Here is a 144179-nt window from a genome sequence, read left to right on the forward strand (position 1 = left end):
AAGACAGGAGGGCTCGGCTGTATTATGTACTATAGATTCAAGTAGACTCTGTGTATTCAGCTCTCATTTCCTCCCTGATCTTGTAAATATGTGGGAAGATGAATCAGATACTTCTGGAGTTTTGGTGTCTATTGTTCTTTAGTATTGCATTAGTGCTACAAGGCTGATGTAGCAAACAAGTGATGGAATTCTGTCTCACACAAAATCTTTTCTGTAGATTTATCCAACAAACTGTTTCCAGGTCTTCAGTGACATCACACAGATTTGCTGATGTAGTTTGTGATACAGTGTGACTTCCTGTTATCTATAAACATGATCTAAACATTACCAAGTAGCAGAACACTGTAATACTAAAAGGGTAACCATCATGGAATTACTACTATTTCGTATCTTTCCACCACCATCATAGCATTGCACAACAATGTCATTTGAGACAAGTATACAAAATTTGGGCGTGTATTTATGAAACAGATGTTGGGTGACAGACATCCATTACTTGTTAGCTACATTAGCCTATATTAACTAAAGAAACAATGTTGGATACCAATAATAAAAATAAAAACAAATAAATTCTCTGCATAGGTCTAAAAGAATCTCAGAGGCTAAACTCATCTTGCCTGCAAATTGTTATTTATTGGTCATAACTGTATTTTGTTGAACTAGATTGGCAGAAAATGTCTTAATTCAATATTGTTCTTGCATGACAGACATTACCACGTTAGTGTCACTGCTGCGCTGAGAAATTATCCACTCCACCATTTGAAAACCCCTGATATAGGGGTCCTGGTAAAATCCCAGCTGCATGTTTATGTAATTATCCTAACTTATGTTTGTATTTACAGCAATGAAAATTCCTATTATAACAAATAAATGTGAAGGGAAAGGTCCTACCAAGTATTTTTGAAGGTTGAACCTACTACAATTCTTTCATCAATGTCTCATAACAATAAATGTCTTTGTTTTAAAAAAAAAAGAACAGGTAAGCATTAGCTTAGTTTAGCAAGAAGAAATAGAGCAAAAAGATAAATTTGTTTGCTAGAGAAATTGTTGAATTTGTTTGAAGAAGCAGATGCTGGTGAAATAGCGTTAGTGTCAGTATGCAGGTCAGACTCAGCAGTTCCCACCTGTGTGTGTGTGTGTGTGTGCTGGCTTGCGGACATCAGAGCCGGAGTGTGAGTGTGTGTTCTCAATCAAGAGAAGTCAAGATTAAAGGTGAAGCAGAGCACTAAAAGCAGGAACATGCCAGCAGTGAGAAAGTACTCAGACCCCAGATGGGAAACCAAACCACTTTAATCTATTTAGGGAAAAAATAAGTCAATTTAATTAGACTGCAAATGATGCTGCAGAAACAATATACTATGTCTCCACAAGATCTCATTTAGCTGCATCAGATGGATTTAAAACTAAATTCTGTAAGGTTTATACTTCCCGAAGCAGCATAGTCACCCCTGCTGTATTTGGTTCTTTGGCTTTTGTCAGTGACAAACATATCAGACATGCTTAGTAGTTAACAGTGAAATAACTGACTCTGATGGAAAAACCCATTCAGTCAGACAGTGTGTCATTGTGACCTGCACTCAACAAGCCTTCAGCATCAATAAATCAATTCAGTGAGTTCAAGTCTACACACACACACTCAAACATATGTATACCACAAAACATCTAAAAAAAAAAAAACATGCTAATTTAATTGCTTGGTGAAGACGTAGGTCTTTAGTCTTAAGACAGCCAGTGACTCAGGTGTTCGGACAGACAGTGGAAGTTTGTTCCACCTCCTGGGTGCCAGGATAGAGAAGAGCCTTTATGCATGTCTTTCTTGTACCCTGAGAGATGGTGGTTCCAATCGAGCAGTACTAGAAGCTCAGAGGGAGCGTGGTTGAGTGGGGTATGATACGGTCTTTAAGATAGGTGCACTCTGGTCTGTTTTTGGCTTTAGTAGCATGCATCTGGGTTTAAATCTGATGCAGCTACAGGAAGCCAGTGGAGAGAGCATAGCAATGGATTGGTGTGTGAGAATTTGGACGGGTTGAAAACAAGTAGTGCAGCTGCATTCTGGATTAGTTGCCAAGTTCGGATGGCATATAAGGGCAGACTTGCCAGGAAAGGAGTTCTAGGAGTGCAGTCTCAAAATGACATGGGACTGAACAAGAACCTGAGTGGCCTCTGTGGATAAAAATGACTGGATCCTCCTAATGTTGTAGAGAAGAAACCTGCATGAGTGTCAGTTTAGCAATGTGGGGCAAGAAGGACAATCGGTTGGCCATGGTTACACTGAGGATGCATATGCAATGACAGATGGTGGGATGGGATGGGATGGAAGAGTTGTCCAGGGAGATCACAAGATCTTGACATGGGGATGCATCTCCAGGGATGAACAGCAGCTCAGTTCTCCCAGGAGTTAGTTGTAGCTGATGAGCTGCCACCCATTATGAGATGTCTGCCACATATGCGAAGACGTGCAGAAACATGAGTGTCTGAGAGAGGAAAGACGAGGATGAGTTGAGTGTCATCGGAATAGCAGTGGTATAAAAACCCACGTGAAGGTATGACTTCAGCAAGGGAGGAGGTATAGATGGAGAACAGAAGAGGACCAGCAAAGGGCCTTGTGGGATACCAGCAGTGAGTCTGCATGTAGCAGATGTGGATCTATGTCACTTGATATGACCATCCCTCTAGATAAAAAGCAAACCATTGCCATGCTGTCCTTGATTAGTTTGTCTATGTATACTATTTTGTTTCTCTGTGGCATGTACTTACTGGTTTTGACCATTGCCCACTTTGACACAGATTATGGATTAACCCATTTGACTTTGCATGCCTGTATTTTGACTCTCGTTATGGACACTGATTATAATTTATGCATTTGCCCAGATAGAGTGTACACTCAGTTTACTATTTTGTGTCCTGCATCTCATTGCACATCAAAGCCCCAATTTCTGGTCCATTTCCTTCCATCCTCAAGCTACTTTGTGAATTTGACAAAAAAAAATGGAGTTTGTCCTACTGCCTTGTTATTGACTCAGTCTTGTTTTATATATAGCTAAATTTTCATGAACTGTTATCTGTCCTATACAGAGCAATGATTTAGACATCCATCTGAATCCTTTGTTTCTGATAGGACACATCACAGCTAATCAGAATGTCTTATTCAGAAAGGTGAACACTGCAGTTGTATTTTATTAGCTGTTTGCATGGTATCTCAGTGAATCAGAATGTCTTCTAACTTACAGTCTGGTAATTTGTTCTATACATGAATATAGTTTTAGTTTGTCTGCAACTGACACTCAAATTTCACAGCCATAAATGAGGACTCGAGGGATTACTTAGATGAGAGAGCTGTTCTGTATGGGCATGTAAACTAGAATATCAGACACATTGCTCTGTTCTCCCAAGGGGAAAGGTGTGAAAGAATGCTGAATTCACAAGAGGAGTGTAAGATGACTGATAAGACATTAGTCATTGTTTAACAGTTTAAATCAATAAAAACACGCATGAACTTATGACGATCACAGAATCTATGTATATAAAATAAAAAATATTGTTAAAATAATCATCAGTTTACATAATAAGAATCTGCATGCAATTCAGGACATTGGACAGAGTCTTGCAGTCAGTGTGGTCTGGCTGCAGGGACAGAGGAGAGTCGGCCAGAGAGGTTGAATGCATTAAACAACGTTGAGGTGGTGTGGTTTCACCTGTTTCATGGAGACCTGTGGTAGCGTCTTTGGAGTGGTAAACTGGGATGGTGGTCATTACTAATATAATAAGGTGGTATGGACAAGATGGTATGTTCCAATTATAGGAAAATGACACTCCTCAGCCTCCTGGGGAAAGACTTTGCCAGGGTTCTGGTGTGTAGACTGCCCGAGAGTTGAACCAGCTTTTACTCTTGTACAGCTTTGTTAGGGGTCATAGGAGTATGCCAATCCATGTGTCTACATTTGTTTTGTTTTTTTTTGGATTTGGAGAGTATGAATGTTTATGTATATTGACATTTGTTGTGTGAGGTAGTGCAGGAATATGGGATATCTGAGTCACTACTTCATGTGATTGTGAGAGTAGTTTCCACTTTCTCCGAATTATTTTGAAACAAGACACAACCAAAGTTGGAGAGGTGTCCAGTATGGGGGGCTAGAGATTACTGTTTTTTGCAGATGATGTTATTCTCTTGGCACTACCCAAAGGAACTACCAACACGCACTTGAAGGTTTTGCTTGGCAGGGATGAAAACCAGCAACTAGCATCAAGTCTATGATTTACTCCAAGAAATATGTGTAATGCTGCTTTCAGGTGAGGGGAAACACCTTGCCCCTGGTGGAAAAAGAAAGAGTGAGATTGACCAATGGATTGGGTCAGCAGCCACAGTGTTACGGTCACTGTACCTTGGTTGTGATGTTCGTATCCTCACCCATGGTGCCAAGCTGTGTTGTGATTAAAAAAAAATAATGTTGAATGTACAGGCAACAGAAATGAGTTTCCTCAACAGGGTTTACTCTCCATGATAGTGTGAGAAGCTCAGCAATCCACAAGAGCCTCAGAGTAGAATTGCTGCTCCTCTAAATCAAGAGGAGCCAGTTGAAGTGGTTCTAGTGCCCCTGCTCAGCTTCTAGTGGGTTGTATCAGGCACATCCCACTGGACAGGAACCCCAAGGTAAAGCCAATAACCAATAGAGAAGTCTTACTGTTTGCTTGGGAACGTCTGGGGAGGAGCTGGGATCTGGGAGAGAGAAGTCTGGGCTGACCTTCTCATCCTGTTGCCACCAAAAATGTAAATATTTTTAGATCTAACAAAAAACACAACACAAATCATTGTGTAATTGTATATAGCTTTATTCACCAACACCTGTGTAGAAAAGTCTTATTGTTTGACTCGTTAATTAATATTTAGCCACGAGTGTCTCGATCCTGCTGTAATCAGTCCTGGACTGTTGCTGCACACAGGGACTATTTCTGCTAATCCTGGGTTTAGATAGAGCTCTAGCTGAGCATATTCTTGGGATTAGCAGTGCATAGGGATGCTCAGCGTTTTTGTTGTTGTTTTTTGTTCATCCCATCTGTGGCTTCAAAAGTAGTGCTATAAGGACATATGAAGAGAATGAGAAAGTATATCCTACATACACACCGATTTGGAAATTTAAATGATTTTATTAGGTGTATAATTACTGACTGTAGCTTATCTGATGCTATGCACAATGCATCACCACCCTCTACCTTACCCATGTATGACATTGGTCAGCCATAGGACCAGCAGTAATCAGATATTACTTGGGTTGTATTCCTTAACACAGCAATATTATATTGGTGGAAAAAAAATCAAGTACTTTGTTCTTGACAACTTGCTCTAGAGCTGTGAATATGCTAATGACTAACTCATTAATTCCTTTTAACTCAATGGAACTGGCAAGAGAGGTAGCATGTCAAACACCTCCATAAAAAACATGAATGTGTCTCACCTGCATCTTAAAGAAGCTGAGCTATCTGTATGTCCATGAAGCCAGGTGAGTGAATGACTTAGTCCAGTGAGCTGGACATGCATTCACGAACACATCTCACTTCAGGCAAGACTGAAAGGCCTCTTATCTGTGTGCTCTACCTACCCACAGCATCTGCCTCCTATCCCCACACACACACACACACACACACACACACACAGTTGTCTGCACAAATCAGGCTGGTTAAACATGGCACACTTTTACTGCCTCTTCTGTAAATATCTGCCTGGCTGTGCAGCGACAGCACCTGGAAAATCAATCATCTTTATTTGCTCTTGTTCTAAAGACTCTAAAGATGACCAACTCTGGGGCAGGAGAGAAGAGAAAATGAAATCCTTTTCAAAACAATTCAAAAAATCTTTTGTTTCACCAGGGTCATCAATTTTCTTGTGTTGAATACTAAACAGATTAGTGTGAGTACACAAATACACAGAGAATAGAACTGTAAATCCAGATACTATGAATATAAAATTAGAAATGCCCCAAACCTTTATACCCGTACCTCTTCCCTGGGTAAACTGTTACATGACCTGGGTTGGAACCTAGTTGGCTGTTATATTTTATGGTGTAATAACTCTTTCCTGTCATATGTTCAAGCCAAATGAAATGTCTATTTCTTTCTTAAAAGAGAAGAGAAAAAACACTGCTGCAGCAGTTTTCACACTTTGAACACCACACACAACCACCTTGAACATCACTTATGTTTTCATTCCACCCCCATGGTCTTTCCAAAGATCAAAAGTAAAACTGTAGCAGAAAACAGGGCATTATATGAATGATAAAACTTCTGCATTGGATTTCAATTGCTGTTTTATAAAATGGGATTACGCAGCTTACCAATGTTGCGTGAAACAAGTGTGAAAGATTTCGACTTGCGTTTATGGATATATTTTTGTTCAGAGAGCCTTTCAGCTAAAATAAAGAAGCTACAAAATAAAGTGAACACTAACCATATTGTTGTCTGATGAACTACTGTATACAGTATTAGGTAACTGAACATTGTGTAAATTAGATTTTATTTACATAACTGATGTTACATTATTGCTAACAGACCTGAACACCACCACCAGATGATATACTGAACAACACGACAGATGGAATAAAGAAAGAAGACAACAATCACAAAGGGAAAAAGAAGTGTTGTGTGCAAACGGCCTTGTTCTGTACAAAGCAGCTGACAATTTTCAGCATTAATGGAGAATCATAAACTGTGACTATAACCTCATTCAGCTAGCCCATATTATAAACTCAACGCGACGTCCCATGGTCAGGTCATGACTTTGATGGTGTCTGCGACAGGAGGTATGAAAATTCATGTCTCCGTGTGTGTCCGTTATCCATCATTCACATCTGCAGCTCGCTTTGAAGCAGCAAATTCATTCATTTCGTTTTTGTCCTCTATTAAAAGCTCTTTCCTTAGAGAAATATGAGTGAATTGGGTGAAGGAGCGCACGGAGGCCAGCTGGCCTGGCGCGGACGCTGAGTGCTAATGGTTAATGAATAGGTGTCACCTGCTTCCTTCCCACACAAACCGAGCAGGTTCACATGGGCCCAGGCGAGCCAGCAGTTCTTTGCCAAGGCTGTACAGAGCGCTGCCAGTGTGTGCGCAAGGTGGGACAAATCAAAATGTGTGCAGGCAGTAAGGACAGATCATGTGGTAATAAAGCAGGTAATTGAACTGCCATTATGCTTCTCCCTCAGCCACGGTCTCAAATAGGAGACAAGTGTTGTATGACAAACGGAGCCATTTGGGGTGGCCTGTAGCCAAGCATTTAGAACCAGTGCCAAACACGAGGGTGAGCTTTACACACACAGAGAACAGACCTTTGGAGACAGAGACTGAGACAGGTCCATCCAGATCATATTAAAATGCTAAAGCAATGACATGTTATGATATAGTTGTGATAAAATTTAAGACTGTATTACTAAAGGAGGCATGGCTTCATACTGTATTCATTGTATTGTCTTACCACTTGCTTTTGTATTATCAATGCTCTTTTTTTTTTTTTTTTTTTTTACATCACTGGATTAGTCTTCATTTTTTGAAGATTTCTCAGGTCATCTAAGCTTCACAGTTGCACTGAATTGTGGGAAGCTGAGACGTCTGAAGGAGTCACATAGACAATATTGTCAGCTAGTTTGAATGGGCATACAGACAGCCATTTTCTTCACAGAATAATCATATGACAAGACATTGGTAAACAATTAATTGATCCGAGTTTGACATGATACCCCAGGATGCAGCTCAGTACAGTAACTTGGAGATGACACAAATGATGAAAAACTGATGCTTTTGTGCCACCCAGTGGTCACCAAAGGAGTTCCAGGAATTACAGAGAGGTCATTCTAGGGACTGTAGGGCCACAGGCAGGAAAATGCAAGGGGCCCTCTTGGCATTTTTTTTTGGCCATTTTACTGCCATTAGGTTACCTAGACACATTCATTCTGCATGCTAGATGTAGTGCTACATCAAGCTTCCCAATTAGACAAACCCTTGTTACATTACATAGGCTACAACAGAACACCTTTGGTAAGGTTTTGGCCTTTTTACTCTGTATATACTTTAAAAGATCAAGCCATCAAGACATTGAGCAAAACGACTAATTCTACCAAGAAAGCTAACTTAATTAGTAACATTACATGCACCAAAGCAAGCACTGACTCCTATCTAGCTGCTTGCTTGCCAAAATGTTGTTGGGCTAGCATTATTTTACTTTATGCCTTAGCCTACAGTTGCCATCCTTGATTATTTCATTATTAGATTATCTCCACCACTTAACAGTTCTGCTTTGTCTTTCTCTTCTTTTCTGGCTTCTAGACCAGGAAGTGCTGTTGATTTTGAGAAGTGTGACAACTCAGTATAAACTTGTACAATTCCCACATGCTAGCAGGATTTCCTGCGATGACACTAAAAGATTTTATTTGGAGTTACCAGTACAGTGTTTCCCAGAAGTCTCCATACATAGGGGAAATTAACACTTTTTAGCAAAAGGTCTTCCAATGTTAGTTTACACACACACGAGAGAGAGAGTTTAAGAATGCCTTTGACAAAAGAAGAACATATTGAAATCATTCTCATGGCTGGATCAGGAAGCTTTGTGGTGGTGGACTTTAATAGGAAACATGGCAAGCACATGACATGACACTTGCCAAACTTAAATTCACAAAGGCTGGAAGTGTTGGACCAACCGCGAAGCAGACATCCACTGGAGACTTTTTGGGACACCACACTAAAATTATACATGTGGCTAGTGAGAAAAGCTTAAAAAGAAGAAATTGACTTTTTTCCCCCTCCCCCCCACATGTATTAGTGAGTTGACAGCTTATTAAGAAGTTTGTCAAACTGAAAAGAAAGAAATCTGTCTCAGATTATTAATATATGGATTTTGAACAAACGGTCTTGCTTTCACCTGACAACAAAAAAAGTTAGTGGAACTTAAATCTAGTGAGCAAACTTAAAGCTGAGAACAGGGCTGGAACTTGTCTGAACATGCCAGAGCCAGACCAGGCCTATAGGAGGAGAAACAGCAGCAGAAACGAACAACGAAGGAACAAGCGCAAGTGCACAAAGCTACATGCTGAGGAGCCTAACTATTTTTGATTTGTTTTACTAGCAACAGCTATCAAACTATATTGGCACACAGTGCAAAAAAATCATTGTCACAGGACACTAAATTTTAAAGTAACATTACAGCTTGCCCCTTGCTAATTCGACCGTTTGAAAGTTGACTTCAGCTAGCATCTAAGTTAGCTACAGCATGCTGTTTGCTAATTTGGAGTTAGTGAAGTTGACCTCTAGTTATCGTGTGTCTTCAGTTTTCTTATGTTTTGTTTTACAGTAGCAGCCAAATGACTAATCAGCACTGAATGTTTGTAGCATTAGTTCAAACACTGCACATGTTTGAGAATAAGTCTTGAGTCTTCCTAATTTAAATTTGGCACTACTGGTGAGCAGCAACCATGAAGCAAAGGTTTGGTATATCAGAAGAGAAACAGAGCTGAATGAATACTTACAGTGAGCAGTGAGTTTATATAGTGTGGAGTGGTGATTGCGTCCAGGTGTGTGCAATCAGTAATCAGGTGAACTTTGGAGTTGGAGTCCATGGTAGCCATGTTTGTAGTTGGAGGTGCATTCTGGGAAATGGAGTCAGAAGCTGAATTTGGCATTGTCGTGACATCAGTTAAGTTTATTAAACGTAATATAAGTGGTATTTTAGAATCAATAGCCTATTTTAATATGCATTTTGTTGAATGAATAGTTTGACCCATAGACGTATTGAATTGAGAGCCTTGTATCAAATGATATGAGAAACCCCTAGAAGCTAAGAATCATCACTGAAGAACTGGATGTAGATATTTATACTTTCTGTATATTGTAATTCCATTAGCTACATTAGCATCCAGGGCAAAACTTCAAAAAAATCTCAGACACCAAATAAGTCATATGCCTTGCGGCAAATGGAAAATTGCATTTGAGTTTTCAGATAACTACGCTTTCAAATCCCAGGTTTTCCATAGTCACATTTGAAATTGGCAGGTATTCTTCAACATCAAGTACCTGAAGGACGAGTATGATGGAGGACTATTTAATGCACCTTATTATCAGGAACGAAAAAGAGCATCTACAGTGTACCAGGGTCACAGATATAAGACTGAAAATGCCTCTCTGAAACATTCATTCCCCTTCTTTATGAGAGGAACACTTGTGCATGTGGATCAGTGCATCTTTATCTATGCTTGAGTAGGAACAATGATGGACATATAGAAGGAGGGATCATTCTTTATGTGACTCTTTATGGTGAAAGCTCAAAGACATTCCCTTAAGAACGATGGAGGAAAATGCATGACAGAACAAACAGTGATTTTCTTGGAATGCTTTACATCAGCTTTCATGTGACCTACTGTTTCCTGTACAAAAGATATTTCAGATATTATTAAAAGTTTGGGACCCTCCCTTTAATCTTGCATTTAAAGGGTTAAATTCACTGACACCCTAAAACAGCAGTTATTCTGAACTAGATCTAGTAGTTTTCATTGACGTTGACCAGCAGGTGGCCATAGATGACCACTCATTGTTCTTTAGGGAACACTTGCTTTATTATGTTTTAACAGATGCTGTGAAAATTGATTTTCGTTTTAGTTGTAGTGCCTCAATCAGCCACTCAACATGACACACTAAAGGTCACCTTTCTGTATCTTTTTGTTGAATCAAAATTTCAGCTGAATGCAGTTTTAGCTGAATGTTTTGTTGGTTTAAGGACACATTCCACACTCTGAGCTTTGACCTTCGCTCTTTTTCCACTTGTTATTGATTAAACTCTTCTGTAGCTCCTATAACACATTCTAACTGGGTAATCTTCCTACACTGCATGCGGCTCTCATTATTTTGTTTATTGCTTTGTAACTTTCATCTTTTATATTTTTCCTTTTTCCAAGAACCAAAAGGGGATTACATATAAAATTGACCACATGTGTTCAGTGTGAAGTAAGACTGTAAGGCAGCAGCTTTTCCAGAGGCCCAATGGTAAGTTCATTTATAAACTCCTCAACTCCTTGTTAGTAGCTAGTGTTAATATTTTGTATGTTCTGTGTTGCTGTGCACTGTTGATCTTTAAAAATATTAAGTTGTTGGGTGGCACGGTGGCATAGCAAATGCAGTTAGTTAATGACAAAAAATGCACTTTTGTATGTTCACCCTGTGTGCATGTGAGTGTTACAGCATTACCTCTGACTGTTACAAAACACTGATAGCAGAGGCTCCTTTCAAAAACATAAACATGTTCTCACCAAAGATTTTTCTTTTTTTTTTTTTTTTTTTTGGAGCATGTTCCATATAGAAATGGAATTAGGGCATTAATATAAACCCGTGATTTGCCTTAAAGCTAGAGCTGCTGTTATGGAAAATTAAAATTGAGAATTCAACTGTTCCATGGTATAAGTGTACATGTTTTACTGAACAGAAAAGCAGCCCTTCTTGTTTGTCTCTGGTGTAGTGTACAATGTTTAATCAGTAAATTGTCCAAGCAGTTTAGTAAAAATGAAAGCAATGTGACAGTCTTGCACAGAATATGAAGAGTTCTGACAGAACTAGGGTAATCAAGAAAGAAGGGAATTAGCATAATGCAAACTGCATGTGTAAATTTTAAATCCACATCAAGATGTTCTGCAATCTAATAGTATTTAGGTGGATTCTGACATACTGTTATCTATAAAGATAGACAAAACTACACAGCAGACGTAAAAAACATATGATTAATGTACATGTAATCTGTTTTTTAATGAAACAGTTTATATATAAATGACATAATTGAGGTAACTGATGTCTTTTGAGATAATGTGTGATGATGTAGACATGCATGCAGTATAAAACCGAACAAAGAAACTTCAGACCCCAAACATGTCCTGGCTGTCTGACTATATTTTAGTTAAGGGAAAATTGTATATATTTCATTTTTGGCCAAATAGTTCTATTTCATCTGGGATACAGTCTGTATTTAAAATGCTCCAGCTGGCTAGTGTCAGGAGGCCCAGACTTAAGGGAAAAAAAATAAAAAACAGACCTCACAGAGCCTACAGGTGTCCACTGTGCCCCTCTGAGCCCCATGAAGAGTTCATTGAAACAGAGAGATAGAGACAGACACAGAAAGACGGTGGGTGTGTGCAGCCTATACAGACAGAGAAGCCAGTCCGCAGGAGAAAGAGAATTAGAGGAAGATAAAGACAGGCAAGAGAAAGACACACTGAATGGATGCGCTGACCCGTGGAACACAAAACACAAACTGCGCAAAGGCTCTAGTGCATTCACAGCATGCGGTGTGTAATGAGAAAAAGACACACTGCAGAGGCCTACTTCTGCTGAAAGATACACAACCTCACATTTTCTTTAGTGACTACACAAAACACTGAGCGTGTTTGGGAAATGCCAGATCCTCAGCCGCTCCTGTCCACGGTTTACGCCTCTCCCAGACACCTGACAATAGTGTCTCATTACAGCTGTGTCTCATTCATTAATTAGACTCAATGGGCCAGATGTACATACATGAGAAGGCACAGCATACAACACGCTCACAATGAATCTGATATTAATTTTCAAATAACTAAGGGTGCTTGTAACTTCTTTAATTGCACTTCCTTGTTTCTATTCCTTGTTTCCTAGCACCTCCCTTTGAGGACACAAGGAAATGATGGCAGGAAACAAGAACAAACATACAGTATTTGTTGAATGAGATGTTCTTGCTCAGTGAAGAATCACTTATTGATGATACAGTGGACTCTGTGTGATTACACACTGAATAAACATCAGTGAAAACATTACTGTATATGTACATTACATGCACAATGACATCTCAAATGCAGTTATACACATTTTAATTGATTTTTATCCAATGACCCACTCAGTCATTGGATAAAAGTCAATGGTGGATCCAGAGCCTATCTCAGGAAATCTGGACATTAGTCAGGAATACACCATGGATGAGATATTTGTACCCACTATTTTATATAAAAATTATTACTGTAATATTAATGATTTTTATTTGCATATCATTATATATTGTATATTATATATACCATGTTGTTATAAAACATGGATGTGGATGTTCTTCCTTGGATAGGCTTAGGACTGCATTTGCTAAGAACAATTTGCACTCAAGTCTCCATCACTGAGCAGTTCATAACTTCAGTTCAATACAATAAGTTAAAGCTAGAATAAATTCAGAAATTACTTTGATGCTCATACTCATAATTTGCTCATAATTTGCTCGTAAGTTCCTGTTTACACAAATGCACTTTTTTTGACTATATAGTATACGGTTATAGAAGAGAAATGACTTATAATTGCACTATCCGGTGTCCCCCAGATGAGGATGGGGTCCCTTTTGAGTCTGGTTCCTCTCAAGGTTTCTTCCTCATGTTGTCTCAGGGAGTTTTTCCTTGCCACCATCGCCTCTGGCTTGCTCATTAGGGATAAATTTATAAAGTTAAAATTTTGTGTCATGAGGAACCAGTGCTGATCTGGCAGGAACTCGGTGAGAAGGTTCCAGAGAACGATAGCTATTAAACAACAATATTTTATATCAAATACTACATCACACTTCGTGACTTGTTGAAGGTCTCACACACAGACCAGAAGGTATCCAGGTGCTATTCACCATGTTATTCACAAGATAGAGTTAAAAAACTAAGGGTGCCAAGTTCCAAAGAATTTAACTCCAAATGACAGGGAACTCTTGTGGTCTTTTTTATTGCATCACATAACATAAGCAGTCTGTCCCTGGAGGATTAGTGGTTAGGCCACAATGCTCTCACTGCTGAAGCCCGGGTTCAATTCCCGGCCAGGGAACCAACCCTAGCCACTGGGGTTGCATGCAACATTGCGCGCTCAGTGCCAGTCCCAAGTGTCAGGAAGGGCATCCGACGTAAAAACCGTGCCAAATCAAATACACAGACCAGTGGTCCACTGTGGTGACCCCTAATGGGAGCAGCCGAAAGAGGAACACCATAACATTAGCAGTCTGATTAAATGCTCCTCTTCTTCCAAAAACAAATTCAAATAAATTGTACAAAAATAAAAACCTTCTCATGTTTGTGCAAGATCTTCAAAAACATCACAAAGCAACTGTAATTTGTAGTTTTATATATGTGTGTGTATGTGTATATATATATATATATATATATATATATATATATATATATATATATATATATATATATATACAGCATTGCCAAATAGCCATTAGTCACTGAAGTGACTGAAACCTTCTCACCAATCTCCTGCCAGATCAGGGCTGGTTCCACATGGCAAGGAACCATGGCAGTTATCCAGTGTTTATAGAACAATAGGTACATACTGTATATACAGTTGAGGTGGGTTTACATACACACTAGGCTAAAGATATTCATATTCACTACTTAATGTTACCATTTATTTCTGGTGTTAAGGCAATTAGGGTATCTACTTATTTCCAGAAGAGGTCATTTTTAAAAAGAGACAAATATATTTCAACTTTTATTTACTATATCAGATTTTCAGTAGGTCAGAATTTTACATACACTTTGATAGTGTTTGGTGGCATTGCCTTTTAATTGCTTGAATTTGAATCAAATACTTGGGGTAGTGTTCCACAAGATTCTCACAATACTTTGCTGAAATTTTTGCCCATTTCTCCTAACAGAACTGGTGTAACTCAGTCAGGCTTGTGAGCCTTCTCGCTCAGACATGCTTTTTCAGTTCAGTCCACAAATTTTCTATGCGATTCAGGTTAGGGCTTTGCAATAACCATTCCAATGCTTTCACTTTGCTGTCTTTAAGCCATTTTGTTACATCTTTGAAGGTCGGATCATTTTCCTGTCATCACAGTGCTTCACAGTTTGGCTGGTGTTCTTCAGATTAAAAGCCTCACCCTTTCTCCTCCATATATAGTGCTGATAATTATGGGCAAACATTTAAATTTTGAATCATTTGACCAGAAACCACTCTTCCAAAATCAAGATCTTCAGCTTGGTGATCTCCTGTATACTTCTATCTGCCTTTTTTATGATGGTCTTGGAGTAGAGTAGATGGTCTTGGAGTAGCTTCTTTGCGCAACAGCCTTTCAGGCTATAGAGATGTAGGACTCTCTTAGTAGTGGATGTACTTCTTTGATACTCGATGCCTCCAACTTCTTCGCCTTTTCCTCTGTTGTTATTTTGGGGTTCAGTTGAACCTTTCAGACCATGGGAGTTAATTTAAGTGCCTCTTTCCTGAATGATGCAGTTTCTGTGTGGTCCCAGGATTTTTAGATTTGCATACAATTGTTTGTACAGATGCTTGTGGCACCTTTAGTTGTTTGGAAATGGCTCCTAAGGAGGAACCAGAATTTTTTTTTCTGTGGTTTTGCCTGAGCTGCTTTAACTTTCTCATGGTATCAAGGGCAAAAAAGCACTGGCTCTAAAGGTTGTCCCTTAAAACAGCCCCAGGTGCACTCCCAAACAAATTACTCTAGCTCCTAGTTATGACAGTTGGCCAATCAGATGCTTCTAAAAGTTATTAAATCAATTATCTTGATTTAATGAGTGAATCTTCCAGACTGTTTAAAAAGACAATCAACTTGGTCTATGTAAACTTCTGACCTACTGGAATTCAGATGTAGGGAATTTAAAGCTGAAATAAGTCTGTCTCTAATTGTTTTAAAATTACCTCTGATGTGAACAAAGTGGATACCATAATTGAAATTGGCATAAGAAATGTATGATCACATGAAATGTGTGGAGTTGTGAAATACTGAGATTGAATATCTTTAGCCTAGGTGTGTGTGAACATGAGGAACTAATCCAATTTAGGACTGACTGACCAGTGCATTCATGCTACTGGGATATCATTTTACACTCATTCACACTTAGAGTCATGTTAGAGTCACCAATCCATGAGATCATGAGAAAGTCCAAACATGTTCCACTCAGTACTGTGGAGCTGTGAGATGGCAATGCTCCCCGCTGCACCATTATGCCACCCATAACATCAAGCAGATTGTGAATTCTAAATGTGAAATTATACAATTTATTTTTTAAAACATCCAAAATATCTTGTCTTTATCTCCATTATTGGCAACAGCATAATAAAACACATGCATGCTCATGTCACCTCAAGCTGTGGTGTCACTATACATATTGGCCAGATAAAGTATGGATCAATGGATGTGCTTTTTTTTTAAAACTTAATCATATAAACAGTCTATGTCTTGTAGTAACTACATAACCATATTTTTTCTTTGGGCAGCCATGTTTTCTTGAATCCTATCTAGAGGTCATGGTCACTCTCTCTCTCTGTCTGTGTAGACCACACCAGGCTCATCTCTGAGTGTGTTTGCCCTGCGTCTGGGCCCAGGACAGGAGTTGCTCTCCTCTCTGCAGGCATTTGTAGAGGAGAAGCAGCTCAAAGCTCCATTCATCATCACATGCGTGGGCAGCGTGACAAAGGCAACACTTCGACTGGCCAATGCAACAGCAGACAACACCAATCAGGTCTATATCAGCTATATGGTTAAAATGAAATATGCACTAGTTTCACCTCATGACATATGCTGTAAATCAGTCAAGATACTGTATATTCTGTCTGAGGGTTGCTTCTTTAGTTCTGCAGTGGAACCATGAGGCTAATGTAGCACTGTGCATGTCTAAATCCTTATAAATATAATGTAAAATAGTGTTTTACATTATATTAAAAGTCTTTATGCATTTTTATGACTCATGAATTAGTTTTTATTGGTGTGTGTGTGTGTGTGTGTGTGTGTGTGTGTTTGTAGGTGATTCGGGTTCAGGAACGCTTTGAGATTGTGTCTCTGGTAGGCACACTAAACCCCGAAGCTCATCTGCACATCTGCCTGGCTGATAAGGAGGGTCGGACCATCGGCGGTCATGTGCTGGGTGACCTGGAAGTGTTCACTACAGCAGAAGTGATTCTTGGGGAAGCCACTGATCTGTACTTTACCAGAGAGATGGATAGTAGGACTGGCTTTCCTGAGCTGGTCATTCAAAAGCGTCTGGAGCAGACATAACCCATTTTAGTGCACTACTGAGAATGATGTGTGTGTACAGGATGTTTAGCTATAATTCCATGTAATACAAGGACCTCTTGTATTATAAACTGCCATAAATCTTCATTTTAAATAGTGTATTCTTAAATATCAAGCATTAACTGAAGGATTTTAGTGAACAGTTACATGAATTAAGGTTTGGGGAATGTTTTTAAAAGTGTATTTTGGGGTTCTCGAGTGAACAGAAAAGGGTTCACCCTAACTGAGTTCAAATCCTAACAATGACTTCTCAAAAATGAATAGATTGAAATGACGATTAGGCCGTCAGGTGATAGAGTGATTGGGCACCATGAAAAGGAATGGAATGGAAAGGAGATGGAAACAGGTGGTGCACTTATGAAATGAGAGAAAGTGACAGGGTGAATCAACACAGTATTACACAGTATAATATTTTATTACTGCAATGCAATAAAGACATGATTGTATAATGAGTTGTGTTCATTCTGAGTTCACTCTTCAGCAAGCCCTAAGCAGAACACAGGTACTTCAATCAGTACAGCTTATAAATCAGTGGGTTTCATTAAATGCATCAGGAATTATAAGCTCTTGATACATGTCTCTTCAATGTATCATAATTATGTAATAAAAGAAACCTGTTGGTAATTTTCTGCTCAGTGTGCAGAGGTAGATCTGCCAAAATGACCTTGAAATCAGCAAGACTCTGAATATATACATGAGCTTCAAAAGAACAGACACTTGTCTTTTAGGCAGCATGATTATGTGACCATCAGCTGCCCTGAGGAAAAACAGAGGACTGTTTTATGAGACATTAGTTAAAGGCATGGCTGATTTGTGACAGTTGTCCCATTGGGATTGTTTAAATATAAGCGGTACTTGAGAAAGCGGCAGTGCAGTAAGGATGGAAAGAGTCTGCTTTTTCTTTACATCAGGCTAAAAATAGCATAATGACATGATGCTGAAGACATGTATCAGTCTAGTTAACTCCAGAATTATTTGCACTCTTTTTTAAAATAATAGAACTGTTTTTTAATAATATTTATAACTAACTGAACCCAAAAGAGGTAGAACTCAAAAGAGGAAGAAGGTTATTGCAAAATGAACAACAACAAGGGCTATAAATTAAAAAGTTCCAAATCTCTGAAATTTAAAATATCCAGAAGGCACCTGAGACACGCAGATTTCAGATATCTGGCTATTAGTTATTCTTATTCAAGCAGGTTTAACAGAAAAAAAATCATTACTGCTTTCCTATGATTTGCTATGTAGCTATATTTAAACATATTGCACTTCAGTGTATTATGCCACATCATGATGCTGTAACTATAGTGCACTTGTTCTGAATCCAAACACCTGCTGCTGTCTGTAGAACTATTTTTATGGACAGATGACAGACAATCTTTTCAGATAAAAAAACTGAGCAAAATAAAATCTGTCATATAACATTCCTGCTAGCACAGCATGCAGTCACTGTGACTCTTACAGTGACTTTGTTTATTCTGTTTGTATTTTATTCAAATAAAAATAAGATTGGATTTCTGAATATGGTTACAGTCTGTTACAGTTTCATCCAAATCATAAATTATACAGTATCTGTGGTCCACTGGTGGTCCATTTCCATTGATGGAGGTGGTAGAGGAGGGCTGGCAAATTGCACGAATCAATAAATGGATTACAGTCGGTAAATGTGTACTCCCAAGATGCAATGATATGGTGGATGTACCTGAAAAATGGCCAACGAGTAAAGCTACAAGGCAGACGTTACCTAATAAACTAGCAAAAGTGTAAATAGATTACATTTGAAATGGACCATCTCTTAAATACAAACATTTAGCTCTCACAGACTGGTGTATAAAAATATGTACTATTCCTTCATGATCTTCCATTGTACCATCAGTATAAAAAAAGTGATTTGTGACACACAAACACAGTATGACACACATACACACATACACACTCAAATGAAAACAATTACTTTTTCGATTGTTTTTAATGATGATCATCTTCTGTTCCTCACTTCACAGTTCACTTCATTTAACAATATATACATATTTATAATACAATATATACACTTACTGTATATTTATCACATATCCTTTATGACATCTAACTTTCTCCACCTTATGATATGTAGATGGAAAACTCTTGTGGTTTGAATACAACAGCTACCACCTCTCACGCCCTCTTGCTATAAAATCCAACAGGAAAACTAGACTCTCATCTTATCTGTGGATCCTTTTCGGACCTTGATCAAGCGTTACGTCTCCCTACAGACTGGCTCCTGAATCCTTTTTCAATTTTACTCACTGATCTCCAGGATCACTGGGAATGTGGAGGACAATCAGTCCCAAAGGGTAGAGGGGTCAACACTCTCCACCACCAGACTGAGCAAACACACCAAAACAAAAGGCCAGAGATGCCTGCAGAAATGAGCTTTGTGCTGAAACACTTGTGGCCAGCTCCATTTAAGCCTGCATTTGCCAGAATCCTGTTGTTCCCCCAACACACACTTAGGCCTGTCTCTCTTAATGAGATATTGTGTTCATTAGAGATGTTCAGCCCGCTCATACACCGTCTGCATGTGTCTTAAAGCATATGGCTGATGGGTAATGTTAACTGAGGGCAGGTGCTCAGGGTGCGAGATGGCTATGTGTCTATGCTAAGCAAAAGTATATATACATACAGTGTATACACTTTCCCATGTATGATATCTGAAAAATTAAAGTTACAGCTTTAAGTCTGAATAGTCTAACTGTTACAAAGCAATGACACTTTCAAAATACCTAAATATAAGTCTTCTCACAGAAAACTTCATATTAAACAATTCCACACATTTTTAAATCAGTTCATGTGGACTGACCAGAATCCAGGTTTCTGTTAAACATAACGTTAGACTGTATTAGTATTTTTAGTTTCATCATTTCATTGTCTGACTCTCTGTTGCTGTCTCTCTCTCTCTCTCTCTCTCTCTCTCTAATCCATTCCTGATGGAAACCCAATCAAGTCTGTGTGCTCTGAACCTCTCACACTATCCACTGATCCAGCGACCTGCCATATCCTGCTCATATGTTTTTTTTTTTTATGTCACAGCTGTTAATGTGTACCACCACTGATCTGCTGTAATATGCCTCATTTGACTTTATTGGGGGTGAGATTAACACACCTCTCAAAAGGGAGTGTTTGCTTTTATTGTTTATGAGGAAATCATTCTGTAAGATGGAAACTGGACGTAGTCAAGGGCAGATTATGTCTCTATAATCCCTTCAAATTATATTAGAACTAAACTCTTAATCTATCTAATTGTGACATTTTGCAATAATTTCTCATCATAAATGCAGTGACTGAGTGTTTTGAAAGTGTGCTGCTGTAAAAAGCACAGAACACAAAACTTGGCCATGATCATGAGTTCAGACTCAAGAATATATCAGTATTAATGATGTGACACTTTTTGCATGAACTATCTTTACTTTTGTCTTTCAGGTTATGAATATTCTCCTAATAGTTTGTACCATCAGACTTTCAGCTGCTTGCACTTTTTGTAAGTTGCTCTGGGTAATATTGAATGAAAAATGTAACTCGGTATATGGATTTGGGAGTTTAGACGTTCTTTTCTTCTTGGGCTTATCCTCTTTTTGAGAGTGAGTCCTAAAATGATCTTTTTGTTTTGTTTTGCCTGTTTCAGCCAATATGCTTCCATGCACTACAGGTGCATATTTAATGTGCATAGACAAATCAATTCAACATGACTGACTGAAAGCCTTCCTCATGACTGAAAGAGCGACTTCCTGTTTTCTTTTACAGCAATCAGTCGAGTTTAGAATTAGTCACGGAGCTTTGCATGAGGAGGATTATGGTTATCTGCCCACCTCTCATCCTGTCTGATTCTTCGTCTTCTCCCTATTTTTTGATTCCAGACACCCCTTCAGCTCCCTTTAAGCTTTGAGAGTCAACTTGTGCTGAGCTGTGTTATGAAACGTCCTGAAGCTGTGTTTTAAATATGAAGATGTGTTGAGCAGTGTCCTCTTTACTTGATGAATCTTCACTGATCTGTGTGGGTGAGCTCTCAAGAAGTTTCATCATTTAACAAAGAGAAAAGGTTATTAAAAAGAACAACTTCAGATTTGCTGTGGTGAAAAAAACAAGCAGTATGACAAGGCACAAAAGTGAGGCAGATCCTTGATGCCTTAATGTAGCTGATTGTATTTACATGGAAAGACCCTGTTGAGATCATCAGCTAAATATCAGGTTAATGTTACCAATGTTAACAATGTTACCCTTTGTAAACAAGTTTTTTTTTTTGTCTTCTCTTATAATTACTATGCATTATTATATCCTTATGACCAACCCTCCGAGTAGTAACATGCAGAGGGTATTTGATGGAAATAAGCACTCTTTGGAGCAGAAGAAGAAGGTCTTAGCCACCAAGGCCACCAGGCTGTACAAAGAGGCCATTATGTGCCCCGAATGTAGATATATTTAATGGGAAGAAGAAGGTCAGCTTTACAACTGTTGTTCCATATTAGTCCTTGTGGCAACAGTTGCAGTGGTATAGAGTTTAGATAATAAGAGAAATGTTTACATGTTCGTCTTTATCCTGGTCAGGGTCGAGGTGGATCTGGAGCCTATTCCAGGAACACTGGATGTGAGGCAGGTATACACCCAGGATGAGACGCTCGGGAACCCTGGATCTGTGAGACAACAGCATTACCTGCTGCACCACCACACCACCCTGAACATGTACAGTGTTAGCCTTCATGTTAAATAATATATATAACATTACATTCCCAACAAATCTACTGACCATTATTTCTTTCACACTTTACATTTTCTGACACAATTTAATGGTGGTAGCAGGTGGGAGGGGTGTTTTCACATGGGTCTGCATCATAAGGGAGGGGTTTGTGGATGAGCCGGAGGGGTAATGGCCGATGTTGTGCCCCTCAAACTTGCCTCCTGGCAAAACTCTTTTTCTTTTTTGTTCTCGTTATCTCTCTCTCTCTCTTTGGCTGGCAGTGTGTGTGTGACTGCCACTGCAGACAACACAGTGCAAGTGAACTGCACAGCACTTTGCATAGAATCATGTGTGTGGAGTTCATTTTGTTTTCTTTGATACAAGGTTAAATTGGTGTAACAGCAAATATAATTTCAGACTTAACATGAATCTACTGTGTTCTCTTGAGTAGTGTGTTCTCAAACTTGTTACACAGATATAATGAAAACAAAAAAGTCTCTGGAACTGGGATGGGGGGATGAAACACCATTTAAAAAAAAAAAAAAAAAGATATTCCCTCAGTTGGTGTGTTGATGATGTTGGTGATGCAGAGCGATGTCTAACACGTCACTCCCATTGGTGTTCAGTTGGGTTGGGTAGATGTATATGTGTAGATATTACATTCACATTCACCTTCCTAGATTAATTTGAGACCACATTTATAAATAGCATGGGCTGTTTAAGAGCATCTAAAATATGAACTGTGGACATTACTAGCCTGGCCTTTAGCTGAAATTAATCCTATCTCAGAATTTCCACTGGACTTTCAACCACTTTGACAAATATGCTGATGCTATTTATTACACTCAGGCTATCAATTAACAGAGCCACTGTAAAACAGGCAGACATTTTGTGTGCTGAGTCTAATAGTGGTGAGTATTTATATATACTCCTCTCAGAAAGTATTAGAACAGCAAGGCCATTCCATGTTTTTGCTATACACTGAAGACATTTGGGTTTGAGACTAAAAGATGAATATGAGACAACAGATCACAATTTCAGCTTTCATTTCCTGATATCGTCATGATGTGTTGAACAACTTGGAACATAGCACCTTTTGTCTGAACCCACCAAAGTGCTCAAACATATTGGAACCTGTGACTGATAGGTGTTTCTTTTTGCCCAGGTGTGCCCTGATAGATTGTTTGTTTAAACAATTAATATCTCTGAATGTCTATTCTTGGTTTGAGCCCTGGTTTGTGAAGCGAAGACTGCATTTGTTCTTAAAACAGATAAACCAACATGAAGACCAGAGAGCTGTCTATGGGGTAAAAACAATCACTCAAAGAAGACTTTGAAAGCAGGAATACAGAGGCCATACCACAAGATGCAAACCACTCATCAGCAGTAAGAATCAGAAGGCCAGATTAGAATACAGAAAAGAAATACAGAGAAGAGTCACAAACGTTCTGGAACCAAGATTAACCTCTACCAAAGTGATGGAAAGGCCAAAGTGTGGAGAAAGAAAGGATCTGTTCATGATCCAAAACATACAAGCTCATCACTCATGCATGGTGGAGGTATTGTCATGCATGACTGACGATCTGTTCATGATCCAAAATACTTTAATACTTTTGGAGGGGACCGTAAATAAAGGAATAGGTTTAGCCATAAATGACGTGTATCCCTTACCCTGTAATCAATTCTCAACAAGAAGAAATATAATGTGAAAATGTGCACTACTGTACAATGAATAAAAAGAGTGATCATTGACCAAGAAAATCACACACCAGTGGGTGGTCTTGTAGCTTAGCCATTACACCATTGTACAACCTCCAATATGCTGCTCTTAGTTTAAAGACCATCACTTTTAACATAAGGCTTTTTAAAAGATGAATGCAGAATAGCATACCACCATCACTAATATCCTATCATTTTGACTGGCACGCCTTGACCAGGCTTCTCCTTTCTGTCTCAGAAACACCACCATAACACACAGGGTAGCAACAAAACACAGAGCTTTGAAGAGCTAAAGTGTAAATTGACACATAACCCTCTCGAAATTATAGGTTTCAGGTTGTCATTGTGGTGGCCAGGACCCTCTCATTTGAGGCACTCCTGCTGAAATAGAAAAGAAAGTCCTAATGGTTTTGCTCTCCTTCATCTGGTGTATGTCCCAAGGTTAACACATTGTGAGAAGCTGAACTGGTCCACTGGCACCTTGAATCGGTTCTTGCTGCTCAGCCATGACTGCCCAATGGAGTAAATGAGATTTTGTTTCTGAGTGGACAGCTGCACTCATCTTTCTGTCCTCACCTGAAGGGCTTCATTTTGGCTGGAAAAGGGCAGCAAAAGGATGAGCAAATGAATGTGACAACAAGCTAACTTGTAAAGATATTTATTGCTACTTCCAAATATCTAAAAGCTTTCACACTGGAAAACATTAAATGCATTTCCATGCTTTTGGAAAATTTTGAGTAAAAAGAGTGGTTTCCAGGTCTCTCATGAACGAGAACCACACCCGCCACTGCAAAAGCCATAGCGAGAACTGTGATCTGTAAAATAAAAGTCTGACAGAAACTATCCACTTTGCCAATAGTGCCATGCCACAGGGATGATTTATACCTCCACCAAAAGCATAGTCTAGAGGAGGTACTGTGCAATCCTCCAGAATCTTAACTACACCTTGTGCCAATCTGAGTTCCTGTGCATCAAATATACACGCACCAGATACTTTATTAGGAACACCTGTACACCTGTTCTTTCTATAGAAACAATTACATATTAGAACAAGTGCACTACTGTCAGAGCTGCTGTTTGATAATATAAATCAATATCTTGTGACCAATCAGGAACCAGACTTCAACGAGACAATGATAAACTGGAAGCTGTTAAAACTCAAGGCCTCAACCACGTCTTAGCTGATCAACTACATTCAGGGGAAAGGGGAAAATTTGGCCGAACTGTTCTTTTAAGCCTGTGCTGATGGTGTGTTTCATGTCTGTGCTCAAGTGTATGCTAACACAGTCTAATCTGAGAAGGTAAACACCGCCCTCTAAATCTTCATCTAATTAGCCTGTAGTCTCAATAGAAAAACAGCCGGTTGCTGTTATCCAATAATGAACACAAAAGCACATAGCATGATACAATAACAATTAGGACAATTACATCAGTAACAACAATAATAGTTGCGGATAACAACCATAAATCCTATTATTTTTATGCTTACAGTATATATAATACAAAGAAGAACACTTATCCATAAATATCCAGCCAATATAATTATTAATTCATTAAAACTGGAATGTGATACTGTCTTTAACTAGTAAAATTAAATGCTATTTATGGCGTCATCATTTTTCGTTAAAGTGAAATCATACACTATATGGCCAAAAGTACGTGGACACATGGCCATCACACCCATATGTAGGTCTTCCCCAAACTGTTGCCACAAATTTGGAAGCACACAATTGTATAGAATGTCTCTGTATGCTGTAGCTTTACAATTTCACTTCACTGGAACTAAGAGGCCCAAACCTGTTCCAGCATGACAATGCCCCTGTGCACCAAGTGAGCTTCATGAAGACATAGTTTGCCACGGTTGGAGTGGAAGAACTCAAGTGGCCTGCACAGAGCCCTTATTTCAACCACTGAACACCTTTGGGATGAACTGGATCACGGAATGTGTGCCAGACCTCTTTCCCTTACATCAGTGCCTGATCTCACTAATGCCCTTGTTTACTGAATGAGCACAAATCCCCACAGCCACACTCCAAAATCTAGTGGAAAACCTTCCCAGAGGAGTGGAGCTTATTATAACAGCAAAGGGGGACTACATCTGGAATGGAAAAAGTACATATAGGTGTGATAGTCAGGTGTCCACAAACATTTGGCCATATAGTGAATAGTCACCTCAAATCCTGTTGAAAAATCCAACTTGTTCTAATAAGCTAGCAGTTTCTAAAACACAGGCTAAGCTGTTCAAGCTGGTAGACCATCTTTGCCAGCTGGAAAAGTTATTTTCCAGATCCATTATTACTTGACCAATTAATGTCTGACATTTTCTAATTGTCTTACTTTTGTGTTATTTTCTTAAAAACTACCTTTCCACAATATAGTATGAGTAGTGATGAGGAGCTAGAAAAGATGTTCTACCAGCTTTATCAGCTTGGCCTGGGTTTTTGTACCTGATAGCTGGTTAGACTATGGAAACTGGATGAAACTGGAGAACCTGGAGGAAACCCACACAGACACAAGGAGAACATGTGAACTTAAACAAAATATCCTGAAGCAGGTATTTGACCAATCTGCGAAATTCAGGCAACAAATCAGGTTTTATAAAAATAAAAATAATACTTACAGATCACAATGCACCTCTATTTTGACTATTTTCACTCAATATTTGTTAAAAACATAAGTATCAGTGCATGCATATGTAAATATTCAGGACAAAAGTAATAATTGTGCATTAGTTAAGCCATAGTCATAACCCATGGCCATGATTTTCTGGTCAGCACACACTGAGTAATAACCATGGTCATGAATACAAGGTTAAAGTTGACTATCTACTGAGAGCTCTGCTTAGTTAAATCCCTCCTTAGATAAGTGATACAATTTAGCCAAAGTCTGATCACATTCCTTCCAAAACTAGGAGAAATCGGCTAAAGCACTCTCGTACACAGCACAAATGCCAACAATCGGCCTCAGAAAATAACTGAATCCCACTCCAGCTTGAGGCTAACGGGAGGAAGCGCGTTTGTTATTAAAATCCTTTATGCCGGATGCTCATTCTCTGCATTTCCATGCTAATGGGAGGCTAAGGGCCCTCACGCTCTCATATTACGGGCTATATCAGGCCACCCGCCAGCGCGTTGTCTTGCTTTTTACAGAGTGCTTTCAATTCACATCAATTTAGGCCAATTAAACCATGCCGCATCCACCGAGAGTGCTTTAAAGCTGTGTTTCAACCCACTCCTTTCAATTAGGCCAAAGGAAAAAGATCCCAGCTTCCATGATGCAATGAAATTTTGAGACATTTTTTTCTTTTTTTCTTTATTTTATTTGCCTTCTTGAATTTCATTTTAGCTTTCAGCGAGGAAGTCCTGGCATAAAAATAATGGGTGCAACACCTTCCGTATGTTCTCTTTGTTTTCACCTTAACTAACTCTGACGGCTTATCCCAAATGCTAGTGTTTGAAAGAATTTACAATAAATGACAACAAAATTGACAACAGTACACATGCCAATATAGCTGGAGCATCATCATGAGTTGTTAGCACACCTCTAATGCCTCTTATCAAACCAATCAAAGACCTTTACCCTACTTGGATCAATTCCAAAATCAAATCAGATCATCTGCTGGTTACAGTACATTTATAATTCCATATAAATCCTACAAACATTCAACCATTCGTTCTTGAGATTTCATGCTAACAAGAAGAATCTCGGATGGACATACATATGGAAGGATGGACAGACAGCCCGAAAACATAATAACAGTAACATATTAGAACGAGCACTGTAATGTAATCTGTGATTTGCCTTGCAGTTTGAAGTACATGTCAGAGCTGCTCTTATAGGAAATTAATTAACACATTCTGACCAATCAGATTAGTGCAGTGGTACATGTCTGTATAAGCAGATGCATATGGAATGTAGTTCTTAGCTCCAGGCTTCCGAGACAGGAATGTTATTGGGGTTTTTATTTGCTTGTTTGTTTTAGCACATATGGACAGTTTGGCTATACTCAATGTCTATACCTTAAATATTACTTAAATACTTTGTTTGTCAGGTGGTAGTGTAGAATATCCTTTGTAAGTCTCGAAGCCTATCAACAACACGGACCACCCCTGTAACCCCCCCACAGTAAAATCCCGTTCTGTTCTTCAGACCACTGTCCTACGTGATTCCATTTTCAGATATTAAATGATCGGATTAATGGACCATAAAAGCCATTTTTGTAGCAAATTGTGGCCGGTTCAGTCTAAGTCAATTACTGGTATTAGTGTACTATTATGTGAAGCACCTTAACCATTAGTGGCCATCAAAACAATTTTTTTTCATGTCCAGTTTTAGGATTACTTGTATGATGTTGGGTCTGTTTGGATTCATGAAATATGCTTTTAAATGGAGAATCCTCATTTAATGTAGAACGTGGTTCAAAAGTGAATACGATAACAACAACAACAACAACAATAATAATAATAATAATAATAATAATAATAATAATAATCATAGTAGTAGTAGTAGTTTACTGCCATATTACATACACTAGCTCCGATGTTCTGCATTGCAACATGCAATTACCAAATGCAGGAAAGTTTACAGCACCAGAGTGAATGTAAAGCTCTTGGTAATAAGGCTGTACACTGAGAAAGTTTTATGTCTAGCCTGACACTGATTTACACAGGTATAGGAATATCTGTGGCTCAAAAATATCCCTGTTGAAAAAAAAACATAACTTACTAATACTAACTTACTATAATGTGGTGGTTAGCTGCCACATAATCGTTGACATGGTGACATTTTCTGCTAGGAGGCATTTGTTTCAAATAAAGCTGTTCCTTTCTGCCAAGAAAAAAAAGTATTCAGGACAGAGGACTTTTTGACTAGCTGTATATGTTTTTGTCTTATTAACTTCAAGAGAGATTAAAAAAAAAATAAATGGCTGCTAAGAGAACTAACTTGTCTCGTGGATGTTCCACAACATTAAATGTAACTATAAATGGACAAAAAGTAAGGCATGTATTTCTTTAATGAATAAAAATGCCCTTGTTGGCAAATTGCTGTGGTATAAGAGGAATGCAACACTTCGGGTAATAGGAAAACAAGTACCTCCACGTCATATTGGACTGCATCACACCACTTCATTGTTGATTAATTTCATATAACAGCATGCCCTCCAGTGTTTAATCCTTTACGTATCTGTGCATTCCTATTTCCTTGCATCAGTCCATTAAATCATAATTTAACCATGGTATTACAATAAGGTCAGCTTTGAACTCCATCTCAGATCTACAAACCTTACATCTCTACAAACCTACAAACACTCCATCTCAGATCACTAGGGTCCGGTCAGCTAGAAGTGCCTAGCACAGGGGTTCCCAAACAAGGGGACATGACCCCATGTGGGATCACTTGATTTACAAAATGGGGTTATGAGAGACACTCAAACTCTCCTCTTTTGTTTTATTCATTTATTATACAAATAAATATTATGAACATTGCTCTAACTATGAAGATGAATTTTGTGTGCACATTCAATCAAGCCACGTTTAAATGAGTCATGTATATTTTACAGTCTTTTTCAATATCCTGACGTGCTGCACTAGCACAGGAGTGCAGTGATAAAAATGGACAAATTTCTTCATAAATCTACCTCCGCAATAACAACATTGAGTGGCTCTGACTGAGTGGAATAACAGAAGTCAAGAAAACAAAAAAAAAATTTTGAATCTGGACTTACATGTCTTAAATTATAAATCTGGAATAAAAGGCAGGAAATTCACAATGTCCATTTGAGGTTGTTTTCCCATAATATTTGGCAACCCCTGGCTTAGCGTTAGAACCATGATAAGGCAGCGTTTGGCTTCTAAGCTGCCTAAAGCTGGAATCAATTGCCAGAAAATCTCAGATATGCCACAAACAACCACATCTAAAACAAATCTCTTTTCCTGTGCCTTTGATACGTAAGCAATTTTTGCCTACACTTTGCACTTTAAAAAAAATTATTTATATATCTAGTTTATGTCTTTTATTTCCAAGTTATGTTCATTTATTTTTCTTCTATTACAAACCATTAAAAACCATCCAACCAATAGAAACCTGCAACAGTCTCCACATTTCTTTCAGCTTGATCTATTACAATTACTCAGATCTTTTTTCTAGATTATAATAACTGTCCAATAACAGCACACTGAACAGACATACTTTACTGTAGATGAGGAATCTTGGACCCTTTTTTATAACGATGAGATAATGCAGAATCTCTGAGGCTGTCAACTAAGCCAACTGTGATTGTGTATGAATTTCAGCCATGGTAGATAATGGTGCTCATTCTCTTTACCGAACAAAACGAGCTTAAAGAAGGTGCTCTTCAAAGAGGCCCACGGTTCATGACCCTGGCCGAGCCTCGGAGGTGTAAATCGATCTTTTGTGCTGTTTGAATTCATCTTAAGCTTTTCATGTCGAGCTTTTCATGCATCCCAAACTGTTGCTAATCACAACATAGAAAGGAGGACCATGAATAATGGCTTGTGTGGATTTTCTGCAAACGAATGAATTTATTTGGTGATTAAAGTACACGTAATACTGTTTCATGGCCATTATACACATCAACAAGGCTTAGAGCTTATTGCTATCTTCTTAACATGAAACAAAAAGACACACGGATAACTGTAAACAAATGAAGTAACACAATTTTCCTTTAGCTGCTTTCTTCATTTATTCATTCATTCATCTATTCATCAACAGGAATGCACCCCGGATGAGAAGCGAATCCATCACAGGGCACCACAAACACACACTCGCACAAGCATTCATACATAAAGGCCACTAGTCTGGAAATCAGTGTGTCAAAGATTGACTTACTTAACTCATTTTGATCACTTTCTTATCATAAGTATAAGCTTTTTTTATGCTAATTCCAAACGATATAAAGTGCATACGGTATTTTATGTACAATATAATATACAATCCAAGTGATAGTAGAGGGAGAAAAAGAAAGGGATGTTACACCTGGTTCACAAACACAGCAAATAATATACAATTAAGATTCGAGGAAGAATAATTGATAAGAACAGGGATAAATTACTAGTGCAAACTGTATAGGTAAGAAGTTCACAGCGTAACATGGAATGACAATCTAAAAACGGTGTAAAAGTGAGTGATTCAGTGCAGTAACCTCCATTAACCTGCAGCACTGTTGAATTCTTGAATCTGATTGGTCAGAAGATGTTGATTGACAGTAGTCCTGGCTGTAATTGTGCTTGTTCTAATGCTTTATTGTTTCTATATGTCACATTCATCATGGGCAATAATTTATGCTGTGTTTTCCTAGCTTTGCCTTGCCTTCTCTTGCCTTGCTCTAGTCCTTTGTTATAGTTCTTCTAGTTTTTAGTTCTGTCCCTGCCTGTGTTTGTTTATTAGTTGTTTGTTCAATAAAGACTGTCTTGCATGGTGGACGCTCCACATAATCTAAGACGAATAATAACCAGATTATCAGGTGAAACACCTAACATATAGATGCACTTTTTTAGGTGTATGTCAGGTTAATGCCGGAGTTGGCTACAGACTTCAATTCCCACAATGCAATTTTCAAAACATGCAGCCATTATATACATTCACAGTCACCAGACTTCTGATTACATATACCTGGACCTAATCACCACACCAACCTATGTACACTCACTCCAAACACACACACACACACACACACACACACACACACATACATACTCATAGTGTGAAGTATTGTTCAGTTTCCTCTTTCCTGAGTTAGGGCTGGTCTCAACATGGACTTGTCTCTAGGTTAACTGACATTTGTACTTGGACTTGTCTTAGTCTTGACAATGACAAGAAGTCATTTCTTCTTGTAGAAAATATAGCCTAATCATTTGAGCAGTGTATGAATGAAGCCAATCAGTTGAAGTAAAAGCTTGGCCTCAAAAAGGACTTGATGGTTTTCTATCTTGATCTTGACTCAGTCTCACTTTCATTTGGAATCAATCTTTACTTGGCCTCAACCCCCTTAAGACTACGTCTTGAATAAATCTCATCTAGTCCTGGTCTGGAGCTTGACAATGGTGGTCTTAGTTTGACATTGAAATGTTAACGCTAACGGTCAAACAGATCTTGACCCAAATTATGGACAGCTAAACCTATTAAATAAATATACTATGCATTTACATAGCCACCATATTCAATTGCTGTGGATATTTTTGAGGTTCACAGCAAGAAGCAGGCACAATAATGATGGTCTGTGATGTTGAGCAAATGCATTTACGTTCCCCTTTGTGTCGCCTCATTATGTGCAAGGCCGATTCATTAAGTAATTGGTCCCTGGTTGTTTACGAGTATTAAGGTTGTCTATTCAGGAGCCTTTGAGAGGCACATTGTCCTCAGGTTGCATGTTATGAATACGAATGAGAGCTGGACCTGATGTTCACCAATACTACAATAGCAGGTATGCTGTCTGAGGATCAGCACAGCTTCCACACACATATTGATAAAGACAGGGATTGATGGAGCATTCTGATCCAGGAGCAGTGCTGGATGTGAATGCTGGTTGTGCTTGGTGAAGTCTGATTGGTCAGACCTGGTTCTCTGCTGAATGGCTCTGGACATGTATCAAGAGCTTGTTCATTGAATTCACCCTGTACCTAATAAAGAGTGCAGTTTTAATGCATTCAGCCTCCACAAAAAGTGACCATGAGTACATTTATATGTGCTCATTCTTTGATTACAGGCATGGAAATTAGAAACTTTTTTTTTTCTTTTCATGAATGCCAGAATACTGTCTGGGAATTTGAGCTGATTTGACCTGACTGAACAGCATGAGAGTGGAAGAAAATGGTGAAAAGATGAAACAGTTGCAGATAGGCATTTGAAGAGAGTATAATCTAGAAGGAAAATATTTTGAAGATACAGAAGTGATATTGAAGTGATATTTAAATTTACAGAAAGTTTAAGAATGAATCATTATTTTAAAAATAAGCAAAAATGAAAATACCTGAATAGATTTTCATTTATTTATTTACACACATTCACACACACACACATAATCAGACCTAGGGGCAATTTAGTAGCCAGTCCACCTACCAGCTAGGGAGGAGGGAGGAAACCGGAGAACCCAGAGGAAACTCACACGGACATGGAAATAGCAATGCTACCCATTGCACCACCATGCCGATAATAATAATATAATAAAATATATGGGCTTGGGCATATTTATATTTAAGCTTGAGCTTCTTCTTCCTGGCCAATTTCCACCTTATACAAGCTTTCATAACTATTTTTTTTATTATGGCCTTAATTATATTTTGTATTTATATTATGTATATTTGTATTTGGTATTTTTTTGTATCTATTATCTGACTTGTTTAGTTCTCTGTGTTTAAATCTCTTTGCTTGTCTTCCTGGTGATGACTGACAAAAAGATTGTGTGACCTCATATATAGTCAAAGTAAACAGTATAGTATTTGAAATTAGTTTGCAGTAATTGTGCTACATGATTTTGAGAAAGGAGTTCTAATGAAAATGATTTTTGCTGCAAACCCCCTGGTTCTTTCAATCTCAATCACTGTAATGTTTTGCACAGACAGTACTATCACTCTGTTAAATCTGCACTCCTAATTCTGTTGGTATTGATGTATTGTCATTAATTGTCACACATTTACTTAATTCGCTGCTTCTGATTTTCAGTCCATCGTTACGATTCCAAGCAACATTTGCACCTACTCGTCTGCAAAATTTTTACAGACTCAGCATTAATCAACATTTCACATTGTCTCACATCGTTGTCTTCAGTGTTGTCTGCACTTTACTGGTTATTGTTGATTGTTGAGCTGTACCAAACCAATCATCACCAACACTATTGCGTGGCAATAAAAGAATTTCAAAGTGATTTTATAGATTACAATCAGTTTTGCTCACTCTTTTGAGAAGTACCAGTAATTCTGGAGTTATCTGTATTAACAGAGAATAATCCAGTGAGTCATATGCAACCAGTGAGACACATGAGATTTAGGATAAGGGCAGTGCCTGTTTGGTGATGTGTAAACACTGTTTTTGAGCTTGGGAACAGTCCAGAGAACTGATCCCTGATGCTCTTCAACATGGTGGTCTGAGGTTTGCTTCAACAGAACCCTGGTGTGGTCTGTATCATCCATGGAAGCTATCCATGCTCTGTGCCTCATTCCCAGGAACATGATTGGTTCAACTTGTCACACTACTTCCTGTTTCCACTTTTGTGATGCAAAAATTATTATGGATATTGATACATAACACCAGACTTCCATGAGAATGGAGCACTGGAATTAGTTCACTTTTGGGGTGTGAGTGCTTGCAGTGAGAGCATTTACAAAAAATGCACGTCTTGTGCCAGCCTGCATGGCTAAAGATATTTTTTTTGTACAAGGTGGACTCCACATTTACAGGTGGAGTTTTCCTGCACAATGACATGCCTTGCATCCAAAAAGCACCATTCTTTGCCACTTGATGTTATAATGTTTATATGTTTATATGTGTGTTTGTGTATGTATATATATATATATATATATATATATATATATATATATATATATATATATATATATATATATACAAATGATTACTGTAACAAGTGCTGATAGAGGCCCATTGGAACAGGAATCCCTTTCTGCAAACAAAGGCAGACTGTAAGTGCAGACAGTGTGTCTATGATGTACAGAACAATTTCTATTGTCAGATATATTGCAAATATTGGGAGAGAGAAAGGGGAATTATGGAGTGGATAATGTCTGTACATCAGAAGTGTGTGTGCACCATGGTGACCTTGTTTCCCATGCAAAAAAAAAAAAATGTGTCTCTTTTTTCCAATGCCAAACGTTTTTAGGCTAGTTTCAGGTATTTTTGTGTTTGATGTAGGAAACTTGCTTTTCCAAACCAAAAATTTGCTCTAAAGCTAGCCCAATTTGGCATTAAAAAATGGTGGGTCATGTTTTTATGTATTCATTAATACATCTTATTGTCTGCCATTTTTTTAACCATCTGAACTAAAAAAAAAAGCCTGAGAAAATATTATTGTACCTATAGTATCTTTTCTTAACTGACCCAATTTATAATTTTAACAAAAAAAGATGTGCATGTGTGCATCCAGGTGGTTTAAAAAAGCAGGCAGTAAGATGCATTAATGAATACAGTCTTTGGTTTGTGAAAGTAATGTGACGACAGTGCACAGTGTTCAGTTTTAAAGAGAACATGAAGATAAGAAGTGATCTACTGCATATGCATTAGGCTACATCAAAGCCTCCGCATAGAGACGAGCCTCATACCAAGAACCCTGTATATCATCCCATGCCTGTTATTAGCAAAAAGAACAGAAAAGCAGCCTACTAATATAAGTGCAATTAAAACACATTAACCCCTTGCTGAATGCATAATCACAGCACTGACCTACAGGTGAACTGTTCATCTGCCTTAATTGGTTTAAGTGTGCAATGAAATCAGCAGCTGAATCATAAATGACAAAACCTCCTTCAGTATAAGATATTCTGCAAATTTCACGCTGTATTAGTTGGTACATTTTAAAATAATGCTGTAACACAAAATAGGACTCATTTCTTTTCATACTGGAAGATGAGTGGGCAGAAAACACATGCAAGTCTTAAAGACAGTTGACCTGTCAGTAACCTCACGTACACCTCACGTGATTACGTGAGTAATATGTGATCACATGTGAAAATTATGTGAAGGTGCATTTGGTGTTTCAGCATGATATGGCCAGAAATTGCACATTTGGAATTCAAGAAACACATTGGGCTTCATTATGTCTGAATAATATCTGATCATATGTGAAAAATAAATCCTAGATGTGAAAAATGAATATATAAATTAATCTTGTGGGAAAAAAAATCACATGTGGGAAAAAGCATGCCCTGCATGTGAAAAATAAAACCACGTCCCCTACATGAGAAAAATAAATATGTGAGAATAAATTAATCATGTGAGAAAATCACACGTAAAAAAATAAATGTGAAAATAAATAATCATGTTAAAAAATCACATGTTAAAAATAAAAACATGTACACTACATGATAAAAATTAATATAATAAATTAATAATGTAAAAATATTACATAAAAACTGTGCCCTATATGTGAAAATTTGGGAAACGTAACATATCAAGTGTCTAAAAGCTACAAGTTTAAAGCCCAACTTATGCTCATGCTTTAAGAAGCTTGAGGCTTCCCATAAAGCCAAGTTCATTTTTATCATAAATCCAAAACAGAGAATGTTACAACCTGTTATAAAAATGTCAGGAAATGTTCAGAAAATGTCAAGACCTCTTCACTTTTTCCTCTTGCAAAGCCTTGCTGTAAATGAGATTGAATTATACTTCTCCTCATAAATCTGTAAAAATATTCCTTAATGTTAGCTTTTCTGCAAATTATTGTAAATAAACTCAGAATAAAACAATTCTGACCCTTCATTCAGTACTCACTTGAAGCTCCCTTTATATCACTTCCTGATGGGAATTACCCTCAGGTTTCCATTAACCCTTTTCCCATAAGGATTTAAAGGTTTCCAAGAGTTGACCTGTATGTTCATGGTGTAATTCATTTAATTGCTGCATCTTAATGGAGTATGTAGAGCAATTGCTGCATTATGGATGTGACATTTGAACTCATACTGACTTGCAAAAACGTCTCTCTGGCTTCCTGAGCGCAGCACTAATGCAACCGCGTGCAGAGCTGATCACATCAGGGAGTCTCTCTGTCATGATGATCAGAAAACCTTCCTTGGAGACAGTACGTTTTTAATAAAGACTGTGACTTTCAAAATTATGGAGGAAAAAAAGGCTTGGTGCTTTCTGAATGTATGACTGACCTTCTGCTCCTGAATGGTCGCACATGGACACCCTAAAGATTTGCACTTCTCAGATACAGTTTACACCCAACATTCAATCTTGCTTCAGTGGACAATCTCACATGGATAGTGTAGATTTGTAGCTAAGAACTGCTGCTGTAATCATAAAGACTGTTCTGCAGTCATCTCAGGACTCTTATTCACAATCTGCTCATACTGAACATCCTTTCAACACACTTAGTACTGATTGTCTTTACTCTTCTACACCTGTATACTGTAATGATTTATAATCTCACTATCTGATGTTACTCAGAAGAGGATAGGTTCCATTTTGTGTCTGGTTTTTCTCAAGGTTTCTTCTTCATGTTGTTTCGGGGAGTTTTTCCTTTCCACTGTTGCCTCTAAATCTAAATCTAGATAAGACTAAATGTGAATGTAAATATATTTTGCAATGAATGTTGATCAGGCATAGACTAAGCTTTTTTGTTGTTGTTATTATTATTATTTTTATTATTATTATTATTATTATTATATTTTATGAGACATTGAGAATTGGGATTTCATTTATGAGTTTACACACAGCTACTCAATATTCATTTATGAAATACTCAACCACAAGCTGATTCTCTACCCTGACCTTCTGCTTAGAAACTCCTTAAAGTTCCTCTCAGTATATGTGCAGGTTTAAGGAAGAAGCTTTTAGCTGTAAGACAAAATTTTGATATGATTTTATTTGTATAGTCCACTGTGTACACAGTACAGCTGTTTCATAGCTCCAGTGTTTGCATGGGTTTGCATGGGTTTCCTCAGGGTTCTCCGGTTTCCTCCCACTGTCCAAACACAACAGGGTGTACTGGCTATGCTAAATTCCCCTAGCTGTGAATGTGTGTGTGTGTGTGTGTGTGTGCATGGTGCACTACAATGTAGTGGCGTCCCATCGGGGATGAATGCTCCTGTCTTGTGCCCTGAGTTTCTGGGATAGGCTCCTGATCCACCACATCCATAAAGTAGTTACTGAAGATGACTGAATGAATAAACAGTTTTAAAAAATTAAAACCCTTTTTTTTTTTTTTTAATGCTTCTTTTATTTATCACTTGTGGTTAAATCATTAAATGTGGGAAATCTTGTATCTTCCATCGACCAATCCATCACTTTTCTGCCACTTTCCTGTCAAAATAAATTTGCGCACGCGTGATTAAATGTTCACGACGTTATTGAAACCTACTACGGCGCATGCGTGTTACAACATCCAGACCCAGCTTCAGGACAGCTGTAGTTCATTCGTTTTGGCATTGCACATTTGTTAGGTCTTTGTGCAAAAGTGTTTGTGAATTTATTGTCAAGACTATTGATGATCAGTTTTGTTTTGTTTTATGGAAACATTTGTTGTTTGGTCCCTTGGAGTATCAAAGAAACAAACACATTCATAGTTATATGATAAATCTTATTCTTTTACTGGCAAAATTCCATGTTCACAAACGTAATTGTTCCTGCAAAAAAACTGCTTTATATCCTTTAAAAAAGAAATGAAACATTATATTGACTCAGTTCGATTTTCTATGAACCAAAAGGCAATTAAAACTCTGAGAAATTGTAATCTGTTTAATATTTTTATATAGAAATGTACTAAGTTCCCCCTATTGTACAAATGATTATGTTATATTCTTGATGTTCGTAAGTATATGTAACACGTGACCTTTGTTAACTGAATTAAAAAAAAAAAAAAACAAAGCTTAAAAAAAAACAAAAGCAAGCCCCCTCTTGGCTTCAGGAGTGCAGTGTTGCGGTGTGCGCCTGTAGGGGGCGCTCACTTCTTTCCCCAGACTTCCTGAACTTCAGCATGAACCCGGACATGAATCTTGGCTATGCTATAAACGTAGCCGACGCGCTAACATAATAAACGCGTTGTCATTTATTTGTGGTAACGCTGGCATTTTTCTGCTAGCGTCTTTCAGTCTTGTTAGTTGTTTTTAAAGCTCATTTTTTATTTAAAAAAGGCGTATTTTAACTGAAGATGGGTGTCCCTGCGTTTTTCCGCTGGCTGAGTCGGAAGTATCCGTCTATAATTGTACACTGCGTGGAGGAGAAGGTATGCTAACATGCTAAACAAGCTAGCTATCTAGACAAGCGGCTATTTACAGAATGTACAGTTTCACACCACAGAAAAACTCAGATGCTATTTATCAGGACCGAAGTCTGACTAGTTAGCAAACTAGCCTCGCTATCTTACGTGTAGCTGGTTAGCCGTTTTACATAAGTTTTGTATCTAATATGCTCTCTGCTATGTTAACCAGTGCTAATGCTAACATAGCCCAGTCTAGCCAGTGTTGCTAGGGGAAAGTAGCATGCAAGCTCGTTCAAAAAACCGCTAGAAGTCGCCAGGTGACGTCACGGGTTCATTTGCATATTCAGTGCTTCATTTGCATATTCAGTGCTTCATTTGCATATCAAAACGTCATACATGAAGAGGCAAGATTTTCTGAAGACACTTAGAATACAGTAGATAGTATTTTATCAGAATAGAAAAGAATAGAAAACCATATTTATAACTTTATCTCAACAATCTAACATGATTTCTACAAAAAGAGGCAGTAGTAGTGAGTAGTCAAGGAATTGACTTGAAGGAAGCCAATGAAATGGATGAAATAACTACATTTTATTACTGTAAATATAGCCAAAGAGAGCTTAAAATAAATAATGAAGAAGTGCAGAGATTTATCGCTAAAGTAGCCTAAAAAGTCTAGTCTAGTGATGGTCAAGTTATAAACACTGAATCTACCTGCACATGTATTCAGATCTAGGCTGCGTCCCAAATACAAGTGCACTTATAATGGCTTCTTCCATTAGGGAGTAAAGGGCTGTTTGGAGTTTGGCCCTAACCTTCAACCTCTAGGAAGTACATTTTCAAGATATTATTTGTCACACATAAATTCGTTATAGCGATTTACACATTTAGTCTCGATTAGTTATACTTTCTGAGATAAATGCTAACCAGTACTTTAACTTGTCACTGGGATGCACGGACATCATCTGTACCTTTTGTGTGTTGGTTACATGTTAACGTGAATGTAGTGTATCTGTAAAAATGATTTGCAGGTCGGTATTTGAATCTGAAGGACCACTTTTGTACCTCTTTAACTGGCTTTTAGAATAATACTGTAAAGGTACACTACGTGCACTTTTCCAGGTAATTGGTGCAAAAGATGTAACCTTAAGTACCACCCCAGTGATGAGGAATGGCACAGATTTTGTATTATTATTATTAGTTTTTAATTTTATATTTGAGTGTAAGTTTGTTGAACGTCGTTCTGATTTTTGTAACCCTATAGCTATATTTTGGCTGAATCACAAATGTTTCATTCTCCCTAGAGAAGCACACTAAGTAGGGTATAAAATAAAGTATTTACTGTCACTATATGTTTCACTATATGTCCAGAGGAAAGCTGCATCCTTCCTTTACTTTTAGCTTTATCTGATGGTGTCTTGGTATGCTTGTTAATGAAGGACAGGGATTTCACGTAAGATAATACTCTGACATCTTTCTTTCTTTTTCCTTTAACATTTGTCCACTGCATCTCAGATAACTGACATTTGATGAGGAGCAGAAAACTTGTTCTTATAATGGAAGTCTAAGGGCAGCTGTTAAATTCCATCAGTAAATGTATAAAATGACAGTATGTCTATTACATGTATTCAGATCTACAAACATTTCACTTATAATTCTTACGATATTTCACTCACAGTAAAGGTCGTGGGATTAAACAGACATGAGAGAAATCTAATCTTATACAACTTTCCAGTGCTGGAACAATAAAGTAAAAAGTAATTCAGAGGTTTCGGAGCCAGAACAGCAAATTCCTCCTTCTGCAAGCGTAGTCCTATTTCTGAAAGGGAAAATTTGAGAGGTTTAGAGCTTAACTTACAAATACCTTTGACTGAAGAATTGCTAAACATTCTACAAAAATGCATGTTTTGCTTAAGATTGTAACTGCCTTTAGACTTGAGGTGAGTTTTGTGTAAACAGGTTTTTTTTTTTGTACTTTTATCAGTACATGCACTCATATTTTAATATGTGGTAATTGTAAACACAGAATGCTTCATCACTTGAGCTCCAACAGAGAAATTGGAATAAACCCGAGGTTCAATCACATCAGTAAAACCACTTCACAGTGATGTGACACACCTCGAAGCTGTAACTGTACTGTGCTCCACTCATTCTGAATCTCGCCCCCTGCTGCACTACACACATTTTCCGAGGTGCAGTCTGAGCGTAGAATGATTTTAACAAAGCTGATTAATTACTGTGTACGCATACCAGACAATCTTTTCAAAATCAAGAACCCACACGTCTGTAGAAACAATGAAACTGAGCTAAATAAAGTGCTGCGCAAAGCAGTCATATAACTCTCCTGCTATAAACGAGATATATTGCAGTTAAATATATATGTAGAGAGAAAGTAAACTTTAACCAGACCAGAGTAATGTAAACTCCACAGCTCATACCCAAAACCCTTGCTAAAAGCAAACCCATGCTGTAGCAAAAGTTAGAAGAGGATAATCATGTGCATTAATACAGACTAAAGGAAACATAAGTATATGATTATGCTCTTATCCTGTATTAGTGTAATGTGCATGTATGAAGCCTCTGAGGCTTTGTTCCACTGTTGCTGATTTTCTGTCACCCACTGAAACTGACAAATCTACATTTGCCTCTTGGGTTTCTTTCAGTCTAAAGAGTGCAATGGAGTCCGCATACCTGTTGATACGACAAAACCCAACCCAAACGAGGTGGAGTTTGATAATCTCTATTTGGACATGAATGGAATCATCCACCCATGTACACACCCTGAAGACAAGTGAGTATTTTTCTCTGACTGGAAATGAAAGCCATGGATTTTTGGAGACTTGTACTGACCTTTTTTTTTTTTTTTTTTTTTTTTTTCCCCCTCCCCTCCGCTCTCCCCCAGGCCTGCACCCAAGAATGAAGATGAAATGATGGTTGCAATTTTTGAGTACATTGACCGGCTCTTCAACATCGTTAGACCACGAAGAGTTCTTTACATGGCAATCGATGGTGTCGTAAGTATTCAGGCTCAGCATTTGGACCTTCAAAGTTCAGACAGCTGGAATCGGAAAATGCCTGTCCAAAATGCCTTCTTAGAATGTGTAGATTAAGAGAAATGGATGAAAGGGGAAAAAAAAAAAAACAAAAGCCTGACTGAAATAACATCAGATTGGTTTAAAACTTAAACTCTGACAGACAGAACGAGTGTTAAGTTCCTGTGTTGCCCTCTCACTCACTTCCAGATCGCCTAGTGAGAAGAAAACATGTTAGAGTAGCCAGTAACCTTCAGCCTGGCTTGTTACCCATGGCTCTAAAGGGAGCAAAGTTTATATCATATTCATAACTTGTCCATAGCCGTGTGCACTTGAAGAATGTTCTCATTTTACACTGACAATACTGATACACTCGCATTCATTTTATGTCTCTGACTACCACAATTCTCATTCTCAATTAACAGTAAAAATGCATTAAAATTTCTGTTTACTTCTCGTCCCAGACCCAGTTAATTTGGATTTTAACTTGATGGTAAAGTGGACAGTAAAGTTTCTGGTGAAATATTTTTGAAACAGATTTGTTAGGTTTGCACTTAGCCTTTAGTATTTTACCGAAACAATGTAGATTATGCTTTGTATGTTTGGCTCTGTTAAGTCTTACAGCATATTTCAACATAACTGGAAAAGACATGAAGTGTGTATTGTGCCCATCTATAATGGTGTATGGGGTGTCTTTTCTTTAGGCTCCTCGTGCCAAAATGAACCAGCAGCGTTCCAGGCGATTCAGGGCCTCCAAAGAAGGAGTGGAGCTCACTGAAGAAAAAAAGAGAATGAGGGAGGAAATTTTTCAGAGGGGTACGGCACTTGTTTTCTCTCAGTTCTTGTTTCATTGATACTGTTTCTTGGTTGCACTTTATCTTTTTGGAGCATTCAGTTGGTGTGTAGTGTGCTTTTAGTCTTTCATTATTTATATTAGTCTGTTTATATTACAGTATGTTAAATCTACTCAGCAAAAGAGTTTTATGAATGATATGCTTTTTTTGTGCTTTTTTGTACTTTTTTTTTTTTTTTTTTAATTAATATTGCTTTTCATTTTCACAAGGTGGTTACCTGCCTCCTGAAGAAATAAAAGAGCGGTTTGACAGCAACTGCATCACTCCGGTAAGTCAGTTGTGTGTTTGTGTGCGTATTTAACTTTGTTTTAACTTAATAAGAAATTTCCCATCTGTGTTCAGTTGAGTATTGTCTTACAGCAGCATGCAAATAATGACAACAGATGTAAAAAATAAATAAATAAATGAATAAATAATAATAACAAAGTAATAGCTTTGTGAGAGAAATCTAGTTGCACTGTGCAACTGTGTTTATGTACCCATATACCGTAGTATACGTAGTAGAGTGACTAATAGTGCAAATATGCTGATGCATATGTCCAATAAACGTTAACCAAAAAGCAGTGCAGAGTATTGTAAAACAATGCAGTGACATTTCAGAGAAAAATATAGAACGGTAATTGGACATCGTTTTCCACCTGATTCTTATTAGGTGTTATTCTGGTGACGCATTTATGCGTTCTTTGCTAGACCTCTTTCCCTGTTGTGTCTGTGTCCACTTAAAGTACTCCTCTTGGTTTGTTATCAGTGTTTCTGAAAATTCCATGCTGTTGATGGTGCAGTGCAGCAGCATGGGTAATGGTCAACCCTCTTTAGCGCAGATACACTCTCACTCTCAGCCAGTCAGGTCAAGCACACAGCAACACAGCACACAAAGAAAATTGAGAAAAGACTGTATTTACTGCACCTTTATTTTTAAAATTGGTGAAGATGGATTGGATTTATTGATTTCTGCTGTTAAATACACCTATGTATTTTCTGTTGAGTTTAACGCTTGAATCCCTCTTGTATCACAATAAACTCTGGTGTAGTAAAGAATTTTATTTTAATTGTTTCATAAACATCAAGGCATTTTCACTTAATCTCCTTTTATATCTAGATTAATATTGCTAATAACAAATTTGCGGAATGTTTTGTGTTTTCATGTAAAGGGCACAGAGTTCATGGACAACTTGGCCAAATGTTTGCGCTACTACATTGCAGACAGACTGAGCAATGATCCTGGATGGCGGAATGTCACAGTAGGTCATGCAGCGCTTTTTGTATTCAGGCTTTAATGCTTTTAGCTCTTGTTTCTCTAAAGTGCTGCATAAAGCCTTTGTACATTCTTCCATGGAATTAAATGGAAGAAATCTTGGTAGTCATGTGTGTGGACTAAACTGGATTTCTTTGATTCACAGGTCTTTCTCTCTGATGCCAGTGTTCCTGGAGAAGGGGAACATAAGATCATGGATTTCATCAGGAGGCAGAGAGGTAAGCTCCCAAACCGAGTACTGACTCAAATGGCAGAATTATGATCTATTCAGTACTAATGATTATATCTATGGTCGCACTGGGAAGACCAGTAATGGAATGTATGTAATGAACAATTTTTGCTGAGCAAACATGTCTGGCATTCACCTGTCCCATCATGCACCTTGCATGAAGGGGAGGGGCATGAACCAGACAACAAGTTGATATAGCTACTATTTCATTGTTAATGAAGTGTACTATTATTAATTGTAATATTACCTGTAATATTGCAGGTAGCATGGCAAACATTGTTAAGGTTGTACTGATTGCATTTTAAAAGTTGTTTCCTAGTTAATAGTAAATAAATCTCTTCCACACAAAGCAGCTTAAAAGTATAGTCTCCATTGTACTTTTCTATAATAGTGCAAAGTAAATGTTCCCTGCAGTTTTGCTTTGCTGTGTTGCTAATTCAGGCCTTAGTCAAATGTAAATGTTTTTTTTTTTTCTCCTTCCCTCTTTGCTCAGCTCAGCCCAATCATGACCCTAATACACACCACTGTCTCTGTGGTGCTGACGGTAAGTGAATGTTTAATTTCATTTTATTTATTCCATTCCCTTAACTATAACACTTGTCAAAGAGATGAGCTTTATACAGTGATGTATTGAACCGAAACAAAATTCCCCCTGTATTTGTGTCTACTGCACTGGACAGAAATTGCTGTAATAAGCTTGTTGGTGCTTGAGAGGACGGCACCATCTAGTAACGCTTAGAATCTTTTATGAATAGGAGCAATTAGCAGGCGTGCAATAATAATGATAAGGACTGTAGCAGTCAATGGTGTGTGATGCCCTTGGGTGACAAAGGAGGAAAAATATTGCTTGTAGTTAGGTTTAAAAGGAGCTTGGTGTGTCTATTCCCTTCAGCAGCTCTAGATTGTCCCTGTTGCTGCTGTGCAGTGTAAGAACTGCACTTATGATGTGAATGTGTGATCCATAAACTAAAAAAAAGTTGAATTGGTTTTATGTACATTAAATTGTGTAATAGGATAAAGGTGTGTAGTCCATCTTTGTGTAGTCTGGCACCATATGCCCTGATAAATATAGTCCTGATAAACATAGTCCATACTGAATGTGACTGAGCAAAAGACTAAACAATGTAGAAGAACTTCATTTAGCTAATAAGCTAGGTTCTTCATGAAGGGGAAGATTTTCATTTCACCATACCCAAACCCATAGAGAGGAAAAATAATTGAAATGGTGAAACTAGTGGCAAGTAGAGGAATGTAGTCTGTTGGCATACAGTGACAATTTGCAAATGTAGATCTTTACCATTGCTTAAGTACTTAAACAGTTTTTAAGTGGTTTGTTTGTTTTTTCTCTTGAATGAAACCTGTGGGTATCTTTCTAATTTTGACTTGGTAGTTTTTATATATAATTTTACAATTTTGAGCTTTTTTTTTTTTTTTTTTTTTAATAAACCGAATCTTCTTGTCACTAGCTGATCTAATTATGTTGGGTCTGGCAACACATGAGCCCAACTTCACCATCATCCGAGAGGAATTCAAGCCTAACAAACCCAGACCATGTTCCCTGTGTGGACAGATTGGACATGAAATTAAAGAGTGCCAGGGTGTGGCCAGGGAGAAGAAAGGGGAGGTAATATGACAAAATCTCTGTCTTTTAAATACTGTGTCATTCATTCAGCTAATCTGGTGACTGTACTGAATTTCTCCCCCCAGCATGATGAATTTGCTGACACAGTGCCAGTATCTGAGCAGGAGTTTATATTCATTCGATTGTCCGTACTGCGTGAGGTGCGTATCCATCTCCACCACACACACTGAAAAGATTACACTGCATGAGTGTGTAGAAGTTGTTAATAATTCCATGTAACTGCCTGGTTTTTAATCCAATTGTGTTGTCAGCTGCCTTGCTGCTTTGCACAGTGTTGCTCATGTCTCCTTGAGCCTTTATCACTGCCGTAGATATTGAAGGTTGTGATTTCTCTGCAGTATCTGGAGCGAGAGCTGACCATGGCCAGTCTGCCTTTTCCCTTTAACTTTGAGAGGAGTGTTGATGACTGGGTTTTCATGTGCTTCTTTGTGGGAAATGATTTTCTGCCCCACCTGCCTTCTTTAGAAATCAGGTACATCAAGACAACATTTCAAATTTAAAAAAAAAAAGTATTAAATTAAGGCAAATTGCAGTATGCATCACCTAATTTTTTTATGTACACAATGTTTTACACTAAAACAGAGTTGGTTATATATAAATATAAGTGTTTGAGCCCAGAAACAGGCAACTCTATTGCATATTTTTCAGTTTTAAAATTAATCTTTTAGTACCCAGCACACTCTTGCTAACAAAGACATGATCACTAGTGCTTCTATGGCACCTACTGGGACTGAAAAGTCTGGAGAGTATGGATGAAATCAGTAATTTCTCATCAGTTTTTATAAAAGTTATATAAAACACGTACCTTGGAGAGCATTATCTTGAGAGGAGACGTCTATTATGATTTTGAAAGTATCAAAACAGTACAGTTTTAGTTGTTGAACCTTCCAGTATATAAAAATTTGTATTGCCACTTAATCTGCCACCACCCATAACATTTGCATGTTTTGCTTTCAGAGAGGGCGCCATTGACCGGCTTGTGGGTATTTACAAAGACGTTGTGCACAGGACTGGGGTAATAAACACTCTTCCTTCATATTTCAGAACCATGATTGTGCCAGGCCTAATAGCCTGAGAGAGAAATGCTTTAAATATGCTGCTGTTTCTGCAGGGATACCTCACAGAAAATGGTTATGTCAACCTGGAGAGAGTGGAGCTCATCATGCAGGCTGTGGGAGTTGCTGAGGACAACATATTCAAGAAGCGTAAAGAGGATGAGGTACAGCGTTCTGCTTTGATAAACGACAGTAATCAATGATTAACAACACATCCCCAAGTGTTTTGCTCCTTGCTTAGCACTGACATGCTTACTCGTGGTGTTATTCTATTTGTTGTGTGGTTATGTGAGGGCTCATTTTGTTTCTTGTAGGAAAATTTCAAAAGGAGAGCCAAGGAAAAAAAGAAACGAATGAAGGTGAGTGGAATTCATTTGTTCGTTCTTAAATACGTCACACATGTTCACACTTGCCTTTATAGTCCTCTTATACACAGAGCATGTCCTCTATAATTCCTCATCGACATCATTTATGTGACGGAATTTCCGTTTGCCCTTGCGTTTATCAATACTATCTTCTTTCTGTCACAATGAACAGGTTTCTGTGATAGTTTCACATATTGTACTACTTTGGCTGTACAAAAAATAAACATTATATAATACAATACAAGATTATAATGATATTAGCCTGTTTCACTTCTCAAGCAGGATTATTTTCCCCCACATTCTTGTTGTCGATGTTTTTTGACTGCCCTTTTGTTTCCACCTTTATTCAAAGTTCTATCTGTGCAATATAATTTCTTTCTGTGGTGCTTGACTGGGCATTCTGGCATTTTTACTCTTGTGTGGGCAGTAAGTTCACAGAGCAAAGAGAGCACATAGCCAGTTTGATGTCTATTGTAAAACTAAAATGAGGGCATTTTATTATTTTTCCAGAAAGAAGAGAAAACGGCTCAGTCTTTTGTTTCTATCAGTCAGGCTTTCATGCATCATGTCGAAGATCACCTCATTAACCGTTTTTGTGTTTGCTGTGTCTGCCACTTGTTATAATTTCAGTGAGAAGCCTGTGTGTTGGACGTTAAATCAGTTGCCCTGTATCTTGCATCTTTTAAAAAGAAAAAATCTTAAGGATTAATGACATTATTATTTATATTTGTGATAATTGTTACTGCCGTCCCCAACAGCTTCAGTAGCGTATTACATTATACACAAAAATAAAATAGAGGCCTGTGCAATTTTACATTAACAATGCAATGTTTTTTTTGTTTGTTTTTTTGTTTTTTTTAAGTTGTTTTTGTTAAGTAAACAATACATGGACTCTAAAAATCCATGCTCATGAATTTTCATAATTAATCTTTGTGGCCCTGAACATAGGACACATGTAATCCTGTTTTTTAGAGATGGGTCTATGTATAAAATTTGCACACTTTTATTAAGCATACATGATTTCACCTGATTCCAAAACCTGTCATTAACTGGATAGCAGGGAAAGTTGCATTGAGCCCAATGGAGCCTCATGTTCAGAATCATTGAATTGTGTGTGTGTGTGTGTGTGTGTGTGTGTGTGTGTGTGTGTGTGTGTGTGTGTGTGTGTGTGTGTGTGTGTGTGTGTGTGTGTGTCATAGGCAGAAAGGGGTCCGGCATTTGTCACGGGAGGTCAGTTTGCCCCTCATGCATTGGGAGGACGAGACCGGCCGATGCCTGTGCACAACGCTCGCCATACGGCATATGATATGAGAATGCAGGGCAGCAACTACCAGCAGAACAAGGTACGTCCCTAAACTCTCACACTGGAGCTGCTTTAGAGTGTAGGTTTCCTTTCACACTGTTGCATGTGTATCTAACAAGTGATCTTCTGGCTTATTTTAAACCGCAGTTTGTCATTTTAAATCTATGTTATTAGTTTATCATTTTGGGTATTTTTTCCCCGTTTTTATTGGTTGCCCTTTTCCTTGCACCTGCAGGATGCTGCCAATTCTATAAAAGCCATGTTGAGAAATGGGGGAAAGGCAAGTATCAGTTTTCCTTTTTTATCTGCAGGGTTCATTTTATACAGCCATTATAGTCCACATTAGTTAGGTGTTTTTCTCAAATTAATTTAGCCTGTAATTGCACTCCTGCTGTTAGTTTTTTACATGCTGTTTATTAATCTGTGAGCCTCTGCAGATTTTTTATTGATATTTATTTATTGAGACTGACATGATTTAAAACTATGAAATAGTTGTGTTTTGCAGTAATACAAATCAGCATCAACATACATCTTGATCTTTTAACACCACAATACATACTTCACATAGCTACACATTTTCACTGATAATTTTGTCTCAGGATTCCGCAGGGCCGAGCGACAGCATGGACAGCCACGGTGTAAAGAGGAAAGCAGAAGACAGCGACAGTGAGCCGGAGCCTGAAGATAACGTCAGGTGATGATCTGATTGGAGCCCACCATTACACCTCATTAATCCCCCTCTTCCCCCTCCTGCTCAACTCTGGTGGTGGCCTCTTCCACAAGTGCCAGTGATTAATATGGAAAGGGGAATATGCTCTGAATATTCCTTTGTGATGCACTTGTCAAAACTGTTAAATCCGTTGGGCTAAATTGGTATTCATAGCAGTATTTCTTGCCCCACTGGGGACGCGTTGAGGATCGGCTCGACAGATGCCGCTCATCCTTGATTACATGAGTGGAGTGCTGCTGCATTTCTAGAGTCCACCAAATTTGTGTTCCTGGGCCAGCAGAAATATTTATGAGGGCGTGAATATGCATGGAAGAAACATGATGTTTTTGACACACAAAACAAGCCCAGCTGAGTTAATGAAAATAAATTAATTCAGTTTTGTCCCCAGTATAATTATTCTATTGATCATTGACTTGGTTTTGAGTCTGATTTCTATGCCTGTGGGTTGTGTGTAGTTTTCCCCCCTTCTTCTTTCTAAGGTTGACTGGCAGCGGTTTAATTTTTCACATTTTGTAGGTTGTGGGAGGCAGGCTGGAAGCAGCGGTACTACAAAACCAAATTTGACGTGGATGAGACTGATGATGAATTTCGTAAAAAGGTGGTCAAGGCTTATGTGGAGGGCCTCTGCTGGGTTCTTAGATACTACTACCAGGTAGGTGACTGAATACGATGAATACTATGATGAATACTGCTATAACAATTGTCTTACTTGCTGCATTGTTCCATTAATTGCCATAGAAATTTTCTCCAAAAAATTGTTTGCAGAGAGCAGGAAAAAACTAAAATATGACTCATGTACATCATTATACCCCAGAGCTGTTGAATTCTGATTGGTCAGAATTCAGGTTTTTTTTTTTTTTTTTTTTTTTTTTTTTTTTTTTTTAAATAAAATAACAGCATCTCTGGCTGTAATTCAGATAATTGCTTTTTACTGACGCACTCATCTATATTAATAAATGGTCTACCTCATCACTTGAAAGTAATGTCATGACCATCCTTGATACTGCTAACTGTAACTGAACCTCGCAGGCCACCGTAGATTGTAGGTAGAGGTGTGCTTTGTTTACCTGGGTGGAAATGAGTGTGCGCATTCAAGGGGGGAAAAAACGTTGCAACAATTTTCACTTTACCTGTTTAATATAGTTGGTGAGCTAGAGCTCCAATCTTGACTAATATTGACTAATGCACTTTTAATGATGAAATAGAGCTGGGCAATATGGCAGTATAATAATGTAGTAAATGTCAAAATTAGATCAAGGAGCTAATTTGTAATTATTTTATAAAAGAACAAATCTGTTATCTGTTTTGATATTAGCTTTGTACTGTCTCTTTTTTTTTTTTTTTCTTTTTTTTTTCTTTTTCTCTAATTTTAACCGGACGTATACATTATAATTTTGGATTTAGCATACCTCTACTGTGTCTGTCACATCACTGTACAGGTCCCACCTACAGGGCTAATATCCATGCAGTGGTCTGAAAATTGCCATACCAATATTTGGCACTCATTTCATCCCTCTGTTTGATTTAATAAATAAACAATGAGTCACAGTATTTACTAAAGTATCTACCGAGAGGTAGATAATTTGTTTCATGTTAATATTGAGACATAGATTGCCTCTAATCTCTCTGTTCACCTCTTATTATATTATATTATATTGCCGTTTGTGTTTGCCTTGTCCTTCAAAGACTGGTATTATGTAGTCAGTTATAAATACAGGTCTTGATCTTTAGCTGTAAATTGAATAATTAGTTGTGCACTATCTCCAGCAGATCCCAGTTTGATTAGGGTTCTGGCTGAGGGATTAGTGTGCAGTAAATAAGAGCTCATACATGCTATGGCTTGTTTGCCTCCACATGCTTCACTCCCATGGGACTCGCTGAATAGATTTATTTCGAGCTCTCACAATTGCCGGAGATGCTTCTGCTGCCCTCTGACACGCATTCGCCCGCTATTTTTTTTTATTTATTTTTTTTGCGCCTGCTCTCACGTGTACGCGTGCGCATGCACGCACACACACACACACGCACGCACGCACACAGCACTGAAAGGTGTATGAAGAGGACATTTTGAGGAGTAAATATAGGGGGTAAATATGCACATGGCTTATGTTTAACCTTCCACACATGGGGGTTTATGAGGTTGTACACTTTAAAACCATGGGTTTATTGGTACTTCATGTGGTGATTTATTATGCATAGAAACGGTGCAAAATCACAATGGGTTTAGGACTTGCGTGTAGGAGTTTTTTTTTTTTTTTTTTTTTTTTTTTTTTTTTTGTGGGGGCAACTATTCTGCCACTGAGATCAAATCAGCAGATAAATCCAGTCTGCGCAGTCTTTGACCTTCTATAATATGACCAGTAAAAATGAATAAAATTTTTAGGGTGACTACCATGTGTACATTGTAACACACTTCCATTCCTGTGATTTATACAGATATCACTTTGATGCAAATCAGTTACAGTTAATGTGGATGTTCTCGGGTAAAATTACTTATGCCCGGAAATCTTATCCCTTCCGAATGATACTTTGTCGGACACCATGGAAACAAGCATGGCTAGGGGTACACATGCTCAACATAAGTCAATATTTTGTGTGTTTAAAAAAAAAGCTGTGGATGTGTTAAAAATGCATGGTTTATTAACTTCCTGACTCCTTTACAGGGCTGTGCATCCTGGAAGTGGTACTTTCCATTCCACTATGCACCGTTTGCATCCGACTTCAAAGATATCAAGGACATGTTCTCAGAGTTTGAAAAAGGGACCAAGCCGGTAGGTGGAACTGGAGAACGTGTAGTTTTTAGAGTACCATTTTAGAGTGCGTTTAAATAAAGCCCTGTTGACTCATGACTGCTTGGTGGGATGCTCAAAAAAAAAAAAAAAAAAGACCTGCAATAACAGTTTTGTGTATGGCTGCATTTTTTGCATTCAGTTCAAACCACTAGAGCAGCTGATGGGAGTGTTTCCTGCTGCCAGTGGGAACTTCCTGCCACCAACATGGAGGGAACTGATGTCAGACCCCGTGAGTCCAATTTAAATATAATGCTTACTTAGTTTTGTAGTGTCGTGCAAAACATGTTGAAACTTCATATTGATTTATTAAGCATTGTGTAATCTGTGTTAACCAGGATTCCCCCATCATTGACTTCTATCCCGAAGACTTTGCGATCGATTTGAATGGAAAGAAATATGCCTGGCAGGGTAAGTAAAGTTGAATGCACTATCCACTATTGCCTCACTTTTCTCCCTCCCCTTCCCCTCCCCCCCAAAAACATGCTATTGATGATGGTGATCATGCTCTTGTGTTATTAAAGGTGTCGCCTTGTTGCCATTTGTTGATGAACGCAGGCTGCGGGCAGCCTTGGAAAAGGTCTATCCTGATTTAAGTCCAGATGAAGGTGAGTGCAGAGAATCTGTCCATTCCATTTTCAGTAGTAAAGCCATTTCTAGTACTAACCATGGAGGGGGGGGCAGGGGGGTAGGTTCCCATCCAGAAGCATTGTGACTCAGGAGTGGACAAATCATGAATTCATTAGCTAAGTGAAGGTTGCTAGTCTAAGTGAAGGTTGCTAGTCCCATGCATTGGTTGCCCTGAAAACCTAATTAACTAGGCTAAAAAAAATTATGGTGGGCTAGTTAAGTGCCTAATATGGACAAGTACATCAGTTCTAACTTGGGGGAAGAGTCATAGGGTTCAGCTGATTTTTAGAGTTTTTCCATCTAAAACTTTCGTTGGTTGTCATGCTTCTAGCTTACTCTATCTATTTGTCTGCCAGGCAACTATGAATAAAAAGCCAATAACTTGGACACATAATCATTCTGTCATGCTACTGATTTGTCTCTGGTGATTAGTCATAAGCTTGTTGCTTGTTTTGGCTTTGTGGGTGGTATTACTAGGAATTGAATTGCATAAGAAAAGAAGGTGATAGACTGATTTGTGTTAATAGTGCATGAGTAAGTTGTTCATGCATGTTGATGCATGTGACTATTGTGACCAGGACTCGGTTGCAAATGGCACTTCATTGTCACTAGGCCTCACTTGAATTAAATGTTAAATGAAATTAAATAAATCATGAAATCTAAGTTGCTATTGATTCACCTAATGTGCTCCTGTGTTTCCCTTTCAGTCAGAAGGAATAGTCTGGGCAGCGATGTGGTTTTTGTGGGGAAATCCCACCGTCTGTGTGACTTCATCCAGGAACTCTATAGATCAGAATCTCTTGAAGTATGAAATGTTTTCATCTGACCAAAATCTAAAGTAAAACTAAGACTGTAAAGAATATGAGTAAAATTTGCCTCGGAAAGAAAGGCTGCAAGAAAGCCACTACAAAATATTCAGATGAGTCTGGAACCTGTATAGCTGTATAACTGTTGTGACCCTTCATTTATAATGATGCAATGCTAAATTTAGAGTTTATATCACTTCAGAACTTGCTTTAAAGCACACACTTTTTAATGGTATCTGCTGTCCCTCCTAACACTGTGTTTCTCTGAACCTTTACTCAGAGCACTGAGATTCCTCCAGAGCTGTGCTTTGGGATCCAAGGTATATTATCTCTTGATGAAGATCCTATTCTACCAGATAAGTAAGGAGCAGCTGCTTTATCCTTGATTCTCAACACGTTTTTTTTTTATTTATTATTTTATTTTGTTTCGCTGTTATCTACAGTGAGGGGAAAAATTATTTGATCCCCTTGTATGTTTGCCCACTGACAAAGAAATGATCAGTCTATAATTTTAAGGTTTATTTCAACAGTGAGAGACAGAATAACAAAAAAAATCCAGAAAAACACATTTCAAAAAAAGTTATAAATTGATTTGCATTTTAATGAGTGAAATAAGTATAAGGCAAACGTACAAAATCAGCAGGGGATCAAATAATTTTTCCCTCACTGTATGGCCTCTAAATCTGAGCAGTGTGAATCAAATCTAATAATTTTTTTTTCCCATCGTGCCTTTTCTCAGACCTGTAGAATCTCCAATCCCCATGCTGAGGGATATTCCATGCAGCAGTGCAATTGGGTAAGCTGTGATTTTTTTTTTAAAAAATCTGCTGGACTGCATTCACCTAAACGCACATTAAAATTCTGTTCAGATGTTCAGCTGTATTTAAACTTATCTAATCAATTGTGAAACTAGCTACTTCAAGTATTAAATCACATTTGCGCAATTTTGCTCTTGCAGGTACAAGGCTAACGTGCCGCATGTCTGTTTTAGTTAAGCACCGTGAGATGTTCGCGCACACTCTACATGAGCAGTCATCACGCTACAGATCAGCTGTAAATTCTGGGTAGTGTGTAGATGTTGAGCAGTAGTGTATTATGGGCCATTTCTGTGTTGTTTTTTTCGAAGTTCACATGGACTAAATGAAGGCTGCAAGCCTTGTGTTTGCTCTAGATACTAGCTATTTCGTTAGTATCTGACACTATTTTTACCATTTCAACTGCATCAACAAGCAGAAACAATAAGCAGACAAACTGACTAAATCCAATTAATTAGCATTAATTTCCTACACTTGTTTCTGGTCTATTTCTCCTCTTCTCTTTTTCCTTTGTGTGTTTTTTTTTTTTTTTTGTTTTTTTTTTTTTGATTGTTGCTTCTTTGTGAAATTCTGACGTTGGTTACGTTAGTAGCTATTTTCACACCACAAGGGGGCCGCCTGCGTGATACATGACTACATGATACATAAACGTCTTCATCAAATGATGGTGTGCCTTGCATATGTTGTAAAAATTGTGGGGTACTGTGGTGGTCCGGGGGCCTTAAGCCAAATTGCACTTAGACATTCTGTCATGGTTTAGCTTTTTGGTTTGGATGAAATTGCCCTTTGTGAATAAGACTGAAGACCCCAGGTCTAAACTGTGCAGTTTATCTGAATGACTCTGAATGTCAGTTTTCATCTGATGTTAAGGACTGCGAGCCAATAAGTTTAGCCTTTTATGTTCTTTCCTAGGGAGTTCAGTTAAAAAAAAAAAGTTGTGCACTATTTCCACAGACCTAATCATGTATTTCTGTTTTTCAGAATTAAGTTCAAGGATCCACAGTATGAAGACGGTTACGTGTTCAAGGCGGTCACCCTTCCTGGGGCGAAGTATGTACAGACTCTCTCATCTTCATTAGAAATGAAGGATAACTGTTAGGTCTGGGCAATAAATCCTGTCATGGTTTTAAAAGTTTACAGGTGCCAGTAGTTTTAGGCTTACAAGTTAAGCCGTTGAGAGATGATACAGATCTTATTTTTATTGACTCTTATATTAAATCAAGTGTCCTTTCAGCTTTCTAACTCTGCTTTGGTTGCATACTGAAGTGGCATAGTTAACTTTTCTTGTCTAGTGTATTTGTTATGCATTTGAAAGAACATAGGCTAGTAATGTGCAAAGTGAAGTTTTTCTGTCAGCTAAAAATCATGTGCAAGAAGCTATTTCTAGATTGCTTGGATAATTGATTATTGTTTTGGTCATTTTTGTTCTGCGAAGCAAACTGATTGCATATTATGTTTAATTGTAACATTGTTTTGACAAGCAAATTTCGCTGGTTTTAACTTTAACCTTAATTTTATTTTTTGTAAATGTTAGATGATGATTATTATTATTATTATACAGTTATGTTAGTTTAATATTCTCTGAGTCGTTTCTGTATTAGGATCCCAACTGAACACACATTTAGCATTGTGTGAGTTTGTACCATATTTCTTCCAGGCTGAGTGGCTGTTGCAAATAGCAAAACCAAAAATGGCTGGTTTTGAGCAAGGAATCCATCTCCTTTTTTCCATTTTGTAAATCTGTGCACTTCCAGGTTTCCCCATAAAGTGTTGAAGCCTGATGACTGGGAAAGGTCTAACAGGCAACCATGGAGACCCCAACTGGGCTTTAATCCCAACCGCCAGCAGATGCACCTGGACCAGTCTGCCTTCAGGACTCTGGGGTAGGTGTGAGGTTCTAAGACATATTAAATAACAGATGATTTTTTAAAAAAATAAATAAATAAATAAAAAATCCCTATATGTAAGGAATAAAACAGGGTGGTCATAGGAAAATCATTTTCTATACCAGGATGGCTCTGACAGCAGTGCTGACTGTAATTTGTAATTCAAACTCTAGGTTTATGTTAATGCGCTCATTCTAATACATTATTGTTTCTATGGTAACCACTCATTCACAGGGACTTGTGATTTTGGCAGATGATCTACATAATCAAAGTCTGATAATTAAAAGATTAAAAAAAGTTACATAACATATGGCTGGTATGGTGAAGTTTTCTGTTATGAGACTTTTTATAATGTTTATGGAGAACTTTTGTGTGTGCGTGTGTTTTCCGGTTTCTTTAGCATAAAGAGAAAAAAGGAAGACGCCTGAGGGAGCGACTGTGTATAGCTGCTAAAAAAAATATAACTAGAACTAACTTTTGGATGCTCTACAGTAATTAATATAAATAGTTAAAAAGCATAATGTGATGTTCATTAATAAAAAAAAATTGTATTTTTTGTTATCACTGTGGTATAAGAGGAATAAGCAGACATGCTGTTGTAAGAATATCAACTCTGCTTCTCATTGGGCCACATCACACCACACTGTTCTGTGGTGTTTTTGTTTAACAGCATGCACATAGTGTATTCTTCCTTACATACCTCAATAATTTGCCAACAGTAACCATTTTAAATGAATTTTTTTTATTATTAATATATTTTTTTTTCATCCTGACAACTTCAGTGTTGTCGAGAAACCTCCCATGTTGGTAAATTTGCTTACCTCTAACTTGCAAAATGCTGACACCAGAGACTCCTTCAAAAATGCTTAGTAAACGTCTCGACTTCTTAACCATATCAAAATGTACACACTTTTTTTTTTTTTTTATTTATTTATATATATATATATATATATATATATATATATATATATATATATATATATATATATATAAAATGCATTTATGTGGATAGTCCACCATACAAGTCTCTGTGAATGAGCTGTTACTATAGAAATGTTAACATATTAGAATGAGCACAATAATAGAAACCTGTGATTTGCCTTGCAGCTGCACTACTACATGAGCTGCTCTTATAGTCTTGGTGCACTTTGCTCTGTATAAAAAAAAAATGAATAGCAAAAGAAATTTCACTCGTTGTGACGATGACTTAAATGAAATCAAACCAACAGTGGTATACTGGTAGCAGACTGATGTGTAGGGGTTTGGAAGTTCGTGGTCATGTTTACATTCATACCAAGAGGAGGAGCATTGATTTAAGAATGATTCAGTTCAGTGCCGTTAGACTGAGTCATTTCCGTGGTAAAAGAGCAGGGTCTTCTACACTGGTAAAGCCTGATCATTCTGTCAGGTCCTGCTCTGTTTCAGGGAAAACTAGAACAGCTGCTTAAAAACTTAATTGAACATCTGGCAGATTCATCAGGCCCGGGTGCGAAATGATGAATTATGCATCATGTCATGTAAGTGTGGTTCGGGCAGATTTTTGCTTGCAGAAGCCTTAATCTCTTAATGAAAGCCATCATTAGGTTTGATTAGACCAAGCAGACAGGTGCTCACAGCCTTTTATAGCAAAAGAAGGAGCCAGAGTTTTAATTCCTGCTGCTGTAGAGGAAGTGAACATGCTGGGAGATTGTGTGTGAAAGGTCATGTATGAATGCTTGTTGAACTGTTGTTTTTGTTTGTTTGCCCCTGCCTTCCATCAGTCATCATACGAACAGTCATCAACAAGGAGGTGGTCAGCATGGCCACAGGCCCCCTCGAGTCGCCCCGAACATGGGCGGGCTGTACAGCAATGCCCCGCCCCCCAGTATATATCACCAAGGGAACTATCGGCCACCTCTCCGAGACCACCAGCGTGAGTTACACACACACTCCTTCTCTTCATGTGGAACAGTATTTAGGTCACATGCTTAAGTCAGAATGCAGTATATGTAATTGCTTTAAGGCATACATCAGTATTAAAATAATAGGCCAAAAACAGTTTGGTCGAAAATGTAAAGTACATAAATGTTTCTGTTACCTGGAAATGCAGTCAGTTAGTCAGGAGGTCTGGTTGATGTTGAAATCACTCCTATCTGCAGTCTATAAATCACTACTAATTACAATCTGTAAATTACTATGTCTGATTTGGTTTTGTATATTTAATTTTAATCTAAACATATCTGATATTTTATGAAGCAGTTTATGTACAAATAGTTACTGAGCCAAACTGTCCTTTGAGGATAGTTTGTGATTTTTTTTGTGCTGAAGCTACAACTCTAAAGCAGCAAACATTTTGGAGAAACAGAATGTAAATTAGTTTTTGGTTGAGTCATTCCATCAGTTGAACAAACAAATTAAAGCTGAATGATACAGGTACGGGTTTATAATTTATATTTATAGTCATATCCTACTTGGAACAATGTTGAGGCAATACTCTGGCATGTTGGCATGAAGGTCTTTTGAAGTAATGTGTCGTTTATAACTCATTTGAAAATTTCCTTCAGGAAGAGTAGAGTCTGAAATCACCCAGTATTGCCCTAAATCATCTCTCTAATGGTCAAATACCTCATACAGCATCTTTAAAATGAATTTAAAAATGATGTAGCAGGGTTAAAGCAGCTGATGGTAAATTGTAAAGATCTCATCCTTGTGATTCTGTTCACATAATGTTTTAGTGTGTTACATAACACTGAACTCTGAATAGTACTTGACGTCACAGTGTCGGAGAAATCACCACAACTTTCGAGTATGCCATTAAGTCACCTGGCTTTGTCACAGAGGAAGCAGAGTGTGACTCGAGCACAGTAACAGGCACGGCACGGCTCTGCTCTTGCTGAGAAGTGTTCGCTTCAGTCTTGCTTCTCCGTGCTCACTTTGATGTATGATTTGCAAGTTGATGAATCTCATCTGGTGGCTGATGTATTCTGTGCAAGCCGAGGTCATCCTTCTAGCACTTAATGCAAATGTAGTCATGTTGAGTTGAAGGTGTGTAGAGAGGCCTACGTCTTTCCTTGACCTTTGTTTCTGCTCTTCTGAATGCATCCACCACATTTTATTACTGTATAGCATAGCAGCTGAAGGGGCTACTGTTGATTGGTGTGTGTGTGTGTGTATGTGTATATAATATATAAAATATAAAAATAAACCCAGGCACGCCGGTTGCGTGTCCGGACTATCAGTTATTTATTTGTAGTTGCTCAGTAGACATGTAGGTTCAGTAGGTAGTAATTAATAGTTAGTTGGTATGCGTTAAAGGAAGTGGTTACCAGCCTCTCCAGAGAAAGAGAAAAAGAGGAAAAAATACCCTACTGACTTTAACATAGCAATTTTTTTACTTAATATATGGTCAAAGGTAACATGTTCCAGCTTCTTCTCATTATTAGCTTGTGTTACTCACCTCCTTCTGTATTACACACGTCAACCAAATGATGCATTCTGGTCATTTTTCGGAATTATTTTTACTAGTTGAAAGCATCAGCTTGTACATATATATACAACTTATTCAAATTTTTGCAAATTAGGAACACGTACTAACATCCTACAGCTCCGATACTAGCATATTGGGTGAAAATAAAGACGTAGCCATTAAAGACATGGTCAGGAGAGGATGAGTAGTATGGTTACACAGAATCATCCCCACTTTAGGAATCTGAGTATTTACTTATTTTTATTAGTTGGCATTAATGCGTTTAACTAGATAACTAGCTTATTTTATGGACATTTATTTGTCCTTTCCTGCCGAGAAGTCTTAGCTGGTTTAACTACATTTAGTATGAGAAATCGTGTGCATGTTTTTTTGACTTCCTTTAATTAAACCATCTCTTAACAGTTTTGATGTAAATGCAATACAGTGTGAAAATGGCAGACTTTCAAACGAGTTTCTCTCATTTATCAGGACCGTCAGATTTTAAACATTCAAAATGTGGATTATTATCCAACACAGAGCAGAGGCTTTTCAGTATGTGTTTCTCAAGCCTTGACCTCCGACTCAATCAGCAGTGCTTTAAGCTTCCTCACTTCTGAGAGCAGCCATTATCTTTGTGAACCATCATTGCACACAGCGGGTGTGTGTGGGGGATGCGGTGGCCCTGATGGAGCATGTTTGAGTAGTGCCATGAGAGGGGTAAAACCCTAGTTAACTTTCCCTTTTCACTGGACCATCACCTCCTGTGGAGTCTGCTCAGTGTGGCGTTTGAGACAGACCGCCAGCTTTTACTGACTTTAATTGAAACAGCCACCAGCTGTAAAGTAGCGAATTACAGTCAGTAGGTTTGGTCATGAGCCTATAATGATATGCTAATAGTAGCATTATTTATTGTTACTCTATGCTGAAAAAAGACAAAATATAAATATTTTTCACCTTCAGTGGTTCAATATAAATGCAAGGACAGTTAATTGCACTGTGTAGGGTTTTTTTTTTTTTTTTTTTTTTTTTTTTAATTGAATTATAAGAATGATGCGTATTTCTGTCTAACATCAGGGCACAGCAGCCACAAAACCAGGATCTTAAACATTCGTTTGTGGGTTTTTCCGCCAAATTCTCATAATAATGATCAAATATGGAAGCTTATTCTGCTACTCCTAATATCTGCTATTGTATACAAGTCTCACTGAATTCAAATGGCAATCAAGTTGCATTGGCTGAGTTCATGTCAAAGCAGTAAGTCCCAACTGGTGCACGCATGCATATACCAAAGAGGTGGCTTTGATCAAATTCATTATTTTCATTGAAAATTCAGTGGAATGTTTAACAGAATGCTGTGGTTTCATCTTTTAAAAATGGCAACTAGCTTAGCTACAGCAGACTTTAATTAAAAAGAAGAAGAAGAAGAAAAGTAGGAATTATAAATGGATAAGATTTCTGGAGTTAATTGTAGTAAGTTTTAGTATAGTCTTGTTAATTAGACTATTATATACAACCAGCTTTAAAATATTATTCTTTAGCTCCATGGTAGAACTGGGCGATTACCTATTTCTTTATTCATTCACCATCTCCAACCCCTATGGCCGGGTGCGAATGGGACATCCTCATGTATTGTGGGAAATAAAAATGATGGGTTTAGATGAGTTCTCTTCATTTCACTGCTTCTGTTGATGAGCATTGTTGTCACTTTTAATGAATCAGGCATCAGGCCCTGAAAATGTGAAACTATTTTTTTTACAGTGTACAGCTGATGTGGGTCTATTAAAAAGCAGGCAGTATGTCAGTATTTACAAGATGTGCATTGGGACAGTGTAATCCCTGTGTTAAGTTAATGAGAAGACAGTTTACAGAGGATTGCTGATGTAATCCTATTTGTCAGCTGCTGTTCAGATCCTTTCTGCTCCTCTGTCCTAAGTCTAGTCTGGGTTTATTATGGATGAATTGATTATAACGCCGTCTTTAGGATGTATACAGACCTCAGCCAACTGGGGGGGGCGGTTGGAAACAAGATAATTGGGCTAAAAGTGGGTGGTCCCTTTTGTTTTTCCTTCTTCTGGTCAATATATCTGAACCTGTGAGAATTGGATGCCATCTTTGCTATAGTCTTAACGCTGTCATTTGCATCCAAAATAGCAAACAGTCCATTTGCAGGTGTAACTGATTACGACAAACATGGAAACATTCCTTTTTTTTTTCCTCCTCCCCCTAGAGCAGATTGGAACCCATGTTTGTAAATGACAGCTGAAGTTCTTGTCTTTGCTCCCTGCTTCCCCCTACACCATCTCGCTCTTGCGCTCCTTCCTCCGTCTCAGCCACTCACCAAGCCTTCCACTATAAAACAAACACGTCTGAGCTCTGCAGCTGGTTATTGCCTTGGCAACGGGAGATTGGGTCCAAGCCACTCGCTACTTTTTTTTTGAAAGTGTGCCTTTGTCGAGGGGTTTGCCTCGCTGGAACTAGAGCACTTGAGCCCGGCACAATGTCGCCAGATGAATGCTTAGTTCATTTTGTAGGGGAAGAAATGCAAATGCAAAACACCCCCCCCAATCTCTCCCCTCCACCCCCTCAGGTACTGCTGTCATCCGAATCGCTCCTGCTTAATTGTATCACTGAAACCATTTTGCTTCCATTATTCTGATTACAACTAGTATATCTGAAATTTCAATATAATAGGATGATTATTACTTACACACCATTATATAGGAAATCATTGTTCATGACCTCATGCTATAAAGTAATATAAATTTTTCTTCCTTAATAGATTCCAGGCAGCAGGGATTTCCGAGAAATGCACTGCCATCTCATCCACAGCAGTACCCACGGTAAGTTTCCAGCTTTAACCAGCCACGTTTCATATTCACCATATTCACCTCACCATATGTCACCTCGGTCGCACTTAAGGACATCGCATGCTCTTTGCACAATGTAAGCACGTATGTACATTTCATCTCCTCAAGGTCTTGTCCCATTATTCCTCATACATGTGATATCTGTACATCTTGCTCATACATATGCAGTAATGCTGCATGAATTGATCAGAATGCCTTGCAAAAGGACTTTTTTCTGAATTCTTTTGAATATAGAAATCCTCTTTTTTTTTTTTTTTTTTTTTTCTTTCTCTCCCTTCTTCCTGGAATTACTTGGTTTCTTTCTCCCTTGTGCTTCCTCTGTGGGAGGGCTTAGGATGGAATTGGTTATTTTGCACAGGCTAAACAAATTTTCTCCTGAAGAGGTTTGCAGGACTTAATGAGGCAGCACTAATTCTGTTGGTCCAATATCGCCTCGGAGGCTGGGCCGCTGCGGTCACACAGACCAGCCATTGATTCTGGCTCCAGACCTCTTCAGGCACTAATCAGCTTCTTTTGGGTTGAACTTTTTAGGCCTGCCAGGCCTATTGTAGGCCTGTGTCACCTTAGGTCAGTAGTTATTAGTGGCGACTGTGCGCATTTCCTTTAAGCACTCAGGACAGACACGAATGAAATGCATAAAGGAACCTGGAGGAGGGATTATAGATTCCAGAGTTGTTTGTTAAGGCAGGCATTGGGAAGGCTGTGACATGGTTGAGTAATGAGGGATGGTTAGGATTCCTCTTTTCTTTTTCTCCTCTCTATCTTATAGAGCCTGGATTAGAGGTAGTATGGGTGTCCTGCTTTATGGATTGCCACATGTTGCAGATTTTCTATTCATAGAAACCAGCACTGTTTTGAGCTCAGTAGGAAATGACTAGAACGTGTCAGGGAATGACATGAATCAGACTTTTTTTGTATTGCCTATATTTTAAATTTGTTTTTTTTTTTTGTTTTTGTTTGTTTTTGTTTGTTTTTTGTTTTCCTCTCTATCACAATGTTGTGTACCCATACAGAAAAAAAAATCTATTTCATCACAATGCAGTGGCCATTTCCTGTCTATAAACACTTGATTTTTGAAACGTCACCATGCACGTCATGTTTCTTTGTCTCCCTCCCCCTACCTCCAGCTATCATAGAAAAAAAAAAATGATCTTGTTTCACTCAGAAATATGACCTTAAAGAAGACAAATTATATGACTTTAGTTTCACTTGCTCTGTAAATCATTTTTGCTCATGTGGCAATTTTTTGTCTAGTCTATTGGTTTGCGTATGGGCTTTGTAGTCCTTCTGCTCAGCATGTGGGACCCTTACAGTAAGAAAATGCCCATTCTGCTAAAGCCGTGCTGATGGCTAAACTAGCTGAGCCAAAACACTTTTGATATCCTTTGGGCTTTCATAAATTTTGTAATGGGAGTTGGGTGGTTTTTTTTGTTTGTTTGTTTTGTTTTGGTTTGTTTGTTTGTTTAACTTTTTCCTGGTGTATCTGGTGCTAATTGCTTTTGATATTTCCATTAGTGCACATACTGTGTGTGTGTGTGTGTGTGTGTGTGTGTGTGTGTGTGTGTGTGTGTGTGTGTCCACAATACATCGCAAGATTTTGGTGAACATTAGTGTGTAACATAAACATACTGTGTGGTAGAATGAGTTTGGTGTTTTTGTTTTTTTTTTTTCCTTCCCTAATAATTTCTTATGAGGTTGTTTTTAAGATCTAAAATCAGTTTTTTTTCACAGTTCCTAATTCTGCTCAGGTTCTTGCTAGAGCCTTGGACTACATGTCCATGTCTGGCACATGTCTGTTAGTATAGGACTAATGATAATATAAATGGGATTAGAACCAACTGTGAATAATATCCCAAACACAGCAAAATTCAGGAACAGTATCCCAAAAGATCTTTATAGAAATGCTCCTCTACAGCAATTATTTATTTAATGCCATGTGAGAATTGGCCTTGTTACAGACACTTTACTGCAAATGTGGTTTTCCAATTACCTTTGTTTGCCACAAATGTTAAATGTCAAACGAATAACAGAATATATTTTCTGTCATGTTACATCCCAAAACATAAACTTGTTCAATAAGATACTATTTTATCTGTGGGATATCATCATTTTGTAATTCAGAATGGTGCTATAAGCCCTGTGTACTGCAGCTTCAATTTCCGTATACCTGAAAATTAAAAAAACGAAATGCTCCTATCCTTAAACGACCTTCTTTTTATCGCTCAATTTTAAAGTGTGTGTGTGAAGCAGATTTGCGACGTGATGTTAATGTTTCAGTTTTAAAGAAAAAAAAATCTGAGGCTCAGTATCAACAAACTCGGTCTTATTCACCAAGAGTTCCCACATCCTCAAAAACTTTAGAAAAACGCAATCCCAGTGGCGCCTGAATGCTTAAACCGTGAGAGTCGTCCCATCATGTGACGAGGAGGACTCCCGTCTGCAAACCAATCCCCAGCTGCATTAATTGTATGTTGGAAATCACAGGAGTTTTTCACCTCAGGCTTCAGCTTTTTCTATATAACATTTATTGTTAATGTGAAGATGTAGTTTGGGTCGTGAGCAGGGTTTGTAACTCTTCTTGTATCTTCATTACACCCTCAATACATTTACAATGTGTCCGTGTTAAAATTAGAGATGGCATGATAGCACACTTTCTATTCCAACACTAGTACTGAGTCACTGAGTACCATTTTTTTTTTTTTTTCCCCTGTAAAAAACTACTAAGCTTTAAATTTATTTATTATTATTATTTAGCACTTCACTTAATATGTATGCATGTGCAAAAAAATTTAACTTGCACAAAACCGTAGCTTTATTCCGTTAAAAAATCATGTACACTGCAAATGTAATAAAGTATTAATATAATGAATTCAATCTCAACAAAAAGTACAATCAAGTCTCTCTATGTAAACAGTTCAAAAATCTTTTGTAAATTTAATTCCAGTCCTGTCCTTTTGTTACAGGATCTAATCTTTTTTTTTTTTTCTTTTCTTTTTTTTGGAAACTCCAGTATCCGATCCACCATTTTTTGCTGGTGTTGTATTGGTGCCATCTCTAGTTAAAATTTATTTTGTAGACTAAAAATAAAATTGTTGCTTTTTTTTCCCCCCCTCTGGCACTCTGAAACTTAAATTTTGTGGTGCACATCATGCATCATAAAAATGCCTTTAATGTAATGTTTGTGCTACACTTTCAAGCTCTAGCTCAGAATATTCAGTATAACTATCTTATATTAGTTAAGCCTGGATTATTGCTACTGAGGTCACTTATTTGTGTGTGATGGATTTTTGTTTTTTCATCCAGGCCTCAGCACAGTGCTCATGGATGGGATCGTGCAATGCAGGCTCAAGTCTCTGCGTATCAGCACAACATGCAGAGAGGTCGTGGAGGAGCAGGTGGTTTTCAGCAGCCCATGCAACGCCGAGATGATCGCCGACCACAGGAGGTACGCGCATGTATTTGATTCTCGTAGTCTAGGTAGTCGATAGTAGTCTTGGTGTTTCTTTTTGAATTAGAAATGTGCTAGTAGTTTTGAGCTGAATGTGCAGCTCTTTAAATTCCAGCACCTAAACAGAACTGGAAGAATTTAAATGATTTTGCTAATTAGGTTGGTTGCTTTTTTTTTTCTCCCCACCCCAGGGTTATAATTCGTCAAGGAGTTACGGCCTGCCTCCACCTGCAAGGCGCTACAACTGGAACTGAATCATTAGCCCTTTGTAAAGGAGATCTCGGTGTCTCCCTCTCCTTTTTTCTCGAAATGTAACTTGTTTTTGGTGGGCTGGTAATTTGTTTTTAAAAAAAAAAGTGGGGGGGAAACTCTGGTTTTACTCAGTATAACAGGTTTTTATGTACTGATTTTGTAATTCCTGTTAAATTTAAGAAATACACAAGAATGAAATGCAGTCATCGTGTGTGTTTTGTTTTTTGTTTTTTTTGTGTTTTCCCCCATATAAATATTCCAGATCAGATGGTATATTTTCTCTTGAAGCCAGTAAGCATGTCTGTAAAAGCCCTCATGTAAAATGTGCTCAGTTTGGTTTTTCCAGTGTGTTCATCCAGAGCTGAATATTCATAGATTCCACATAATAGACAATTATACAAGTAGATCTATGAACCAAAACACTGTTTTAAATGAGAATAGAATAATTAGGTTAATGAACAATAGTCTTGATCTGAATTCAGAAGCATCTCCACAATCGGCTGCTGAAATCACTTAATTCCCCTTAACTTCAACAATTGACTTCAGCATTTCTCCCTCTTTGAGGGGAAATCCTTTTTTTTCCCCTAAATATTATCACCATGCCCCAAATATGTAATGTCTAATATCCCAGTCAACAATTAATCACTTCATCAGAGGTTTTTTTTTTTTTTTTTGTAGAAGATATTTAGATGAAACTCAGCAGCTGTTTAAATGAGGCTGTTTATATATAAAATAATAATAAAAATTAATAGTATGGTGGATTGTCATTAAACAGTGCAAGAAGTCTTTTTATTGTAGAAATTGCACAATTTTTTTTTTTTTTTTTTTAAGTTAAATAATTATAGTGCAAAATGCCTACAGCTGTTCATTCTGTGGACCAAGACTGAGCCAAAGAAATCCATAGTTTAAGCCTGTTTTTGTCACAATTAATTTTGGCTGTCCGTGTTTTCATCAGCTTATACGGGAATTTAATGTTTATTAAAATTTCTGCTTTTTTTTAATGTTAAGACAGCCTGAGAGAGGGAGGAAAGGCCTGAAGAACTGTTTCTTAAAGCCACAGTGCACATGTTCACCTCGCAAACATTACCGAGTTTTTACACACAAATCCAACGTGTAACGAATCAGAGTCGCTTAATGGCGCAATATGAGCACTTTATTGAAACCCGTTCTATAAAGCTCCAACTAAATAAATCTTCCAGAATAATAGATTCATTTCCCATTGCCTTGTAAAAAGCTGCAAATTCTTCAGAATGGTTTTATTGTTAAATTTAATTCTTAAGCGTTGCAGAAGACTTTGAATTTTTCTTAAATTACAAAAAGTTTCCATGTGAACAGCATAAAATCTGTTGTCAGATGTGTCCTTTATACTCTGCATCATCAGTTCATGTAAAAAGAAAAGTTGAAAAGTATCTTACAAAAAGCTTCATGAACAGTAGTGAAGAGAGGGATGTGGAAAATGAGTAGCTGGTTTTTCCTGGATGTTCATCCACACCAGCAGACAGTTCGGATACAAACTCCGACTGGCAGATTTGAGTCAGATTTCTGGATGGCTGTAATCTAATAAAATCCCGCTTCTGTACAGGATGAACTGCGCGTTTCTTTCGGTCTAGTTTTGAAACTGTTCTCGGAGTCTTTAGAGGCTGTTTCCTCGTCCGGCTCGGACTCACACAAAGCGCTTATTGGCCTACCAAGTTCTGCCGTACAGCAGGTTCGAGCCCGCCATGTTGTACTCCAGGAGGGCGGAGTCCAGGTGCGACAGGCCGGTGAGGTGAGCGCCGTGCAGCGCGGGAGGACTCGGCGCCATGTCGTCCAGCTCGTCCGCTGCGGACGCTAAAGACTCCACTGTTTGGCTTCTCTGCTGAAGCGGAACCGCAGCCATGGCAACATTTTGTCCGGAAGTCTGTGTGTCGGTTCCGTTCTGACAGGGTTTGCCGTCTTTGACGAGCACAGGAACGGTCACGCGCCTCGGTGAATGCTGCTGTTGACACGCGTCCCCGCCGTCCTGCTGCTGCACCTGCGGCTCGCGCGTCGCTTTGTCTTTGGCCTGCCGTTTCATTTTGTAGCGGTGGTTCTGAAACCAGATCTTCACCTGGTTCGGCGTCAGGTGGATCAGACTGGCCAGGTGCTCGCGCTCGGGCGCAGACAGGTAGCGCTGCTGCTTGAACCTGCGCTCGAGCTCATACACCTGTGCCTGAGAGAAGAGCACGCGACGCTTCCGGCGCGGAGCCGCGTGCAGAGTCACCATGGACTTAGCGTCCATTCCCGCGAGCGCGCCCATATTCATGTTCATAGCAGTGGAGGAGCCCATGAACCTAGGAACTTCAAAAGAGACAGGATGTGATTATTAGTAGCAGTATTAACAGTAGGCTATTATTAAAACAGGGAAAAAAATAAGACTAATTTCAAAAGAATTCGATATAAACTTTAAAGTGCATTTATCAGAGTCAACATTAGTATTTGAACTAATTCTAATCTAATGTTAAAACCGTGACACTTTTAAGTAAATGCTATTATGAGCAATATTGATGAAGTCTAAGCTCTCTTACAGCCACCTAAAAATGAAGACTTGCTTTCTTCTGGGGGAAAATAAATATATATATTTCGTGGCCTAAAAATAAGTGTGATTTGACTGTTACTCAGTGACTCACTCATATTTTACAGAAAACTCCTAACAGGTTCTCCATATATAGACTATTTTATATGCAAATGTGTGTGTGTGTGTGTGTGTGTGTGTGTGTGTGTGTTACGAAAAGAAAATGATTGGTACACATGCTATTCAGTTTGAATAAAAGTGACAGATACATCTCAGGGTTTTGCACCACAATGTACAGAAACAGCAGAATTCCCCGTTGTTGTTGTTTGTTTGTTTGTTTGTTTGTTTGTTTGCTTGTTTGCTTTAGTTGAGTATGATTTAATACAGGAGGAGAAAATGGATATAGGCTGCCATTAATACCGTTGTTATGCATATTTAACATATTGAACACAAAAATAAAACTTGTAGTCACAAATGTCAGATTGTAGTTGTAAAGTATGTATATAAATAATATGCTGAAGATTTTAAATTCAGATTCTATTTAAATTTATGATGTCATTTATAAATTGAGAAATACTTATAATAAGTTGAAATGTTGTTGCCTGTGTATTACTTACCCAGGCTGTTTGTAATAAACGCCTGTAAACACAGAGCATGTGTCTGTGCAGGGAAGAGAAAGTTGTGGTGGCCTGTTTTTAGGAATATTTTTATTTTATAAATTCAGGGAGATTAAAGTGTCTGTAGCTGTGTATTCATTTTCTTTTCCAGCATCAGCCCATTTTAACAACTATACTATGCCGTTATACAGAAGAATGCTTCATGCTGGGTGGCTTTTTCTTTTCTGTGAAAGAGCAGTGAGAAGGTTTGTTTTGTATGAACTCACGTGCTGCGTAACGCGGTTCCGGGTTTGCTCCGTACCAGGCTGCGGTGGCGGCGCCGCTCCTCACGCTCTCTTGGTAAGTGGGCAGCTCCGCCACGCCGCCGAGGCTCCCGTTACAGTATCCCGCCACCGCCGCGTGCGAGAACTGTGCCATGCCGTGCGGCACGTGATAAGCTCCGTGGCTCACTCCGTGCTGCTGCTGCTGCTGCTGGTGCTGCTGCTGGTGGTGCTGGTGCTGGTGGTGGTGCTGGTGCTGGTGGTGCTGATGCTGCGCGCTCTGCGCAGGAGGAGGAGGAGGAGGAGGAGGCTGCCGGTAAGCGCCCTCCATGCACGCAAACTTCTTAAAGCAGCTCTCCTCCAGCGGGCTCAGGATGTCGCTCACGGAGAAAGGTGTGGAGTGTTTCGGGCTCAGGGACATGATTCAGCCCCCGCGCGCGCAGCGATGGGGATGTGCTCGCGCTCCGACAGCCCGACACAGCAATAATAATATTAAAAAAGAAAATTAAAAAAAAAAAAAAAGAAGAAGAAAGGAAAATCCGCTCAGCGCTCAGTGATGACGGTGATGGTGTTGTGTGGTCACTCGACTGCACGGTAAAAACGCTCCAAGCGAATCGTCGCGCGGAGAGAAAGAGCCGTCTTTATCTCACTGCTCGGTTCGTAACTGCGCGCGAGGCTTACGACAAACACAGGAGGCGGAGCAACAGGAAGTTCAAAAAAGCGGACAAAAACTACCGTGGGCATTTCCCCCCAAGAATCGCGTGCGTCCTGCTTCTTCGTGCGTTTGGGTAAATTTAGGTGACATTCATAATCGTTTAGATGTATAAAGTACCAAAGCTGATTATTACCTCAGTCTGTTCCTGAACACACTGAAATCCTCAGCGCTGAAGCAACACCGCAGCCTTACAGTCCCACTCAGCTGATGAGCAGAGCAGATCCACTTCCAGTGTCACGGCTCCAGCCTGAGCTCAGTCTCCTGCACAGCCATCAGCCATCAGCAGGACTGATATGTTTACTATTTAATGAAGTTAAATCAGAAATTCATAAATCAATCTGAGATGGTTTTCATGCCAAAGCAAGTCCAGCAAAACGTTCTCCTAACATGTTTCCTTTTTAATTTTTTTTTCTTTTTCTTTTATAAGTTTAAGCAGGTATTATAAAGTGTTTTTGCCCAGAAATGAGTGTTTCGGAACACAGTTTTCTGGTGCAGTGTGAATCCTGTTAACTAATCCACTGAGAAATCTGCAGTGGTCTACATCACTCAGTTAAAACTGCTTAAAAATGTATTATAAAGCTGAAAAAAATCACATTACAAACGCTTTAACGTGTTATCCTGATTTGTACAGGTCAAAAATGTAATAATAATAATTCTTAATAAGAGTATGTTCATTATATTTGTTTTAGTGCATGATTTTTATAAGCTATAACAACTTTACAAGTTATTAAGCTAAGAAATAAATGACTGTGCTATTAATAGTAATGCAATTAATTCAATATTCATTCATGATTCATGATTAAATTAAAAATTACATACAGTTATTGTTTGGTATGCTTAGTGTAGGGTTTTTGTGTAATCTTTTAGGGAAGTGGAAAAATTTGGGTTATGAAACTCCTGCTTGTGAGTGTGCGAGGTGTCCAGTTATAGGTTAGGGAAATGTGGGAGACTGTTGCACTGAGTGCAATGCAGGGAGGCGCGCGCTCCCGAACACACACACACACACAGAGAGAGAGAGAGACCGCATGGCGCTCAGGTCTTCACACACTGCAGAAGAAAACCATGGCGAATTTATCCTGTGTGTATGTGTGTGTGTGTGTGTGTGTGTGTGTTATATAGCAAGTCCACGAGAAAGGCGCAGGGTGGATTGGAAAAAATAAGGTACTCATCCCTTTTATTCCTGTCTGATAGTTATGGTGTTAGTGTTTCTAATGAAAGTGATTTGAACTGATCTTTTTATAACCCATTTCACACACCATGTGCTTCTGAGTCTTCAGTTTCTCAGTGTAAAAGTGCTAAAGCTAAGGAGTAATGTTTTCGAAAAGCATGTAGAGCAACATGACGAGGGTTAAAGAGCCTGAGAGAACTGAGAGAACTGAGAGTGATGATAGCGTTGAAGCCTTGCAGTGTGGATTGTGTCCTGCAGGATAAACTAATGCACGTGTTAATTCAACCTTCACAAATCTTCTGCCTGAGCTTTAATACATTTCACTTCTCTGCTCGCTCCTGTCTCCAAATCTTTACACGCAAAGTTTGTGGATTGTGCAGAATTCAGCCAAGACATCTCGACGTGAAAACTTCTCAGATTTTGTTAAGGAGCTGATTTATCTCTGCTAGCTTTTCTTACAACTCTGTTCATATGACTTTCAACCAAATTGTTGGACTTTTGCAAATCAGTTGTAACTCATTTGTTTTTTAATTTTTTGTAGACTATTATTCTCAAAATATTATTCATGCTTGTTTCTGTATTTATGTACACTCTTGGGAAAATGTTTAAGGGTTTTATTTATTTATTTATTTATTTATTTATTTATTGATTGTTCCTCTGAAAGAATCCTTAAAACACTCTAACTGAATGCTTCCCTATTAGGGAAGCTGTAAATACTTAACCCTTGAAGTATTATTTTCTCTGAGTGTATGCAGGTTATTTATTTCATTGCTGAGTCACTGACTGATTGCAGATGAACATATTAATTGGTCATTGTAACATCACAGACTGTTTAGTGTTACCATCGTGTTCTCCTAAAAATGACACTAAATTCTCACTGACTATAAATAGTAAAATATTACAGGAAAGCCATGCACTGCAGTTCTAGTGAAATATAGAGCCTGAATAGACCTTTAGATTAGATTCAGCTTTTTCACTGCAAAGAGTAAAAGTTTGCATCTAACTAGATTCATCCAGTAGTAGTGAAGTGCAGAGTGAGCAGATACACAGAAGGGCAAAGGCATGTGTAATGTAAATATAACAGTAATAGGATATACAGTCAGGTAGATGGGTGTATAGAGATAGAGTGATGAATATATTGAACATATAATATGTATATAAAGTGCAATAGGCCACTGTACTGGAATTTCACCAAATTTCGTTTTTATTAAAAAAAAAAGATATATAACAGGATGGATAGAGTTACACAGGGTAGTCTGGGTGGAAAAATCAAAATAATATTTAAAAAAAGTTTAAGGTAATGATGCTTAGTTTAAAATGGAATAAAACAACATAATCGTTATATTCATCCCATATACAAAAAAACCCAGAAATTAATTTCTAAAGTAAATCTGTATATGAATTATTGTGTGCTATGTATTAATGCAATGGCACTGACACGTCATCTCTTTTTTTTTCCAGAGGATTACAATTTTTAAAAAATAATTTTAAGCAAGACAAAAATGTGCAATGTCTCTTTATGTCACTGATTAGCAGCATAAACAACATAAACAATATGGAGCCCCAGGAGCTTTTTCAGCTGGGGAGCTTCTCAACATTCGCAATGATTTACATGAATTCAGCACCTCGTTTGTTTGGGTTAGAGTCAGCAGTGGGATTAGTCACTTCAGTCTTTAGTCTTTCATTAGTGTTACAGCTTTTTTTTTAAACTTACTGTTAGATAACTTAAAATCCACGACTACAATTCCGTTTTTTGTTTTTTCTCAGGTTTAGAATCAGCTGAACATCATGTCTTTAGTCTAAATGTGATTTTTGGAAATGAATTTTTTGTTCATTACGGTTTTGAAATGGATCATTTGGACTCCAGCAGATGATGGGGGTTAAACCCTGCTAGATTTCATTGTTGAGCTCCATTAGATCGTTTAATTGCTGATGGATATTTGTGTCCTTGCGCTCCATACACTTCAAATGTCCTTTTTTCCTTTTTCCCCTCCGTGTGTGCGTGCATGTGTGTGTGTGCATGTTTGCGTGTGTGCTTGTGTGTGTGTGTGTTTGTGTGTGTGTGTGTGAATGTGTGTGTGCATATGTGTGTGTGTGTGTATGTGTGTGAATGTGTGTGTGTGTGCATGTTTGCGTGTGTGCTTGTGTGTGTGTGTGTTTGTGTGTGTGCGTGTGCATGTGTGTGTGAATGTGTGTGTGCATATGTGTGTGTGTGTGTGTATGTGTGTGAATGTGTGTGTGTGCATGTGTGTGTGTGTGCATGTGTGTGTGTGTGTGTGTGTGTGTGTGTGGTGAAAGTGCCCAGGTGGGCTTCATCTCTCTCTGATGGGGTGAAAAGGTCGAGCGCGCGCATGGCCGCCACTTCAGTGCGCTTTTCTCTTTTCCGTCCTCCTCCTTTTCTCCAGCAGTTAATGTGATTTAAGGATTGAGTCTGATGCTAATGGAAGAGCAAAAAACGAGCCTCTTTTTTCCGATTTTGGAGGTTTTTAGTCTCGGATTTTATCATCAAAATCTCAGCAACCTTTTGCTGATATTTTGAAAGCATTTGTGTGTGTGTGTGTGTGTGTGTGTGTGTGTGTGTGTGTGTGTGTGTGTTTAATATTAATCCAACATACCTCAAATATACAGATACTGGACTTACACATATCAGACTGCAGGATTGCACTGTTTTGTTATCGGGGTTACTATATAATCTGCTTTAGCTAATCTATCTAGAACAGATAAAATATTGTAAAGGTTTATTCTGGTCCTCTGATATAGAATTCAATAATTTGATATAAAACCACTCTATTGTTAGATGTATTATTGCTATAGATATTATTTTTAGAAATAAACCAATAACCAGTAAAGCAATAAATGTATATATGATGTAAAATATGATGTTCTTATACAGTTTCGAGTAAACACTGTAAAGAGTTTATTCAGTATTGCAGACATCAGTCCAGCACTGGAGATTTTGCTGTCTAGACTAGATTGCTATTCAAGCCCTAATTTGACACAGGTTTAATTAGACCATACACACTTTACATCTGCCAGAATCTTCCAGTCCCATCATGATCATGCAAATTCATAAGAAGTGATGATTTTGTATGAATAAACAAATTGTGAATTATTTCTTTCCAATGCCACTCCTTTTCTATTTAATCATGCCCCCCCCCCCTTTTTTTTTTTTAATGGCCACTAACCATTTAGTGACCTCAAGTTACAGAACTAATGAGAAACAGCCAACAGATTAACCCACAGTTCTCTACAGGACCTAAGTGAGCACCATGGCTGCTTATCCAGCTGTTCTCATGAACTCATTTTAATTATTCATGCAATGAAGCCTAATGAGTGGATATGGAGAAAAACATTCATTACAATTCTTTATAATCATTATAAGACAAGTTGAATCTCTGAGAAGCAGCAATGTTTTTTGTTCTAGCTGCTTATGGAAAAGTCACATCATTAAGTTTTGTACTGAATGTTTAGAATTTGGTTGACAATAAGCTGTAAGCCATAAGGTTTTGACATCCTCTTTTGTCTACTGCCAGGCTGAAGACTGAATTCATTTCTTAAACCACTTCTAGCCTAAAAAGATTCATAGCTTACATTATTATCAGTGCATAGTTTTAGTATAGTAGCCTTTGTTGCACAGATAACTTAATAGGTCTAATCACTAATATAATTAGCCTACTAAATGGGCTACATTAAATGATGAACATGATCTAAATATTTTAAATCATAAAAATGTATTGTTTACATTTCTTATTCATTCTATGCTAAAGAGTTATCATTGTATACTCACCCAATATTTCTATAACACAATACTTGAAACTTGAAACAATAATCTGGACATTTTCCAATGCACATTTAAGGAATAAAATAATAAATCTTCCGTTTTATAACAGCATATATGATATGCTTGAAATAATAACATTTATATTTTTTCTGTCCCTCTAAATTTAATTTAATATATTCAGAGAACCCCTCTTCTTGTGTGTCTAATTAAATGTTAATTATGAAAACTGTTTATGACTTGATTAATAGTATACAACTATTATAAACAAAATAAAATGTACATTTATTGTATGTTTATTACTCATTTGACCTTGATTTTGCATTTCATCACCAATCAAATCTTCTGTCTATAATGGAGATCAGATCTTTGCTCCAATAAACCCATTATTGAATATTAAGCTATATCTTTATCACATTTCCTTTGCTGTTTTTTTATCCTCCCTTTTTTCCTGCCTCACTCACTAATCAATCTCCCTCTCCTATTTTCTCTTTCATTCTCTTTCCCTCGTCTGTCTCTCTTTTTCTCTGTCACTGGCCCCCATGCTGAAGGTTTAATCCTGCGCACTTGTGAAGTGCACTAGGCCAAGCAGCTGTGTTTCCCCTGAACCCACTCAGTTCTTTTTAAAGCCAGAGGTCAGACCACCTGTTTGCCCAGAAGATCACAAAAATATCTCAGTCATTTACGTCTGGGGATTAGACTAAAAAAATGTCACAAAATAAAATACCACAAACAGTTTAGGCTTACTTTTTTATTTTATACCTTGTTACATTAGAGAAGTAAACAGAAATATGAGGGTAATGCTAAATCAGCGGTTAAGCCTCTGTGGTAGTGACTGGAAAGTTTTGAATTCAAATCCCAGGACCACGACTGAGTTACTGTTTAATATTTAACCCTCTACTGCTCAGTTCTTGCATTGTACTGGATTCTGCCTCAACTGTAAGGTGCTTTGGTTACATAAGAAATAAAACACAATTAGTGTGCTGCTATAGGAAAATAATCAACAACAGCCGTGGTGTGATGAGTTCTGATGTGAGGCGGAGTTACAGTTACTACACCAAAGTCAGTTCTTTTTCCAATAACAGCAGCTCATGACGTGTTTTATTCCTCTTATACCACAGCAATTTGCCAACGATTAATTAAAGACACATCATAATTTTTAACTGGTTATAAATACATATAATGTGTGAAACATCTCCTTCCAAAAATGTTCATTTAATTACAGAAAACATCACAATATCAATGACTATATATTTTTAAAAAACATGATTTGAATCAGTTTGTTATTAGTCTATTCTATACAGCGTGTCCACCATACCTATCCCAGAGTAATATGTAACTACAGAAATGATTGCATATTAAAATGAGCATATTAATATATTATATAATATAATATACTTCAGTGGTATGAAGTACAGTTAGTAGGACTGTACGGCTAATTTCAATAAACCATGAACTGAACATTAATTACTCACGTAAATAATACAACACAACTGGGTATGCTGTTACAGGGAAAAAAAATCAATGAAGAGGTGGTGTGATGCTGCCCAACTTGAAGCAGAGTTACTCTTACCATCCAAAAGTTGATTATATAGCAGGTTATACCAAAAATTGATTGTATGACATCTGACTGACTCTAATTATTGTCTTTTTCAGGAAGTATAGAAGATTTTCTCATCATTGTTTTGACCTAAGTATTCAATAAATATATGTATATCGTTTCTGTAAGAATAATGACACATTTTTTCTGTTTCTGTAAGAGATATTGTACTCCATCCAAGGAATGTCCCAAATACTAGTACATATAGAATCTGTTGTAAGTGCTAACTACTGAATAGGCCATAACAGCACAAACTTACGATGTTTCCTTTTGTAACTTCCCAAATGGTCAACGACTATGACTTCTTTTAAGAATTTTTTTTAAAAACATTAGGCCTGTATAATTTTTTGCTGTAGTTCTTCCAAAACAAAAAAAGGAAATTCACTGGTATTTTCTCAATGGATAATTGCACATCATTTTTGTAATATGTATAAAGCTTTGTGCAATAAATGCCAGCTCTTAAAAAATCTGAATATGCAAAGAGCTTATATATACATATATATATATATATATATATATATATATATATATATATATATATATATATATATATATATATATACATACTGTATATATACATATATATATACAGTCGGGTCCAGAAGTATTTGGACAATGACAGAGTTTTTGTGATTTTGCATTTATATACCACCACAATGGATTTGAAATAAAACAATCAAGATGTAATCAAAGTGTAGACTTTCAGCTTTATTTTAAGAGCCATTTACCATTTAGGAATTACAGCCATTTTAAGAAAAGTACTTCCATTTTCTTCCAAAGTGATATAATTGTCCAAATACCATAATTTTAATACTTGGATGAAAATCCTTTGCAGTCAATGACTGCCTGAAGTCTGGAGCCCATGTTCTCAAAACTCAAATTCTGCCAGGCTATATATATATATATATATATATATATATATATATATATATATATATATATATATATATATATATATATATATATATATCATTATGCGTTAAATTGTATCGAACTGTCTGTAATCACTTAATACATACAATTTAAACACCTTTAAATTGTCACCCAAAGATGAGGATAAAGCACATCCTTAAATCTATAACCTCTGAGTGTTGTACAAAGGATTCTTTTTAAGAGAAGCCACTATGAGCCCAGTTAGTGTATAAAAATGTATTTTGTTTTTCTTTTATTTGTTATTTTTTGAATAACAGGGCTATGATATAATACATTATTATTATTAGTAGTAGTAGTAGTAGTAGTAGTAGTAGTAGTAGTAGTAGTAGTAGTCAATGGTGTAGTGTTGTTGTTGCTGCTGCTGCTGACCAGGATAAAGTGAAATGAATGAACTTATTGTCATCATCCATCAATTGTCTCCAAACCTGAATGTCTTCAAGTTGAATGTCATCATAAAGACCCTATGAGAAAAGGCTATTTGGTAAAGAATTATTTTGTAATTCTATCTAAGTATTTTACAGAGATAAATATTTACTCTGTAATCTATAAATCAATAACCAGCATTCTCGATGTAATGCCTCTTCAGAGAATGAGTGAAAGTGGAGTGGTATTGTATATAGACTATACTGGTAGTAATAGTTATCAAACAACTATCAAATGCAAACAGCTTAATCTGGACTGAGAAAGTCTCTTATTAGACCATATAGGATTGTGATAAAATAGAATAATATGGTATAACATATATTATTATACTATATTAAAAAAATATGATTATGTGCTAAATTCCTACCACAGGGTTACTAACTTGTTAAGGAGTGAAAATATGAGAAAATGGTATACATTGTGTTGATAAACTACAGAATGATCTAATTAAAACCCCTTCAGTAAGTACAGAAACTTTCTATAAGCCCTTTTATATAGGATTGTATTTAATAATAATAATAATAATAATAATAGTTAAAGTCTCCCTTGTAGGCTTATTAATTCATATAATATATATTCATATAATTCATATAAAGAACAAAACAGTGGCCTAAATAAAGCCTTTCATGCATAGCGTCCTCACTTATGGACAGTCAATTCAAGGCTGTTTGTAGGAAAATATAAGATGTAAATCACCTACAAATCACTTGAGATCATTACTGTAATCTAACATAAATAATTATTCTCATTCTCTTGCTCTCTAGACCATTTTCCCTTCACAATGCAGCAAATCACTTCTATATCTTTACTGAGTTTATATACAAAATCCAAATTGCATAAAAAATGTTTTTATTTTTCTTTTTTAGGATTATAAGCTCTGAAATCATCTGCATCATGCAACAGTCTTGAACTGCTTAAATCTTATACATCAAGAATATTGTTATATTTTGTGCAAAAGTGTGATTTCAACATTAAATATTCAACATTAAATATTCATCTATGTTTTTATTTTAGAATTTTTTTTTGTATATATACAAATTTAGTTTAAAACACGAAGATTTGTTTTTATTTCAAGTATTATGTTTAATCTTTTTTTACTTGTATTCATACACAGGGACAAGGCATACTTTTTAATATGTGATATTTAGGAAAAGTCAAACTTCATCTGTCATGCACGTGTAAGTAATGAAGAAAGTAAAGAAACTGGATATGTTTTTAAATAATTTATGCATGTTGATGGGTTAAAAACACACAAAAGAAACAGTCTCACATGTTACTTATTCAGGAAACAGCACATTTTATGCCTGTGTTTCAGCGACCATCAATGCCATTTAATAATCTTTTTAAACAATGTCACTTGTTTAGATTTCATGTGCTTATAACTCTTACACTTTCAGTAAAAATTGGTATTAAACTGAACTTTTCCTTGTTGCTGGGGCGATACCATCTATTTGCTGTATCTTTCACCTAAAACGTGGATATAGTGTGATTAAAATGGTGTAAGGTACATACATGGACCGTATAGTTTTTAGAATAAATCTTTAAAGATGCACTCTGTACACACTTAAAGACACATACTAAAGGTACAAAAGATAAGTGTATCACACCGGTGATAAGGAAAGGTACGCTTTAGTAAATTTTTTTTGCTTAGAGTGTATGCACTGTGTTTTTATAAAGCTATAACCCTTTGTTAAAGAAACTCATAATATTCCCATCAAGGCTTAAAATCATACAAGCAGCTAATGACCTTCTTTGCCCCTTTGCCTTTTCCAAATATAGCCTATGGCCCATGTTCACACCTTCAACTTTTGGGCTTTGAATAATCCACTAATGCCAAAAATCCCCAAATTTGAAAAATAATGAGTTAATTTTGCTATAAATTGATTAACAATGTTAATGTGCTTATAACTCGTACACACCTGTATCTTTATATGTACATGTGCTGTTTCATACCTAAGAAAGTCTGAATATGGACCACTGCTGCCATCTCGTGGTGAGTCTCGGTATTGCCGGATAATCCAGAGAGCTCTACACTGTCTGGATTCTTATATTCAGGCTAATTTAAGCGACCTGTCTTAAAATCTTTGAATTTGTAGCACAAGAGCACAATAAGTAGGCAGCACTTTGGTATTAAAACTATGACTTTTTGAGGAACTAATATAATATAATATAATATAATATAATATAATATAATATAATATAATATAATATAATATAATATAATATAATATAATATAATATGCCTATATTATATTTAATCATATAGATAGTATAACATTCCCCTAAGCTAAAATGACCCATTTATTTATTTTATTTATTTGAAACAACAACAGTTAAGTCATTTGACAACACCAAACATTACAGATGTACACATTTAACTGCAGTATTATTTCCAAATGTTTCTAATTTCCAAGAAATGCAAAAACAGAAGGATCAATAAGAAATGTCATGTTGTGTAATCTATGAAAACCTAATCTAATCAGCTTAAAGACATTTCTTAATAAACTGCTGAATTAAAAAAAATAAATACATACATACATACATAAATAAAAATGTTCATTTCGTCTAGCCATGAGAACTGATTAGGAAAAAGATTAGCATCTCTCCAGTACGTTTTAAATCTCTTGAACATTAGACTACTAAAACTCCTACTAGATTCCTGGTCTTACTGCTCATGATAGATAGATAGATAGATAGATAGATAGATAGATAGATAGATAGATAGACAGACAGACATGGAGTGTGATGTTATAATAATTTCCACTCTTCTGGGAAGGCTTTCCGCTAGATGTTGGAGCGTGGCTGTGGGGATTTGTGTTCATTCAGCCACAGCAGCATTAGTCAGCTCAGACACTGATGTTGGTGAGGAGGTCTGCGGTGCAGTCAGTGTTCCAGTTCATCCCAAAGGTGTTCAGTGGGGTTGAGGTCAGGGCTCTGTGCAGGCCACTTGAGTTGTTCCACATCGACATTAGCAAACCATGTCTTCATGGAGCTCACTTTGTGCACATGGGCATTGTCATGATGAAACAGGGCCTCTTAGTTCCAGTGAAGGGAAATTATAAAGCTACAACATACAAAGACATTGTAGACAACTGTGTGATTCCAGCAGGGTTAGGGTCTGGGTATGAGAAGGCCCACATATGAGTGTGATAGTCAGTTATCTACATACTTTTGGCGATATATTGTATCTCTAGAGCTGATCCTGAATGCAGGAGCCAGGCTTGTCTTCAGTCCCCTGAAGGCTGAAGATCATTCATGTTACTTTGCAGCTACATTCCTTCCACTGAATTCCTGAAGCTGCCCTCATTAAAGTTAAAACCCTGCTTGCCTGCAAAGACAAAACACAGACCAGCTCCTTATACACGATACCAGTAGACAATAGCATGGCCCACGGCCTGACTCACCTCCCATAAAGACACAAGGAAGACAAGCATCCGGACTTTTTTCTGCTGCACCCAGGTGGTGGAGTAAACTCCAGGTGGTGGAGTAACCAGCCCAAGCTACTTCAGATGCAGATTAAATACCTATATCATTAATAAGCACAAACATGAACAGCAATTGTGCACTTAGAAATGAACCTTCATCTCACATTCTTGCGTATTTGCACGTTACATAGTCCTGTGTACCATGTTAATGTACTGGCCTGATGAAACAATATTTTGTTCCAAGTTATATGGAGAAATGACAATAAAATCTACTAGTCTTTATTTATCTGCTTATGAGCCCTTTTTCTGCTTGTTAATATCTTTAGTTCTAGTGTAAAGATTTTCTTTCCAAATAAATGACACTTCTGTAAGTTGCTCTGGACAAGTTTGGATAAGAGTCTCGGTGTCCTCTGCCCCACTCTCTCTCTCTCTCTCTCTCTCTCTCTCTCTCTTACACACACACACACACACACACACACACACAATCTTTCAAATGTGCTAAAGTTCAGACGAGTTAGACTTTATTACATTATTTGTCCTGGTCCTTCATCTGTCCCCTCCACATGTCCTTTCATTGGTGCAGTGCATCAGCAGAAGTGCACAACATAAATCTGTCCACACGAGGGAGCAGTTGGATAAGACAAGCCCTCATCAGGCCCTCACAGTGTTTGCTCAAGCATGATCAATTACAACTCAGTTAAACACAGATTCACTATGCAAACACTGCGTGCTACTTCACACCACACACACACACACACACACACACACACACGAACAATGTTCCACTTCCGATGTGAATATTGTTTATTATAAACTGGATGAGTAATTAATTTTTTAGGCTCTCGTTGTAGAAACCTCAAAAATTAGGTCAAAAATCTTGCACACACCTTTATGTCCATCAGTAAACACACACACATGCATTCTGTACAGATAGTGGATGTGGTAAAAGGTACATGTGGTACACAAAGTGCTTCTCTGTTCATCTTCTCCTTAACATCCCCTACATGAGGTTAAATACTGTACAAACAAACTATTATAAATAAATAATGAAAGAAAGAAAGAATTGTTGAGCGCAAAGGCTACTTCTAGGAAACACTGCTTTGGTGTATTTTAACTCTGGATAGAAATAAGAAAGCGAGCTAAAATATGGAAATAATACACACATTCCACAGCATGCACGCTGAAATACAGAATGTGGTCATTAGTTTAATAACTGATCTTGTATTGTTCATGCAGATATTTAAGATTTGTATTTATCACGGTTTACCATAATATAGCATTACACTACATTTAAAACAATATTCTTTAGATATTCTAACAATATTTCATTAAGAATGACACGTGATTTGTTGAAGTAACCCTCTTTTAAAGCAGCTACGATAATATCGTCGAATATCGCGATGTGATTACTGGACCGTATCAGTCCAAACGTCATCAATCTATTTCCAAACTACAGACAGGAATAAACTAATAAACTCTACTCCTGAAATGTGCAAATGAGAATAGATTCATAAGGTGGAGAATACATAATTTTTTTATATAAACCATTGTCTTTCCAGTCACAAAATCTATCAGCTCAAGAATTGAATTATACAACAATATCACAGATAGGTGTAAAGACTTTCCTTTAAAGTGCACTTCCCCCATCTACTACTGCCATAACTACTGCAATAACAACTGCACAAACTACTGCAAGAACTCCTGCAAGAACTCCTGCACAAACTACTCCAATAACTCCTGCAAGAACTACTGCACAAACTACTCCAATAACTCCTGCAAGAACTACTGCACAAACTACTCCAATAACTCCTGCAAGAACTCCTGCAATAAATACTGCAATAACTCTTGCAATAACTCCTGCAAGAACTCCTGCAATAAATACTGCAATAACTCTTGCAATAACTCCTGTAAGAACTACTGCACAAACCATTGCAATAACTACTGCAGTAATTCCTGCAATAACTCCTGCAATAACAACTGCACAAACTACTCCAGTAACTCCTGCAATAACTACTGCACAAACTACTCCAGTAACTCCTGCAATAACTACTGCACAAACTACTCCAGTAACTCCTGCAAGAACTCCTGCAATAAATACTGCGCAAACTATTGCAATAACTCCTGCAATAATTCCTGCAATAACTCCTGCAATAACTCCTGCAATAACTCCTGCAATAACTCCTGCAATAACTACTGTAATAACTCCTGCAATAACTCCTGCAATAACTCCTGCAATAACTCCTGCAATAACTCCTGCAATAACTCCTGCAATAACTACTGTAATAACTCCTGCAATAACTCCTGCAATAACGCTGGGAGGGAAAACTGAATGTAGCACATTTATAATACAGATTAAAGAAAGTAGATTTGTTTCATATATCTTCGAATTTAAATGCTATTGATGGTTTTAATGACACTAAATAAATAAATAGATAAGTAAATAAATAAAAACGAATCACTCAAACCTCTTATATGAGTATATAATATGAGCCTAATCATTTTACTTCTTCATGTCTGAAAACTCTAATAAGCAGAGCTTTTACATAAGCTCCAGATTAATATAAAGGAACAGTGTCGTGCCTCGGAGATCATTACACGTCACACTTTATTAATTTGCATTTATTGCCATGGTTTATATACCAGGTCATTTTAGGAAATTTTATAGCATTGTTAATCGACATTTGTGCCTATTCCTCAAAACGGTGGATAAAGACCTCTAATAATAGCATTAAAAAACAAACAAGCAAACGAATAAATAATGAATCATCTCCTGCGGGATATTTACAGAACCTAAATATATATCCAATAAGTTCATCCTGCACTATATTGGTGAGCATGTTGGTCTAGAAAAGAGAAAACAAAACGAATAATCGGGAAAAAGTAAATATATCTGTACGCACCTGTTTGACTGATGGACTGCTTTTTTATTTACTGTCGAAAAGCAACAACAACAACAGCAATAATAATAATAATAATAATAATAATAATAATAATAAACGGCATTCATTATTATTATTATTATTAATATTATTATTTTAACATCACTTCTCAGCTTAGGTGTCGAAAAATTATATTTAAAAAAATGAAGATAAAAATAAAAAAGATACATTTATTAAAATGAAATGATGTAAATTTTGCGAATGGATATGATTTATTTGCAAAAAAGCTTCCAGCATTTGGTCTATTCTTTTCCAGATTTTCTTGCAGATTAAAATTATGCTGACAAACATACTTTAACAAAATACATACATATATATATATATATATATATATATATATATATATATATATATATATATATATATATATATATAAATGATGGCTAACATTCGGCTTGTAAATATGCAAAAAAAAAAAAAAAAAAAAAAAAAAAAAAAAGCCTACAATCTTGAAGCACTTATAGCTCATTTGAATGGAAGTCCTTCAGCAGATATGTTTTATATTAAGTCTTCTAGTGGTCGTCTATGCACAAAGAACTGTACAGTGCATATTTTAACATTATTATTTATTAATATATTTACATAGTTTTAGTTTAGTTTAGTTTAGTTTAGTTTTAGTTTAAGCAGTAGTTAAATAAAATGAAATGAATTAAATAAATGGAATATTGAAAATTATATTAAAACGTCTTATTTATTTATTTATTTGCTTGCTTGTTTGTTTACTTATTTGTTTGTTTTCTGTGTAGTTCCACTTTCTGTCAGAGGGAGGCAAGAACCTGACAACTAAACAACTTTATTTTCTCTTTACACATTTGACATATCTCTGCTTCGCTTTCCGTGCAGTAAAAACGTCACGATGCGGTTAAACGTCGGTTCCATTTTAAACAATTAACACTGGCCGTGTTCCTTATTTCCAGCAGAAGGACCGCGTTCTCATGGACCACGCATGCGCACTCTGCACTCATCTTCTCAGACTACAGCGCTTACCACGAATGCACGACAAGGTTTCAGGCTGCGCATGCGTGGTTTATATGAGCGTGACCTCTGCGTTAACTCTCTGCATTATAGAGTTAATGTACAGCCTGATTCGATTAAAAACAAAAACCCAGAGCATGTAGATATGCTAGATCTTACACTTAGTATTTGTATAGCTTCAGAGCTTTTTGTTCTTGGGTTAAATGGTTATTAACAACTTTGATGACCATTTTTAATAAGAGCAAAAAGATTATAACCAGTTTATCAAAATGTTGACTCATAAATAAGAAAAGAATGACCAAGATGCCTTCTCTGGAAGAAGAAAAAGAAGTTCATCACTTACAGATGATGCCTAATGACCAATGCATGTGCTTCTCTTTTTTTCCTTTGGGAAAAAATCTTTTGAGCTGGTAAATACCCAGTGGCTGTCCCTGCTGCTGCTGCTGCTGCATTAACCTATGTTTTTGGAGCAGCATGTGTGCAAAAGGAGGTGTGATGAGCTTAAGCTAAAGGGAGGAGTTTAATCCATGCAAACACACACCGGCCGTTGTGCTGGGAGATGTGTGCAGTTCCTCTGTACTCTCATTAACGTTTCAGTGGAAAGTGGAGGTCAGATTTAACCAGGAGACAAGAAGAAGCTGCTTTTCCAATGTGGACAAGGTCAGAGTAGAGAGGGAACACCGTCAAGTCTCTACAAATGGGTAAGTGTGTTTTATATTCTATCCAACATGTGGAGATGAAAATGAAAATAATCACAAGATAATGACTTTATATTAGATTAGACTCTTTACAGCAGACAAAGTGCAAGTCGTTAAGAATAATTTCATGTCTACTAGCAATATTATTTTATGCCCAAACATGCTACACGTTCTGGTCTATATAGTGAAAGAGACATGCTTACAGGGCTCGCATACACACATTTTAGTCTTTTTTTTTTTTTTTTTTTTTTTTTTTTTTTGTTACACAGCAGAAAATTAGCTTGGTGTTGAATCAGCACCTATAATATAACACTTGCATTTGTATTTGTCCAGAAAAATGAAAATAACTCTACAATAACTGACTTATTTAATAAAATAAAGTGGAGATTTTTGTGCTATGTAGTCTTACATTAAAAACATGACGTCTTGCAAATAACTGATGCCTTCATTTTTTGTCATCCACGTGAAGGTAGAATGGAGATGAATTATTACTGTTAGTGCATAGTATTATTATAGTTATTCTACTAATTTACAAAATAATAACCTGCAGTATAGAAGGCATTCACGAATTATTCATACTAGACCTATAGTATAGTACATTAATACTCTAGTCATCTACAGTATCAGCATTTCTATATGAAGTATTAGGCCTACGTGGAGTTTATTATTATTATTATTATTATTATTATTATTATTATTATCATCATTATTATTATTATTATTATTATTATTATGATTACAGAGCAGCCGTCGTACGGTGAGGTGAATCAGCTGGGCGGTGTGTTTGTGAACGGGCGGCCTCTTCCCAACGCCATCCGCGTGCGCATCGTGGAGCTCGCGCAGCTCGGTATTCGCCCGTGCGACATCAGCCGCCAGCTGCGCGTCTCTCACGGCTGCGTGAGCAAGATCCTGGCGCGCTACCACGAGACGGGCTCCGTGCTGCCGGGCGCCATCGGTGGCAGCAAGCCGCGCGTGACCACACCCAACGTGGTGAAAAGCATACGGGAGTATAAGCGCGCGGACCCGGGCATGTTCGCGTGGGAGATCCGGGACCGGCTGCTGGCCGACGGTGTGTGCGACAAATACAACGTGCCGTCGGTGAGCTCTATCAGTCGCATTTTGAGGAATAAGATTGGGAACCTGTCGCAGCCCGGACAGCACGAGACCGGCGGCGGCGTTAAACCTCCCGCCCCGCCGATTCCTTACAGTCCGGTGTGTGCTTACTCCTACCCCAACACCATCTCACCTACCGGCGCCAAGCTCGGCGGCCCTCCCGGCGTCGGGGTCGGTCTGTCCCGGGCCTGGCCTTCAGTGCACACCGTCAGCAACATCTTAGGGATACGAGCTTTCATGGACCCCTCAGGTCAGTTAACCAGCTGCTTCTTTTCTTTCTTCATTTTTTAAGCAGGTAATAAACCCTGAGACCGGGGACTTGTTTACATTAAAAAACTAGACAAATGCAGAATGCAGAAAATCTAAAGACACATAAAAAAATTTAAGAAATACAAAATGACAAACAAATACAAAAGAAATGCACAAGAAATACAAAAAGAATATAAAAAAATTAAGAAAAATAGAAAACGTGTACTAAAAAAAGTATATAAAAAGTTCAAAATATATATACATATATAAACATATATATAAATAAACTAATGAAATTGTGATTGTCAACAATAAAAAGTGAAAATATAAAATAAATATAAAATGTTCTTTAAAAGTTTTTTGTTCATAAATAGTTGTATGTTGCTGTAGGATATATATGTGTGTGTGTGTGTGTGTGTGTGTGTGTGTGTGTATGTATGTATGTATGTATATATATATATATATATATATATATATATATATATATATATATATATATGTATGTATATATATATATATATATATATATATATATATATATATATATATATATATATATATATATTATTATTATTATTATTATTATTATTATTATTATTATTATTACTATAGGATGGCTCGAGTCTTCTATAGTAATGTAAGAAGGAAGTGTGTTAAGGTGTTATTGGGGACTGTGCCATAGCAAATATCAGACAGTATAGAAGAGGTGTGTAGGATGGTGTGTTACTGTAATATGGGTCAGTGAGCAAATGAGTATGACCTGGTCATATGGTTTAAAGTGAGAATTGATCATGTGTACTTTACACCATACTGAAACTGTAGAAGTGTGATAAGTGTATGAGAGTGTGTGTTAGGTGTTTTAATCAGTGTGTTAAGATAATGTGGGCCAGTGGCATGGATAATCACAGGAGCACTGTGTAGCTGATACTGGAGAGTGTGTTAGGTGATCACTGACAGTCTAATGGGTATTAGGGAAAGAGTGTTAGGAGTAAGCCTAATCGACAGTGTGTTAGGTAGATGGGGGAGTGTATTAGGTAATAAGGGAACGTGTTAGGAATTTGACAGCATGTTTAAATATATAGTTAGATGATATAGAACATTAACTACGATCGTTCCGTCTAAGTAATTAATGAATATAGTCTTTAAAATCAATATAGCTATTAAAAGTAAATGAGAGGATATTTGGGATAGAAATTCCCCTAGGAGTGTGTGTGTGTGTGTATGTGTGGGTGTATATGCGTGTGTTTTGTGTGTGTTTTGTGTGTGTGTGTGTGTGTGTGTATGTGTGTGTGGTGCCCTGCAATATACTAGCGCTGTATTCCCACCTCATGCCCAGTGCTCCAGAGGACAGGCTCCGGATCCAAAGCGACCAGGATACATCGCTTACTGACGATGAATGAATAAATGTTAGTTAGTTAGTTAGTTAGTGGGACAGTGTGTTAGGTAACACAGGACAGTGTGTTAGGTAACACAGGACAGTGTGTTAGGTAACACAGGACAGTGGGAGTGTGTTAGCTAGCCTACGTAGACAGTGCGTTACAGTAAATTTGGACATATGTCCCGCTTACAAAACATTTTATTTTGTTATTATTTATTTTCATAATTGTTTTTTTTTTTCATCTAAGCCTAGTCTAGCCTGGTTACATTGCTCTCTTCGATTAATAAAAGAAAACATCAGAAGGCGTCAAAACTGAAGGGAACAAAAGGCCCTGTGGCCCTGGATTTATCTGATATGAAATAATAACCCATACCCATTCACCCTTTACGCTTTAGTCTTTAGGCTTATCTCCTCATCATAATAATCAATAAAGGATTCATGGAATTGTTCCGTAGGATAAATATCATTTATTTGTCGTATTTGTCCAATTTTCTGCAAATTATGCAATAATCAATGCAATCAATGTAATAACTGTAATAAATTGTATTACAAATAATACACTTAATAAGAGTAACAACAACTATAAAATCTCTTTTTGACATTATTATTATTATTATTATTATTATTATTATTATTATTATTATTATATACAAAAAACAATAAAAATCGTAGTTAAACAAACAAATAAATAAGTATTATGTTATATATTTGAATTAAGAAATCTATCAGAAATGGAAAATAAAAAATAAACATTTATAGTAGCTTCAATATCCATAAGATGAGCCATCTGAATGACCTTCATTAATCTTATAAATGACTTTACTTAGGCTATATTATAAATAATATCTTAGCGCATTAATTACTGTTTTTCTGATATTCTACTGACAGCCTAGTCTATATTAATGTACATCAACTTTTGCTTTTTTTTCCTATTTTTATTTTAGCAGTAGCACATATGTGTATCTTTATTAGTCCTATTTGTTGTTGTTGTCGCTTCAATAGTTGGCCTTTGAAAACATGAATTAATAAGGAAAAGTTCAGAATAATGCACTTGAACTGTGCACACATTGCAGGCTGCATGTTATTGAAATGAAAGAGTGTGTTGATTCTCTCTGTAGCCATCGCTGGACCGGAGGGATATCAGCAGAAAATGGAGGAGTGGCCATGTATGAACAGAACTTCATTTCCCTCCCATGCGGTTAATGGCATTGACAGATCCCCTATAGACACGGATATTAAATACAATCAGGTAATTCAGGCATTTGACTATGTGTTCTATCTGTTTATGCTTTTTTAGTTTGATTGTAATGTTAAGTAGGTGAGCAAACAGATCCACAGTGAAGCCAATCTCACTGCAAATTTGTAAGAATTACGAGTTATACACTCTTTAGGGAAAAGGATTAAACGCAGAATGGTGGCTGTAAAACTCGGAAACTGACTGTATTGGTGTAGAAATTTTCCTGTGAGAAAGAGCTCCAGAGAGAAACATTTTAGAAAGCTACAAGAACTACTTTTATCTGAGAGTGTTGATTTGTAAGAAAAGCCATGCATGTTAATCCTGACACTGTACCTTAATGGTGAAGTGGTATAAACTGGGAGGGATGAAAATGATAAAATCATAACAAAGTAAGAAAAAAAAAAAAAATAACAACAAACTTTAAAAATATTTTCTTCTGATGTTGCTGGTAAAAGCATGATTTCAGTCTAACTTTGAAATTTGTGATTCAAACTCTCTTAAATTCTAGGAATTGGTTTTATTGAAAAAAAAAAAAAAAGAAAAAATGCTATAATCTGCTGAATTTTTCTATAATTCTTGGAACAGAATGAAGGCTATACCCAAGAGTATAAAGTGAGATGTAGACATGACACCCTCACGTTGTGATGAACTCTGTACTGTAGATTTGGCTCAGGACCTATATACATGTCATGACAGTCTTGGTGTTAATTAATCACAAATGTCTAGTACTTGTTAATTCAGTAAATGTTAATCCAGATTCATTCAGATCCAGAGTTTTGGGTTGTGGTGGAAATTAAAATGGTATATTCGCATATTTGGTGTTTCTTTGTCCTCATGTGAGCCATGATACCAGTTATTGTTGAAGTGTAGTAGTAAAAAACGAAGGTTTGATTAGTGGAAAACCAGGATGATTGCTAATCTAGTAGACTTGTTTAAAGATAATCTCATGCCCTCTCTCTACACATTACTAGCTCTAGCACCATTTTGCTTTTCCTTAACCCAGATGGTTGCTTTGCTAGTAGTGTAGGGTGTTAGTCCTTACATTGCTGAACCTGTTATTCGTTTTACCTTCTAACCTACATTCATGATCACTCGAAGCCTTTTTTTTTATTTCTATACTCAAACTAATGGTGTATTCGTGTCTCTGACAGTCTCCCTCGAGTCTTAGTGGATATATGCCCCCCTGCCCCTATTCTTCCCCCAGTCAGTGCGGGGTGTACGGGGGTAATTATGGGCATCACTGGCAGCCTCAGGGAACAGGCCTGGCGCACAACGACTCACACCTTCACACTGCCATGAACTTCAAACCTCCATCAGATGGTGAGTTCTTATACTTACTGGCTTGTTTGGATCCTATGCACGGCTGTTCAGTACTTTGGTGCTAAATGTGCGTTTAATGTTGCTGGATTATTGCGTCCTGGGGTTCATTCAGCAGGAGAATCGTGCCTGTGCCACACCTACGCTTCTGGCGTTTAAGATGGAAGCATGTTGTCAAAAAAATACTGCGCCGTTGTTAGCTCAGTGTGTGTTTATTTTAGACAAACGGGGATGAAATAAAAGACGCATTTATTTCTCTAAATCTCCCCCTCTTTTGGTTTGCAGTGGCAGACAGAAAACCTCCAAGTCCTCTGATTAAGCAGCAGCAGCAGCATGAGGCACTGAGCAGCGTTCACAGCCTGGCCTTACCCACCTCAGCCTCATAAACACGCACACAAAGACAGTGCAAATACACGCATCTGCTCTTGTCCTCTTTTAAATAGTAAGTAAAACTGTGCCCTAAATGTTCAGTGAAACTCTCAATTGGAAAAACAAACACGAGCGCAGATTATTGTATCACTTATTAAAAGCCAATGCGCGCAATCCTCTTCTCCTGCAGTGACAGAAGAGCTCCATGACACTGGTCACCTCACTCATTTATATTGGTATTACAGGGGAAAAAAGCAAGCATGTACATTATTTAACTGATATTCTTTCAGCCAAGTTAGAAATATTCACAATATTGATTTTTTTGGGAAAATACCAAAATGCGTAATTGGAGCTAGGCATGTACTTCAGTGTATATTAATGTTTAAGATACTTGAAAACGCAACAAAACATTAGGTAACTTTATATATATATAACTATATATATATATTGCCCTGTAATAGAAGTCTGACATTTTGTCTTTTGTCTATTGGACCAGAAGTAGAATTGTTAGAGTGTGGACATGTCTGTCAAACCCTCTGTAGATGCAGCATTATTTACACAGTTGTCAAATTGGGCTCCAACCACCCTGTATTGTTATTTCTAAAAAAAAACATTGGGATTTCAGAAATGAACAATGAGCCTGCAGCTATAATTTAAGTTGCTTTTGTTGCTTATTCTTGATGTCTTCATTTTTCACTAGCAAACGTGACATTTTAAATTTGCAGTCTGTGCTGAATGATATTGAATTGGTGAGGATTTCAAACATTTGGCTCAATTTAACACGGTACCCCTGATTTCTGTCTCCATCAGAGGGAAATTTCAGGATATCATCAAAAAGTGGGTGATTATACTAGTCTGTACTCGTCTAACTTTACTGGTATAGGAGGTTTGAAATGGTTTAAATCGGTTATTAATTTAATTTTCATAGCTGGAACTGTGGACCACAGGTGATTTCTGCAATATTTGCAGTCAGTTTTGTTTCTTTGGACATTGTAATGACATTTAATTTTATAATAACATAAAATGAAAATGAATGATAAATATTAAAAATACAATGAAATTGCTGTTAATGAATATGGTAAATGTATGACAGCCTATGTGTTGTGAATATGAATCTTTTTTTTTTTTAATTAAGTATAGAATAAAACATAATTATACATACCTAATGTTAATAATTGTAGGCTGAATAGAGAAATGTAGTGATCAAGGTGAAACGTTTTTATTGTGATGGCTACAAGGAAATCCTAGTTATATATTATTTATAGTCAAAATTCATCTGTGTCTAATAAATGCATGTTCAAAAGAAATGGACTTTTGTGTGCGGTTTTTTTTTCCACTCAGAAATTATTCACAGAAAAAAAGCTTCTATATTTTTATAACTACGGTGGTGCCACTTCTCATTTAAAGAAGTCATTTTCTATTTCTACTAAAATTATTATAAAAATCATTTAGGCAAATAAAAGTATTTTATGCAGTACAAATAGACTAATATTTAGTATAAATTTTAAGATTTAAGATGTTATAATAAGAACAAAAGTTTAAGATACGATAGCTTACCTTTCTTTTTCATGTGCATGATAAACTTTCAGATCAAAATGATCACACAATTAAAATTTTGATTTAAGTGATATATAAATAAAAAAATATATCTTTGGGAGTTAACAGAAAAAAAAAATATATATATATATATATGTGTGTGTGTGTGTGTGTGTGTGTGTGTGTGTATTAATATAAAATGTTATAAATCGCAAAAATCTTATAATAATAATAATAATAATAATAATAATAATAATAATAATCTGTTCCACAATTTATTTATTTGTTTGTTTGTTTGTATGCGTTTTTGCAGAGAAATGGATTTTAGCAGAGGCTTGCAATGATCGGTTGTTTTATTATGTTTGTCTAACTACTTTATTTAAGTAGTTAACTAGTTTATTAGTTGATCTGAATGTGGAAATTTGGGAACTTCATGCCGTGCACGCGTCGCGGATCCTTTTCCCAAACGCGGCGCTCATATCGCGCTGGAGAAACTCTGGATCTCTTCGATTATGAAGAGATACGAAATAAGAATGAGTTGTTCCACAAACAGCCATGCAATTGTTTTTACACACAGAGAGGAATGAGGAGAGGAGAGCCTTAATAGTGAGAACACACGCACATACACTGGCACGCAGGCGCGCGCTCACACGCACTCTCAAACTGCGCGGGAGTTCAGTGGAAGAACATAAATACAGACACAGTGTAGGCTGGCTTCATTTAGCAAGTATGATAAGAAGCCTTTAATTAGGCTTAATCACCAACTTTAATCTTGCTATGGTCTCGGCTTTACACAGAACACACACTCCTAGCAGAAATGAACAATAATGTAAAATTCAGAGCAATTAACAGAAATTAAACATAGAAATTAAATGAACAGAAATAAAACATAGAATTAAATAGAACGATTTGGAATTTTGAATTAATATTAATTTAGTTTATATAATTAAATAAATATAGTAGAATTCGGTATATAAATAATCTGACATACATTTATATATACATAGAAAAACACATATAAAACATAGATTTTGTACAATAAAGTGAACAAAGTGTATAGAACAAAATATATGTGATGTATATGCAATATACAATGCAATATATGTGACATTATTGAATTACTGGTAATATTTCCCTTACTAGGTGTAACCTTTGGGTTTGGCCTAAACCTTATAACCATTAGTGAAATTCCACAAGACTACCAACAGTTCATATATCAGAATATGACATGAAAAACATTTCAGACTCAGTGATTGCGTTTGTTGACCTGCACAGGAGGAAGTAAGTCTTCAAGCTCTATTCTTCAGGCTCTCAAAGGTCAACTGTGTGTTTGTTCTGACACTCTGGTAGCCTATAGCTAATGGGAGGTGTAAACTGATCCAAGAGTAAACAGCTCTAGCTGAACTGGGACATGCCATCACATGGCAAAGAAAGCCCAGGTAAATAATGACCTCTAAATAGGAAACAGCACAAGGGCTTGTGACCCAGGCAGATTGTGCTACTTTTGCGTCACAGCGTAAATAACTGCTGAGATGCTAAGACTGCAGAGCATGATTTGAAACACCTTATAACATATAACATATTATGAGATGGTGTGTTACTAGTTTGTCCTTTATGTCACCCACAATGTATAAAATTATGTATATTTAAAATTAGATTGCAGCATTTGCTGCATTCTTTAAGAAACAGGGGTTGGGGGCAGGAGCTGAAACACCCTCTGGAAAATGTTTAGTGTTGAACATGTGATCAGCAAGTGTTATTGCATCATAACAAATAAGACATGCATGAGTTTGCCTGAATTGTTTTGATTTTTCATGCAATTTTCATGCATGTAACTTTCTAAGAGTGTAGGTGCGCTCTTTTTCTTGGAAGAACCATGACATTTTAAAAAAACATATTTTCAAAACAAGTACTGAGTGACTTTAAAATCTAGCTAGGAGTCACTGTCACGACCTGGCACACCATTTTTATATTTCATATTTTTCATATCGTGCTTCATTTAGAACAATGCACAAATTATTAATACATATAATTAATACACATAATTTTTAAAGCTCAATCTAAAAAAACAACTCATTCAAGAAAATTCGAGGTTGATTTCTTGTCTAGCTCGTGTTCTTACAAGACTGTCAGTCATTTAGAAATGCTAGAAAATAAAGGACCGCTTCTAATAAAACCTGATATTTACATGTTTCCATACATTGTAGTTTAATTGTTTAATGTATAATCATAATGCACTGCTAGTGTGTGTGTATGTGTGTGTGTGTGTGTGTGTTTTATAATACAGAGAAATGAAAAAATCATTAATGAACACTCAGGTGATTGTGTAATGGAATGAAAGCATGAAGCATGAAGAAATGAAAGCATGAAGTAATCTGTAATATATAGACTATATGGCCAAAAGTATGTGGACACCTGACCATAACACCTATATGTAGGTCTTCCCCAAACTGCCACTGTACTTCAAATGTGGAAATACATAATTGTATAGAATGTCTTTTCTGTAGCATTAATATTTAACTGAAACTAAGGGGCAGAGTCCAAACCTGCTCCAGCATGATAATGCTCCTGTGCACAGAGCAAAGCTTCATGAAGACCTGAATTGCCAAGTTTGATGTGGAAGAACCTGAGTGTCCTGCACAGAGTCCAACCTCAACCCCACTGAACACCTTTGGGATAAAGTAGAACAGTAACTATGCGGCAAGTCTGGCCTGGCATCAGTTCCTAACCTCTTGTTCTCTTGTGGCTGAATGAGCACAAATCCCAACAGCTACAATCCAAAATCTAGTGAAAAACCTTCTCAGAAATATGGAGGCTTTTATAGCAGCAAAAGGGGGAAATAACTCCATATTAATGCCCATGCTTTAAGAAAGAGATGTTCAGTGGTCAGCTGTCCACATACTTTTGGCCATGTAGTGTAGCCAGAGATCATATTTGTGCATTCTATCGGACTCCAAACTCTCAGGCTCATACAAACCACTAATTAACTGATTAGCAGAAATTCTATTAGCTAGAAACTGCATAGACTGTAGTAATGTAGATTTACGACATTTTCTTTTCTAGCTGCTCTGATCACCGGTCACCAGGGGTGTGAGGCAGAGACTGTTTAGTCGTGGCTGGTTTACATAACACACTGATTATATAGCACATGTTAAATAACATGTTGCCTAGTACTCTTCCTATAGTGATGAAAAGTCAGTAAAGTCATCATTACAATCACATTTAATTGGCTTCCTGCTGCTCTGCTGAGAAACAGGATTAATCAGTCAGGATCGATTTGAGAGCTATTAACCAGCTACACGCTGAGATGAAGTGCTGGAGATTTACTGCAGGAAACAGAACGAGATCTGGTTTTATGAGATACATCATTCTGCCTTTTACTAGCATATTATTTAATCATCTTCAATGAAACCGTCATTAAGTCTTTTTTTATTTCAAACACCTATTAAATTTATCAGTATGACAAGATTGATTGATGGTGGATCATACCTTAAAATAAAGAAAAGAAAATTTCTGAATGTCAACTCAGCTTCTTCTATTCTCTGGCATCCACCCAAAATCCATGAGCATGTCACATTTATCAGTTAAATTGTACTGATCATGTGGTGAATTTATTTAGCATATTTCCTCATCCCTTTATGTAAATAATTCCTGGCTATACCAGGGTTGGTCACACAGTATCTATGCACACTGGTGCAAACCACATTTTTATTAGAAGGTTTATATTTTCTTAAATCACACTCTGCAGCAGAAACATTTTGACACTGTCTTGCATGCCTGTTTTCACTTAATGACTAAATAATTATTATTTTTCCTGTTACACTCCAACCCTCAGTTGAATTCAGTTCAATTCTACACAAATTCCACACCAGTTAGGATTTCAGCAATGGATTTAAAGAGCAGGTTCTTACTTTTTTTGAAAGCCTTGATCTCCTTAATGCCAGTTTTGTATCAAACAGGTTTCATGTGTGTTGGTCTGAAATAGAGCTGTCATTTTTACACCCAGTAATGATTAATGATCAGCAGTAGAACAAGCTGGCAGCACCTCAGCAAGGATGATGTGTCAGCGACAGACAGGTTAATTGTGGGGTATTACAGCATACATGCTGTTTGTGTTATTGTTGATTGTTCCTTACACCTTTGAGTTCGTACGTGTTTAATCATAGCCAATTCAGACATGATTAAATGTAACAGACAGTGTCATTCCCGGATGTGTGGACACAGTGTGTCAGACGGAGTGGAGCAGACCGCAGGCGCCGTGTGATACACAACAGACAGAGCGTGAAACCACAGGGCCATTTCTCCACCCTCACCGCTCGTCCTGTGGATTGAACTATCATACACACATGCACTTTCACTTTCCCACATAAATGTACTTAAATCTGTAGAACTTTCGGCTTGGAGGATAATTTCTACTCCTACACCAATGAGGACATCACACTAAACTCTCTTTCGTATTGGGCAATGGTTTAAATAAGCCAGAATCTCACACATGAAAGCATAAATGTGCATGGTGCAAAAATGTCTACAGACAACGCTAGGTGAGGGAAAAGCTCAGCTCTTATCCTGTATTGGAGTTCTGAAGCATAAAGACAACAAAATGCATTTTACTTACAGCTGTACAGAAGCAGGTTTCTCCAGTGCAACTTGACTCAATCCAACTTAACTAATGTAGCTAGCTAATGCACTTCATTTAAAATCAACTAGCTAACTAAAAGCTTAAGTGGATGAACATGCATATATATATATATATAAGTGGCAACATAAACCAGGAAATATAAACAGAGCTAAATAAATATTCTGTGAGGTCCCTGATTGATTACTGTTAAGGAGGTTATTAAAACTGTAAAATAATAAGCTGGACTAGAATGAACACATTATCGAGAAGCATGGTTAGATGATCTAATCAAATCAGGTTCTTTCTTTTTCTTTAAAAAAAATTTTTTTTCTTCAAAATATACATTTCATTTTAATATTTTAGTGGTAGAAATAACCAGCTGGCTATTTTCTTCTATTTGTTTCCTGTATTCAAAACTAGGACACAGTGGTTATGTCAGCTAACTTTTATAGTATTTAGGTGACTTTTGAGTGAAATTGTCTCCTTTAAATGGAAATGTGGTGACATAAAGAGCGTACAGCCACAAAACCAGGTTGTTAGAAAAGGGTCAGTAAGGTCAATTAATACACAGGACAATAAATACACAGAACATGGGCTGTAAACTGTAAACTATGTGATAGTGTAGCAGCAATAGGTATATTTGTAGCAGCAATAAGTATAGCGTTCCATAAAGTGTCTGATGCAGCTTTATCAAGTGCATATTGAGCCCTACTGTGTTAGGTGTTTGACTAGCCCAGGTAAGATTTGGGAGGCAGCAGGGTGTTAGATAATCTGATTGTCTCAGGGTAGAAACTGCTGCGGAGGCTGCTGGTGGTGGCATGGATGCCCCTGTACCTTCTGCCAGATGGCAGGAGGGTGAAGAGCCTGTGGGATGGGTGTGAGGGGTCGTCCTGCTGGTGGATTTGTGGATGCAGCGGTTGTTGTGCCAGTGCCCTTATAATCTGATAATCAGATCCCACGCAAAATCAGTACGTTTCAAGCAATCGAGCGTGATGTAGCTGGATTTGGTTTAATGCTGTATCGTAAAAATGAAGTCATATAAAAAGGTATGAATGTAATCCTGTTAGTAGTCCATTTTCTTACGCATAGTGAATAGTTATGAATTTGCAAGCAGCAGACCATGCTGTTTGTCATTCATGCCCTCATTTGGACTTTCTCTCCCACATAAAACATTTGTATGTCACGCAGAACACGCACCACTCAAGATGTTTTTCTACTACCACTAGAAGCTGTTTTCTAAACATTTAACATAAAACATATAAAACATATACAGCACGTGACAGTGCAATACAATATACAAGCATGTGATATTTTCTGCATTAATGAAGGAACTTAGGGGAAAAGCAGGGCAGTTGTCTTGCCTACATGAACCTGAGTGGCAGGTGTGTGTGTGAGTGCGTGTGTGTGTGTGTGTGTGGGTGTGGGTGTGGGTGGGTGAGGAGGGCAGGTAGAGTTAGTTGGAAGAGCTGTCAACAGATGACAGGCCATCTATTCAATTCATGTTTATCACATTGTTCAATCCTTAAAGGTCAGTTCTATGTGATGCAGAGGGCAGGACAACACGTTAACCTATACTGAACATTTAATTTTTTTAATTACAATTAGCTAAATAATATGTGGTCCTGAGTGTGAGCAGAAAACACGAAATGGTATAACAATGCCATTGCCAATAAGAGACAGTGGAATAACTATAGAGATGAAATTAACATAAAGAATAATCAAAGTTTATCCTGGTAATAAATGCTCCCTTAATTCAACGTGAATGTGGCCTAAACCCTGACAACAGGAGGCTAGACAAGTGACTACATTCTTTTCAAACAGCATTACTCAAAAAGTGAACACTTCATCTGAATGAAAATAAAGTTGATTTCTGTGTAAATGAATTCAATAGAAATGAACTGTTTTGTGTTTGAAGGAAACAGCAAAGTGCATGTGGGTGCATCTTGGATAAACCTGGCGTGACTAAACGCAGCGTTCCAGCTTAATGCATGAGTTCTCGACAGGTTTGCAGCAACTGACACACACACACACACACACACACACACATATATTATGTATATTACTATCCTTGTGAGGACCTTCCAATGACTTTCTATAATGCAGTTTATTAATGCTATGCCTACACGCAAATCTAAATTTAATCTAAATCTTGGAAACCTTTTGTCTCTTTTAGATTTTTTGTTTTGCACAAAATGTCTAAACATTTGGTTCTTACTAAGATATAAACACACACACACACACACACACACACACAGAGCACTAATGACTAAGAGCCAAAAGTCTGACGACATAACGAAAAAGTTTCACAATTACTATACCTTAGTAGTGTGTGGTTACATTACATTATATTTCCATTAAAAAATTATTTCAGTAGACTGGTGTGTCATCCATGGTGTATTCTGGATCCACTGCAACTCTGACCAGAAAAAAGCGGTAACTAAAGATGCATGAATAAACGAATAAAATATTGTAATGGATCAGTGTCTGTCTCCACTGTTATTTTTGTCTTTCTTTGTTTCTTTGCATAAAGTATCTTAGTAAGGTGTTGGACCACTTTGCGTCATCAGAATAGCTTCAGTGCTCCTTGGGAGTATACACGTTTCTGGACCTGTACTGGAAGAATGAACACCATTCTTCCAAAAGATTGGATGGTGAGCAGGAAATGATGTAAGCTATCATCTGTTTTATGAATGTAGCTCATTTGTGGTTATTTAATAATTGAATATGTCACACATTTGTATACATACAGTATAGAGAATAAGCTAACAATTACTAAAACAATTCATTCTTCTGCATTTAAAGTGAATTCATTTGAAAATAAATTTGCAAATGTAAGCATATATACACTTGCTTCTGGCTAGTGACAGTAGGCCTATAGACAGGTGGCTAAATTTGGAAAATGACTATTAACAGTGGCTAATGATCTATATAGTTAAGCTTAGGCCCTGTGCATAACATAAAATATATAGCATGTAATGTGTAATATAACAAGAAATCTTTTACTGGAATCAACATTTATTCCATATCAGTAACAGAGTGTTTGATTTCTCATGCGGTCAGAAGTTCGTGGATGAAATTACAACCCACATGGCGGTTTGGAAACGTTACACAGGCAACAGTAATCATAGTAAGGATTATTTTATAGGCATAGGCAATGTCAAAACAAGTTGGTGTCAGCAAACAAGTCAGCGAGAAGGAAGTTTGCTTTATTTACATACAAATACAGAAGATTTTTTCCAAGATAGCTAACTCAACGAGTCAGTCACATGAGCTCAGATCAGCTTCCTCCTCATCCTCCGTACTGACTTCTCACTGACCTTTTGGGAGTGTTTGACTAGCTCAGCAGCTGTTTCAGATGCTCAGCAGCTGCCATCACGACCAAGTCAGACTAGTTTTTCCTCCACATTGACATCAGGAAGTCTCACGTCCCTTTGTTCACTTGGCTCTTCTCCCTTGTGTGTAGAAAGAAAGAGAAGAAAAAGTGAGGAGGCTAAAATGACTGAGACGTTCAGCTCATTGATCTCGCCGTGGTGAATGCTGCTGAAAGAGTTGTGCAAATGCCGCTGCCAGTTGATAACATCTTTATTGAATAGCTGCATGTTGCTGACTGATTGTCGTCATCCAGAGCTGCGAGAGAGTTCAAGTCCTGACGGCAATCTCAAATTCCATCTCGAGCTGCTGGTTCTCTGGCAAAATGCTCAACTCAGGTGGCCAATATAGAATAGTTTCAGAGCACCACCCAGGTTTTGTGTGTGTGTGTGTGTGTGTGTGTGTGAGAGTGCATGTGTGTGTGTGAGTGTGCACGCCCAAATGACCCTGGTTCATTTGATTTGTATATAGATTATTCGATCGTTAGCAGTGTTTAACAATAGTCATTGAAAGTCATTGAAAGTTGTCTCCGAAGATCTTTTTGGGACGTGTGCAAAAGTGTGTTTTATACAAATGACAGGGAAGTGTGTTAGAAAAGTGCCAAGAGGCTAGCAGAGTTCTCCATAGGCTGTAGCTGTGATTCACATTGTTTAGCTTCAGTTCCACTTATTGCCAACAATGCAATGCCACACACAAGCTGCACGTCCCCAACACCACCAGGAACCACTGCTACAAACAACACCCCCAAGCTATACTATGCAACCAATTACATGAGCACAGGCACACTGTGGTGTTGGATATGAAATGGCTCAGACTCCAGACAAGAACAGCACCAAAGCAAAAGTCATAGGACCAGCACACACAGAATCGACAGGCCAATCAACACACACACAAGCAATCAGATGCTGCACTCAACCCATGCTCCAGCCAAAGGCAGATAAACCTGACGGCGTCCTCTCAGCTGAAACCTACATTACTAAGACTTCTGTATCTGTGGTGATCCAAGTAAACCTGTGTGTTTGTGTGTGTGTGTGTGTGTGTGGGAGGGAGGTAGTGGGTTTTTGTCTTGCCTTGCCCTTTCTACTTTTCAGAATTGCAATGCTGATGGCAGAGAGCGATAGCGCGAAGCACTCTGTGAAAGCTTGGCCCCCCAGGACAAGATCGGCAGATCCATGGCTGTTAAATACACACACCAGTCTGCTGCTGACAAAGCACACACAATACTTTCCCAGCGGACTCTAAGCAAAGGACTGTAGACAATTATCTAAAACCCTAAAACTAGCTCAATTAGCTTTGCAGGCATCAGCATTCCCAAATCTTGTGCTGGGCAGGTTTGCCAAAACATTAGTGTTGTAATCAATACAAAGATCAGTGTCAGCTAGCACCAGCAGTTCTTTATTTACCTGTGCATTTGCAAAAGCTGCATGCTTATCTCCATGCATCCTTGCAAAAACACACTGTAGCTTTTTTTTCACCGAAAGCAATGATAATTATCTGGATGTCTTATCCTTTTCATCTGTGTTGAACTGAATTAGTCTTAAACACATATGCGTGTGAAGTCTGGGATGATGACTGGGAGAAGTGGTTTTGTCCATAAGAGCATGTGCATGCAGACATTACACACCCAGAGAAGGTGTTCAGTGCTGGATAACTTTGAGGAAAAAGGATGAGATGACGGGGAAGAATGGTAAATGTAAAAAATGATAATGTGTAAATAAAGCATGAGTCGGTCAAAAAATAATGTGTATGCAATTTTCCTCTTCCGGCAACTATAGATGATTAGCCGAAACATTTGTTTTGCACTGGAGCTATGAGGATAACGTAATAATGAAAGACTGCGTTATGCAAAATCCTTTCTGCAAATACTTGACTCAAACTGCAACTAATTACTCAGTGATGTTCCTGACAGCAGGCACATTTGGACCAGATGACCATGAGAGTAATAAAACAGATTCAGAATGCATAGGTTTATATAAGATGATGCACCTAATTGTATTAAAAATGTGAAAAGTTAAAGAAAGGTCATTACAATACACAGTACTATATATTAGTAAATGAAAGCTTTACCATTATTACCAGTGTTTTGGTTCAGTCTGGTACATTCACATTGACTGCTACTTAAAACAAGGTACTTCTGCTGTTGAATGGATTGAATTTATCCACCAGGAAGTACTGTACATGAGTCTGTTTTTTAAATATCTGTACTTTATGTGAGTTTTTTTTTTTACCTAATACATTTGACTTTTACTCACTATATTAGAAAAAAGAAAAACTACATTTTACATCGCTACATTTCTTTATAAATATAGATTTCAAGTCATAAGGTGACATTATAGTATCAAACCGCTTCAAGGAGTCAATCTAAATTCAACAAATGTAACAAATGTGATAGTGAAAATAACATATATCATCAATCACTGTAATCTATCTGCTGCTATGTACACTTTGCAATTATCCTGGCAGTTTGTTTATAGCTAGCTATTAGCATTCAGCTAGTCCGGGTTGTCCGAGTCATTATTATGCTAGCTAACATTTGAGAGAGTGAGAATAAAGCTATTGTTAGTTAACTTAATGTTTTTCAGCATTCCTTGGTTCCCTGGTGAAAGGCACTAATTTACCCTCAGTGAATAAAATCAGTGTGTGATTTCAGACAGATGTCTTTTTCTTTTGTGATTCTTGTACTTTTACGTTGATACTTTCAGCAAATTTAAGAGGTTATACTTCTCTACTTTAACTTGCATGAAGAATTTGAAGGTGTATTTTAACTTTTACCAGAGGATATATTTAGATGAATAATTGCATTTTAACTTGAGTAAAGAATTTTGGCACTTTTACCACCTCTGCCTGGAAGTGTAGCCTACCTGTATGTGCACAAACATACTGCTTAGGGCTATAGAGGCTGTTCTGCAGGAGCTTAGTTGCTTTTCAAACTACCAATGAAGACATCGGCTTTAAACATGTCATGATGGTTTAATGTGGCATCAGATTGATTTTGGTAAGGAGGATCTGCCATCACCAAGCACATGAGCTTTACCGTCCAGGTCATAACAAACGCACAACCACAGCAGTGATGAACAGTAGGAGTGGTTTATACCAAAAAAAAAAGCACTGAATTCTGCACACGCTAATAAAAAAAAGGTAAAAAAAAAAAAAAAAAAAAAATGTGTTTTTATGCTAAAATTGACATTTTAAAGAATGCTGTGGAGACAACACTTTTGTTAATAAACAATTTTTTTTATTTAGTTTCACTGATTTAAGTTTTTACCCCTACCCACATTTTAGTCAGATATTAAAAATAACATTTGGACCTCCACCAGCTTATGTCAAGATGTAACAATATTCTTGGTTAATTATGTTGGTTGTGCAGATAACATATGACATAACCTGAGTATCACATCATATGTGCTTTTTGAACATCTCATACAAAATTTTGATCCGCTTTGCTTTCATAAAAACCTCCACTCTTCTGGGAAAGTTTTCCACTAGATTTTGGAGCATGGCTATGAGGATTTGTCCATTCAGAAGCTACTAGAGTTACTAGTGAGTTGGGTTAGGAGGTCTGGTGTGCAGTTGGTGTTCAAGTCTCCTCCCAAAGGTGTTCAGTAGGGTTGAAGTCAGGGCACTGCGCAGGACACTCGAGTTCATGCCTTAATGGAGCTCGCATTGTGTACAGGGGCATCATCATGCTGGAACAGGTTTGGGCCTTTTAGTTCCAATCAAGGGAAATTGTAATGCTACAACATACAAAGACAAATCATAGACAATTGTGTGCTTCCAATTTTGTTGCAACAGTTTGGAGAAGGCTCACATATGATTGTGATGGTTAGGTGTCCACATACTTTTGGCCAAACTGAATAGATAAATTTTAATCCTCATCAAACCATTCAATGAGCCGTTGTGCCTGGTGGATGGGGACAGAGTCATCCTAGAAGAGACCACTCCCATGTAGGATAGAAATGTTTCATCATTGGCATTACTGTAATATTAGCATTGATTTCCAGTGACTCTTCCCTCTAAGGGGACAAGTGGACCCAAAACTTGTAAGGAAAAATTCCTCCCACAGCATAACAGAGTCACCATTTTTTCCTTTAATTTGCCATGTGTCTACTAGCTAAATTTGAACATTTGTACACCAGACAGATCTGATAAACAACAATTACGGTAAGAGGAAAATTATGTACATTTGAATTTTGCTGAACTACACAATTAAGGTCCAATTATTTACCATAAATCATTTTTAAAGGTTCATTTTAATGCATTTGTATCCTGAATGGTAAAGTTTAGTAGCCTTTTTCCATGTGTGAATGATGTTTCTCCAATTTATACAGTAAGCATGTACAGACTTCCACGTTGCACTGGATAACTACTCTGACAGAAAAGTAGAGACACAGTCCTACAGCAGATAAATATAGGCTTTATTTCCATGTATCTCGTAGAGCACTACGACTATTTGCATTTGAACAGCAAAGCACCCCTAGAAAGCAGTGTAACCTGAGATCGCTGTGTTGATGGAACGAGTGGGTGTGAGTGAGCCACTCTTGCCTTTCAGAGCAGCCTTAAAAATCTTGCACCTTAAGCCCTAAAACAAATACTCTCCGATTATTTTGTCTATTGATACCTGGGAGCGCAGGCTGTCTGAACAGTGCAGGAGATTAGCAGATCAACAGCATCAGGTGTGGATAATATACTGTATAGTCTCTCTCTAGTGTGAGAAGTGATTGTAGAAAAAAAAGGAGGGGTATACATGGGAAGTTAGATATTTCCCAGGAAGTAAACTAGTTCTGGGTGAAGTCTTCACAGGTGAAGTCTCACAAACCTTATTTATTTTATGACTGTAGTTTTGGATAAGTGCCAACGAGTCCTATATGAGAGATATGTTTGGTAAGTTGCCCCGCTATATAAAATGAAATCAAATAATATTTTTAAAAAAATATAACCAATACTAATTTTGTAAGGATTTGAATGTGGTTTAATACATTAGTATACCACAGCGCAGGTGAATACTTGAATCTGATTGGTCAGATGGTGTTAATTACTTTTCTGACAGTTGTTCCAGTTGTAATTCAAATCAAAGGTTTATATTAATGCACTCATTCTAATATGCTATTGTTTCTATAGTAACAGCTATTTCATGGGGACTTATACGGAGGACACACCACATAACCTAAACTTAATAATAAATGATTAAAAATGTTTTTAGCAAAGAAAAATGTTTAAAATTTGTTATGATGAAGCTTTCTGTAAGGAGAAATCACTTCTTTCGACATTTATGGTAAGGAGTCTCCAGTGTAAGAGCTTTGTAACAGTCAGTAGGTTTCCCACCACAGTTAAAAAAGTATGATGTGCTGTTCAATAATAAATTAAAAATTGTCATTGTTGGAAAAATTCTTTCATATAAGCGGAATCACAGACTTTGGAAAGTGCTGTTATATTAAAATGATCAACTTCAGCATGGTAACATTAACATGAGCCATATTGATTTTCCTATAGCAGCATGGCCTCAAGTCTTTTATTCCTTACTTACATCGTTCTTTGAAATATGGCTGTTCTAATAATCCAAAACTCAAAACCACTTGGTATTTACCCATTAAGACCACTCTAAACATACCGCTCCATTTGATTTGATGTGTATGCAAACGGCTGCCCTGTATATCCTGTGGTCAACTGTTGACTGTGTACATCCCCAGAAGTTAATGTGTAATATTTGACATTGTGTTTTCTGTAAGGAGACTTTTCTTTAACATTTATGGAAGGAGTCTTCAGTGTCAGCTCTATTTAAACATCAGTATGTTTTCCTCCATGATTAAAAGTATGACATAACCTTCATTATTAAATTAAAAATTGTCATCATTTCCAAATTGCTGTGATATAAGATAGGGATGTATCTGAATACAAATTCATTCGTTGGAATGAACAGATATTGTCTTCAAAACAGAAACAAATACAGAAATACAGATATGAATAGAAAGCATTTATTTATGTATATATAAAGCTTGCCCCCACAGGGCATCTGGTTAAGACTAAGGGGTGTGCATCAGGACTGGGATCCTGCAGGATGTGAGCAGGAGGTTTTTACTTTCATTTGTGCAATTGGTGAGATATGAAGCTTATGGGGAAAACACCAAATTCATTAACATAAAATTAATATTATTATCAGATTATTATTAAATGTATATTGTTATATGCATTGAGTGTTTATTCATTCATCCTTAGTAACTGCCTGGTCAGGACTGTAATGGTTTAAATTAGGCTACTAGTTTGTTAATATTTTAAATAAACAGGTAGAAAGAATAATCATAACAGTGTGAGGGATATGAGTGTCATAGCTGAGGTTGAAAGACTGTCACAGCCAGGATTCACAGACCATCCTGACAGTGATGGCATTTCTATATTTGGGTTTTTCCTCAGGGTTTTCCAGTATATCTCGAGCATCGTGGTAGAGTTTATGTTATATACAGTATACGGTCATGTCCACTACAGATATAAATTTGAATACAGATACAGATAATGATACAGATACAGATAGTGACATTGTGTTACAACCCTAGTATAAGAGGAATAAAACACTTTGGAATGTGCTGTTCAGGAAAGTAGTCTTCGGGTTAGTAACTCCACTTCTTGCCCAGCCATATCACACCACACCATCGTTTATTATTTTCTTATAACAGCATTCCTCATCGTGTTTTATTCCTTAAATCACTCTTTGAAATATAGTTTTAATAATAGCTTAACAATAGCACAAACAATCATTTTTACAAGTCAGTACAAACAAAGAACAAATGAATGCTATGCTTTTTACTTAATTTCTTTTTAGAAAGGGGAATAACTTGTATTTGTCCATCAAGACCACACTAAGCGTGCCTTTACACTTGGTTTTAACTTGGAAGATGGCTGACCCGTGAACCACGTGGTCATTTGAAGTCTGCACGTCGTCAGAAATTAATGCCCCCACAATGTCTCCACAAAATGCAATACTAAAATATACACTATAGTGTATAGCAAAACCGTGGTCACGTTTGTATGATAGTGAAATGTTCTCCCACCCAGGTCTACACAGAACAGTGAGTGGCCTTTACACTGATGATTGGTATCACTCTGTCATTCCTGAATCGTCCCACAGTCCCACAAGCAATCACTGACAAGCATGTGAAATGAAAAGTGTTTGAAGTAATCAGCGATAGATTTTTAAATGCGATCAAGCAGCAACCACTAAGAGTATGAGAGAAAACTCAGGAGATGAAGTGGGAACAACCACAACAACAATCATGGTGAAGAAATCAGGAAATGGAGGCAAGGCTGCTAGAACTGGCGCTGGCAGGAGCACAAAGGTTTATTTTCTGTTAATTCTGCAAGTCCCCAGCCTCTCCTCTGACATTTATATTTAGAAAATCTTACATTTTTGTTTCTGCATAATTTAGGTCTACGTTTATTTGTTTAGTTCACACACATTAACTAGACAACACATTTCAAGGAATAAAAGTGTTTTGAGAAGTACAGCAATTCTGGGATATTGAAAACTGGTATATACTAGACATTAGTCAAGCCATTTGTTCATATATATATATATATATATATATCATAGCTTCTGTGAATAGATAATGATCTATGTGGGTACAACAAACATTGCTGAATCATCTCTCAAATATCTGGCTCCACCCAGGGAGAGCCATTTTCTTAGGAAGATTAGTGCGTGAGTTAAGCCTCATAGTGTTTTAAACACAAAGTGGATAAAGCTTTTTTGTCAAAAAGTAAGCTGTCATCCACCGATTGTGTGTTAATAACCAGGTGAGACTGAAGCGACTGTAGATAAGATGTGTTCAGAGTTGAATGGGCTTTGTACGCAGATTGGCGTGAGGAAGATTTATCTTAATGTTGGTGCATTCATAAGGTGCAGTGGAGGAGGACGCTTGCAGCCCCATGCCAGCCCTTCTGGGTGGCACAGTGAGAACCTCTGATACGATAGCATTGTACTCGTGAACAGACAGTGTGTTACTAAAAAGCCAAAAGGAAGTGGGAGAAGGAGGCTTAGGAGAAATGTGGGATGGTATGGGCTGGTACCAAAATGAGTCCTGAACTCACTAAAAGTTCAGATATTAAGACAAAGAACATTCTAGCACTTTAAATAGGAGGTTACTCTTGGCATATAAAAGCTGTGCTTTTTTTCTTCTTCTTTATTTCTTTTTTTTCTGATGGGAATTCATTGCTTCTTACAGAAACAGTATTATGCTTATTTTCTGCTCTACTATTTCCTTTTGCACGCAAACCAAAGGAAATTCCACTACAATTTGGGTTCCCTTACACAAAGACAACAGTTTAGCCATTAAAACAAAAGCTTTTTCAAGTGATGAAGATATGATATTTTATAATATGAGGTCAAAAAAAACAACTAAATTCATTCGGGTGTATTCGGCTTGAGGACTGATATTCCCAATTTCCACTTGTGCAACTTCTGATGGAAAATGTATTGAATAATTCATTCTTTTTACAAGCTCATCTTTTGCTATTAAAAAAATTCCATGATCATTATAGTAAAATTAGTAGAAATGTTCATAAAAATCTTATAATTTACTCATAAAATTAGGATTACTCACATGAAATGACAATTAGCATTTGTTGAAAGACATGGTGAAATATAAAGAAAGCGATTTGTCTAATATTGGCCCATTTTTCCCAGTTTTCCTCATTCTGCATAGGATTTCCATACTACACACGTTTACTGCTTTGTTGCTTTTATTTAACATAGTTGATGTATTAATTTGTTACCTTTCCAAGTAGCATACATTCATGAACACATAGGAACTTTTAACATCGGCTTTTAAAACCAAGTCAATAACTTTTGACTTGAATTGCAAATCGAATCACTGTTTCCATCAACCCTGACCTCAAACAGAACTGAAATGCTTTCAGTTGAATGAAGTCATTAGATAGATAGATAGATAGATAGATAGATCTGAACCTTAAGTCATCTTTTTCACATTTTCAAATACTTTTTTCAGCGGAACTCTCATAACAGTATTTTATTTCCTGTGACTACTGATGCTATTAATATGGCAAGATTGATTGATTGATGGTAGATTGTGCCTTAAATAATTTAAAGCCAATTTTCTTTTGTATTTTTCCCCTCAATTTTCTCCTCAATTTGGCCACTTGCCTATTACCACCCATCAGTCAGGTCGCCCCTACTGTATGCCAGCTAGTCCCTGGGGAGGGTGAAGAAATGTAAAGCCAGTGGCCACTTATTTCTAAACTGCTGTTCCTGCTGATTCAGTGGGCAGTGTTACACACTCAGAGGAAAGCATTATCTGTCCTCTTTGGCATAGATGAGCCCACGATTGGCTAGTCATGTCCAGACGATAGGGTAAACACTTTTCAGTTGCACTACTCACTTCTACTACTATCTGGCATCCACCTAAAATGCAATAGCATGTCACAGTTATCTATTTAATTGTACAGATCATATGGCTCTCCAGGCATCTGATATGAATTCCTGGCTACATCTCTGTCACCTCCAACGCTGTTCTAAACTGAACTTACAATGTGCAACACAACACAGTACTTATAGAACTGACATGACAAAATGTACAACTGAAGAACATTGAGACAAATGCACACATGCAAGGATCAAAGTGAACCAGTGTAATCACACTCTCTCTTCAGCAGACTTTGTACACGTTCCTCAAGCTCTAGTGACCTCTGAGCTGCAGCTTACAACAGTCTTAACCGGCTGCAGATGTTCGCTGTAAACGCCCCTATGACCCACAATGCCTCTGAAAGTGCCAGCAGGCAAGCAGGGACAGGCAAACCCATCTCAACCACACTGGGGATAAAACTCAGGCTCTGAGTGATATATATCATGAGTGGGCACTTCACGACTGCTATATACGAAGGCACTGGCCAAATAAATCATTGAATGTACCTCTGTTTGGGTTTAGCATTCAAAACTCGGGACAGGATTATTATTGTTTCCATTCTCCTCCCTTCTTCTCTAATGTGTGGATTACCAAAAAGAGACTAATCCTAACACATCCATCAACTGTATGTATATGTGCAGTATGGATTTAAAAAAAAAAACTAGTAAAATTTCATTCTTTAGTTATTTATTTAGTATACCATAGCCATGCTGTTGGAATTATCTTTTTGTGTGCTTTCTAATGATGAAATTAGCTTTGTAGCATTGTAGAAAATCATATCTTTGGTCTATTAAATTCTGGTCACCTGTAAGTTTTGCACAAGTAGAAGAAAAGCTTTAAATAATCTAACATAATTGTGTAATTTTCATAATTTTCTCACCTTCTAAAATTCTGTTTCACTGTTGTGCAATAAAACGTTCTAAATTAATATTTGAAGCACATTAATGCACATCTCCCTGTGTCTGTTGCTTTTTTTTAATGTTTTTTTTTTTTTTTTTTTTTTTTTTTTACGTCTGTGGGGTGGGCTGTCTTACATTTCACAGCGTAGCCAACAATTGAAGAAAATTCAACAACTATGGCGAATAATGTACGACTGAACTGAATTGAAAAATTTTCCCCTAGGAGTTTCATTACAAATGGCAGTAATAGGAGTTTCATTAGATGAACCTAACATCTAGATGAAGTCTAGATAACATCTAGAAGAAGTCTAGATGTTCCTCCATTAGCTGTTCAGTTGCAGATATCATGCTGGTGTCTGAAGCTGTGTGAGTGAGTGAGAGTGCACACATTTTTCTCTTTGGATATTCCTCAAGCTGTTTTGAATTATTATTTATCAAGATAGTTTAACCATCATGCTAAAATCATGTTCCCCATGTTCTTCTATTTTATCCATCATGCTAAAATCATGTTCCCCATGTTCTTCTCCATGTTCTTCTTTTTTGTCTGTTTGTTTGAAACATGACAGTTGACTCAAGGAAGTTGTTTTTTTTTTATTTATATAGCACTTTTGCAGTTGTCACAAAGGAACTTTCCTAATGAACTAGCCAAAGGCGATGGTGGCAAAGAAAAACTCCCTGAGGAGATATGATGAAGAACTTTCAAGAGGAACCACAGTCAAAATGGACCATATCCTCGTCTAGGTGACACTGGATTATTACAGTGGGATTATAAATTACAGTACACACTACTAGAAGAGTAAAGGCAAAGTGTGTTGAAAAGATGCTCAGTAGGAGCAGATTGTGAATAAGAGTCGTGGGATGAGCACAGGACAGTGTGTATGATTACAGCAGTTCTTGGTAAATATCAACAGAATCCACAAGAGATTATCCCCTGACGCATGGGTGAGACTTGGATGCAAACTGTTTTTCAGAAGTGCAAAGTGGCTAATGATTATAAATTTGTGCCCATATCAGCTAACATTAGCTAAATTCTTTCCATAAGGTATCGATGTTATCTAAATATAACATTTTGGATTTATCACTAAATCCATAATGCATAGTGAAAATGTATGTTTTTTATGTCACACTAGTTGTATATATAATACATTGCAACTATAACTGTCTAAACAGCCCAATTTTACCGTAATGCGTCAACTTTTTCAATGTGAGCTTGCAGTCTTCGAATCTCAACTGTTTCGGGGCGCCAAAGAGGCGGATCCATCACTCAGTGCGTTCATGCGTGAGAAGTGGTGTTGACAAACAATCCTTTGTAGCATTACAAAAGCCAATAAAGATTATGCTGTTAGAAAAAGAATTACTAACTATTTAATGCTATCAAATGCTTTTCAAGTCATTTCAAATGTATTATCCGTAATAGCTGAAAGTATAAATTTACTTCAGTGATTTTAGCTAAAAGAAAAAACTACTTTTGGTAACATTAGTATCCTCATGGCCTATTATGAGTTGCTTCATTGCTGCATTTTAGACTTAATGGGGTTTGAAATAAACCGATTGGCAATTGGACACAGTCATGAACGCCGTCCATCAAAAGGTCTGAAGAGGCGATAAAAATTTCTCAGCTACAGTAAAAAGCTACAGTTACACTCATTAGTCGAAACAAAACAGAAAGTACAAGAAAATGTGACCTGGTGAGTTATCCATTTTCTTTCCTTTACCTTCTTTTTTTTTCTTTCCATGCCATGTTAATCAGCATTATACTCTCAGAGTTTCATGGTCTACCTACAGCAGTCACTTAATTGCTTTGGTCAGATGCGGAAACTGTTGTATAAATAATATGGAAACTGCAGGACATACAAAGGAAGCATTTGATGGTATTTCTTTTGGATGTTTGTATGTAGTGCATCACTGATGATGTAATCAGTAATGCAATTTTTTCAGATTAAAATATGTCATGTGACTCTTGGGTTGCTTGTGATCCAACTTTTTAAACTCATGTATAAAATAACTCGGTGATAAAATTATGAGAATTAAGAGTAACTTCTAAGAGTAATAAGTACCATAAAAGAGCCAAATGTAAAGTTATTCTTTACATGAATTAAACACAACAACAGAATTAGACCAAAAATGCTTAAGATTTTGATATAAAACTCACAATATTAGATGAAAAAATTTAAATAAATTTTATGAAATTATATGAAATACTTAAGCATAATAGAGACAAAAGGATGAAAACACTATTTAGGCTACTTGCAAGAGATACTGATTTTGCTCAGCAGTTCCCCAGCTGTCGAAACTTCAGCAAGATAAGCTAGCTAGTTCTGTTACTCTGACTGGGCCATTCCAAAACACTGACCTTCCTCCTCTGAAGCCATTTCTTTGTTAAATTGGATTTGCAGTTTGGGTTGTTATCATGCTGGAAGGTGAAATTTTTCCTCATCTTCAACAGTCTAACAGAGGCCTGTAGATTTTGTGCCAAAATAGAGTGGTATGGAGCTATCCATGAGTCCGTCTATCTTGACTAGATCCCCAGTCCCAGCTGAAGAGAAGTAATGCAATAGCATGATGCTGCCACCACCATGCTTCACCCTGGGTATGGTTTTCTTTGGGTAATAAGCTGTCTTGGGTTGGATGTTTTTTCCTGAGAAAGGGTTTCCATCTATCCACCCTACCCTGTAACCCAGACATGTAAAGTATACAAGAGACTGTTGTCACATGCAGGGAGTGGCCAGCACTTGCCAGATATTCCTGCAGCTCTGTTAATGTTGCCATTGGTCTTTCGGCAGCCTCCCTGATAAGTTTTCTTCTTGACCTTTCTTCAGTTTTCTTCATGTCCCGTTCTTGGTAACGTCACTGTGGTGCTCCATTTTCTCCACTTGATGATGATGGCCTTTGTGGTGTTCTTGGTAACATCTAATGTTTTGGAAATTCTTTTGTACACCTCTTTCTTTCTTTCAGCAATGAGATCCTGTTCATGCTTTTAAGCCTTTTACAGACCATGGCCTCAGCGGTTGGATGAAACCAAGTAGATGTTAAGAAAATCCTACAGAAATAACTGATCTTTTTGGGGGGTTAATCAGAATCACTTCATTGATGACAAGTGCATGAGATTGAATGTGATTGGTTAATTCTGAGCACAGTCACATGCCCCATTATAAAAGGACATGAACACTTGTGCAACCAGGTTATTGTAAGCTTTTTTCTCCCTAGAATTTTTCTATTTGTTTTTCACTTGAATTCTGTTGGTTGCTATATCATATTAAAGGTGGAAAATGATCAGACATAATTTATCTTGATTTCATTTTTTACATAACAAAAACCAACAATTTTAACAGGGGTGTGTAGATGTTTTATATCCACTGTAGATAAACATTTAGTGACCATAATTATCAGAGAACATTGAGTTAATATTGTATATGGTTTATAGACAAACAAATTAATACATAAAATTAATCCATAATACATAACTGTAGTCTTATCCTACCTATCCTACTTATTATATAAGCAAAAATAACTAGACTTATTTTTCACTTTTCTTCTACTTGCTTCTACTTATTTCTATATTATGCATTACACAATTACATAAATTATACATGTACATTTGTAATCAAATAATCCAGATTACGTGTAGTCCTGTACTACCTCACAGTGGCTAAATGTTTATGCTTGAAATAAAAATGGCAATTACAAATTACAACTTTAAACACTTAGCACAATTAAGTAGAAATAGTACAACTTGCTAAAACACTGACAACTGTGAATCCAACATTATTTCAACATCAATAGCAGCTTAAAAACCTAAAGTGGTTCTGTATAAAACACTCAAGTGTTCGGGCAACATAATTTCTTCATAAATGTAAAGAACTTATAACAACAGATTAGCAGATCACCAGCTCCATTATGTAGAGCTCGACTGCTTCTCAGATGAACTGCAGTCGACCCGTTCAGAGGTGCAGGCAGTAAAATCTCCGGTCAGGTTTTAAACACAGAGGCTGATCAACTGCAGCTGAGATGAATAACACATTCTGCATGTACAGTACAGTGGCTTTGGCTTTATACAGGCCTGAGAAATGGCGCCATTGTACATATAAAACAGTGGGGCATTGACTGGCTGTGTCCACTTTATATAAGCTAGTATTGCATTTACACTAGCACAGTGCTAACTCCAAAGAATGGGAAAGAGATAGTAAAACTAGCTGTCGTGGACCATGTTGTGGTCATTATCATTTACATAAGTGGGAGGCAGGTCCAAAAAGAAAGACATGGTGTAGCTGTCATCTTTTTATGCTTTCTATCTGTAGTCAGTTATCACTTTAGGAGAAAATGGTTTAAACTTTTGTCAAAAATTGACGTTTCAGTAAAATGTACTATGATCTATGATGATGAAAGCATGGCATTGTTTCAGAAACCTTAAATTACCCAACTGTATACAACAGTCTGTTTAACAAATATACTGTACAATCTATATCATGACACTTTGGGTTCATATGTAAAATATTCTGAAATACATTTTAGTGTTTGGGATGCATTTTGGAATAAAATACTGTGAATATGAAATGCATTTATATCTATAAAAAAAATATATAGGCTCAGTTGGGTGAATTCATGATTGAGCTGCCATTTGTGTCCCACTGATATTACACTTACAAATATGCATGTAAAGTAAAGTACATATAACATAACAATAATATATATAACCTCACAGGCAAATATATAACAATATAGGCAAAGTGATTTAAGTGCTTAACAATCTAAGTGCATGTTTCAGATAAATAACTTCTACTGCACTTAGAACAAACAGCATTTTTGACTGTCCCAGGTCATAACTACTGCATCTTGAAATCTAATCATTAAAATTATTCAAAAAACTGTTTGTTTTTTTATTAAGGTGTGAATTCATTTAACTTCTCATGCTTGAAACATATGTTTCCATAAGTCATCCATTATAGGTTATGAAAGATTTACATTTTAGCTCCACAACATTCACTCAACACTGTTACATGAATACATTCATTCCTTTTTAAATATTTGGGATATTCCACAAGTCACATGTTCAACAGTTAGTTTCATGCTCTGAATTTCCTAAAGATCATGGGAAGAAGAAACGTTTGGCTTTATTTTCAATTGTATTGTAATATTAACTGTTACCCAAATTCTACAAAAGTAAAATCATTAATTTAAAAACAACAAATTTTGCTTAAATAATTTTAATGTCCTTGTGCCATTAGCATGGAGGCTAGTTCAGCACAATTTGTGTATTTGCTGATTATATGCTAAGAAACACAGCCCTGTTACTTTCTTGAGAGGAAATTGTAGCCAATGCAACCTTGCAAAAAAAATGAGATCTTCTTTAATTCAGTGCTGAAAATTCAATGCTTAATTGCAAGAAGTTATGCAACTGATTTTGCTAGAAAGCTAAAGACTTCTATTACCATATTGCCATGACTAGACTGATTTTGGGTGCAATCCAACATAAAAGACTGAATTATATATTATTTCAGAGAACATTGGGTTATCAAATTCATAATGAAGGCTAGTATTCTGAAACCTTGTAAAATGAGACTGTTGCTTTATTTAATTCAGTGCTAAAAAAACATTAACATAAGTAACTATTAAGGCTATTTGGAAGAAGTTATGCAACTGATTTTGCTAGAAAGCTAAATAGTTTTTTTCACCATATTGGCATGACTAGATATATAGACATTTGCAGTGCAATCGAACATAAGGGCTAAGTAGCACCCCAGACATAGAATCACCCCGGTATTTATTGATTTATTTTTTTCAATATGGGTAAAAATTAGGTAAGAAATAATTTCTGAACTAATTTCGGATTAAGATAAAATGTTAGACACCAAAAAAAAAAACTGAACAAAGAATCTTTGAAAGCCTTTCTGTTTCTGGATTGTACATACCAGACATCCATATATTTTCTGTTTATTTAAAAGTCATTGACTACCTCTTATAGAATCCATCATACCCAACCTATAAATACATCGATTGCAATATGTTTTTGCAATTACTAATCTTTGCTACAAGGTTTGTTGTTCTTTTTTGCCCGTTTATGGGACACATTCTATACACAGCCCTGCAATGTATTAGAGTCAAAGGCAGACCACCCACCCCTCCACTGTTGGAACAGTGTCCATAGAGGGCAATTAAGCTGTTTCCCCAGGTCACTCTAGGCTCACTCGTTAAATCCGCATGAAGGTAGGGGAAAGGAAGGGGGGGGTCTTACCCGTCTGGCATACAGCCAAGAGCATTAGTTCAATACTGACAAAGTTTCTGCACCAACAATATGTCTGTTGAGAAACATAGCCAGCACAGATCACACAGCGATTCACTAATGGGCTACAGCTCATTAATCAGTCCTCTACCATGTGTGTAGGTTCATGTGTGAAATATCATCTGTCTGAGTGTGTGCCGCATGAAGCAGACGTTTCACATGAGAACCTATGTGTCAGAAATAAGACCTTCGTGGTAATAGACACCAAAATGTAAAACATATATCCTTATTACATGTTACATATTTAGTGCAGAACTGCTTTGGCCAGGTCTCTGGTTTGGTAGTACATTGTATAAGCGACTGGAATAGCATGACATTTTTATATATAAAAAAGTGGTATACTTTTACGAAGTAGAAACATTGTCACAGAGTATGAAAGTGCACGTGGCACAAAAAGAGAGTTCCGAGGTTTCTATAGATTTCTGTAAGAAAAAGTTCTGATGTCACACATTATAATATAAAAGGTTAATTAAATAAAATTATTGCACACAAATTGCCTAAAATAGCTGCATACTAAATCTCTTTTAAACTCTTCTTGCCCACTTTTCTTAAATATAACCACACTTGAGCTAAGGCACATTTCTCATTTCCTAACCCTTCTAGATTTAGAGGTTTATCCTGACTCTTATTCCAACACAGCAAAAATGTCTAGGTATGCCAACTCTAAATTACTAAAGTGATTTGGAGGGTTTAGAGCTCCATTAAACCAACCCTGACAGGGTGTTCAACCCACCACAAACAAAGTCAGCTTTGGACATTTAATACTTTATTTTTTCACTGGGGTGATGGGGCTAATGTTGCTAATAAGACAGCAAGCTTATAGCCTCTAATTTAATACTATACACTATGTCTAGACCGGCTGTGCAAAAGTAAAGAAGCAAAGCTTATGAATCAAATGTCCCAATAACATTCTTGGTAACAAGAAAGATTTGTAAATTTTTATTTTTGCTGCTTATTGTGATGTGGCTGCAAAGAAAATCAGCATGATGCCATGATTGTCTCCTGGGAAAGAGTGGGTGCTCCCCTCACCTGAAACCTTGAAAGAAACCTTGTCCCTGGTGGAGGAGTTATGTATCTTGGTACTGTATCTTATTCACAAATGATGGAACACAAGAGCGTGAGATTGATAAACAGAGACAGTGGTCTGTGGTGGTGAAAGAGTAACACAGTGTGTGGATGAAGCTGTGTGTTTACTGGTCTATACCCTTATATCCCTAACTTCATCTATAGTCATGTGTTGTGGGTAGCGACTAGGTTTAAATTGCTGGGTTTAATTTCTGTGATAGGGTAAGGAGCTCAACAATACAGAAAAGCCTCAAAGTCGAGCCATTGCTCCTCCAAATTAAGAGGAACCAGTTGAGATGGATTGGGCGGTGTACAAGTTTGCTCCCTGGTTGGCTCCTTCTGGATTAAGTACGTCCCACTGTGCGGAGAACCCGGGGCAGGACCCGCTGGAGAGATTGTATCTCACAGTCGTCTTGGGAATGTATGGGGGATCCCCCAGAAGGAGCTAAAAATCTGTGGCTGGAGATAGAGAAGTCTAGGCCAAACTTCCCTGCCACTTTGACCCCCACCAGGAAATGCAAAAAGAAAATAAATGAACGAATGACTTTGGCTGTTTTAGAGAACCAATTGTCCATTGAGGGTAATGTGTACAGAGATCCAACATGTACTCAGATCCCAATGTTCACAATGTATCACAACTTTTCATCACATTAAGTGGAATGTTTCACCTCAAGTGTCAGACTATGCATGCAGTAGTACCTGCTGAGTTCTGACAAGACATTCAAGCATTCTCGACTTATATTCACTCCTTTTACTCAACTCCTTCTCTGTTAGCATTTGCCTTTCTTCATTTAGATCGATTTATATATAGTTATATCTCTATTTAACGTCTTCTTTTGGTACGTTATATGCTACAGCCAAACTGTCCTACATTATTCATCATACACCACCATTAGTACATGCATTAAAAACATCTTCTCTCTTCCCTCTCTCTCACATTTAAGCTGTAGCCTTTGCTAAACAGGCTTGCCACAATCTGGCTAAATATTTTACCACATTTTTCCTCATCATTAACATTAGCTAAGTTAGCTAGCTAGCTTACTTAGCAGGTTCAGATACATTAGGTAATCTCAGATTCCTACACAGTGTCAGATAACTTTTTTGTTTTATACTTTTCTTTGAATGTTGCACTCTGATTACTTCTCTGGATTGTCTGAAACAGTTCTGCCTTCATTAAGCACTATGAAAAATTTGATAACTTGGAAAAAATAAGACATCTCTGGTGTTTAACAACCTTAAAATGTAAAAAGCAATTCTGACTATTACAAAAACACATAGAATACCAATCCACCCAACATGCACCCACTCACACATATCATTTGCATACGCCACCTACAAACATGCCTACACACCTGCCCTATCAGCACCTGATATTCTGTCTGATATGTTTGGGTGCCAGTGTTTTGGTAAAAGATTTTCTTTAAAGATTTGGACTGGTGTTCCATAAGGGTGTATCCTGGTTTTGCGCCATTGTTTCAGGGATAGGCTCTGACCAAGATAAAATGGTTACTGAAGATGAATGAATGAAGAAATTAATGAGTATTCATTCTCATCTTTATATGATTACATATAGTATGGACCACTAACGTTCATCTCATCAAATGGAACAAAGGCTACGCAGCATTTAACGGGGATAGGGTTACTTGGCGGACACTTGCATGTCCAGACATTTTCCTCTACTTATGTGGTATATGATCCATCATCAGTTGTCTACTAGTTCCCCTTAACACTGCATGATTCCCCTGAGAGTAAGGTGGTTAAAGAGGCTGCTGTCTTCCCCAGACATCTGAGAATTGTGCAGAGAATTTTTCAGTGAATGCATCACTGATCCATTTTGTCATTAAAAAAAACACCTAATTTGCTTTTTGTCAGGTTTCACACTTTTGGTTAGGCTATATTAGCAGAACTGGATGCTAAATGGAGACTTCAGATGCCTTTCAGTACACAGTTGTTTTATATTAAGTGTTAAAATGTGATAAAGAATGTGTGTGGATAGCCCTGAAAGAGACAATGCTGACAGCGTAAATACCGTGTATCAAATCTGTGAGGTTCCATGGCTTACGAAGGTGATGAAAACATCTTGTCAATGACTTAATATGGCTAACAAGAAATCAAGTGAGAGATTAAGGGTTATAGATTTTCACATCCTGTTTAATTTTCACACCAGTTTCCCCTAAACGCAAGAGTGAGTTCTTATCGTTCCTCAGTGGCGAGAGAATCAGACAGACGCTCAGGATTAGAGAATTTCTGGCCGCGATTGCTCACTTGTTCAGTGGAATAAAAATACGTGGGTGGTTTTGGAAACGGTCTTTATGACAGGGAAACGGAACGATTTTTACAGATGAAAATGTCTTTTGGCGATGCATAATTGTATATAATTTCTTGCATGATATTTTCCAGCCATATGCTGTGACTGGTGTGTTTGCAGTTGACTGTGCTGTTTGGTTGAAGAGTATTATTAGATGCTGAAATGACAGAAGATGAGAGATGGTACACAAAACCTGACAGTTAAAATGTAAAAACCTCAATGACACTGCGTTTCCGCTTAAACAACATGCTCATATCATGTCATCAGTAATGCAAAGCAAGGTTAAGAGGGTTAGCTGCTGAACTGTAGTAGCTGTCAGGTTGAGTGTCAGCACTTATAAGGTAAAAGGAAAGCTGTGGATTATCTGCATGTCAGAGACTCTAACAGTTTAATGCAGCTCGTAACAAATATATTATACACTATTATACAACTGTTAGTTCCAGTCCACAAATTTGATTGGACGAGCAACGTTCCAAGAGTGCTTATATTTAGTATAACCGCACTGGGACGTTTCACTGTTTGTTTCACTCTGCTCATCTGTGTTCACCAAATAAAAGTCCACTTCCTAGTTTCTACAGTAGTGTTAGTGACATTAGCTCATCAGATGATGATAACAAGGAAGAATGGAAACGATTTCACAGGAAGAAACAATTTCACAGGAAGCACCTTTAACGGGAATGTATTTGGAAGTCATTGTGAGCTAGCTAGCCAGCAAGCCGATGTGCTATAATGTGAGTGTGGCTTCTTCAGGATCTATTTCTGCTATTGGAGCAAAAATAAACAGAAGATTTATCCATATTGTGTCCAAAATATCAGTGAGTCCATATTAATTACTTGGGCTGATATTCAGTATAACCTCACTCTTGCTTGTGCATATAGCTTATGCTTATGCTTAATTACTGCTATGACTATATTAATTAGGATCTAAACAACCTTTTACCCTTGAGGTCATTATTAATACAGGAGTTACCAGAGTAGAAAATAAAAACTATACTGCAGGCCTAACAAAATCTTACATTTGTCTAAAGTGTCTATCTACCCTTATCTTCTTTCACCCTTGACTTTCACACTGCAGCCATTTACTTTTTACTTCTTACTTTTTTTACCTTCCAAGTACTCATTAAAAATCTCAAAGGTCTCTCCTCTCATCCATCCAATGACTGTATGCTATATATCAGTCAAACAGGCTCAGATTAGCATCTAATAATTTCAGTTTAGCATTCACTCAGGTTCATCAATGTAGAAAGAGCTATCAAAAAATCCATAATCTGCTGTGACCTTCTCATGTTACACTATGTAGTTAGCACTAGAGCTATCCATGTAATGTCTGCATATGGAAAGCCACCAGACCGCAGTGTTCAGCTTGAGGATGATTTTACCTCAGTAAAATGTTTCAATATGCTGAAGAAGGCAAAGACTTAAAAATGAGAATTCTCCTTTATCTTCCTAGAAGACACTAATCTTATTTGAAAAAGCGTGTTCAGGTATGTTGCTAATTTGCAAACATTAACTGGCTATATTTAATGAAGTTAGCCTGTTTTCTTTGCTAATGCCGGCATTGACTAGCATTGATTCCAGTAGCTAATGTAACTAGCTAGACAGCAAGTCAAATTCTAGCCAGTGGTAAAGTATTGGTTTTTACATGATGATTTTATATGATGGCTTATGACCAGAAAACTTACAGAGATTGATTGATGTTTGCAAACAAAACAATGTAGTTAAAATAATAAAAGTTACTTTTCACATGAAAAGTCCATTGACATTGCTTAATTTTTTCAGGTAAAAACATTTAGGTTTAACTTTTAATATGTGAGAACAATTAAACGTAGCAACTTTTTACTTTCATTTGTATACATTTTTGGCTGGATACTTTCACTTTTTAATTATGTAAGACGTTGACACATTATCTATAGTATACTTTCACTCAAAGTTTAATTTCTCAGTACTTTTTCTGGTTTTTTTTTTTTTTTTTTTTTGATCAGCAATTTATGAAATCATAACTCCCCTCATTCTGATGTTTGAACATTAAATGATGCTCTTTATCTGTATCTGTATGATTTAATGAATTGATGCCACATGATTGGCCGATTGGATTAATTGCCTGAATGTGCTGTAGCTCTTTAGGTGGTCCTAATTAAGTGGATGGTGAGTGTATATGGCCTTCATAAAAAGTGTCACAGAATTATTTTTCTTTCAGTGATGCATGATCGTACACACAATATGTAATATTTTCAATCAAATTTCTGTGGCCAGAGTGTTCACAATTAACTGTGCTGTTTAAGCAGAGAATGCTATTAGACACTAAACCTGCAATTTAAACCACCCAAATAAATAAATAAATAAATAAATAAATAAATAAATAAATAAATGGGGCTGTGCAGAAACTGTGGAGACAGTGCTGAGGGTTCAGCCGCTTCTCGATACGTGTGTTTTTAAGAAGCAGCCCACAGCCAGCACTGAGGTGATGACATGATGGTGTCTCTGCTCCTCCTCCTGGTGAGATGGTGAGAAAACCAAATGCCCTCATTCTGCTGCCATGTCTGAGAGATTATCAGGCCGTGAGAGCTCAGGGTCTTTCATACATTACTTAGCCATGTGGGTGATAAAGCCTGTCATAACTGCCTGTAGTCCAGCATCTGGGTTTAACAAAGTCATGCACATAAGTCTGTCTTATCAGTGCAGATCAGGATTTGGTTGATTTCAAGGTAAAGATTTTTTTTTTAAATTGTTCATTTAGTACATTGAAATTCAGAAAATAACATGTGCATGCATGTTTGTGTAGGTGCTACTACCCAGATACTGCATGAAAATCCTTAAAACATTGTAACAAGGTGAGAAAAGGGCCACCTGTAGAATAAAAGTATGTGTTAATCGCTATTAATACTACAGCATTACACTGTTATTAAGATTGTAAAGACAAGTACAGTATTTGATAAATGGTACCTAAAACTGTCCAAACCCAAAAGCAACCCCAGACTCGACACACCCAAGCAGAATGTACTTTATCTTCTTTTTAACTCATTGTAGATCTTTAAACAAAATAGTGCCCCTTAGAAACACTGCTGATACAGAGGTAAAAACAGCTTACTCAGATTTTTCTAACTGCTGTAGTGTAATAGCTATAGACTGAGTGATAATATCTCCCCTTCACTCAAGAAAAAAAACAAGACTCAGGCTTTAAATAATTCTGCTATCAGGATCAGGCCAGTCTAAATCTGATGATGTCGGTTTAGAGAGATGTCTCAGCTCCATTATAGCTTGTTGTAAGGTGCTGTGGCTTTAACACCAAATTCCTAAAAGTTTCTGTGAGTGAAATTAAATCTTTTTCTGGTTTAAGTCATACAAATAACATCTGCAGTTTCTTCAATGCTGTATACCTTAAAATGCAAGCAGTAATTGAATGAATAAGAAAAAAATTAAACAGTGCTAATTAATAAAACTGATATTAAATTGTTACTGCAATTAGAATGTTTTTTTTTTTTTTTTTTGGACAAAATCATATTATTATATCAAATAGAGAATATACTAAAAATATAACATTCCTAAGAGTTTATGCAGTTTTATTTTCCACAAAGCACACAAATATTGCCAAGGCTGTAATGTGCAGAACCGTTAACATTCATTTTAAATCTGAGACATCAATCAATTTATGGCGTCATATAAACTCTGTATAAGGCGCACCAAGGTCTGGTGTTGGTTTAGAAATTCTGCATGTGATCACCTTCACCCACATGGCACAGAATGCATGCCATATAACATGACATCATGAGATATGAAGGACTGGGGCAGGAGAGTGAGAGCGAAAAAGGGAATTTCTATCATTTTTGGGGGGAATTCAGGCCATTGTGGAGTTACACCATATGTGTTGATTTTAACCTTCATGGAATAGAAAGTCCATGACGAAATGAAGGTAGGTGAACTTATCTAATAAATCTTATTATGAGATTTTGATAAAAACAAACCTCAAATTATGGGTAGCGTTGGTGGTGGTAGCATGGTAGCGTTGCTGCTTCACAGTGCTAGGGTCCCCAGTTCGACCATGAGATCAGGTTACTGCGCAGAGTTCGCATAGGTTTCCTCTAGGTTCCCCAGTTTCCTCCCACTTCCCAAAAACACACTGGTAGGTGGATTGGCTGCTCTGAATTGGCCCTAGGTGTGAATGACAGTGTGAATTGTGTATTCCCACCTTAAGGCCAGTTTAGCTCCAGAGCCAATTCAACCCTGATCAGAATAAAGCAGGTACTGAAAATGAATGAATGAATGTAACATGTAACATTTTTCTTTTAAGCCTTTTAATTTTATTTTCAAGCATGATTGTTTTGTTCTATTGTTTGCTTGATTGATTGATTGATCAAAAGAAGCAAAATTATCTTCCAATAGAACAAGACAAATTTAAGGCCGGAAAATCTAAAATTTAGATATTTTAGAAAATATCTAAAATAATCTTAGATTTAGTTTGTTGTCATTTCTTAATGAGACAGTTTAGACACATTCTACTATATTCAATGTATATTCACTTGATATCATTTTTTGCATTTTTGTTTCCTGCCAGCCTAAAGATATCAGGTTTACTAGTAGCCCTAGCTGGTCAGTACAGTGGATATAAAAACACACCCCTGTTAAAATGGCAGGTTTTTGTGAAGTAAACAAAAAAAAGTGAAACTAAGATAAATCATGTCAGAACTTTTTCAGGACAGAAGTATACAAATAAAATGAAAAAGATCAGAAACTTTTTAGAGAAAAAAAGAAAAATAAAAAACTTACAATAACCTAGCTGTATAAGTGTGCACACCCCTAAATTAGTACTTTGTTGAAGCACCTTTTGATTTTATTACACTACTCAGTCTTTTTGGGGACGAGTCTATCAGCATGGCACGTATTGACTTGGCAATATTTTCTCACTCTTTCTTCCAAAAACGTACTAGAGCCATCAGATTGTGAGGGCATCTCCGGTGCACAGCCTGCTTCAGGTCATCCCACAGATTTTTAGTTGGACTCAAGTCTGGGATTTGGCTAGGCCATTCAGAAACATTGATCTTCTTTTGGTTAAGCCATTCCTTTGTTGATTTGGATGTATTCTTTGGGTCATTGTCATGCTGAAAGGTGAAATTCCTTTTCATCTTCAGCTTACTAGCAGATGCCTGAATGTTTTGCACTAAAATGGCCTGGTATTTGTAGTTATTCATGATTCCCTCTGCCTTGATAAAAGCCCCAGTTCTGGCTGAAGAAAAGCAGCCCTAAAGCATGATGCTGCCACCACCATGCTTCACCATGGGTATGGTGTTCTTTTGGTGATGTGCTTTTTTGTGCCAAATGTATCTTTTGGAATTATGGAATTATTATACCTTTTGGAATTGGTCTCATCAGACCATAACACATTTTGTCACATGGTTTGGGGTGATTTAGTTGGGCTTGGATGGGCTTGGATGTTTTTTGTGAGAAAGAGCTTCAGTCTAGCCACCTTACCCCATGAAGCCCAGTACTTTTCAGATATTCCTGCAGCTACTTTAATGTTGCTGTTTAATGTCCTGTTCTTGGTGATGTCACTATGGTGCTCCATTTTTCCAAATTGTTGATGATGGCCTTCACAGAGTTCCATGGTACAAATAACATTTTGGAAATTCTTTTAAACCCCTCTCCTGATCGATATCTTTCATCGAGGGAAATACCATGCATGCTTTGTAAGCGCTTTGTGGACCATGGCTTCAGCAGTCAGATGAAACCAAGAAGATGTCAAAAAATCCTACAGAAACAACTGATCTTTATTTGGGGTTATTCAGAATAATCTCATTGATGACAATTGTACGATAATTACTTTTGAACATGAGATTGAATGTGATTGGTTCCTTCTGAACACAGCCATATGCCCAATTATAAAAGGGTGTGAAGGCTTATGCAACCAGATTATTGTAACTTTTTTTTATTTTTTTCTATATTCCCCTAAAACGTTTCTGCTTGTTTTTCAATTTGTATACGTTGTAATTTCACATTGAGGGTGCTTTTATATCCATGGTACATCTCTTTAAGTACATAAGAAGGAATAAAATGAAAATTGGTCAATGACAGGGTGATGCAGAGTTCCTGTTACCCCACTGAAAAGAATTATTTGTTAAACACCAAGTCCCAAAGTGTTTTATTTTACAGCAATTTGCAAACGCTCAAATTTTTTAATGAAAGAATGACACATTGTACTTTTGATCTTTTTACAGTTACATTTAATGTTATGGAACATATGCAAAACAGTTAAGTTCCTGTTATCACTTACATAGCAGCTATATACAGTTGTTTCCACAACAGCTTCTATTTTTACCACTCTTTCGAATTTGATTATTTAATTTAATTTTTAATTTAATTTCATGTAATCGAGGAACCGCAAAGCTCCACTTCCTGAAACCTTGAACAGCTTTACTTCTGACTGTTACAAAGCACTGACACTGGAGACTCCTTCCATAAATGCTAAATAACAAGCTGTTGCTATAGAAGAATGTTACTATAGAAGAGCATTAATATAAACCTGTGATTTGAACCACTGTCAGAGCCGTGTTGTGGTGTAAGTAGAAGCATAACACAAAAGACTTAGTGAGCTATGAAGTGCTTTAGGGAACACAGAAAGGAAACTATTTCAGTAAGTTATACAAATCATATAGAGAATTATAACAGATGCACATCTTTACATTTCTCAAAAATGAGCCAGTTTACACTGCAAGCTTTTTTTCACTGGCCATCAAAGTAAAGCCATGCTTCTCTTTTGTTTGTCCATCTGATGTTAGATCGGTCCACATCAGTAAATACAGGCTTATCAAAAACCATCCAGGAAATTCCCAATTTTACATCTGAGGCCCATCTCCAAGTATGGTTGTTGAGCTTGGCTGAGCGGACGTGAATTCCCAGTAGCCATAGACCGTTGGAGAGGCAGTGATGCACACCGCTAGAATACATCATTTGCTCTTGAGCTCACACACACAGATGGGGAAATGACAGGATGAGTCAAACTAGGGGGAATAATGGGTTTCCTGGAGGCTGAAAGGATCTGATCTACTTTGCTACTGTTTCTCCACTTAAAGCGATGGTTCAGCCAGAAACTGAAGTGCACACAATTTTTCCCTAACCCAAATGTAGTTAATCAGCCAAGGCACGTATGGTGACCAAAGTTTACTTTTTAGTTTTGTACTGGAGCTATAAGCCTATATTTATTGGCTAGATTTCTAAGGGAAGTCTATTTCACCTAACATCTTTTTACATAAATATACATCTAAATGTATAAAATTATAATTATAATATACTTTAAATATATTATAATCAGAATCACTTCTAACATACAAATCCGCCTTCTAACTTTGAGCCACTCCTCCTACCTGAGTCTGATGCTGATGTGGAGCAAAGCCAAACTTCATGGTGAGAAGGAAAGTGCTTTTAGCTTCAACTGCTAAAGATTTTAGCTTTTGACCATTTTTATAGATAATAATAGTGTGTTATACAGTTGCAAAATTCACCTAAGCAAGTCTATTTGAGGTACTGAACAACTCGTTTGAGGAGAGTTTGTGATATTCAGGGGGACGTCTTAGCAAGTAGAAGCTTCTCTTGCTTGTTAGCTACATTAGCCTTACAGACGTCAGTGAAATGTGGATACCAAACATTTCTCAGGTGACTTTTTTTTTTTTAAACTAAAATGCATGTGCTTGTTCCTGATGGTCCATGATGGTTGGTGGTTCCAAAATATGTTAATTCATGTTAAATATTTAAGTAAATCTGCACAGAAAAAGCAATTTTCTTCTCATTTTATTATCAGATGGGACAAAAATAGAGCAGTTGATGTTTATTAGTGTAAAAGTCTACATCTGTGATCTGGAGTCCTGGGTCTCCTGGGAGTTACTCCAGCTACTGTACCGAGTGCTGCAGGGGCTTTCCAGTTGTTTTGGTTTTGTTTACTTAACCTCGGCAACCATTAGTTTAGGAGCCAGCCTGTTGGTTACAGCACTTTAGCAATGTAGTCCTTTTAATTTAATCGTGTTAATGGGAGGCTGTTTGAAGGTTCTGTTTGCTTTAAGTAAAGCCTTATCAAAAGCTTTGAGAGTAATTATGGTCTGATGTAGATTTGAAACAACTGCAGCAATTAGGAAACATACCAAAGGGTTGAACTGGTTTTCATAACCCTGGGTGGCACAATTTCAAAAGTTGAGGCCATAGCAAAAAGATTTCTGAAGAAGTAGTGCTATTTTTTTATTTAATGGAATAATATCCAGAGATTTTTGTATACCTTCTGTGTTCAATTATTAAGTCAATTCTTTCAAAAACATCAATTTCTTTGAGACACAATTTATTTGAGTCACACCAGTAGTGATAATAGAATCAATAGAGTAGAAAACATAAATGCACTTCTACTTTTATTTTTTCTCAAAAACTGGCATAACTGATGCCAAGCCTTTCATGTGCAGGGCAGTACATGGATATGTTACATTCCATTTACGTTATAAGGCATCAACAATTTTTTGGCATCATATGTTATACATAATATCTGAAAGCACTCCTCGGTCTGGTGTTGGTTTAGAAATGCGTGAATCAGCTTCACCCACCTGGCACAAAATGCACACCATACACACTATAATATGAGCTCAGCTGTGGTCCTTCAGAAGGAGTTTAGGACCTTCGCTTAAATATAAAGCATTCCCTTTAATCCAGTGTAAAGCTGTGTAAAGACAATCTTCTGCTACAAATCTACTGTTTTTAACAGGTAAAGAGGCATATAGAATCCTAAACATGATCACACACTCACCTCAAAAGACAGTCTTTGGCTCAGTGATAACATTTGTACAGAAAGCAGCAGATAATTCAGTCAGATCTATGGCCTTCGCCTTCTCCTAGCTGAGTCTAATGCTTGTGTGATATTGAGTTTTCAGTAATCATCTTGTCCATTTACAGCTTTTTTAGAAACCATCTCAACCATTTATCTCTGCCTGAGATACTGAACAACTCAATAAAACAATTTGAAATGAGTGTGTGAAGATTTAGACATGCAGTTTGCCTAGTGCTAAACTGAAGCCTCTAAGCATCTCATATTTGTTAGCTATATTAGCCTCATAGCACTAGAGGAAAAAAGAAACAAGCATCTGGCATCAAACATGTCATGTCCGATCAACTGACTCAAATAAATGTGTAAATCCATGTACCTTTTTTCACTAAGCCGCACATGACGTAAATATAATGGCTGAATGGGCCTCAGTTATCATGTTGAATATGAATATTTATTTGTAAATCATTTACAGGAGCATTTACACAAGAAATGTAGTATTCATAAAAATCCAGTTAGTTTGTAAAAATATTTGTGTCCTATGAGAGCATCTGACTAAAGATATATAAGGAGACTCACTCGTGAACCTCGACTGATAAGTTTCATAAATCATATAATTGGCAATGAGTTGCTGCAAATTTATATGCATATCATGTTGTCAAGACAAATGAGACTAGATATTCAATATCAATTCCATTTTCAAATGCTGAAAGGACGACATGTTAGTGTGTATCTATGTTAGCGTTACTAGCTTTGATTAGCATTACTTGGACAATTTAGTGCACTTAGTAGGCTCTCTTTCATTTAGTTGTCGTTTTGCCATTTTCAGCTCCCTGTGATCTTTGCCTTTTATGGAGTTTTGTGGGCATCACTAACTGTAAATCAGCTGCTGTGAATGTGTTTGGTAAGTTACAGGTGATTAGCATTTATCAGCATACACACATGAGCATTAAGAAAACTTACCAAACTTTTAGATTGGTTTGACCTACGAAAACATTTAAACACAACTTTGGGACACTACCAGACATTAAAAAATATAACCTTTTCTTCCTTTATGAACACTACAAAGTTAGCAATGGATTGTTTAACACAAATCTAACTTTGCTTATATATATGTTTGTTCTTTAGGTAAGGTATTAAGTTCTAAAGAGCCAGCAGTTTGGCTTGAACTTCATATGAGAATCTGATTTATTGTTATATACGTTAGCTGCATTTCATGAGTTTTCATGAGCCAGTTCATATTTTCAAAGCCAAAAAACATCCAAGTTTTAGTAAAACTTTGCTCTTTATGATCATCATATGAGTTAGCTGCACTTTTAAGCCAGTTTTAAATGAGAGGAGAGGTCTGGAATTGTTTTCATATTGCGCAGTATGAGGAAAAGCACAAGGATGAAAAGGCAGCAGTTTGAATGTGAAGAGAAAGATGGCTTTGTGCAGTCAGGTGATTCAGAACAAATAAGACATTTCAACAGCTTCATCAGTCTTAAAAGCTGCACAGGCTGTAATGGTTTCCTCTTTTAAGCTCATGTAAGTTTTGTTTAGAAAGAGAGAGAGAAAGAGAGAGAGAGAGAGAGAGAGAGAGAGGGAGAGAATTTTGAATTTAAAAGAGCCCTTTATTGGCTTAGCTCATGTTAATTCAGACATATATTGTCACATCATTTTCCCACAATGATAATAATAATAATAATTATTATTCACCATTTTATTCAACAGTACATAACACATAGTTAATGCCCTACAGGGGGGAATGAGAGGTGGGCGGGGGTAATGGGGGTGGGAATGGGGGGGGGCATGGGGACTCAGATAGTAGGAAATAAGAAGAAGAAGTAGAAGAAGAAGAAGAATCATAATAGAAAGTCAAGGGAAAAGAAGAGGGGGAACCAAAAGATGCTGTTGTTTACTTAAGGTAAAGGGTGATACAGCATGATATGCTCTCAGATCACAGGTTAGGAAGATCTGAGGTGATCTTGGCCCACCTCAGACCTCAAGTGAGCTTATTTTTTGGACCCTCTACAGCTACACACAGATGTGGATAATGCAGTAATTTATTTACTGCAGAAGGCCCAATCCCATTTGGACTGCACCAACACGACAGTGAGCATCACATTCGTTGATTTCTCAAGTGCGCTCACCACCATCCAGCCTCTCTTGCTAAGTGAGAAGACGGGTAGAATGCAGGATGACACCTCCATGATCTCCTGGCTCACAGACTACCTCTCACACAGACTTCAGTTCATGCAACTGGTGCGCTGGATGTCTGAGTGGCTACTGAGCGGCACCAGAGCACCACAGGGAATTCTGCTATCCTTCTGCTTCTTCACTCTGTACACTACAGACTTCCAGTACAAGTCAGATCTCTGTCACCTGCAGAAAGTCTCAGATGACTCTGTGGTGTTCGCGTGCATCAGAGACGGACAGGAAGAGGAGTATAAGGACCTCGTAGACAAATTTGTTGAGTGGTGTGGAAAGAACCATCTACTCCTCAGTGTGGCCAAGACCAAGGATATGACCAAGGATACTTCAGGAGGAAGAGGACCACAGCCAGACCAATAAACATCATGGGACAGGATGATGTATAGCGTGGCATCCACTTCAACATCAATCTGGACTGGAAGGTCAGCACGGAGGCTGTGTACAGGAAGGGGACGAGCAGACTCTCCTTTCTGATGAACGTTGGAGATCTTCTACCAGTGTGTTGTTGCAAGCGCTGTCTTCTTTGCAGCAGTATGCTGGCGAGGGAGCATTAGAGCCAGAAAAGCAAAGAAGCTTAACAAACTGAACAAACTTAAGAAGGCTGGCTCTTTCCTGGGAAGCTCCCTGGACAGTTTTGATGTGGTCGTGGAAAGGAGGACACCAAACAGACTAGTGTCCATCCTGGACAATGTATCACATCCACTCCATGATTTATTGCTCAAACAGCGGCACACATTCAGCAACAGACTCACAGGAACACTCCAGGAGGTCTTCTTTACCAACAGTGATCACCCTGTACAGCAGTTCATCACTGTGCCAGGACATTATTGTGCAGTAGATCCTATTCTTTCAAATGAGCACATCGGACATCTGTTTATATTTTTGCACTTGGTGGCATTTTGTTTTCTGCATTCCTGTTAAATCACTATATAATTGCACTACACAACTTATTGTAGACGGTCTGCTGATCATATCTCCTGCTGCATATCTGTTGTTACCACTTGCACTGTCACTTATGTTTACTCAAAGGACTGGTGTTTACAGTTATATTTATTTTATTTTTACTTCTACTTGTAATCTTACTGAATATGTTTATTTTATTACTCTTGATTCTTACTGCAAACACTATTCTTTTGCTGCTAATGTGTGAATTTCCCTTTGGGATTAATAAAGTGATCTATCTATCTATCTATCTATCTATCTATCATGTTTATCCTTTAGGAATAAAATGATTTAATGCACCTTATCATTTTAAATCAACTCTTGCATTGCAAATTTTCCTGGTTTTTCTTCCTCTAACACAATTACGAAGACAAAATTTACATGATCCTAATTAAAATTTTGAAGTGCTGCAGAATATAAACATAAAACTACATTAGCCAATTAAACAAGAAATGAGAAAAGAAGCACATGATTGAGGAAATTAATGATTGGATGATTTACAGTGTTTATAAGCAAGTAATACATACTTTTCTAATTAATGATTGCATCAAAATCTTTGTTAATATATTACTAACATTTGTACGTTTTAAAACAAATGTTTGAAAGGTCGGCAGTCCACTGTTTTTCAAAGATCCTGAGTTTTGCCTCCTTCCCAGCACACCTGATCCAGTCAGCTACTGAGATGTTGAGAAGTGTTGGGAGCAGTGAAAGCCTGAAACTGTGTAGGGCTGGGGTTGAGATCTAAAAGGTAATGTGTTAATCAATAAAAAAAATAATAACCTGAGGAAATTTTAGCCTGATACCTAAATTAATAGTAATACATTATAGAAAATGTATATTAAACTTTCTACCATAATTATTCTTTAGTAAACCATTACACCACAGCACTGTTGAATCCTTAACTCTGATTGTTTAGATGGTAATTTTCTGTAACAGCAGTTCTGACAGTAGTGCCAGCAGCAAGACAAATCACAGGATCATATTAAAGCTCTTGTTCTAATTGATTGTCATTCCTACAGTAATAACCTACACTGGGACTTAGACACTCTTAGAGTGTAGACGCTCCACAGAGGTCTAGTAAAGGAATGACTGTTTATATCTGCTATGAAGTTAGGATAGGAACAAACTTGTTTTGTGGACATTGCACAACATTAAATGCAATTTGAAATGGATAAAAATGTATTATGTGTTGTGAAAAATTGTAATCATCAAATTGCTGTGTTGTAAAAGGAATCAAATGTTTCAGGACATGTTGTTACAGGAAAATATATTTTATCAGGGTGGTAACTCCAAATGATCCTACACCCTATTACAGCATACCCTTAATCATTAACCCTTTCGTGCTTATATAATTTAAGCATATTCAGTTTCTTTATTTTTTAGTACTTAAAATATGATATATGTATTTTAGGTTTAAATATCTAAATATCACTTATATTAAAAATCTTATATCTGTGTCTCGGAATGGCGTGAGCAAAAAAGAATAAAACATTCTACCTGAAAAAAGATAGTAATAATTTTTTAATATTAATATTAATTAATATTCAGGTCTAAAATATTTAATGTTGAAGACCAAATTATAGAAATTATTACAGAAAATTTCATTTCTATTATATAAAATAAAAAATAAAAAAACAAAATCTAATTTTGAACAAAATGAAGCAATATTTCTGACATATTTTTAATAATCTAAGGTGTTCAGTAGAGTCTGGCACAATATTTTTTTATTAAATTTATTTGATTTAAAATCTTTAAAATAAAAAAATAAATATATACTAAAGGCATGCTGCACTGAGTACAACAACTAGTCTAGAGAGCAACAAATGGGGTCAAGTGCTTTGGAGGTGATTTACATTTTCCCAAACTATATAAAAAAGAGCCTTAAAGTGTGGACACTATGCATGAAAGGGTTAATTTTTTAATGATTAATAAATAAATATCTACTATAAGAACCTTATATTGCTCCAAAACACTAAGCATCTTCTCTGAGCAGGGAGTTCTGGAGGGCTGAAGGTCATGTCTAGTAAACATGGTAGTTAACTGGTGTGTTGAATCTGTGTAAATGCTGCAACATAGCCAAAGTGTGTTGGGCTTCCTCTGTCCAGAGTTCATTTACAACAACACTGCCCCCTACTGACTAAGACTTCATTGTTAATGTTGAACTCACTGAGAGCTCTGCAGTGTACAGCTGGAGTGTGTGTGTGTGTGCGTGTGTGTAGGTTCGATATGCCATATTGTTCATATTCATCGCTTACACATGGTATAATAGAGACACACAGTAGATTCAGACACAGGAAGTTTTCTTACAGACCTCACAGTTGAGGTAAATGAAAACCTCCCAGAGGACTCATTGCTGCTGCTTTAAAATGCGTCTCATCAGTTCACATGGTTCTGTTAGCAGTTTTAAAGTTCTAAAAATGAAGCTGTGAAAGCTTGAAGACATGGAAATGACCATCAGCAGAAATCTAAGACAGAATGTAAAAAACGCCAAGACACTAAAGTGACCCAAGTGCATGAGTTTTTCATGCCGCTCCAGAACAAATACATTATTAAGGCACATTAATGGAGAAGTGATTCTTCAGTGGATAATCTCACCTGGATAATGTAGATTTGTACCTAAGAACTGCTGCTGTAATCATAAAGACTGTCCTGCACTCATCCCAGGACTCTTATTCACAATCTGCTCATACTGAACATCCTTTCAACACACTTACTGTAGTACTGATTGTCTTTGCTCTTCTACACTTGTATACTGTAATGATTTATAATTTCACTCTTACATTTTATGGCATTTGGCAGATGCCCTTATCCAGATCGACTTACAATTATCCCATTTATACAACTCAGCAGTTGAGGGTTAAGGGCCTTGCTCAAGGGCCCAGCAGTGGCAGCTAGGTGGTGCTAGGATTGGAACTCTCAACCTGACCAGAAGTCCAACATCTTAACCACTGAGCTACCACTTCCCCGTGACCAGAAGAGGATGGGTTCCCTTTTGAGTCTGGCTCCTCTCATGGTTTCTTCCTCATGTCGTCTCATGTCGTCTCCTCTGGCTTACTCGTTAGGGATGTAAATCTATATCCTGATTTCTGTAAAGCTCTTGTTTTAGTTAAAAGTGGTATACAAATAACATTGAATTGAGTTGAATTGAATTGGGGGGAGGCATGGTGGCTTATTGGTTAGCACTGTTGCCTCACACCTGTGGAGCTGTGGGTACGAATCCCACCTCCGTCCTGTGTGTGAAGAGAGTGCATGTTCTCCCTGTGTTTCAAGGGTTGCCTCCCCCAGTCCAAAGACATGTACTGTAGGCTGATTGGCATTTCCGAATGATTGTGCCCTGCGATGGGTTGGCACCCTGTCCAGGGTGTCCCCTGGGATAGGCTCCAGGTTACCACACAACCCTGTGCAGAATAAGCAGTACAGAAGATGGATGGATAGGTGAAATGAATTGATGAAATAGTACACAAAAGTCTGTGTTGTCTTTTCATATCTCTTCTCTTCTATGTACAACATTATTAAAATATTAAAGATCTTTTTTCTTTCTAAAAAGAAACGTTTGTGCATATTTTTGATATTTTATCATTTCAATGATGCGTTATATTTTTTTGCTTTGACCTGCTCTTGTGTTTTTTATTTATCATTCATTCTTGTTGTAGCTACAGCATGTATTTAGTACACACTTATTGCTCCTGTTTTTCATTTTGTATTGCAGTTAAATGCAGCTGCATTTTTACTGGGTAAAAGAAAGTGCCACATAATTGTTGTTATCCCCAACAGGTCCTCGAAAAGAAACAGGAAAGAGGAATTCTTTTTAAAGGTAAAACGGTAATAAAATTTCAAATCCGTGTGTTGGAAAGCACCTGCAGTAATGGCAGTAGTGTGTGTCTTTTTTGCAGAAGATCATCTTGTGAGGCCGACACAGCCTTTCTTCACATGGAGCTAAACGATTGGTGAGGGAATTAAATGGAAGTTGTAAAAATAGATGGGAGAAAAAAGAATCAGCTGTGACGGTGGTCTGCTCTCTGTCCCGTGTGTATATTCTACAGCTGAAATCACTAAAGATGTTTGTGTTTGGAGGGAAAATTTCACATCTATCATTCAGTTGAGGGCTAACAGTTGACATACCCCTTGACGGAGGACAAGGAAAAAGCAGTGGAGCTTTAGGGGCTTCGTTTTGCACGGCCTTTTCTTCAGCCAGGACTCGTTCACTTAATATTGCTTTTACTGATGTTTCAGTCATTTGATTTTATGCCACCACTGTGGCCTCTGCAGTGACTAAACCCCAACCTGCACCTTTAATCATTACTCTGGAACATGGTATTAAACAGATGTTAAAAGGGAAACCCCAGTCCAAAGCATTATAAAGTGTGTTAGCACTCACTTTGGGAATAGTCGGGAAAACTCAGAGATAAAATGCAAATGACTTCACTTTCTACATTATTGAAATGCCAACCCTAACAATGACATCATAGGATCATGATCCACACGCTTTTTTCCCACCTAGGTGGTTTGGGTGCTGTGGATTTAATTGATGGGTTCAGCTCATATAAAAGAGGCAATTAATCTTTAGACTTTCACACCAAAGTATTAATCATTTGCTCCAAAGTGAGAGAAACTCTGTCGTACTGTTTTGGACTGACATACTGATGACTATTTAAGTCATTTAAATGATGTGAAGAGAAATATCCTGTGCTGTAGATAGCCTTTATCAGACTTTCCCAGCTGGTTGTACATCTCTCTGATTACTGTCATACCAGCATCAGGATTCAGTTATGCCTCATTTACACGCTTCATTTAAAAGACTTTTTTTTTGTACATGTAGAATGAACATGTAAAGACTGATGGTACGTTTAAAAAAAAATCTTCATAACTAGACTTAAGATTTTTACTCTGAGATGAGATTTTGTATGACCAAAATAATCTGAAAACTGCAACAAAAAAGCCTAATTTGGCAAATATTAATCTGAATTTACAGACTAATAATGGAAATACTGATGCAGAGTTCTCTATCTGCTTTATTTTTTTATTTTTTTAAGCATGGAGTTGTTTTACTAGCACAAAAAGTATATTTAGCAGTCTGTTTAAAGGATTGTTGTCCTGTGTCATTTGACATATATGATATTGAATTAAGTTGATGTTTAATACGCCTCTCTATACAGTGTTGTTTGGGCATGTATGCAGAAGCAAAAAAATTAAATAAATTAAAGAAAGCAGGTTAATGGTATACATGTGTCAAATACGTAGATTAGATTATGGTCTTTATAAGGGTTTATAAGGCTATTTGAAATCAGATTTTAGTTTAGAATTTTATATATCATAGTCTAATGTTTATCTGATCTCTTAATTCAGGTAACAGAACAAATCAGATAATGATTGTATTATTAGTGTGGTGGTAAATGAACTGTATTTTTTGCTTCATTTTTTTTTAAAGCCAACAAATTTGTTGGCTAAAAAGTTTCCAACATCTACATTCACCATTTCCGACAACTTCCACTCTAAGCCATGTGGCTTGCCTCACTCAGTGTCTAATTACAAATAAATGCTTTGAGATCTCACGGGGAAAACACGCAACCGTGCACACAAATAACTCGCCTGCAACCCAGGCGACTCCATTTGTATATTTTGCTTGGCCGCATACGGTGCCTCGAGTCAAATCCATGTGTCTTTTAGTACTATTTAATGTAGAGACTCCAAAACCCACAAATGCAGTATAACCCAATGGAATGTTCTGAATACATACCGATATGCCAAATGTGATATATCCTCGCTTCTCCTGGAGCAGTGATGGAGCGCTCTGGATTGATGGGTATATCCAGGCCCTGTGTTTCAGCTGGAGCTTGCTTCACTTCCTCCTGTTTTTCTGTGTGCTGGTGGCCCGAGCCCTAATCGGCCCAGGCTCCCTCAGTGGCTATAAATTGCTCAGATGCGATGAAGTCCTTGTGTTCCTTCCTCAAGCTGCTGGATGAAATCCGCAGAGCCGTGTTTTGACAGCCTGAGGCCCTAAATCATTGTTTTATGACGGACGGGGAAAAAGAAAACGTGTCCATGTTTCTAGTGCTGATTTATGCTCATTGGAGTCTGGAGAGTTCGATCATTTGGCCCAAGCAGATGGATAGAGAGATACCACAGGGCTTCTCTGTCCTCCAGGTTCTCACCACACTGAGCACAAATGGGGTCCACATGCTGGAGGAAGGACTCGTTTCTGAAACATCTCTGTTCACCTCTTTGCATGAAACACAAGCAGCTGGCAACATCTGTTTGTCACTCAGTGATAGCGGCTTTCAGTGATATCTAGAGCTGAACCACAACCAGCACCATAGTCATTTGAGTAAAAATAAAAATAACCCTTGCAAAAAAAGATGCCAACCTAGACTTCTTTTCTTGTACAGTTTATACAGTAAGAAAGATTTGACCATATAAAGAGAAGCCAACATGGGTAAGGAATAACAACAGTTAACCTAAAACTTATAATCAAGTAGTTTTTTTTATTTCCTGACTTTAGAAGTTAGAAGTTTAAGGATCATAGTGTGACATATAAACACTGTTTGTTTCATGTGTCATGTTTCATAGTGTGACAAAAAAAAAAAAGTCTTTGTGTTTGTTTCTTGTCAAGAATTAATGTTAATTTTATTTAAATCAGTTTGAATTAGATAAAAGTGTCAGAATCAAACAGTTTAGTGGTCCAAGCAGGTTTTCACACTAACTGAATTTAGACACACAAAGGCACAGAATTGTAATACCAAGGATTGTCTTGATGAATGAATGAATGAATGAATGAATGAATGAATAGGTTCAGGAGCGATACACTCAGTTTTTCAATTTCAGCTTTATTGGCGTACTGCTTTTGACAATAGGTATTGTCACAAGGCAGCTTTAGAGAAATCCAGATGTGGGTGTAATGAAGGCAAGGAAAAACTCCCTGCAAAGAAATAAGGAAGAAACCTTGAGAGGAAGCAGATTGTGAGTGACACCAGATAGTGTGATTATAAATCGCTACAACTCTATACTATACTCTATACCAGGGGTATCAAACATCCCGCCCTCAGGCTGGGTCCGGCCTGGTAAAGGTTCTAATCTGGCCCATCAAATAAATGTAGAATTCATATTCTAAATTAAAATCAACTTGTGGATTGTAACTGAATTGAAAGATTTTGGGAAAAAAGAGCTAGTCTCTGTTATTCCACTAGGGGGCAAAATCAAACAATAAACCCAGGGCCATAAATTCAGCTACTGAAAAATGTGCTAATGATTAATGTGTAATTTTTCATTAGCAAACAAACATTTTGGCGCTGTGACGATGTCACATTCCAAAATAACTAATTTAGGGGTTTCACAGCAATGGGGGTGAATACTTATGGGTGAATCACTTTTACAGTTTTTATTTGTAACTGATTTTCCCCAGACTTTAGTGTTATGGGCTGTTTTATGTAGATTTTTTTTGGTAATGATTTGCAGGCAGTTCATCTGTTTTGTAGGTGATACAGTGTATGTTCAATCCATTGGTGCCTTAAGAATGTAGCTTTCAGAGAAATGCTGATAAATAAACTCAGTTAAGAGGAGGTGTTGATGTGCTATTGGTCACTAATCTAAAGTTTAATGTGGGATAGAAGCCATCACAACATCTGGCAACACTGACCAGTCAACAATGTGTCAGCTCTGGAAAATTATGTGTATATGAGTTATATTCTATATAAGTGGCGTGAATTTCACAGATTTTTTTTTTATTTGCATTTTGTATACTTTTACAGACTTGCTGCAAATTTCAGAATTTGGAACACTTTAATTTCAAAACATTGAAGGATATCTATTCAAAATGTGGTCCAGATGGAGTCACAAGTTTTGGCCACCTGCTTATGGCTGTAAGCAAAATATCACTTTATTGCATGAATGCTGACTTGAAAATTGGGGACAGCATATTTTCCAGTTTTTAAGATTTTTTTAAAGACTGGACAAGCACATTTTAACTTAATGTGTATAGTAATCTAAAGGTAAACTAAGAAAAAAGTATTTAAAAAATTAAAAATAAAAAACAGATAAATTGAAATGGTTTTATTTTTCAATGTAATTTCAGGGATTCTCTAATTATCACATCACTGTTCTTCTTTACCAATTCCTTTTAAAATAAAGTTGCATCTGTAAGTGCTTAGTGCAATATTTAAAAGTCTGTCCCATTTATGCATTTTAAAAATAAAAAATATATATGTATATTGGGGAACTGTATTTTGTACCATGTCTGTAGAAAGACTCATACACATAAATAGGGATCTGAAGACAATAAAAGACAAGACTCGAGGTGTGTTAATGAATGGCGCTGTGTTGTAAAAGCCCGGTGCTGGCAGCAGAATGAAAGCTGCATGCTCCGTAGCGATGATATAAGCATATCCCTCTCCAACCTGCCTGCAGTAATGATTTACACCAGCTCTGTGAGATTACCTCAGTGAGGGTGAGAAGTTGGCAGCCATTTTCATAATCCTTTCCATTCTCTTTTAATCCTTTTCATAACTACCAGGAAAACTGTTTGAACTGAGTCTAGACACAAATATGGAGCAACATTTATTACTTTTATTACTTCAGTGCCTGGTATGCATTTGCAAAATATGTCCAAACAGATCTAGTGTAAAGAGGTAACTTTTACATCCAGTAGATGTTTCTGCATTAGCATCCTCTAAAAGAGACTACGCCTGTAGTCTGAATGTTGTTGTGCTACAGCAGTAAACGCTGCTTCCTCCATGCACTAGATGTTTTTACACAGATTGGATACTCATGTGGCTGTAACGTGTCGGAGGTCACGGCCCATCTCTCGGACAGTGGTGGTCTGACCTCAGGGACACAGGATGCCTAAACCACACTGGCACTCATTCACTTTTCCAGAAAGCTCAGTGTGAACGCAGGAAGCCAAGAAAACTAAACAATGTCTTGGGTCATAAGCTAGCAGATGGTAAATTGAAAAGGAATTGATTCCTGGGATTTTCAACAGCAATGACTTTTTTCCCTTTGAGAAAGTCATCTTGACTTGTTCTTAGTGTTTATCGTATTGCTTAGATTTTTATTTGGAGACATGAGTATGAAATTAGTTTAATTAGGTTAATTGAGAATGCACTTGCTCTGTTCAAGTGAAGATATTTAAAGATGTGAAAACATGTTTTGAGGGAACGTCGCTCGAACATCTTGATTTCAGTCAGAATTAAAGTTTTAGTACTGTTTTGAAGATGTATATTCATGTTGTCAAAGTTATGGACCAAAAAAAATCCACGTCTGGGCTAATTTAATATCAGGCTCACCCAATAACAGGCATCTCTGACCAGTCAATCTGTATGGCCTCAGAAATAGACATGTCATACTCATGTCATGTTATGATTCTTGTTATTAGAAACCATCTTCTCTCAATTTGGTTATTGCCAGTTCCATATAGTGGTGTCTGACTCATGAGCAAATTGTTCTTTTGAACCAATTCATTTTAATGAATCATTTGAACTGGTTCAGAAGTCTATCTAAAGTTTATTTGGCATCTGTACATTGTTAGTGTTTTTGCTTTAAGAATTCTAATACAAAACTAATAATTAACCCTCGTAAAGAAAGCCCTGACAAACAAAATCAAAATGAGCCAAACTGAGAGACTAATACACACAGGCTGAACAATGAATGACATAACTGTCTCATTCAGTGAACTGAACATCATCGTTGTCAGCCAAGGTCAAGGAAATAAAAATAATAAAACAATTATATATATATATATATATATATATATATATATATATATATATATATATATATATATATATATATATATATATATACACATATACACAAAAAAATATAAACAAAACCTACCAGTGAATGTGTTGATTCTAAGACCTATTGTGAGTCTGAGCATTTGGGCAAATTAGAACAACAAAAATCCAATTCCATGTCAATCCCATATACCACTGCATCATGTGGCACAATTTCAGGTTATTACAGCAAGTGGAAATAAGTATTTGAACACTTTTGTTTTTGTTATTTAATATACTTTCAGTGCATACAGCATGTCTACTTTAAATTTACACACATCATGTCTTTTGACTTTGTACTTATAAATATGAAAAACAAAACAGTATGTAATTATAAACATAAACTAAAAAATAAAGAAGGGAAAGGTATTAGACACCAAAAATGACCAACACTAGTACTTTGCTACAAAGCTGTTGTTCGCAGTTACAGCTTTGAGACATTTATGGTAAGAAGTAAACTGGCTTTTTTTGCAGCATTGTGGTTCAGTTTTGGCCCATTCCTCTTGACAAATAATCTTCAATTCCCCAAGGTTATGAGGGATGGACTTGCAATTTAAAATCCTCTAAAGTCAGGAGACTGGCTTGGCCATGTAAGGCCTTCTCATTTTGGCAGTATATTTGAGGTTGTCTTGTTGAAATGTTCATCTTCTCCCCAGTTTCAGTTTCTTGGCTAATGCGATTAAATTCCCCTCTAATATGTCCTGGTACATGACAAGCTGAATTATTGCCAAACAGTTCTATATTTGTTTCATCTGACCAGAGTATATTGTTCCAAAAGAGTTCTGATTTGTCTAAATGCTTGTAGATGTTGTTGTTTTTTAGCAGAGGATATCTGCATGGGGCATAGGAAGAGAGATGACTGTGCTGCAGTTTACTGTGTAATGTTCTCTGTGTTACTGTTGTTCCTGCTGCTTTCAGATCAACCTGCAACTCTTTTTGAGTGACTGCTTGCTTCTCTCTTACCTTCCATGTCATTAGTCTGAGAGCATATTGTGAAATCTTGCATCTGTCTAGGGACGACTAGTTGCATTCTATAGTCACACAAGGAATTCTACTCATCCCTAAACCAAAATAAATACATGATAGTTTTTATAATGAATACATTTTACAATGATGTGATTCAGTAAAAATGTTGACCCCTTTTTCCCATGCTCCTTGCCACATGATCCCTGACACCAAGATGTCTCCAGATACCAAGCCAGAGCTTGAAGACATGAATGAAATGTAACATTCTCCTGATGTGGGAGCAGAGAGCACAGTAGCAAATCCAGTAGAGAAAACTACATGCACATCAACTCTGGTCATACTGAAAATAAAGGGTGAACCATCTATGGCTTGAGCTGAGTGATGTATTCTCATGTGTATTGCTTATGACTGAGCAAGCAGAGTTTCCATGCAGAGTCCATGTCTATCCTTGATTGATAAAACTGTCCAAACATCCCACTGAATTGGCTTAAAACATTGTGCTGACTGAGCGTTCACTGTGGTGCTTTTCATCACACGTGTGCAG

General features: G+C 37.1%; 4 protein-coding genes and 1 long non-coding RNA gene across 6 annotated transcripts; 3 read left to right on the top strand and 2 right to left on the bottom strand.

The window, feature by feature from the left end:
* The first annotated feature begins 10721 nt into the window (after positions 1-10721).
* Positions 10722-17496, top strand: LOC113531835 (bifunctional protein GlmU). The gene is made up of 3 exons (XM_026922761.3): positions 10722-11016; positions 16308-16493; positions 16775-17496. The coding sequence occupies exons 1-3, from the start codon at positions 11014-11016 to the stop codon at positions 17024-17026; spliced, it is 441 nt and encodes a 146-aa protein (XP_026778562.1). The 5' UTR covers positions 10722-11013; the 3' UTR covers positions 17027-17496.
* Positions 17497-38149: 20653 nt separating this feature from the next.
* On the top strand, positions 38150-65969 carry xrn2 (5'-3' exoribonuclease 2). Its single transcript, XM_034313795.2, has 31 exons — positions 38150-38388; positions 41028-41155; positions 41267-41378; positions 42101-42212; positions 42460-42518; positions 43402-43491; positions 43651-43723; positions 44228-44278; positions 45201-45358; positions 45442-45516; positions 45715-45848; positions 46334-46391; positions 46488-46595; positions 46746-46790; positions 47996-48139; positions 48335-48379; positions 48699-48793; positions 49346-49481; positions 51493-51600; positions 51761-51850; positions 51957-52029; positions 52143-52226; positions 52956-53053; positions 53335-53414; positions 53794-53850; positions 54851-54919; positions 55624-55752; positions 57516-57667; positions 61980-62040; positions 65371-65512; positions 65707-65969. The coding sequence occupies exons 1-31, from the start codon at positions 38314-38316 to the stop codon at positions 65767-65769; spliced, it is 2904 nt and encodes a 967-aa protein (XP_034169686.2). The 5' UTR covers positions 38150-38313; the 3' UTR covers positions 65770-65969.
* A 932-nt stretch (positions 65970-66901) lies between these two features.
* On the bottom strand, positions 66902-70202 carry nkx2.4b (NK2 homeobox 4b). The gene is made up of 2 exons (XM_026923222.3): positions 69184-70202; positions 66902-68086 (listed from the first exon to the last, which is right to left on the bottom strand). The coding sequence occupies exons 1-2, from the start codon at positions 69596-69598 to the stop codon at positions 67452-67454; spliced, it is 1050 nt and encodes a 349-aa protein (XP_026779023.2). The 5' UTR covers positions 69599-70202; the 3' UTR covers positions 66902-67451.
* Positions 70203-80094: 9892 nt separating this feature from the next.
* On the bottom strand, positions 80095-85585 carry LOC113531851 (uncharacterized). 2 transcript variants are annotated; one of them, XR_008305301.1, is made up of 3 exons: positions 85477-85585; positions 80964-81122; positions 80095-80858 (listed from the first exon to the last, which is right to left on the bottom strand). It is a non-coding gene; the product is annotated as an uncharacterized LOC113531851 (long non-coding RNA). The 2 variants fall into 2 exon arrangements; XR_003403298.3 differs by having other exon boundaries at positions 80964-81318; positions 85477-85573.
* A 96-nt stretch (positions 85586-85681) lies between these two features.
* Positions 85682-92819, top strand: pax1b (paired box 1b). Its single transcript, XM_026922655.3, has 5 exons — positions 85682-85834; positions 86574-87194; positions 89690-89820; positions 90960-91128; positions 91411-92819. Exons 1-5 carry the CDS (start codon positions 85831-85833, stop codon positions 91509-91511), a joined length of 1026 nt encoding a protein of 341 aa, XP_026778456.1. The 5' UTR covers positions 85682-85830; the 3' UTR covers positions 91512-92819.
* Positions 92820-144179: the final 51360 nt, after the last annotated feature.

Source organism: Pangasianodon hypophthalmus, chromosome 19, assembly GCF_027358585.1.
Source record: "Pangasianodon hypophthalmus isolate fPanHyp1 chromosome 19, fPanHyp1.pri, whole genome shotgun sequence".
In the NCBI taxonomy this organism is placed as follows: domain Eukaryota; kingdom Metazoa; phylum Chordata; class Actinopteri; order Siluriformes; family Pangasiidae; genus Pangasianodon; species Pangasianodon hypophthalmus.

Coding starts and splice junctions, on each gene's coding strand:
- LOC113531835 (XM_026922761.3), top strand. Junction 16,494..16,774: donor CAGCAGACAACACCAATCAG/GTCTATATCAGC, acceptor GTGTGTTTGTAG/GTGATTCGGGTTCAGGAACG.
- xrn2 (XM_034313795.2), top strand. CDS start 38,314: ATGGGTGTCCCTGCGTTTTTCCGCTGGCTGAGTCGGAAGTATCCGTCT. Junction 45,359..45,441: donor CCAGGGAGAAGAAAGGGGAG/GTAATATGACAA, acceptor TTCTCCCCCCAG/CATGATGAATTTGCTGACAC. Junction 54,920..55,623: donor GTCACCCTTCCTGGGGCGAA/GTATGTACAGAC, acceptor GTGCACTTCCAG/GTTTCCCCATAAAGTGTTGA.
- nkx2.4b (XM_026923222.3), bottom strand. CDS start 69,598: ATGTCCCTGAGCCCGAAACACTCCACACCTTTCTCCGTGAGCGACATC. Junction 68,087..69,183: donor GGAACCGCGTTACGCAGCAC/GTGAGTTCATAC, acceptor TCTCTTTTGAAG/TTCCTAGGTTCATGGGCTCC.
- pax1b (XM_026922655.3), top strand. Junction 87,195..89,689: donor AGCTTTCATGGACCCCTCAG/GTCAGTTAACCA, acceptor TTCTCTCTGTAG/CCATCGCTGGACCGGAGGGA. Junction 89,821..90,959: donor CGGATATTAAATACAATCAG/GTAATTCAGGCA, acceptor TGTCTCTGACAG/TCTCCCTCGAGTCTTAGTGG.